Source organism: Canis lupus, chromosome 21 (genome assembly GCF_048164855.1).
Source record: "Canis lupus baileyi chromosome 21, mCanLup2.hap1, whole genome shotgun sequence".
Taxonomy (NCBI): domain Eukaryota; kingdom Metazoa; phylum Chordata; class Mammalia; order Carnivora; family Canidae; genus Canis; species Canis lupus.
This window is the reverse complement of record NC_132858.1, coordinates 18,420,272-18,556,459: the sequence shown is the minus strand read 5'-3', so window position 1 is coordinate 18,556,459 and position 136,188 is coordinate 18,420,272. Positions and strand designations below refer to the sequence as shown.

Here is a 136,188-nt window from a genome sequence, read left to right as displayed (position 1 = left end):
CTCCACAGCACCATCTGGCCTCGAGTCAAGCTGGACCATCGATGCTGTTTCCTTCAAAACCCTGCCCCAGAGAGGTGCCATCCAACAGAAAGATAGCATAAGTCAGAACTGGTGATACTCTGATTCTATCATTCCTTCTGCATTCACTTCTGACTCCTTCTCTAAAGAGCTGTTCCATAAGACTAGTTTGGTGAGAGAGCCTTAGCCCAGGAAAAGCATAAGCAATGCTTAACTCTTTCCCCTCATTTACCAGTTTTTAGAACAATGAGTTGGTTAGCAAAGATCCTTATATTTTTGGTATCATTATGAACCTTTGGGTTTTATCCTAGTTGAAAAGTTTCTATCCGTTGAATTCTTGGTCAGTGAGTGTCATGGTAGCGTCTGAGTCCTTTGACATGATCCCATTGTTCCTTGACATCTTCCTTTTCTTCGGGTTCAAAAAGATCTTCCAGGCAGATTTCATTCATTTCCTTTCTCAGACCTGGAAGCAGCCATTTCTGCAAGGGCAATGGTTTCTTTCACTTTCACTGGCAAATTATCTTGGGAGATCTTAACCTAGGTTGGTTATTATTTCTGGCCTTTTTCCAGCTTGGACATACAAAATATGTGTGATCTGAGAAAATGTCTTTGTGCTTTTTTTTTTCCCTAAGAGGAAAGTTCATCATAAATTCATACTGATATTTCCAATGCAAGTCGCAGATTACATGATTTTAATTTAATGTCTTTTTGTTTATCTGCAATTCTTCCCTCCTCCTAGGGAAAATCTTGGTTCCTAATGACATTAGTATAGTTATTTAGGCTATTAACATGTTTATTTAATTACCTAATCATGTACCTATGTGTGTATCCAAATATAGCTATTTCAGAACAATGATGCTAATATTATTAATAATGTTATTGCTGAAAATTTTCTAATTTGTTATTTTGATTCTATTTATTTTTATCCTTGGGGTAGATTACACTAAGGCCATATAATAAACTGCTCTGCTTTACAGTCAGCTGGAATAATCTATCTCAGCTTCAAACATGGTTTGGTTTTGTCCCACTCCCTCCATCTGGATGACTCTCCACTTCTCCACTTAGGTCGGCCCGTCTGCAGTGACTAGGTTCAGAAATGCTGAGACCCTCCTCTGCAAGTGAGGCAGCCTCACTGTACAGCTGCTGGGACCTGCTCGTCCATGCTGCTGGGACAAGCAGTGGCTGTTTTGAGCTCTACCCTCACTACCTCCACTCCACCCAAAATAAAGGACCTGTTATCAGAACGTAAGATGAAGAGCCTGGCAAACAAGAAGGTAGGTCAAGGCTCTCTGCCAAGCCCTACCTCGAGAAGAAAGAGCCTGTGGCTTCAGTAAGAAATCTTTTTCTGAGGGATTTCTCAGAACACTTTTTATAGACCTCAAGTCTAATATCTAGTTTCATTTTATTTTTTCTTTTTAAAGATTGTATTTATTCATGAGAGACACAAGGAGAGAGGCAGAGACACAGGCAGAGGGAGAAGTAGGCTCGCTGTGGGGAGCCCAACTTGGGACTTGATCCCAGGACCCCAGGTTCATGCCCTGAGCTGAAAGCAGAGACTCAACCACTGAGCCACCCAGGTGCCCCCATTTTCTTTTTCTTAAACTATTTTTTTATGATGTCAACCCTCAGTCGCTTTACACTATTGCCTTTTACTGCATATCTTTTACTTTTATCTTAAACATAACTAAGCGGGAAAGGATTAACTCAGCAGAGCCGGGCTGCTAGCACCCCACACATTCCCAAGCCAGCAGCTCTTGGCACCCCTCCTCTGAGCCCTTGGGCTGTCCAGCGTCATAAGCATATCTTTGTACATCTGAGACCTTGGTCTATGCCAGATTATTTATGCTAACAGTGTGATTTATGGAAACCCTTCTTTTCATTCACCTCGGGTGTTGAGCTACACAGTTTGATCTCTGGGGCGGGACTCCATGCCTATATGACTGAATCCTAATAAAAATTCTGGATACTAAGACTCAGGTGAGTTTCCCAGGTTGGCAACAATTTGTATGTCACACATCACTGGTGGAAGAACAGGGCACTGTCTATACAACCTCCCTGGCAGGGAACAACTAGAACCTCATGCCTGCTTCCCCTGGATTTGGCCCTCTGTGGCTTCTTTTCCTTGGCTGATTTTAATCTGTATCCTTTTAGTGTAATAACCATAACCATGAATAAAACAACTTTTCTGAGTTCTGTGAGTCCTTCTAACAAATCGCTGAACCTGAGAGTATATAAGGGACCCCTGACACAATACTTTTCTTAATTTTGCTTCAACTTTGTGACATAATACATATATTTGGTCTCTATCCCCAGTTCCTGGCACTGAGCTCCTAAAACTCGTGGAATTTCTTAATGGATGGGGTAATGAGATGTATTGTTATTTGTAACAACCCCCTCTCACACATACCTGAGTTTCTGCCAATAAGGTGACTTAAGGTGGGCCCGTTGATACATTGTAAGGAGAGGGGAGCTGGCTGCCAGAGGAACCAACACTGTGATGAGCAAGTCAGAAACTTCAGGGAAAATAAGGGAAGGGAGAAGAAATGTGTGGGAAATATCAGAAAGGGAGACAGAACGTAAAGACTCCTAACTCTGGGAAACGAACTAGGGGTGGTAGAAGGGGAGGAGGGCGGGGGGTGGGAGTGAATGGGTGACGGGCACTGGGGGTTATTCTGTATGTTAGTAAATTGAACACCAATAAAAAATAAATTAAAAAAAAAAAAAAGAAAGAAACTTCATTCTCATTCTCTCCTCTAGGGGGGGCAAAGAAGCTGCAGACTGAGTTTAATTACCACTGGCCAGTGATTTAACCAGTTATGCCCATGTAATGGAACTTCCATAAAAACCTCTAAATGGGGGGTACCTGGGGGGCTCAGCAGTTGAACATCTGCCTTTGGCTCAGGGCATGATCCTGGGATCAAGTCCCACATGGGGCTCCCCACAGGTACCTGCTTCTCCCTCTGCCTGTATCTCTGCCTCTCTCTCTGTGTGTGTCTCATGAATAAATAAATAAAATCTTAAAAAAAAAAAAAACGGAATGACAGGACCTGGAGAATTTCCTGTTTGGTGAACTTAACCACATGCCAAAAGGGTAGTGTACCCCATTGCCACAGGGACACAAGCTTCCACGCTCAGGATGCTTCTGGATCATTCTGCTCCCTACGGGCACCTTCATCTGGCTCTTCATTTGTATCTTTTATAAGAAGTCAGTAAACAGAAATAAAGTGGCTTCCTGAGTTTTGTGAGCCATTCTGGCGAATTATCGAGGCTGAGGAGGGGGTCATGGGAAGATCTGATTTCTAACCAACCTGTCAGAAGGACAGGTGCCTGGGACTTAGGACTGCCCTCTGACCCGTGGGTCTTCACCAACTCTAGGTAGTGTCAGAACTGAACTGAGTTGCTGGACGTCCAGCGGGCACCAGAGAGGGCTGACGCAGTGATGCTGCAAATGACCCCACACAGTTGGCGCTGGGAGGAAAGGGAAAACGCTCTCAGTGGATGTTGGAAGGAATGTGAATGAAAACAGCTGAAGCTTTTCATCCAATTTTGAGTGTAGGCTTTGGAATCAGACGTCCTGGGCTGGGATCCCATCTTCGCCACTCATTGGCTGACCCCAAAACAGCTGTTTTATCTGTCAGGCCTCCAGGTCATTATCCTCTCAAGTGGGAATAACTGCTTTTATTCTCTCTGAGTTCTTGTGAGGAGTGTGTGAGATCCGCTGAAGCGCTCATACAGTACCTCATGTGTAACCACTGAAACCACAGCCTAATTACAGTTATTGTCATGAATAAATGCTATTTTCCTGATTCCTCTCCTTTTTTTTTTTTTTGATCTTACTATTGTTGAATTTTATTTAAATTTTGCCCTCTTGGGGCATCTGGGTGGCCCAGCCGGTTAAGCAGCCGACTCTTGGCTTCTGCTCAGATCATGATCCCAGGGTCCTAAGATCAAGCTCCACATTGGGCTCCACCCTCAGCTTGGAGTCGGCTTGGGATTCTCTCTCCTGCCCCTCCCGATTGTGCATGTTCTCTCTCTCTCTCTCTCTCTAAAACAAATAAATCAATCTTTTAAAAAAAAATTTGCTCTCATGAACACTTTTTTCTCCTCCTGTTTTTGGATGCTTTACAACGTTTGTTTTAATGTCATCGTTTTAATTTCTTCTTCTCTGTTATACCACAATTTCTAATTTTAAGCCTGCCCTAACTTGGCATGACTACTCTCTTGTGTTCTTTTGGTTGTCGGTTCTTTTTCAGCCCTGTCTGCGGTCGGTCTCTAGAATGGTTGTCAGAACACGAGTATGAGGAAATGTAAACAGTAGAGGGTTCACATTATAAAAAGATGGTTTCAAACAAGGGAGAGAGAGAGGAGAGAGGCTCCTCCTTGCTCCCCCACTATCTCTGAAAACAGATGTCTTAGGCCAAAGTTCCCAGCCTGTTTCAAAACGTGTTATCAAACAAAAACAAGTCTCATTCCAGAAACTCAGGAGCATGAGCACACACTCCCCTGCTGCCTGCCCAGGGCACATCTGATCAGTTGGGACGGGTGTGCTTTCAGCCCTCTTGCTAACAACTCGTGTGGCCCAGTGCCTGTCGAGTGGCTGGATTTCGGGCAAAAGCTGACAGACTACAATGCCTGTGACAGGAGTGAGCCTCACGTAGAGCCAGCCTTCTAGAGACGCATATCTGTCCCAGAGCATATACTGGAGCCAGGCAGCTGACTCTTATGTATCCCCCCTCCCCATTTCCAATGTCATGACTGTTTCCTTTACCCTGACAGAATCAAAGGTGGATGCTGTAGCGTGTGGCAGTACTGAGCTCCCCTCACTCCTGCTGCCTCTGTGGGGGTCTCTGAAAGGCAGGATGATTTAGGTGCATCACCTTGTTTGCAGTTTTTTCAAGCCTGCAGCTCCTGGACCAGGCAATGTAGGCCTGAGAGAGAAAGACAAACCATATGGGGACGCCTGGGTGGCTTAGCAGTTAAGCTCCTGCCTTCGGCCCAGGGTGTGATCCTGGAGACCCGGGATCAAGTCCCACATCGGCTCCCTGTGTGGAGCCTGCTTCTCCCTCTGCCTGTGTCTCTGCCTCTCTCTCTCTCTCTCTCTGTGTGTCTCTCATGAATAAATAAAGTTAAAAAAAAAAAAAAGAAAGACAAACCATATGGTAAATACGCCAAGCCCCTCTGTTATGCTGATAAACCCTGGCTCTCCTGCAGCCTTCCTATCATACTCCTCCAAGGGGACACACCAGAAGGGGGACCCCCAAGGCAGTTTGCTGGCCTTGCCCAAGGGAAAAGGGTCTCCAGTGGTGAACGTGCTGTACATAGACTCTGGCCCTGACAGCCTGGGTATGAATTTATTTCAGGATTTACTCACAGGCATCGGATGCTCCCTATGTCTGATTCTTCCAGTGATTTGGACTGCTTCAAGTTTAGGGTACAGTCTTCCATCTAAGGACTCATTAACCTGCAGGTGCTGGTAGACGGGTGGCCTAAGTTTAACCAGTCATCCTCCACCCACAAGAGCAGGTATGAGTGACTGTTCTTTTATTGAAACCTGAGCTCATTCCTCTAAGATATTTACACCAGAGCTAAAAAACAAAACAAAACGAAAACAAAAATAGATTCCCCCAATGTTCCAAAGTCCCTTCTATTTCTTTTTCTTTTTCTAACCCATCTGGGAGATGACATATGACCTTGATCACTACACCAACACTTAGCAAGTCTATTTTAAGCACCCAGGGGATTGGGGCGCCTGGGTGGCTCAGTCTGTTGAGCGCCTGTCTGACTCTTGATTTCAGCTCAGGTCATGATCTTGGGGTCGTGGGATCCAGCCCCTGGTCAGACTCCAAGCTCAATGAGTCTGCTTGAGATTCTCCCTCTGCCCCCCTCCCAAATAAATAAATCCTTAAACATCCAGGGGATTTATAAGAGGTCCTTCCCTGGCTAGGCATCAGTAACTGGAAGCAGCATTTGCAGATTCAAGATGAGGGCACGTTCGGGGCCATTTGTGGGAACAAGATGGGTCCAGTGGGAGCAGAGCCCTTGGCAAAAAAGGTGGAAGCATGAAATTCTGTGATGAGGCTGCCCTACCAATAACTTTTCTGCTAGAACTTTCTTCTTTCTGTTCTTTGTCTAAGTCCTATTCGTCCTTCAGGGTTTAGCATAAAGCCCGTTTGCTAAGAGACATCTCTTCCCATCCCCTGGAAGAGTGTGCATGTGGCCCAAATGTGGAGCAGACCCCAGACGGGCAGCAGCTGGAGGTCTCAGAGCAGCCTCCCTCCTGCAGGAGCTGTGAGCAGTGCACCACCACTGATGCCTCTCCAAAGGTTGTGAATGTGAATTTTTCTTTCTTTCTTGAATCATTTCTTCCAAATGAACCCCCAGGCATGGAAATCTTGAGTTACAGGAGAGTATGCACAACATCCTGTCTTATACAAGAGGCCCTTCAAGGGACTGCTCAATGAACAAAGGAACTGGGGCAGTTCCCCTGCTCTTTCCCCTTCCTCCCTGAGCCCCGCACACCGAACACAGGCAGGAGTTGAAGGACACCACCGATGCCCACACTTCCCGATATATGACATTCTGGGAAGAGTCAAATCCAGGCAGAGGAAATTTGTGCCATGTGCATATTGCGCCAAAGGCAAAAAGAATCATTTCAAAGAGGAAGGAAAGCCCAACACGTGCCACAGCGTGGAGGAACCCTGAAAGATTTCTTCTAAGTGAAAAGAGCCAGTCCAAAAAAGACGAGCACTGGATGATTCCACTCGCCCGAGTTACTGAGAGCAGTCAGATTCCCAGAAACACAGAGGACTGTGGTGTAAGGGGCGTGTGGCTTCTGTTCTGTAAGATAAAAAAAAAGTTCTAGACATTGCACAACAACGTGAAGAGACTTCACCCTAATGAACTAAGCAGTCAGAAATGGTTCCAATGGTCAATTTTATGCTCTGTGGTTTTTTTTTAACCACATTTGGGATGAGACCGTTTTACAGGCCACTCCCTAGCACAACCCGCCGGCCGGGATGCGGCTGTCTGCACTGCCCTCTGCTGCTCGCTGGTGCCCATGCAGCGAGGACTGCCCGGCTTCTAGAACAAAATCAAATGCTTTGCATTCCAGGAGCCTTTTATTGTATGGTCACTGGTGGCTTTTAAAGCAGCCACAATGAGATCCCACCTCACACCAGTGAGAATGGGGAAAATTAACAAGACAGGAAACAACAAATGTTGGAGAGGATGCGGAGAAAAGGGAACCCTCTTGCACTGTTGGTGGGAATGTGAACAGGGGCAGCCACTCTGGAAAACTGTGTGGAGGCTCCTCAAAGAGTTAAATATATACCTGCCCTACGACCCAGCAATTGCACTGTTGGGGATTTACCCCAAAGATACAGATGCAATGAAACGCCGGGACACCTGCACCCCGATGTTTCTAGCAGCAATGTCCACAATAGCCAAACTGTGGAAGGAGCCTCGGTGTCCATCGAAAGATGAATGGATAAAGAAGCTGTGGTCTATGTGTACAATGGAATATTCCTCAGCCATTAGAAACGACAAATACCCACCATTTGCTTCGACGTGGATGGACCTGGAGGGTATTATGCTGAGTGAAGTAAGTCAATCGGAGAAGGACAAACATTATATGGTCTCATTCATTTGGGGAATATAAAAATTAGTGAAAGGGAATAAAGGGAAAGGAGAGAAAATGAGTGAAAATATCAGTGAGGGTGACAAAAGATGAGACCCCTAACTCTGGGAAATGAACAAGGGGTGGTGGAAGGGGAAGTGGGCAGGGGGTTGGGGTGACTGGGTGATGGGCACTGAGGGGGGCATTTGATGGGATGAGCACTGGGTGTTATGCTATATATTGGCAAATTGAACTCCAATAAAAAAATAAAAAATAAATGAAGCAGGCAGAAAATATGCTCATGGCGGGGGAAAATTCAGTCAGAGGCGTGCTTCATAAATTGAGGAGGCTGAAAGCCACTCCATCCTTCATGTTTGTCCCTTTGACTGTACCTCCACATCCTCTCAGTCATTCTCCCAATCTCTACCAGATAAACCATATGATTTTATAGAATGAGACTTATTTAGAGGTTTAATCCAGAGTCCCCATCAGCTTGAACTCAGGGTGAGAAAGGCCATAAGACCCCATCTGGAATCCAGGCTCCCTGCACCAACCCTGACTTGTATACTACATATAAGCCCACCCACCAGACTAAGAGTCTCCCAAACCCCTCAGCCTTAACTAGTATAATCTTGGTTCAATTCCTCTTTGTTTTCCTCCTCCTGTTCATGTTCACAGATGTTTACAGAAAGGAGGTTCAAGGAGATTGAGTCATTTGTCCAAGGTCACAGAGCCATGGAGTGCAAAGCTGTATCCCGAACCCAGTTCTGCCAAACTCTTCCTTTTTAGTTCATTCTTTTCCTTGTTGGCTCTTCCCCCTTTCTCAAGCAGAATGATCTCCTTCATCCTTATTTTTAAAAATAATAGATAATGCTACAGTTAATAACACTTATGATTCTGTTGAAAGCGTTTTCTTTCTTCCTCTGTGGTATTATTTAAGACCATTTTGCAGCTTCCTTCCTTCCTCCCTTCCTCTCTCCCTCCCTCCCTCCCTGTATTTCCTTCCCAACTATGCATTGAGAGACAATGAGAAAGGTCGGAAAATGAGGGCCCCCCCACACAGGGCCAATATTTAGCCAGTAACCTCAGGAAGGCCATTTCCACCCCCTGTGGGCTCTGATGGGCTGGGACTGCAAAGTGCATGGTATTAAGTATTTGGATTATTCCTCTGCTTATCCACAAGGGTAATTGTATGTGTGTCCCTTGGAATGCTCAAGTGGAATAAGGATGGCGGAGGTGGGGGTACTGTGAGGCAGGGTGGGGCATCGGGTGTGGGGCCAAGAGGCAGGGACTCAGATCCAGCCCTGCTACAATCTCTTCTGTGTGACCTTGTGCACCGTTACTTTCCCTGGGAATCAATTTCTCTGTGGTTAAAAGGAAAGTGTGTATGGCCTGGTACCATTTTTGTAAAAGAAGACAGTGTGCGTATATGTGCTTTTCACAGGTGTGAAGAGATGTCCACCTGTTCACACGGTGATCCCTGGGGAGTGGAACTGGCTGAAGGAGGTCTTTTTCACTTTATCTAACCTCTTTAACCTCTTTACTCTTTGAATTTTCCGTAACAAGCATTTGTTGAAATGTTTTTCAATAGCTAAGAAAGTCCTATTTGCTCCTGTTTTGCAGGAGGTCACACTTCTTATCCGAGGTCACAGAGCCTTGGTATCTAACTCAAGGCTGTCCTGCCTGCGTGTTCCTTATGCTGCCTCGGAACAGTCAGGGGATGTGACCCCCTAGTCCCCAAGGCCTCAGCAAATGCTGCCCAGTGCTGGTAACAAAACATCTTCAGGGGCACCTGGGTGGCTCAGTGGGTTAAGCATCTGCCTTCAGCTCAGGTCATGATCTCAGGGTCCTGGGATGGAGCCCCGTATCCAGCTCCCTGCTCTGCAAGAAGCCTGCTTCTCCCTCTCCCTCTGCCTGCCAGTCCCCCTGCTTGTGTTCTCTCTCTTTCTCTCCCTGTCAATCTTAAAAAAAAATCTTCAGAATTTTCCTTGCCCCCTTCCTGCTTGCATCTGATTCATATCAGCAAATGCTTAGCCACCACTCAGCCAAAGCATGTTTATCTTCTGTGTCCATTGCTATAAAATGCCAAATTCTGCCCCAAATCCTGGGAAAGAGCTATCACCAAACACGATGAATTTCCAGACTCCCTTGGATTTACAGTGACACAAGGTGTTTGTTCTTAAGTCACAAGCCCCAGGGACTGAGCAGGATGTGGTAAGCAGCATGATTACTTGTCCCTGTCATAGGAAGAAGCTACACCAACGGGGAAAAAGGCTTTACTGTCTCCCCAGAGAACAGTCTTCTCTCTGGCAAATAATCCATCCCAAACTGCCTTATGAGAAATCAATCATACTTTTTAATAAAAGAATGCAAAAATAGAGATTGGAAGGAACCACATGAAGCGTTGGATTCAGACCATCCTGGGTGCAAATCCAAACCTTGAACAAGTTCACTTAACCCACTTTACTAAATGGACACCTTATCTTGTGCCAGGCACTCTGCTGGGCATTTTACACTAACAGCTCAAGCCTGAAGAGATTCGTATTGTTCTCATAACAGATGAGAGAAGTGGGACTCTGGGAAGAAAGCCACGATGTGGGAGGGCTCAGCTGATGAAACTGCTAAGGCCCAGATTCCAACTCATCGGGACATCAAGACCAGCACCCATTCCTCTGGATGATGTACCCACTCCCACACATGGTGGGAAGAAAAGACTTGCTCCAAGCACACGGTGGAAACCAGGGCTACCCAGGAGTGACCCCACGGGGTCAAGTGATCCTAAATCCAGACCCTGGCACTGCCTAGGAAGGGCTGGCACAGATCAGTGGATGAAAACTGTGCTTTGGTGCTTGATGAACCTAGATTCAAATACTGGCTCCAAGGTGTGCCTGTGGCCCTGGTACTTTACCTGACTTCTCCCGGCCTCACATTCTTCTCATGTAAAAGGCAACTGGTAAGAGGTTAGCCTAGGGTTATACAGCACCTCACCCAGAGTCACAGTTAGGGGAGCTCCTGATCCCACAAATGGGGCACCCCTGGGGAGCTCCACGCTGGGAAGGAGGATTGAAGTTCTTGGACCCTGGGCTATTTATGGAGATGCTACGCCCCGTTCAGAAGCTCTGCCCTGCCCATACACCAGGGCTTTGGGACGTGGACACAGCCGCCTCTCACTTCTTAGAGCTACTATGAGCCCGCCTCAGCCAGAAAGGGGGTCCTTTCTGGAATACCTGCCCAGGGTCCACAAGGAAGGAAATCAGCCTGCAGTAAATGTGACCTCCCAGCCAAGGTGCCTCATACACAAGCTGCCCAGGTCAAAGGGGGAAACACCCAGCTTTCCAGGCTGTGCCCTAGGGCCACCTCCTCACTCAGTGTAATAGCAGCAGCAGCAGCAGCAGCAGCAGGGAGGGCCCCGCCTGCACCCTGTGGTCAGGAGCGGAGCCGGTGAGACTAAAATGCCTGGTGCGGGGCGCCTGGGTGGCTCAGCGGCTGCCCGTCTGTCTTCGGCTCAGGGTGTCATTCCAGAGTCCCAGGATCGAGTCTCACATCAGGATCCTGGCACGACACCTGCTTCTCCCTCTGCCTGTCTCTCTCTCATGAATAAATAAATAAAATCTTTAAAAATAATAATAACAATAAATAAATAAAATCCTCGGTGCCCAGTAACTGAGATTTGATTTTCTTCATAGAGCTCAATTGGAAGGGTCCTGGGGCTGCTCTTCAGCAGCCTAGCTCAGCTGGCCCTGGTCCAGCGCGAAGCCTGAGCTTCACTCCTCTTGGTGCTTCTGATCCGGGCCATTCTTGCTGCCCCCCCCCCCCCCCCCCCCCACTTCAAGGAGGGCAGCCTAGGAGAAGCTAACTCCTCGGGGAGAGGCCTAAGGCCTGCCGAGTCACCGCCCCGTGTTTGGACACACTTGGCTCCCAGGCCCTGGAGCTGCCGAGGGGCAGGGCGCGGCGGCCCTGGGCTAGGGTGGGGGGGCTGGCGCGGCTTCTCCCCGCGCCCCGGCACCCAAGCGGCGGGACGCTCACCCCACACCGCGTGCACGTGGGAGGCCCGCGCCACGCTCACGGCCCACGGGTCGGCGCCGCAGCTGGGCCGCCTCGTCCCCGGCCCGCCCCCTCCTCCCCGGCCCCGCCCTGCGCTCCCCCCGGAGCTCCGGCCTTCCGCGCCCCCCCCCCCCCCCGCCACCGCAGCATCCGCTCGCCCCGCGCGCAGGGCCTGGGAGGCGGGAGCGTCCTGCCCCGCGGGCATCGGGTAGGGGAGCGGCGGCGAGGGAGCAGCCCCGCCACGTGCCCGCCGCCGCGTTTCCCCGCGCGGTCCCGCAGAGTCAGCCCGCAGGGGCGGCGGCGGCGGAGGCCCTCCCCCCCCCGGGGGCTCAGGCCGACTCCCCCCCGGCCCCCCGCAGACCTAGTGCCCACTCCGACCCGACCCAGAGCTCAGTGCCGGCGCCACCACCCCCCCCGCCCCAGCTCAGCGCCGGCTCCCCCCCAGCTCAGTGCCAGCTCGCCCCCCCACCCAGAGCTCAGCGCCGGCTCCCCCCCAGCTCAGTGCCAGCTCGCCCCCTCCCCAGAGCTCAGCGCTTGCTCCCCCCCAGCTCAGTGCCAGCTCGCCACCCCCCCCCAGAGCTCAGCGCCGGCTCCCCCCCAGCTCAGTGCCAGCTCGCCCCCCCCCCCAGAGCTCAGCGCCGGCTCCCCCCCAGCTCAGTGCCAGCTTGCCCCCTCCCCAGAGCTCAGCGCCGGCTCCCCCCCAGCTCAGTGCCAGCTCGCCCCCCCCCCAGAGCTCAGCGCCGGCTCCCCCCCAGCTCAGTGCCAGCTCGCCCCCTCCCCAGAGCTCAGCGCTTGCTCCCCCCCAGCTCAGTGCCAGCTCGCCCCCCTCCCCAGAGCTCAGCGCCGGCTCCCCCCCAGCTCAGTGCCAGCTCGCCCCCTCCCCAGAGCTCAGCGCTTGCTCCCCCCCAGCTCAGTGCCAGCTCGCCCCCCCCCCAGAGCTCAGCGCCGGCTCCCCCCCAGCTCAATGCCAGCTCGCCCCTCCCCCAGAGCTCAGCGCCGGCTCCCCCCTCCAGCTCAGTCCCGGCTCCCCCTCCTCCAGCTCAGTCCCGGCTCCTTCCCCTCAGCTCAGTGCCGACTCCCCACCAGGGCTCAGCGCCGGCTCCACCCCCCCCCCCAGGGCTTAGCGCCAGATCGTCCCCCTCAGCTCAGCACCGGCTCCCCCCCAGCTCAGTGCTGGCTCCCCCCACCAAAGCTTAGTCCCGGCTCCCCCCACTCCAGCTCAGTGCCAGCTGCCCCCCCCCCAGAGCTCAGTGCCGGCTCCCCCCCAGCTCAGCGCCGGCTCGCCAACCCCCCCCAGAACTCAGCGCCGGCTCCCCCCACCCCGAGCTCAGGGCCGGCTCCCCCCCAGCTCAGTGCCAGCTGCCTGCCCCAGGGCTCAGTGCCAGCTCCCGCTCCAGCTCAGTCCCGGCTCCCCCCCCACTCCAACTCAGTCCCGGCTCGTCCCCCCCAGCTCAGTGCCGGCTCCCACCCCCCAGAGCTCAGCGCCGGCTCCCCCCCCCCCCAGAGCTCAGTGCCGGCTCCCCACCCAGGGCTCAGTGTCGACTCCCCCCCAGGCCTAGTGCCGGCTCCCCCCACCCCAGAGCCTCCAGGCTGCACAGTGTGCAGTGAGCCTCTTCGAGCCTCCTGTTCGCAGGCGGTCCGCACCCCAGCCGGCTCCCCGGGGCCTGCCCCTGCTGCTTCCACCCACCGGGGGTGCTCCTTGGCGACCTCAAGGTGTGTGTCAGCCGTGACTCAGACCTGGCTGCAGCCCAGGCCCCCCCCTTTGGGGTGCCTTCAGCAGCCAGGTGGGACAGCCCCTGGCGGGCCTGGTGAGCCCTGGGCCCCTGAGGGAGATGTCCTACCAGGACAGCCGCACCACCCCGTGAAGTGCCCCCCAGTACTGCCAAGGCTAGGGTTGCCTCAGTGATGACCTCCACATCCTCTCCTGCCTCGGGGCTGGGCCTGTTGGACCTGTAGCGCACAGCTAACCGGATGTCCTCATTTCTTTTCAAGCACCTCCCCCCCCCCCTCCGTGCTTAAAAGCAGCAGCAGCAGCAGCAGCACCCCCAGGCTCTCTGTCCTGGTTGAGTCCAGTGGTCAGCAATCAGGGTGAGGCTGCAGGACTGGTAACAGGCCAGCATCCCTGACCTGTCCCTAGAGGCCAAGCTCTCCAAGCCAACCTAGCTTGGGTCCCCAGAATGCAGGCCATTGCTGGCATCTGGGTGGACACCATCGTGGCTGTGGTGGCTCTTGCTCTGGGCATAAGCTCTGGCTTCAGTTGCTGCAAGAAATGGGGGTGGGTGGGCGGGGAGGGACTACAGGAGACTGGAGGGAGGCATCCTGACAGGAACGGAGGGCCTCCGGGGCCACCCAGGCCACTGCAGAGTCCATCGCAGTCTGAATGCATAGATAATGACAAGAATACTGTCCAAACTTAAAAATAACCAAACAGGACTGCTGCATCATCACTAATTAAGGCTTTAGCCCATTCTCTTCCCTCTACCACCTACATAACAAGTCAGATAGCCAAGCACAGGGTTGGCTGCACTTTCGGAAGCTACCAGCGTAGAATTAAACCGTTTCCTCAGACCCTCCTCCAAATCACCTGACATACACTCAGGACAGTCCCTTGCCCTGACACCCTCTTGCTGAGATGCCCCACCCTTCTCCACTGCAGGTTCACAGGTTGCTCTGACCTTCTTTTTGCAAAGAGCCTATAAGCCTAACTTTGTTCAAATACAGGTGTATTTCTGATGGTCTTCAGCAGGAGGGAATCAACAGGAAGATAGAATTGGCATTGACCCCAGGACGTACAATATAACTGAAGTTGGAATTTTCTCCCTAATTGTTACAAAATGCAATGTGTTTTCTCAGAAGTATTGTCTCGTACCCAAGGACCCCAAAAGTTCTCTTTCATGGTGGATCTAAGAGTTTTTTTTCCCCAATAAGGTCTGACCTGTTTGCAGATCATGAAACAAATTAGGTTACGATCAGCATTTTTTTTTTTTAATGAGATAGAGTCAAAACTAGAGTGCATACAGGAATTGTTTCGGGAAATTTTGTCTTAGTTATTAAGTTGACCATATAAAATTGCCCTTATCCAATTGTTTGGATTCACAAAAAAAAAAAAGGCATTTTTTTTTCTATGATTTAAACCACAATGTGTGTATCAATAGATTAAGTCACAATGTGAAATGCATTTCAAACTGTGATCACAGTCAAAACAGTGGAAAGTCACTGTTTTGGATAGATGTTCCATGAAGCTTTGGAAAACTACATGCATTCCCAGAATCTACCTCGCTCCCAACCACCCTTATTGAAAAGCCTCTCCTGGGCAGCCCAGGTTGTTCAGCGGTTTAGTGCCGCCTTCAGCCCAGGGCGTGATCCTGGAGACCTGGGATCGAGTCCCACGTCAGGCTCCCTGCATGGAGCCTGCTTCTCCCTCTGCCTGTGTCTCTGCCTCTCTTTCTGTCCTTCATGAATAAATAAATAAAATCTTTAAAAAAAAAAAAAAAAAAAAAGAAAAGCCTCTCCTGTGGAGGTGCTGTTTGGCTCGGGTATGCCAGAGGGAATTACCATTCCCTAACCTCAGACCGCAATCTTTTGGGGGACACAGCTCAATTTTATAATGTTCTCAAAATACAGCCTTCATCACAACTTAACCTCAGAGTGGGTCTCTGGTTGTCACGAGAGCAAACTGAAGGTGTCCCATTGAACCCCAAACCGTGAGGCATGCAGAACCTAGTTCAAATGGCTTCTTGGGGTATGAATTTTTAGAGTCAATTCCGAAGGCACATGGAGACTCCAGATGCTGCTGGTCAGGAAGCATGACCTCACGGAGCTGACAAGACCCCACTTCCCTAACCTGAGTTTTACTTCTTGGCATTTCAACTGCTCAAGCTACAAATGGGAAGATATCCGGAACCCGAAGAGATAGTATTGGTGCAAATTCCAAATCCTGAGAGGAAGAGGCAGTTGACAACCCCGTAACGCTGGGTTATTTGAGATCCACTCTCTTCCACTGGTCTAATGGGTGCACATTGGAGCTGATAGTCAGCTGACTGAGTGACTGTTGCCTCTTCTGAGCCTTCTTCGGACTTGCGATCACTTACCATCGGTAGAGACCTTCTCTGGGTGAGAAGTACCTTTCTGACAGCGTCGCACTTTATCTTCGCAAACACTAAGTAGCTAAGTTCGGAAAGTAATTTCTCATATGAAGAGACCGGGGCTCAAAGTGGTTAAGTGACTTGCCCAAAGTCACATGCCTCTGGTACTACAAATACGAGTGCCTGGAACCTGCTTTTAGACTCTGCCCTTTGCAAAGGTTGGTTTATCAATTAATTGATTGATTTGTAAGTAGGCTCCACACCCAGAGTGGGGCTTGAACTCAGACCCCGAGACCAAGACCTGAGCTGAGATCAAGAGTCAGACATTTAACTGATTAAACCACCCTGGTACCCCAACGTTGTTTCATTTACGTTGTTTCATCACTTTTGGAAAAGTGATTTTAGTTAGATACTGAGCATATCCTGATTTTACCAGAGAGGAAACTGAAGCTCAGAGAAGTTAAATAGCTTTTACAGGAGACTGCAGTGGAGCATAGCAGTAAAGGTACGGCCCTGGTCTGAGTCAAATATCAGCCTCTGGTGAGTCCTTGAGCCTCAGTTTGGGCCTCCATAAAATGGCGTTACTATGTTAAATTCCTTCGTTACTTGAGAAGACTTAAATGAGCTAGGATACAAAGCATTTTGGAACAGCCCAGACTTTTAAAATTTAAATCTACTTTTCTAAATTGAAATTTAAATCTATAAGGTCTGATTTGCCACCAACTTTCAGAGTAGGATCCCAGAACCAAATCAGACAGAACTAAGTTTACATCCCAGTGCACCTGCTTGTGTACAGAGGCAAATCGTCTCACCTCTCTGAGAACTAATCTCATCTGTAAAATGGAGATAATCATGAGACTGGTGTCATAAATTGTTATAAGGATTAAACAAGATAATGCCAGAAAATCCCCTAGTGCAGTGTCTGGCATGTCACCCTGAGCTGTCACAATGTGCAGATAATTTTTTTTTTTTTTTTTTTAGGATTTTATTTATTTGAGAGAGAGAGAGAGAGAGAGAGCATGAGCAGGGGGAGGGGCAGAGGGAGGAGGAGAATCAGACTCTCCACTGAGCAGGGAGGACAACTCTATGACTCTATGTGGAGCTCCATCCCAGGATCCCAAGATTACGACCTGAGCCAAAGGCAGAGGCTTAACAGACTCAGCCACCCAGACGCCCTACAATGTGCAGATAATCCTGATGGGGATGTGTGGAGGTGAGCCGTGGTGCCCTGGATACACAAAGATGTATTATCAAGACTCACCGTTGAGTGGGTCAGACATTCACAAAATAAAAACTACTCGTTGTGGAAATGTCATAGAGCTTCGAACAAGACATATGAGAAAGGGAATGCGGGACACAAATTCTAAGTGGGAAGGGGCTGGAAAGGCTTCCTGGATGGGACAGGACTCTTGGTCTCAGGCAGGCACGTTTTCAGATGTGTTCAGTTCTGCTGGCCGGCAAGGATTCTTTCAACACACTCTTTCCTTCCTGATGGTTTCAGTTCTCCCGGGACAATACATTTCTGTTTGCCCCTTCTCCCGCTACCTCACACGCTCCTTCAGTCTCCCAGGAAGAAACATCTCGTAAACTCTTCTCAGCCTCTTCAGCTGCATGTCACTGTGAGTCGGTCACATTGCATGAGTTCTTCACCCAAACTGCGAGCTCTGTGGAAGGGGGTAGGGATAGCGTGCTCACTGTAGCTACGTTCAGAGCTCAGCATCAAGCAGCACACGTAGTAGGGACTCTTCAAGTTTGCGGAATGAAAGAAAACAGAAGTGGTCTTGTGAGACCCCGAGCAATGAGAGCCAGTTGTCAAATCCTTTTAGGAGACCTGCCCCGCTTGGATTCTTAAATGTATTACTTCATTAATAACCCAGCTTTAAGCCCCATTTTGCCTATTATAAGTGCTTGAATAAATACAAATGTGAATAAACCTGAAGTTTTTGCTGTCTCAAAGTATTCTAGGCAAGTTACACAAAAAATAAAAATAAAAGGAATGGGCAAAGGAGACGTGGGAGCATGGTACAACCATCCGGGCTCCACATCCCTTTCCAGACTCCGGGTAATGGTGGAGAGAGCGCTATAGTCCTATCCCAGCCACTGACAGGATGGAGACGGCTGGGCTACTGTCAGGGAGTTGTTCCTTGGACACCACACAAGGTCTTCTCCCGGAGGGCTGGGACAACTGGCTCGTTGCTGTCTTATGGACGCTGCACGTCACGTAAAATAAAGAGGTCGGTGTCCTTATTTTGACTTCTGAAAGCTTAGAACCAAAATCTGGCCCTTTCTATACATTTTTTGTTGCTAAATTCGATCTTAGTTCCAACCTGGCTATGATGAAAACCTTCTTGGGAGATGCAAATCTGCCCACTGTGAGAGGTGAAGAGTAGGGGGATTTCCTGATAGGCCTCAGGACGACGAAAGCTCTGGTGACCGTCAGAATCACAGGGGGCTCTGCACTTGGATTTGGACAGGGGGACCCTTGCAACTCCCTATAGAACTAAGGCAGAAGAACTGACGTGACCCCTGGTGATTTTTCCTTATCTTTCCGTCCTTCTGGTCTTGGTCTTTTTAATGCTGACTTTAAGAGGGTCACTGATCTAATAAAAACCTTGAATGTGTCCTCACTGCCCTATGCAATGAATCTAAATTCCTTAGCATGATGCCCAAGGCCCCTGTGGTTGAGCCCTAACCTTCGTATCCAGCTTCATTCCTCGGTATTTCCCCCAGTCCTTCTTCCATGATTGCTGTGCTCCACATTCAACTCAACATCTGGAAAAACCAGACTTGTGCTCTCCTGTGCTACCCTCAATACCTGTTCCCCCGTCCATGTTTCTTGCCTAATTTGCTCATTCTCCTCCTAGTTGGGAGAGGACACTCTTTGCTTCTTCCCTCTTCCTGAAGCTCCGTGCCCTTCTGCCCAGCTTCCCACACTAACTCCTCGACCGTGATGATCAGAGCTGTCCCCTTTCTTCATCCACTGTCACTTTTAATTCAGGTTCACCATCATCTGGATTGCTTCTTCTCTTACCCTCATAAACCCATCTGCTCACAGGGCCTTGAGTGCTCATTTAAAAAATGTGAGTCATGTCATGTCACTTTCCTGCTTTAAAATTTCCAGTGATTTCTCTTTGCATTTCTCTTTAGCCAGACTCCTAGGACAACATCTGCAGTCAAAGTTGGGCTTATTGGCTTGTCGCAGTGAGGGAGAGAGCAGCCTTATCATGGGGAACTTTGAGGCACCTCAATAAGGAAGTGTTAGCAGGGACTCATTATAGGCTTTGGATTTGGGTTAGTTTAGGGAAGGATACAGCGAGGTATAATTTTGCTCTGAATTGGGTGCTGTCAGAAATCAGGGGCAGCCTTATGACTGGGTTCATTTTAATCTAGGATGAGATGCTTTTTGTTGTCTATGTAGAAATATTAACCCTTCATTGACTTCTGTCAGAGTTGGTTGTGTACTTGTCGTCTGTGTTCAGCAGTGAAAACAAAATCCAGGTCCCTTTCCACACACTCTTATTGCCAGTGAGAGAGAAAACATGAAGCCTGTGATGCGCGGCATTGACTGACGTCCACAGCTGGACTGCAGTAGTATTACAAGCTGGTCTGAGGCTCTTGGCCAGTGAGGCTCATGACCAATCTAAACGATCTCATAGGATAATAGCCTCACACAAAGCTACCCTGATACCATGGTAAGTGAAACAAAACAGCACCACTTCCTAATTTTGTCTAATCACCGACAAAAGCAAGGTCCCTGTGCCACCTGCCAAATGCCCAACCATGGAATTGCACTCATTTTTTGATAGCATCCAAGTGAGAGTGAGCCTCTGCTTTCCCAGGCCCTCCCCTGAGTCACCCAGCTGAAGCCTCACTCTACAGTATGTTCTAACACTTTCCTACTGAGATACCCCACAGCTTCCCATGGTGCTCGTTCTTCCTTGCCGTAACAGGTAATGAGGCCACCTGTTTAACCACAGGTGTGCTTCTCCTGGTCTTTGGCTGAGGGCCTTGGCACTGGCATCACTCCCTTGTCCCTCCTGGTTTCAGCCGTGTTGGCCTCCTTTCAGTTCCAAGTGAATGGGAAGCTCGGTCCTGCCTCAGGGCTAAGCACTAGATAGTTCTCTGTGCCCACAGTGCTGACTCTCAGGTCGTTTGGGGGCAAGCTCCTCATCATTCAGATTTTGGGAGAAAATAACCACTTGAGAAAGCCCATCATGACCCTGTCTCTTGGTAATTCTATAATAGCACTTTTTTGATTTCCTATATAATTCTTATCCCTTTCTAAATTGTATTATGTGTTGCCTATCTTCCCCTACCAGAATTCAAATTTTAAAAGATCAGGAATTATGTTGTGTTCACGCCTATATCCTAGTGCCTCTAACATTTCCACCAACTGCTGGAACATGTCCTACCTTGAGAATGACAGCATCTTCCTAAAGGATCCCTCTACCCAAGGCCACATCCACGTCCAGTACAGCTTTTACAGAACCACAGGATTCCTTCTTGAAAAATACCTTCCAGACAGTCTCTTGTGAAGGTGCCGGCACCTCACTCCTACTGTGGCTGGTGGAGAACCCCACACTCAGGCCTGGTGAACACTTGCAAACATGCCACCTGCCTCCCAGCAGCCAAGCCTTGACTAGTGCTGCTCCTTCTCTCCAAAATGTTCTTGCCCACTTGTTATATTTTCCCAAGGCCCAAATTTTAGTCATTTTTCAAAGCCCAGCTCCCAAAGTGTCTGTCTGGAGACCTTCTCTTCCATTCCTCCCTCCCTTGGGGCTCCTGCCCCTCTGTTTTTACCCTGACTTCTGTCCCCACTGGCTGTATACCTGTTGTCTTTCTCAGAGCTGTCCCCACCACAAGAGGGAACTGTCTGCTGTCTGTGCCTGTTTTCTCAGTTGTACACTAAGAATCTTTGTACTTTATACTCCTTTCTTCCCCTCAGGGTTCGTTGGCTGGTCTAATCATTAAATTGGCATGAGGCAGATTAAGAGGAGAAAAACAAATTTAATTTCATACAGACTCGTATAAAAATTTATGAGGCTTAAAGAAATGACCAGAGCAGGCAGCTTTAACACCTTTTAGACAAACACATCTGTGAAGAATTGACAAGACCAAGGGGTTTGGGCTCTTGGAGTAGAAGATGGGTGAAGAAATAACAAGGTTTGTTTAAACAGCTTTCTCGGCCCTTAATTCCCTCTGGTGATGAGGAGGTCTCTCTCCTGGGACAGGGAGGGTACTTCCCCATGGAGATGTATTTCTTGCTTTCAGGGGACAAAGAAGGGGCCAGAGAGCCCTTCTTGCACTGGTTTAAAATAAGATGCCAAAGCAACCCATTTTGGGGCAGCCTGCCCTGAACCCCATCAGTACCTACCTCATAGAGTTTTTGTGAGGAATAAATGAGTTAATGAAGTAAAGCAGTTAGAACGGTTACTGGCACCGAGTAAAACAGTGAATACATGTTTGCTACTATCATTAACATTCCCTTCTGTATCCTTATTACTGGCCCAAAGTAGGCATCAATATGTTCCGCTGTTGAATTTGGCTGGAGCAGGGCAGGAAACTGCTCAAAGCCTGAGCTTTGGAGCTTAGAACCAGGTTGGTCATTTTTTTTTTCAGCAGCCTTCTAAGTTCTCTGTGTGACCTCCAACTGTCCCCCAACCCCAGGCTTTGGGGTAAGAGTCAGGGATCATTGGGTGGAGAAAGTAGTTCTAAACCTTTATCTAATGGTGTGGCATAGGGCTGGTCTGACCTCAAGACAGACACCTGCCTCAGAAATGTATTTTTAAAAAGCTTCCCTGGGTCCCTTGTTCAAATGACAGAGATCCTGGAAGGAATAGCATATTTAACCATTACCTCAAACTGGGTCCCACTTTTCCCATATCAGGGGAGGGATGACATACAGGACCACCAAATGATAGCAGAGGTGGCGGCTGGGCTGGCAAGAGAAGTCTGGGTTATGAGTTGCTGTTCCAAGTTTCTGAAGGCTTGTCAGAGGAAGGTTTGCCAGAGTGCTGGTAGGAGAGTGCAGGGAGAAGGATGCAGGGACACCAGAAGTCTCCTGAAGTTGGTCTGACGGAGAAGCAGGAAGACCACATTGTAGTTCTAATTCTACTTTCTTCCTGGGACATGGGGACAGATAATAGAATGTCTTGAGCCCTGGAGTGCTGTTTCATGGTTTAGTCTGAGTTCCTTTCTGTGTAAAAGGAGGGTGTGGGCAGATGGCAGGTGATTCCAAGACCAAATGCGAGCTTTCACACACCCTGGGCAGTCTACCTGCGGCTCCAGAGCTTGTCTGAGCCCGCCTATGGTGAACGCCACCTTCTGGCTGTAGAGAACAGCCCTGTCTCAGCTCAGGGAGGGGCGGGATTCCTGGCAGCTGCTGGTGAGATTGGGTTGGCCTCTAGTGGCCAAAGGCTCACAGGAACAACAGGGTGATGTCTAGGCTGTGACCAGGCGGGACTCTGGGGGCAACTGGCATTTCTCCGAGATGCTCAACAGAGCTCGCCCCTCAGCTGAAGGTCTTACCCGAATCCAGCCTGAGACATTATATACTTGATGCTTGCATGTCCTTCACATGTACTTTCAGATACTCATTTGTCTAAAGCATCAGTCAACCTGTGAAGTTAGTTGTCATTTCCATTTCATAAATGAGGAAGCTCAGGAAAAGGTCACTTGTCTCAAAATTTGGAAACTTACCAGAGTTTGTCACCAAGCAGGATTTGGCAGAAATTTGTACTGGCTTTATCCAGGGAAAGTGAATTATGGAGATGGAGAACAGATTTCAGCATAAAATGACCTCAATTGCTAGGTGGCTCGTGGCAGTGGAGTGTAGTCAGTTGGTCTTGGAGCCAGAACTAACACTCCAACCTGTCAGGTGCTGGGGGAGGGACTTGGCGGAGTTCCTGGCTCGTCCTTACTTCCCTCATTTGTGAGGTAGTATTTCAGAGGATAAATTAGACTACCTGCCGTAAGTAACTGCAGTATTCATACAACCTTGAACCTGTGGATAAAAATACAGCATCTCTTCCTCATTTTTCATATCTTCCCCAACTTGGATTCTACCTTCAAACTAGACTGGAAATGGGCTAATTGGGGTTCTTCGCTGTCCTCCAAAAGTTTGACTAGGGTTCAAATACTTGAAATAAAACCATGCAAAAGGAAATCTGTCTCATCTGCAGGCTAGCTGGTAGGTACGGGGCAATCTACCTTTTCTAGGCTGACTGGCCTTGGGAGATTTTCCCGGTGGCCTGGCATCATGGTGATTCACCCGGCACGCTCCACTGAGCCTCGCCCTGGCTGGGAGGATTACGTTTCATCCAATGTTGAAATCACTTGAAATTCCTCTTGCTTATCCAAAGATGCAGAAATAAAAGAAGCAACTCACGATCCTGCTGAGGCGAGATCTTTATTGTTAGCCATTCTTGCATCTTTTATTTTCTATCTGCCAAAAAACAGATGGATCCAAGTAATATACGAATCACATGCACAAGGATGTTACCACACACCCTACAAATATTTCACCAAAATATAAAATTATACTTTTATTGTATCTGTAGCCTTTAGAGCTCTATAGAGGCTTTTGAGTGAAAAGATGAAATTTTTTATCACTTTCACTTTTTCAATGTACCAACATTCAGAGGTGGGATGAGGCAGGAGGCCAAACCATTCTTTTTAAATGCCGTGGCCTAAACATTGTCTAGTGACCAACACACGTGCACACACTGTAAACCAACTGAAGGGATATCCAAACTTTTTTCCCTTTTCCTCTTCACCAATCACTTTCTCACCCTGGTGGAAGCCCTTTTGCATCCTGCAGTTCTATTTTACTCTTTAGTATTAAGAGAGATAAGGTGCTCAGCTACTTAGGAGCTGAGGATTCATAAAGTCATTCTAAACCACTTCAGAGATACATTTCCCTAAAATATTTACTTGTCCTCTGCCTGTTTGACCAGTGGTCACAACAGTGAGTCATCCATTGGGCCTAAATCCACAGCAGGCTGAAATAACAGCAATACCAAGGCTATGACTTTATTAAATAAACTCTCACTTCCCTCAAACCTATTTCAAAGCTTATTTTATTGGATGCTTGGCCTGTGAATTTGTGCCAGTTTGCAAGTTTTTTTCCAAATAATCTTCTTAAATCAATGTAAAAAGAGTTTATCAACTCTCATATATGCAATTCCTTAACAGATTCAGGAAAACAGAATCTCTCTCCCACAGAGGATTTTTCTACAGGCTGTGGGATAGAAGAAATAACTGACAAAATACGAGTTAGGAACTACATCCATGCCTTTTATATGTATATATGCCATATATATACATGCCATGTATGTATATATGCATATGTATATATATACACACACAAATATATATGTATATATAGCACTATATAGTTATAGGTTATATATTATATATAAATTTTATGGTTGTATATTATATAACTATAGTTTACATGTATATAAAAATGATTCCCCAGAGATCCTATCTATATATAGACCTAAGAAACAAGGGAACAAAATCTAAAGACAAAAAATCTTTTGGGTTCTGGATCCTTAAAAACAGAACAAAACACACTTCCAGTGTTGCCATTATTGCTATCTGTATTTTAAGAACATACCTAGAACATGGACCTACTGTTGGTCCCTTCTCCAATGTCCTGTCCATTTCAGATAAGCGTGATGCAGTCTACACGCTCAGATCCATACATGTCTGTGACTTTGTTTTCAAAGCTAAGTGCTCATTTCTCCCTTATTTCATCTATACTTTTCTAAGTATTTTCCCCATTCTTCTTCTGAGGCAGACTGCAAACTTTTGGAAGAAGAAACTGACACAACTCTTAGCACAATGCTGGGAGTTTCATTGCTTGTGACTTGCTGCTTGTGACCTCATCGAGACTTATGTAGCTTCCTATTTCCTCCTAGTTCAATGGTAGAAGTTGTATCTTTTCTGGACTCTGCTGCTTCGAATGTGCCTCTTCTATATAAATATTCCTTCACATGTAATTCAGTAGAGCTTAAACTGTACCCCCATTGACTTTTGAGACTTCTGCCGACATCCACTTTGGCCCATCTGCTGAATATGAAAACACACTCGGGGAAGGGTCGCTCCTTCCAGATTCAGCAAGTCTGTAATCAGGTATTCCCCACTAAGAAATGTAGTCACATCTTTAACCATTAAAACAGAAAGAGCCTAAAATATTTCACACGTATTTAGATTATTAAATCTGAGAGCTTCACACTAATAAGCAGGTACTTTATCAAGGAAAAATACTGGTCTCGAAGCAGAAGAATCAGTCTAAGAAAAAGCATGAATGGAATAAGCCTCTATGCATTTACTGACAAGGCATCTAGCTATCTACCAAAATTACAAATGAAATAAAACCAAACAATAAACCTGTAGTGGTAGCGGGACCCAAATGTTTGTCACCTCTCATTCTTCTAACCAAGGCAACTCTTCCGTCTCTCTCATTTCTCTTCATTTGGTACTCAGCCAACCTTTGAACTCCTCCTCCTCCAGAAAGGGATGTCAGGCTCTCAGTGGGCTCCTTCCTTTAACTCCCTAACACTTAAACCTGTGCCTCACAATTCCACCCAGTATTGACGTCTTCTATGCATACAAGCTCATTTCCACAAGTGCATACTGCCTTCTGTCCCCTGTATTGCCACAATACCCAACCCAGAGTCCTCCTAACACTGACCTCGTAGAGTTTTGGACACAAAACCTTGTGGGAAATAGACACTAGCTAGGTCACCCCAGTCCATCTCATGCAACCTATGGGTGCTAGCCCTTTCTGATTCATGGTTTACTTATGAGCATGGGAGCTTCAAATAAGTAAACTAAATTGATTTGGGTGCTCCATCCAAGATGGTGACTTTAACTGGGAGTGTCAAATTTCATACCTGAGAACTTTGGGATTTATACTACACCACTAGTTCACAGGCCTGACCATAAATGACCTTTTCCATTAATGCCCACATTTACCAGTTGGTGTCTTTCACACTGCGTCTCTCTCAAGAACATTAAACAGAGTCTTGCCCCTTTGTTGTGAAACATGGAGGCTGTGCTGTATATTGTTTTAAAATCGCTGGCATTCCCACTGGGAACAGAGTGGGCCTCACCCTATCCTCATGACTAAGTCCAAAGAATGTGTGGTAAAGGAGTTTTGTGACATTTTAACCTGAGTACTATTCCAACCATTGTCCATGAATGCTTGCTTACAGTGCCTGTATCGCTACACTGCTGATCACAATAAATGTGAGGTAAGCTGGTATGAGCTGTGCCCAACCCAAAACATTTGTGGATGCTTTAAAGCAGGCTGTGTTACTGCACATCCTCAGTTTCCCAATTTCAGAAATGGTGGGTCTACTCTTTTCCGCAAACAGAATGTTAAGATCTCCACTACTCTCATCTTTGCCAAATGTGGGCAAAAAATTGTGCCTTTACTGTGCCACTGATCTATCAGGATATATAACGGGGATTGTTTTTTCAGCGTCAGGGACCGATTACATGGATCTATTTTCCAACCCTCTGTGGGAAAGAGGTGCAATGACAGAGGGTCATGATCAGGCCTCTGAACTGAAGGGCACATAGCTTTTTGGGATGAGAAGTATCTGGGTTCAAACTAAAGTGTGCCATTTGCTAGTAGGGTAACCTTGACCAAGTTATCATTTCTGTGAGCCTGTTTTCTCATCTGCCAGATGGGAATAACACTACTTCCCTCAATAGGGTTGTTGTGAAATAACATACACAAAGCCCCTGGCATATCGCTACATATAGCAGACACTCAATAAACGTTAGTTACTTCTTTTTATTATCCAAGGGTTTGAATTGGCTAGAGTCCAGGATTTTTAATTCATTGTCTCAATTTTCCCAGAAAAGCCATCTAGGACTAAAGTTAAACTTAGGTTTATCCTGTAAGGCTGTTAAATACTTGTAGAGTTGATTTAGTGAGTAGAAAGGTTAGAACACTAAAATGGAAGGACACAGCCCTTGCCCCCACACCCACAGGGCCCCAACACACCACACACACACACACCAGATTAAACCTGGATGCCCATTTGTCCAGGGCTCCACCCCTGCTTGATGAAAATATCTATGGTCTCATGGGTCAGAAAACGGTCGACCTTTCAAAACTTAAGAATGGGAAAGTGAGGCCTCAGGAACTGTGCATACTCCATTAGAAATATAACGAAGGAGAGAGAAGAGGGATAACTGCTATATTTTCTTGTCATTAGCAATATAATGGCTCCCACGTGCTGGAATCCCAGTCTGATAAGAAGAAATGAGTCGAAGGTCATGGATGGACCTCACTGTCCACTGTGAAAGCTCTCGCAACACCTTCAGGCCCCACAGCTTCTTCTCAAAGAGGCCACCATCTCCAAAGACAGGTATCCCATCAGCCTCATTGGGGGGGATTTTGTGTTCCAGGAGCATCATTAATTCCTCCAGCTGGTAAGCAAAGGCAGCAACCTGGAGTAGAAGGGTGTGTATTGCTTGATGGAAATCCCCTTCAGTTGGAGTAAAATGAACCCGCTGGTCTTCTAAAAGCCTGGCCAACATAACATGGAAAGCGCGATAAGCTTGGAGGTTCTCTTGGAGTCGCTCCACCTCAGACAGTTCACTCCACCGATCAGTGCTTGCCATTGGCACACCATCCACAGAGTCCAGGTTTAGGTTCTCGTTCAGGCCCTGATGCTTCATCTGGCCAAGGATACATAAAAACATCACATCTTCTGTAATTATCCCAACATTCTCATTTAATCCCTAAATCTCATGTAAGACCTTATTCACTTTCCTGGTCAGAGATCCAAATTGGAAAAATTTTTAAAATCTCCAAAAGGAACTCATTTGGGATCCAATGACTGGATTTTAGGAAGGCTTTATTCTAAAATTATACATTCTGCTTTACCTATTTCCTTTTTGTGGGAGAATATGCAGGTTTCATTAGATTTTAAAGGTTGAAAACCACTGGTCTACAACTTCTCCTTCCCACTTTGAACTCCCTCCTGGAAACAAGTACTTGAATCGTACTCGAGTTTTAAGAATTTTAAACATACTTGAAGACACTGGCCAGGCCTATTAGGAATCCCAAGAATTAACCCACTGCAGAATTTTTCTAACCCCCCTCTCCTCCATTATCCACTCTCATTGGGAAGACAATACTTTAGAGAATTCAGTGGTAATGAGATAAAAAAGATAAAAATAAAAAAAGGTACTTCAAAGAGTTAGATTTCTAATTGGTGAGGCTGTACAAAGCTAAACCAATTCCCAGACAACCTAAATTTAGAACTCTTTTTCAGTGTTTCTATCATAGTAGGCCTTAGGTGGAGACTGATGGGGATCTCCATCAGAAAACCAATCTGGAACTCCATGGTTAGCTCATCAATTTGACACGTCCCTAAGTTTCCAGTGAATCTTCTAGGGGATCCTTTTTTGATAGTATGGGTCACCATTCTCTTTTGATACACAGAGACTTGATATATGTAATGAAAAATTGGGTGGCCAATACTATAGAGGAGAAATTCTTTGGGTTTGTGCTGTTCTTCTCCCAATTCTATAAACCTCATTCTTTCATTTACATAGCTCAAAAATTCAGAACAATGTGTATGAAGAACCCACACTTACAGGGCCCATAGTTAATCTATTCTGGTAGAATCCAGACTGTAGGCAATCATATTAGGAATAGCCTCCATGACATAGAGCCAATCCTACCCAGAAGACCATGTCTATTTTCTCAAAGAACATGTCTCCTCAACAGGCTAGAGAAGAAAACAGGGTCACAGGAGTTTCTTTATGGGAAAGAACCATGTCGGATGATAGGTGCCCAATCTATGAATGACTGTATGATTAGGGCCTTGATGATTGGTAATGGGGGCTGGAACATGATGTTAAGGGGCTAATCAGAAGAGATCAAGTGAAAACAGACAACAGCAAAATAGGCAACTTACATAAGATTCCAAAAGAGCAGTCAGGTCTGAACGAATCTTCCTTGCTAGCCAGATAGAGCGGCTACAGAGGTCCCGGCGATGAGGGGTCAGCGGTGAGTGCTCTGCAAAGGCCATCTCCTAACTCAACTGTCCCAGGAAACAAGTGAGCTGGGTTTGCTTCTGTCTACACTGGTCCAAATAAGAAATGTGACTCTCAGACTAAATCCACTGGGCATTCTCTCCTAATGGGATTGTGCACCCCACCCCCATCCCCCTGCCTGACTCAGAGGTGGCAGCAAATTCCTGGCTGTGGATTTTTGTGCCTGTGGAATCAAAGGCCCCTTTTTAATCAGCTTTTTTTTCCTGCAGCGTCTGCCTCCATCTCTCTCCTCCACTCAGTGCCTAGCCTACTTGTTTTTATGTCATTGTTTTGCTTTTGCACTTAGCAACAAGGTCACTATCACACTAATCCTCATGACACCCCTGCCTAATGTGATCTACTTCATATACACATAATCAGTTTATTTTATCACTCTCCCTTGCGTTCGTCATGTCTTCTTCTTCCTTTTCTTTTTCCCTTCTTGGCCTAGTATTCAATAATATTGTTATTACTAACAATATAGCTGCCATTGATTAAGCAACTACTCTGGGCCAGACACTGTGCTAAAGGCTTTAAAGCCTTTATTTGATCTTTAGAATAATTCTATGAGATAAATATTTTCCATAACAAAATTGAGGCTTAAAGAAATTAACTAATATGCACAAAATCCAGGAAGCAGGCACAAAACATAGGTCTCTGATTCTCCCATTGACATTGAAATTTCATCCTTTAGGTTTTTCACATTTTGTTCAAGAAACAAAGTTTATGCTAAATAGGTCCTCTGAAAATACAGCATCTTTTCACTTCTATCATTTCGTCATGTAGTTTCATTTATACTCAATTAAAAATCAGCAAAGTAAGTATCTCTAACCTCAATCATGGTGCCTTCCTCATAGCTACAGGATGGGGAAGGTACTGTTTAGGCCTGTTCTCTTCCAAAGGACAGGAAACACCCAACCCTGACTGGGTAACATTTTCAAGGCAGTCTCAAATGACAACATGCTTTTCTTTCTCTTCCTCATCCCAGTCATACCACACTGCTCCTTAACAACATACAAGAATGACCTGGGCTTTGAAATGAGGGCAAAAGAGTTTAAGAGCACGTGCAGAATTGTTCTTCTGTTGCATCCAACTTAACCCTGTAGATTAAAATATGATGCTTCTTGGGGAAGAGCTTCAAGTGTCCTACTCAATCAATAAGCCTTCACTATTTCATGCCATAGACATTGCCTCTAAGTTGAAACACATGCCTTCTCAGGTGCAAACTTCCATAAACAATAAACAAGGGGTGGAGGGGAGAAAAGTGGGAGTGAGTGGCTCACAGGAGGCCTTTAAAGAAGGTAAAACGATTTTTTTTTTGAAAGTTAATACTTGTTGTGGACATTGAGTTTTGTGAAAAAGCACTGACATCAAATGCTAACAAGGTTTTTGTCATTATGAGACTAACATAACCCTCACAGCATCCTTAACATTCTCTCTACTAGACTAATGAGGCCATCTCTTCTAGAAGTCTGTCACAACACAGGAGGGGTTTCCAAGTTGGCTAGATGATCACAGAATCCTATAGCAACTCAGCATTAGAGATCAAGAATGAAAATGAGTCAGAAGTTACCTCTGATTCTGCCCAAGAGAAGTAACAGCACCTGCCACATAAACCCTGTGCTGGGGGCACTGGGTTCTCAGCAGCATCAACTTTTTACCCTTAGGATAACTGTTAACTTAGTACAATCAAGGAAGACAAGTTGCTTCCATGAAGACAACTTTTATTTTTCTTCTTTACATATTTATTTTGGATATGCCTTACCTAGATTAAGAGAAAACAAGGATTTGAAAAGCAGAGTATCCCTTTTATTATAATTTCTTTTTACATAACCTTTTCAACCTAGATTCAGGTAACTACCTGTCTCTCCCATCAAAGGAGAAGGGTCCTGCACATTACAACAGGCAAAAAAGGCTTTCAAGAAATAAAATATTTTAAATTGATCCATTACAATTTTTCAGTTTTCTTGAGTACATTGGAAAGTGGGAAAAAGAAGGAGGGAAAAATCGTACTTCAAACAATCAGACTAATAACCTTGGCTGGGTTTAATACACTCTTTATATATTTTTTCCAACAGGTACACAGGAGGTTCAAGTGCTCTATGCAGATGCTTTCCCATACCTGAATTCTTTAACTCCCAGTAATCCTGGCCAGTGTTTATTCAAACTCTCTGAAGCATAGTAAGTCTCAATTATGCAGAATAACCCTGGGCAACCAGAGACTAGGGGGAAGCACATCTCCCAGAAATAATACTTGCATGTCAATTACATTTTCAGGATTTTGAACTGCCAATTCACAAGATGGAGAATATGCAGTGGGGAGAGTTATTAAAAAGGTAACACAATTTGACTAAGGGTAGGAAATGCAGAATTTTAAGAGGGCTCCTTGGAAGGACACATGAGAAGCAGACAAGGAAAGGGGAGAGGACTTAGTACAAGACAGCTTACTTATACCACTCTTTACTGTGCTAGTATCTTTTCAAAAGGAAAAAAAGAAGATAGAAGTCCATGGAGAATATTTTAAGATTGACTGCAAACTGCTATAATAATTTATTGAAGCAAACTATAGGCAAATGGTACCTATAAAGGGGTCAGAAAAAGGAAGAACAGAAAGTTTCTAGTTATTAGAACTTGTTGCTTTTTGTGGGGAGGAGTGTGATATGGGAAGAACATATTTTCCTTCAATCTCGTTAATTTTTTTAATGCAGTTTGCTTTTGTGTAGGTGGTTAAAATATCTGATGACTCATCACTGCAAATACAACTTACAGAGACAGAGAAGATAAATGTGACAAAGAAAAAAGGTACGTGTGCGGTACAGATGAGAGCTAGTCAAACAGTACAAAATGGACTTATAACGAGAGTGGAACAACTTTGTTGTAAACCCAATCAATCTGACAGGTTTTTCAAATGTACTCAACATACCAAGTCAATTCCAAATCCTGACTGTGGGCAGGAAAGCATATTCTACATCCCTTCTATCCTTATTCCATTTTCTACCCCCACACTGGAGGGATGGCAAATCTGCAACACTCTGTAAAGAAACAATAGTGCATTTAAGTCTATTCACTGTAGGTGTCTGACTCCCTATTCCCTGGCATCCCAACCACTGACACTAGTGGGTGTAAAGTAAGCCTCTTTCAGAGATGACATTTTGTTACCCCTCTTTTTGGGAAAAAATAAAAGAGAAAATTGATAAACTTTGTAGTTTTAGTGTTTGTGAAAAACAAGTTGTTCCTTATTTTGCTCTCGGCAAAACTTCATTCTTTCCAACAGCCATCACAACATTTCTGACAAACAATGAATAGGGCAAGCCTTTAACTCCAGCTTGTGAGGTACACAGAAGGATAGAAATTGCCCTTCTAATTCTCTAAAAATTGCCAAAATAAGTTTTTAGTCTTCTGGGAGTTATAAACTTGTACAAAAACACCACCTGCCTCTCCCATGGCCAGTAATAAGCAATCCACCCCCAAGAAAATCCCTATCTCAATGGATGTGGTAATTCCCAGAATTTTAGGTGAAAGCCAAAGCCATTATTCCACAGATTATTAACTTTGTCTATGGAAGCCTTTCCTCTTCTGAAGTATTATTTTTATAAAAAGGAAACAAAACAGCCATTTTCTTTGACTTCAAATTGTACGAGTCATAGACTATCTCTTCACTAATGGCAGTGTCCTTCAATAACTGGGACCTGGAATGAAACAATGATAAAGCAAAGCAAAACCAAAAACAAAGCGAGGGGCCAGAATTGGGCCAACAGGAAGGTGTGTAGAAAGAAATGATGGGGACAAAAAAAGAAAATAAATTTACAAGAGAAAATCTTTTATCTGTAATTCAGACCCTGAACAACCCTTCTTCTCATCCCCTCAAAATTCCTAAATCTCAATGCTCTAAAAACTCAAAGAGCACTAATTACCAAAAACCTAACTTCCTTCCCTAAAAAGGCTTCCAAAAAAGCACTAGGCTACTGTAGTGATTTTGTTAGTGCTGAGGACCAGCTTTCTTTAAAGGCCACTGGAGAGCTATATTTTAGAGGCTGGCTGTGCTTCTTCAATCCTGTATCTTGCCTTCAAAAGTACCTCTTATAGAAAGGACCCCATGTCAGAATAACCTAATCTCTCCCAGCCCCCAAAAATCTAGCAACGACGACCCCCCCCCCAAAAAAAATCAGACTTTCCGTTAATAAATAAGGAATCTCAGGTTCCACAACACAAAAACACACATGTTCAAAGTGCAAATTTCTGCCATTAGTCTGGGACTTTTCTCACTGATACAGAGCCCTGTCTTATGGCCAGAGAAACCATGTAGAGGGCAGCCCCCTCCCTGTTGGGAGCCTGCTTCCATGCTAGTGAGCACCACTGAGAACCAGAGGGAGGTGTTGGAAGGGGACTGAAGTGCTGGGATCACAAAGGAGGGAGGTGGTCCCCGTGAATCCTTCCTTTCTGAAACCCAGCAGGGAATGGAGGAAATGGGGGTGAGTGAGAGAGGTGTGCTGTTTTAACAGCTCACCTTAAGGGGCCTAAAGTGCCAAGTCAAGCTGCCAGCCTCCAGAGATTAGAAGTGTATGATACTTTGGGAATAAGTGTGCTGCAGTGGGTAGAAGCCAGAACCATAGGGCAGCAGTGAAGGAGAAGGGGTTTAGAGGACAGTAATATACTATCAAGAGTTAAAAGCTGATCCAGAGCACATCAGAGTTACAGGTTTAAGAAGGGATCTGCCGGTGAGCAGGAAGTCTGCCTGACTGGAACTGAGGAGGAGGATAACCCTCACTTTTAAGAGCTTCTTCTTTTTTGCCTACCTTTTTGGTAAAGGCAACATCAATTTTATAAAGGGGACAATAGAGGGAGAAGAGGGTGGGTGTAGGTGTGTGTGCTGTGATCCACAATGGAAAGAGCAGGCCCTTCAGTTATTTTACTAGATTTTAAATGCTTTAAATTTTTTTTTTTTTTGTCCTTTTTATCTTTTAAATACAAAGTCTGAGCTGTCCCAGTGCCCAAAGTCTTCCCTTCCACTAAGGTCCAGTAGAGTCTGAATCTTCAATCAGAACCTCTGTGGTAGCACCGAGTATATCCGAGTTCATGACCAGCCCTTCAGTGCCCCCACTGCTGCCACTTCCCACAAAGATCTTCCCATCAGCCATCAGGCTCACCCGTTCCGTCCCACTACAGTATGACTTTGACATCCCTTCAGCTTCTAGCAGGAGGCACTCTCCAGAGGTGGAGTTTCCCAATGGCTCAGGAAGAAGAGGAAGACCCTGCCCATCTGCAGGTTGTGTCAGGGATTCTGGGTTAGTGCCCAAGATATCTGTGCTGGTGATGAGGGCGCCTGCATTGGCAGCCAGAGCTTCGGCAATCAGCACCTCAGGGTGGCTTTTTGCTTTGTGTGCCACTACGCTGTCCTTCTTCTCAAATTTTTTGCCACAGATATTACAAGAGAACTGGTAGAAGGAATCTGCATCATGCTTCTTCATGTGCCAATTAAGGGATGCCTTCTGCCGACATGTAAATCCACAGATCTCGCATCTAGGAAGATGGAAAAGGAAATAGCTGATCAAACAGAAATGAAGAGGCCTCTTCTTCAGGGTCAGGGTAGGACTTTAGAGGTCACATATATAGGCCAATAGTCAGTAACATTTCTTGGGAAAAATTACGAAAAGTTAACCAGATGGAAAATTAATGTTTCTTTTGTTTAAAAAACAAAGGAAACAAAAAGTTCACTAAATAGCATCCCAAACCAATACTCACTCTAATTTGGTAAAAGTGAATAGAAGTGGCAACTGAAATTGTTTGCATAGGGGCTAACCCACAAGTAGGGCAGATATGCACTTCTCACCCACATGTTCACCAATAAATAAACACTCACTGTAATGGCTTCTCGCCAGTGTGAATCATCCGGTGCACTGCCAGATTGTGAGAACTCTTGAAGGCCCTAGCACAATATTCACAGATATAATCCCTTTGATCTAAGAAGAAAAATAATGTGGTTAGTGTTCCACTTAGAATCCCTGTAAGTAATTTTCCCAGTTCACAGTAAGCAAGCAGATGATCAGTCAGGTCATTTACAGTAAAAGTAGTACTGTTTTCAATCTATAAAACAATGGATAAATAAAATTTTAAGAAGAAATATACCACTTTCAATTTTTGTTTAAAAAGTCCATATATTCAGTAGCATAAGGACTAGTTTTAAAAAACTAAACAAAGCAAAACCAGAAACAACTTAATGGATATATGAGAACTGGAACCCTAATCTCAATCTTGCCAGTAATCTAATTCTTGGATAAACTGCTTAGTAATAAGTAAATAATGATATTTTCCTTGGATTTTATTCTTTAAAAGTTTTTTCAGATTGTGAAAGCTGAATGCTTACATATAAAGAATTTGGCACTCAAACCACTACCATCACCACCACATTTGGCATTCCCTAGAAGAAAAGTGATCCATGATTAAAGTGGTAATCATATCTTCTGTTTTGGTTTTAAAATTGTTACCCAGAATAAACAATTTCTCTCAAAAGGTTCAAGTGGCTGCTATCAAATACATCAAACAGTTTCTGTATTTTTTACCTTATTCTCTCCTACCCCGTATCTTCTGCAACATTCAACCACCTCCCCCCTGTCATTTCAAAATACCCATAATTTTCACAGGATTTTTTGATGAATTTGGTAACATAGTGTAGACTCTATGGGCCAAAGGAGCATTGCACTAAATTATTTCTTTATCACTTGGTTTGGGAGAGAAGCGGGTAAGGGGATGCTCTATATCTCTTGAATAAACGACCACTATGTTTTCTAGGTCTTTCACTTAAAATTGCTACAAATAGTCACAGTGAAAACATGAGGATAAGTTAAAAGGCAAACAATATCCAATTTAATTCTATACTCTATCCCAACAGTTCTAAAGCCAAGTGTAGGAGAATAGTCAAGTTTGTCTCAAGCTTGAATACACTTAGGAATCAACTGCGGGATCTCAGTAAATGCAGTTGGTAGTTGAGCAGGTCTGAGGCAGTCTGAGATACTGCATCTCTAATAGTGGCTCAAGTGATGCCAATGCCTGTTGGGCTATCTTCTACATGCTAAATAGGCAAGGTCTAAAAATGGACTTTTAAACCAAGGACAATTCTTAGTGTCTCCCAAATCTTGTCCCCTGTTCCAGCTTCATTATTGCATGGCAAACTTGGGTGGGGCATCCACTTGCTTAAATCAATCACATGTTCAAAGGGAGTCTGTTTGCACTAATTTGGAAAAGGAGAACTACAATAACATCATAAAAGTGTATTAACCAGATGTAAATATTTGGAATGGAATGAACTTCTAAAACAGTTTGTCATAGCAGGCCTATGGTATTTAGCTAACGTAGTCTAAACTAATTGTCAGAAATTACTTTTGTAGAGAATAAAACAGAATTAACAGGGAGGAGTGGAGAAAAGGCAGCACCTAGCAAGGAACAGAGTGGAGACAGTCCTCTCCATGAAGCGGTGGCACCATACAATGAGAAGACTGTAGACTTTGCTATGATTCAGGCCTGAGCTCAAATCGTGGTGCTCTGAAATGTCCACTGTGTGCCAGGCTTCACGCAGTAAACAGCATTTACATGTGCTCTCATTTCATCCTTAAACTAACTCCATGATGTCAGTGACATTATCTGCCCCCCCCCTTTTTTTAGATGAGGGAAAGTGAGAAGAAATAACTTGTCTAAGTCACACATACAATAAAAGATGGAGAGGGTACATGTATCAGTATAACCCTGGGTAGGAGACAACTGAAATTCCTAGTCTTACCTCTATGACTGTTGAGAAGATAGCATGTAATAATCCAGTGTCTGGCACCTATTCAATTAGCTCTAACACCCAGGCTCATTTGTTCCCATTAGCTGAACTGCATGGAGATTGTCAGTGGATAAAATGAATGGAATTTGGAATCATTCTAGAGTATGTATAATGAAGACACATTCGGTTTCTCTTTTTGAGTCAATAGCTCCTACAGGAGATTACATATAATTCAGTAGCTAGCTTTCCTGACCGCAGTAGCAGTAGAAGTGTCAGAAGCTACTTAATAGTTACCACAGAACTATAGGCTCTCTCTTCATACTCAATTCTAGTCCATAAGAGCTACTAAAAGTATCTACTGGAAATGGAATTAGAAAATCCTGATTCTGATAAATACCATCGGTGTTACCAAGGGCAAGTTACGTAATGTATAAAGCCTCTTGTTTCTTAGCTTTAAGACAAGGGTAATACAAGCAAACTTGGTGATGCTGAATGGATGGATAACCAGTAACAGTTGATAGAGGATATGTGCTCAATAAAAAATTAATCTGTTCATAAAAGTCAAAGGATAAAAGTAAAAACCCCTAGTTTGTTCATCCCTTATAAAATGTTTTATTATATTTTATGTTCATACCTTTCTCTCACACCTGACTATAGACTCTCAAAATTTACATTAAAAAAAAGATCATTACCAATCTACATACTTAAAAGTAGAACGCATTTAAAACTTGCTAAAACATTTTATTTAAAACAGTACCTGTATGGGCAGCCCGGGTGGCTCCACGGTTTAGTGCCACCTTCAGCCCAGGACCTGATCCTGGAGACCCGGGATCGAGTCCCATGTCAGGCTCCCTGCATGGAGCCTGCTTCTCCCTCTGCCTGTGTCTCTGCCTCTCTCTCTCTTTCTCTGTGTGTGTCTCTCATGAATAAATAAATAAAAATCCTTAAAAAAAAAAAAAAAAAAAAAGGAGTACCTGTATGATGCTTGGCATGTCGTAGAAGTTGCTTCTGGAGCCTGAAGAGTCGCCCACAGGAGGGATGAGGACATACGTATTTCTTCTTCAGCAAATGCTGATACTTAATGTGGTGCTAAAACAGTAAGAGAAAATAAAGAGCGTTAAAAATTAGGCTTTCTGAAAGCTTGTTCCTTTGCTAAGTCAAAAGTGCTAAAGGAGGGGCACTAGGGTGGCTCAGTCAGTTAATCGTCCAACTCTTGTTTTCAGCTCAGGTCATGATCTCAGGGTTTTGAGATGGAGCATGGCATCAGGCTCTTTGGCTGGGTGAAGTCTGCTTGAGATTCTCTCTCTCTCTCCCTCCCTCCCCGTCAAAAGTGCTAAAGGGAAATCAAATACTCTGCATATGGAGGGTGTATGTGTGCAGTACAACAGTTAAGAACACAGGCTATGGAAATACAGAGAGCTGGATTCTAATCTGAGTATATCATTCATGATAGGAAATGTGCTTAAATACTGTGAGCTATAGTTCTCATTTGTAAAATGGACATAACTGTAAGTGTCTTTCAGCATAACTGTGAGGATACAGACATGTGTTGTATGGTGCTTAGTGCAGCACAATGCATACAGTGAAAGAACAGAAGCAACCACTATTATCACAGAGCCAGAATCAGAGAGTTAAGGCCTTAGTCTCATGTTATCCTTGCTGCTAAACTAAAAATCAAATAGGCATTTCTTAAGCTTTTGTAATAAGCATTTCACTTTCATGTTTTCTGCCAGGCCCAAGTATAAGCTATATCTTAATTCATTTAAAAAAAAAATCTACTAAGAACAAACCAGAACAAAAAAACCAAAAACCTGAAGTTTTTTTTATTTTAAACATTATTTAAGAAATCACAGGTCAGAGTTGCTATTTTTAAAAAATATAAAATAAAGTCTATTCATCGGTGTCTTTGGTGTGTTGGTACAATCATCTCTTATATCAAAAGTATTTATAGCACGATGAGAAAGACTGGGCTATTCCAAGATTCCAAGGAAATTCTTTATTTGATCTCATGTTCTTAGACATTTTTCTTTTAACACAATGACTAAAGTAATCTTATGCCTTATTATTTATTTTTAAAAAGATTTTATTTATTTATTTGACTCAGAAAGTGTGTGCGCTTGAGAAAGAGCACTAGCAGTGGGGAGGTGGGGGAGGTGTAGAGGGTGAGGGAGAGGCAGACTCCCCGCTGAGCAGGGAACCTGGTGCTGCACTCGATCCCAGCACCCGGGGATCATGTCCTGAGCTGAAGGTAGATACTTAACTGAGCCCCCCCGGCGCCCACTTTTATGCCTTTTTAAAATAAAATGTTTTTTTTTTTTTTGACCCTGTATGTCAATGATAAAGCCTACACAAGTTCACAAATTTTAGCATCTCATGAAATACAAGAACCAGTAATGGAACTTAACCTGAAAGGCTGCCTTATGTAACAATTTACTGACCTGCAAATAGCGGGGGTGAGCAAGAACAGTTCCACATCCTTCCATTTCACAACGGACATATTGGATTGGAGGCTTTTTTCTATTATCAATATGTGGGAGAAAAGTTAGCGAACAGAAGAGGCATTCTGCAGTGGCTTAACTCAATGTACAATAGGGAACAGCAATTTTATAGTATGAAGAATTAAAATCTCTTTACTAGTTTATAGCTTGCACAGAATGTTAGAAATAACCAGAAACTGACAAATGTTTGGTAAGAGTTTTTTTTTAAAAAGCACAAAATAAACTAGTAACCTCTACCCAAAAGGTAAAGTAGTGTTAAGATTTTTAGAAACTTTAAGACCCTGTGATAGAATTAAAAACACAGTAACTCTGCATCAAGGATATATTAGTAAAGTTGCATTGGAGATATTTTTAAATAACCATTCCTGCAAGGTAATGATGAGTAATTATGTGAGTAAGATTTGTATAAATTACCTCCTTTTGGGTAATCGTGGACTTTTGTCATCTTTTCGCCTTCTTCCTCTCCTAGAATTAGAAAACAGAGTAATTGTCCACATATTCCAGACTGAAGCTTACAAAGCCAAGAATGGCTAGAGACCCATACTGTAGACTGAAGAGCAGATGGCAGAAACAAAGGATAATTACAATATACACAGTATACAAAGACATATCTGACAAACCAAAGATGTCATTCTGAAGTAATTTCACTTAAATAAATCTGTATTACAAGTTAAATACATACTTGTCATAAACTATATACATTACTATGGATGATCTGGATAAACCTCAAGGTTACCTTGAAGAGTCTATCACTTAAATTCAATCAATTTGAAAAGGAGAATAGTCTATTGTATAAACACCCAAAGAATATAAACTATACTCTCCTATAATAGAACCAAAAAGCCTAAACACTTAAAACAAATCTTATTTCTGCAACAGGCAATGACTGCTGGACAAGAAGTCAAGATTCTTCAATCATTTGCCCTATTTGCCCTTCTTTTGAGGATCCACATTTGTCGCAATTTTCCTTGCTATCTCTACACCCTCTGTATCCCATTAGCTCCTGTCTTGCCCACTCATTTAAACATCTTTAAGTATTGCTTTGGATTAAATTTAAACTTTTCAAGCTTTTGAGAGCGCCTCTGCAATGAAACTGTCAGCTGCCTGAGGCAGCAATATGCACCTGTCAATACCCCTCTCCTCACTCCCACTCTTTTTTCCCACCAATGGCTTTAAAATCTGTTAGGTTTCCATTTTTAGTAGTAATTGCCTACTCACTTCCTAGGAGGTTCCTCGTCCTCCCTAATTTCATTCTCTTCTTCTTTCACCTCTACCTCTACTTCCACTTTTATTTCTTTCTTCTCCTTCTCTTCTTTCACCTTCCCTGATTTTCTCCGTGGTTTTGGGGTTTCCCTGAAAACACAAACAAATTTAACATTGGTATCCAGTAAGGTATCTTTGCGAGGGGGAACTGTGACAACAGGGTAAAACCCGTGGTTATCATTGATTTATTGAAAAATTATGATCCTTAGCTCATGAAATGTAATTTACATCAACTGTTCCTTACATGCACATTAAAAGCCACTCAGGCTAAAAATAATCAAGAATCAAAATTCACTATAGTCGTAAAGAGAAAGAGTAAAAAATTGTAAGTATTCAGGCAATTGATGGTATCTTAAGATAAACATGCAGACATTCAGTATTTTGAATATGATCAAAATAAAGTTCTATAACTAGAAGAGAGAGCTGTGTGAAAGAGTTATAAGATAATGTTAAATTGGCAAAACAAGTGCATAATTAATTACTCATTTAAAATTAAGTCTATTAACAACATGGTGAAATAAAAGCATGCAACAGTGCTTTCCTTATTCTTCACTGACACGTCTGAAATAAAATCTGAGACGTGCCTCTCTAAGTGGGGTTTGTAGGTCTCATCTCTTGGGTCATCTTTGAATGGTATCTCCTCTTCACTGATTAACATCTCTTCTTCCTCTTCCTCCTCCTCATCGCTACTAAAAAGGAATAAATAGAGATTAGAAATTCTACTTCTAAGGATTATATATCTGACTAGATTTTATTTGCTCATTTATTTAAAAGTAGCCAAAGATTCACAAGAAATTATCTAGAAGTTTTATCCTTATGGTCTAACTGGACTAGCAATCTTAGCGGTTTATTATCATAATAATTATAACTAAAAATCTATAAATCCTAAGAAGGCTATTACGCTTCATTAAATAAAGGTAAGGTGAGGACTGCTCAATGGCACTAAGAGCTAAAAAAAAAAAAAAAAAAAAACAACAGAAAAACTTTTAGGCAGTGCTTCCGTGTTTCAGTTTGTTAAGTGTCCAACACTTGATTTCAGCTCAGGTCATGACCTCAGGGTCCTGAGACAGAGCTCCACCTTAAGATTTCAAGGTTCTCTCTCTGCCTCTCAACCCCTTCTTTTAAAAAACCAACAAAAACAACAGTCTATAATCCTATGTCTAGTAATCCAATGATCTGCTTTACCAAAAAGATCAGAAAGCCTCCCCCCGCCCCCCCGCCAAAGCAAATACCAAAAACCCTAGTCAAAACCTCCATTTCCCATTAGTTGCTAACATGGAATAAGCCAGAATATAGAAAGTACTCAAGACCTGCTTTTTGAACTAAATTAACTAAAGATTACATGGTTAAAGCGCTAATCAAGAACAAAGTAGCACCTAAACTAAATACCAAAACTGAAATTTTTTTTTTTTTAACAGCTCAACACTCTTTCAAGCAGAAAACAACTTTTGTGTGCGGTCTAATATCCCCAAAGGTTTAAATATGAAGTTTCTTACCTAATGCCACCTGGAGACTGATGTTCTTCTGTCCCATCTGGCAAAAGAAAGCAGAACAAAACTTTATCTTTACAGATACAGATATTTTGTCTCTGCAGCCAAGACACTCAAACCAAATTACTGCCTGGGATAACCATACAAAAGGAGTTTATCTGCAAATTTTCTGAAAGGAACCCTGTATCATCACACCTACCCCTGAAAGGTAAGCTGTTCAACATTACATTTAAAATCAACATGCAACTGGGTTATTAAATAACCATACTTCACTTGTACTGTACCATAATCAAGCTGATCTGTATTTGGTTCTGATTTGCAGATGAGCTGCAATGAACCGGTCTTTGACCTAGAGCTGCGGGTGTTCTCTGTGTCATGATGCCGAGAAACAGACGTCCTGCTACTGCTGCGCCAGCCCCGGCTAGGCCTAGTTGCAGCAATGGAAACTTCCTGAGGGAGGGTAGAATCGTCTTCTTCCTCTTTCTCTTCCTTAGGATCTGGATGAAAACATGTATCATTGCTTATAACCATCTCGGTAGATCTACTATTGTAACCAAAAAATTAATAAAAAAACAAAGTATATTTTTTCAGGAGAAAAGCCCCTCAGATATTTACTGAGATAACAGAAACAAGGTGACAGAAAACTTATCCTTATTGTCCATCATTCTAAAAACTTCCATGTTGTCAAGCAGTTTTATATGGTCTTATCTACTAAATAATGGACTGCTAATAGAAGTATGCAAAATATACCAAATTCTATTCATAGGATTCTAACCTTTTCATTTGGGACAAAGGCAACTAAATTAAGTGAGTTGTCCCCAAAAGACGGCCAGAACTTCTTACAGAAACACAAAGAAGATGGGGTGCCTGGCTGGCTCAGTCATTAAGCAGCTACGTTCAGCTCAGGTCATGATCTCAGGGTCCTAGGACTGAGCCCTATGTAGGGCTTCCTGCTCAGTGGGGAGTCTGCTTGTCCCTCTGCGCCTCCCCTCGCTCATGCTAATAAATAAATAAAATCTTAAAAAAAAAAAAAAAAAGAAACACAAAGAATAAAATCACAGGTCCAGATGTTTTAATAATCGAACAACGCTGAAAGAAATTGCCAAAGAGGAACTGCACACTAAAAATGCTTTCCCTTGACTCTAGTCAATAGTTCTTAGAACCACATCATGAATTTGAATTGACCTATAGGGCCAATCATGATCAAGCGCAGCTCCATGCTGCTCTGCTTCAGTTATCCTATAAGATGCTGTGCACAAGCACAGACACAATCTATCCGTTATCCTATATGTTCTTCATGCTTTGAAGGGTGAATGAAGTGAGGTGGGGGCTATTTCCCCCTTCTGAGCAATAAATAAGAAGCTTTAGTATAAGAAACTGGGTTTCATTCCCAGCGTAATTTTTTACATATAGATATATATAGATACATAAGTATGTTGGTACACTAAAAATGAGTCTATTTTGACTACAGACAATTCTTTCAATAATCTTAGAAAAGGCCTAAGAGTAACACAAAATTTTAGTTCTTAAAACTGATACCTATGATTATATAAACACAAAAACAACCTTCTGCATTGCAAATTCCAGTAATAAGCGAAATTTAACAGTCCAACAGAAAAAGAGCTTTTTGGTAAAAACGTGTGGCTCTCACACGCAAACAGAAAAAAGGTCAATCCTCTCATGACAGGATAAACTCAAATGCAAACGATTAGTGAGACACCACTGTTCCCCTATCGTACTGATGATCCGAATGTTTGGCAACTGTGTATTGTCCAGGTTGGAGGAAAGAGTAATACAGATGATAGCATGTGCACTGGTAAAACCTCTTTGAAGGGCACTCTGACAGTATCTATCAAAATTATAAATGTGTATCCTTTCACATTAATTTCAACTAGTAAGAAGTTACCCTACAGAATTACAATCACACTTAGGTATAGAGGTAGTCATTATAGCACTGTTTTTAGTATGAAAGAGCAGAAAACTAAACATCAGGAAGGGCCTGGTTACATGAATTGATACATCTAGTCAGTAGGCAACTGCATGGAAATAATTCTATGACACTTTATCATGCAAAAAAACCCATATCCATATAAAATCCAAATATTATATAGGTGTTTTATATATAGATATAGAAATAAATGATATATATATGTAAGTTATATATCTTATACATGACAATTATACTTCTGAAAGGATAGAGAAGAAATTGGTAAGATAAGTTTTGGTCACTTCCAGAGGTCCAAAAATATGCCCAGTGATTTCCTCAGTATCCACCCTAGGAAAATAAACTGGCACATGGAGGTTCACTGTAGCATGTTCATAACAGTTAAAGAATGGAAACGAACTATTCCCCCCCTCAATAAGAAAATGTTCAAATAAACTATGGTGTATTACTGAGATGGAATATTATATAGAAGCATCTGTAAAAAATGACATGGAATTACTGGCAAAAATATTGTTAAACAGAAATTAAGCAAAAAATAAGACACAAACCTACATAAAACATTGTTTTTTTTAAGATCTGAAAAATACAATTTCCTCCACTGTGGAACAAGGTAGTAAATGGGGGGTGGGGGGCTATTTTAGCTTTAACCGTATTCTGAAAGTTTTATGAGAATATTTTAAGGTAATATAATTAGTTTGAAATGCGGAGAATAGCAGTGGGAACTCCTAAAAACCTGACAATTATTAAATCAGATATGCATGTCCTTTCAGTTTTCTTTCCCACTCAGTGCCTGTCTCACTCTTCTCATATCTGAGCTACTTTATGTATCAAAATAATGCAATAATAATAAAAAAAGGTTAGAATTGACAATATCTTCAACTATCTACAATCCAACAAGTTTACCCAGAAAATAACTGGAAGGTCAAAGAAACCTGTTCAAGATCATAAAGCTAGCTAAACAGACCCAGATATAAAAATCATATCTTGAGACTAGTAATCAAGAACTTCTCCATCTAGGTCATGGCTGCTTTTAAGATAATCTCTTAAAAGGGAGCAATTCGACATCCTCTATAAAGAAGAATAAATAACGTAGAGAGAGTCTTCCTTGTTACTCAACCCAACTATACTAATTTGGACTTTAAACTCACTCCATAACTTCCTGTTAAAGGTTTTTTCTTCATGATGAAAGGATTATTCAGCCACACCTTTTCATGCTGTTAATCAAATGATGGCAATTTGATAAGAATTGCTTATTCATATAAATAAAGCATAATAACCTATTTTATCCACCCCATCCCCACAAAAACTCATTAAAAAAAGGCATTATCAGAGTGATGTCAGCAAAATGTCCCTCCAACAGAAAAACACAAGCAATCACATTCACATGCACACACACACGTGTGCCAAAATCAACTTTGTAAAAAAAAAAAAAAAAAAAAAAAAAAAGGAAGATACTCATAGGTTTACAGCAACCAAGAGAACACTTAAGAAGGGCAGAGAATGGAGCAGATAGAATATTTGAAAAAATAAAGGCCAAAAGTTTCTCAAAATTAGTAAGACATGTATCTACACAAAAAGTTCCATAAGCTCCACGAACTCCAATAAGACAAATTCTGGGAAACTGAATAAAGGAAACATATTTACAATGGAGTTGGCTGGCTAGAAAGGGGAGCTCTCAGGCCATACCACTTGCTGCAATCCTTTGCAGACTCAAGACAAAGAAGCCCCATCTACTAACCCAGCGGGAAGAAGGAAGATTTTTCTTCTTGCCCGGCAACAGCGCAGTCAATGAGTCATCGTCACGGCTCGGCCAATGAAAATCTATTATATTTCGAACTCCTAGTTTACTCCAATGAACCAATGGACTTTGGGTTCATAACAGCAACCCCCATCTCATACCCCCCCAGAAGTTCCTTTCCTTTGTTTGTGGGACTCGCCTGTAGCTTTTGTTATTGCTTGCCTGTCCAGAATTGTAATTCCTCTGCTATTACTGAATAAATCCACTTTGCTCGTAAAATAACTGGCTGCTTTACTTTTAAGGTCAATGACTCAAGAGACCCACATCAAGACACATTACCATCAAACAGTCAAAAGCCAAAGACAGAATCTTGAAAACAGCATAAGAGAAGTGACTCATCAGGTATAAGAAATGCTTAGTATCATTAATAATCTATTTCTCATCCGAAACTAGGGAGACCAGAAGGTAGAGAGACGCCATATATAAAGTGGCAATGTCAAGCAAGAACTCTCTGTCTGGTAAAATGCCCTTTCAAAAGGGAGACATTCTCGGAAACAAGAGCAGAATTTGTTGCTAGTAGACCTATCCTACAAGAAACACTAGAGGGAGTCCTCCAGGCTGAAAGGACACTAGGAATTAACTCAAAGCCATTATGAGGAAATAAAAACACCATAATTACATAAATAAATATAAAATAGTATCACTGTGTTTTTGGTCTGTAACTCATTTTCCCAACATGACTTAAAAGTATATAAAACAGTAATTAAACACCTATGTTAATGAGCACATGATATAGAACGATTCCAAGTACTGGCATCTTTCTTGCTTAACAATTCATTCCTTAATTTATCTCTTTCCTCTCACTTTTAGTATGGAGTGGTAAGAAGAAACCAGACTGCACTTTCCACACTTTGCTTGGAAATCTTTTCAGCTAAATATACAAGTTCCTCACTTAGAAATTCTACTTTCCACTCAAGAGAACATAACTCAAGCTAAGTTATCTGCCACTTTATAACAAGGGTTACCTTTTTTCCACTTTCCATCAACATCTTCATCATTTCCTTCTAAGGCCTTTCCAGATTACCTTTAATGTCTGTATTTCTGCCAGCCTTCTTTAAGGCAATCCAGGCTGCTTTCTGATTAACTGCTTCAGAATTCCCCTACCTACTAGCCATTAACCAAAACCATTTCCATATATTCAGGTATATTTTGTTGCAGCAAAACACGACTTCCAGTATCAAACTCTGTATTTGTTTACTAGGGTTCCATAAGAAATTACCACAAAGACCTATTTATGTGCAAAGATCCTATTTCCAAATACATTACATTAACAGGATCTCAACATCTTTTTTTGGGGGAAACAATTCAACCCACAGCAAGAGGCTCTACTAATAAAAGACAAACTAGACTTCAAGTCAAAAACTGTTACGAGAGACCAAAAAAGGACACTGTATATTGATAAAAGGGTCAATCAAGAGGATACAAGGATTATAAACACATACACACCTAATATATGAAGCAAAAAAATGACAATTAAAGGGAGAAATAGCCAGTACTAAAAAAAGAGACTTTAGTACCTTAATTTCAGTAATGGATACAGTAGTCAGAAGTCTAATTAGGAAATAGAAGACTTGAGTAACTCTATGGAAAAAAAAATCAGACCTAACAGATATATAAAAAATACTTCACATAAAACCAGAATACCAGAATACACAGTCTTCTCAAGTGCACACAGGAGATTCTCCAGGGAAGACCATATGTTAAGCCTCACAACAAGTCTTAAGAAATTTAAAAAGACTGAGATCATATAAAGAATGTTCTCTAATCACCACAGAATGGAACTAGAAATCAGTATCAGAAAGAAAACCAGAAGATTCACAAGTATGTAGAAATTAAAACAACACACTCTTCAATAAAGATGTTAAATAAATCACAAGGGAAATTAGAAAACACTTAAAGGTGAGTGAAAAGAAAAACACAAGACAGCATAACTTAAGGGCTGTAACAAAAGCAGTCCTTGGAGGGAAATTTATAGATATAAATGCCTAAAAAAAAAACAAAAACAAAAACAAAAAAACAAACAAACAAAAAAACCCGCATGTCTAATCAATAATCTACACCTTAAAGGGAAAGGGGAAAAAAGGAAGCCAAAGCTAGAAGAAGGAAATAAAGATTAGAGCAGAGATAAATAAGATAATAGAAAACAGAGAAAAAAATTTTTTTGAAAAGATTAACGGAATTGACAAATCTTTAGCTAAACTAAAATAAAAAAACTTGTTACTAAAATTAGAAATTAAAGTGAAGAAAAAAAAAAGGATGAGAACACAATTAACAACTGTATGCAAACAAATTGGACAGCCTACATGAAATAAACACCTACACACACACTAAAACTCAAGAGGAAACAGAAACCTGAACACACAGTGAAGACAATCAGTCATCAAAACCTCCCAATGAACATTATCAACAAGAGCCAAACTATGAAAGAGCCCAAATGTCCATCAACTGATGAGTGGATAAAAGATGTGGTGTGTATATACATACATATACATATTAGCCATAAAAAGAAACTCTGCCATTTGCAATGACATGGATGGAGCGAGAAAGTATTATACTATGCAAAGTAAGTCAGAGAAAGACAAATACCATGATTTCACTCATGTGTGGAATTTAAGAAACATTAACAGATGTACACATGGAAAGGGGTAAAAAAAAAGTATAAGAGACTCTTAACTACAGAGGAAAAAACTGAGGGTTGATGGAAGGAGGTGGGTGGGGATGTGCTAAATGGGTGATGAGTTCCAAGGAGGGAACTTGATGTAATGAGCACTGGGTGTTGGTGTTGTTAAGTGATGAAATTGCTGAACTCTACACCTGAAACCAATATTATACTATATGTTAACTAGAATTTAAATAAAAATTTGAAACAAAAAAATAAATAAAATGATCACTTCCAAAACCAATACACACCTCCCACTGGGGGGGGAAAAAAAAGCCCAGGAGCAGATGGTTTCACTGGTGAATTCTACTAATCATTTAAAGAATACGAACACTTCTCAAACTCTTCCAAAAAAATAGAAGGGAACACCTCAATTCATTCTTTTTTTTTTTTTTTCCTCAATTCATTCTTTAAGGCCATCCTTACTCTGATACCAAAGACAAAGACACCACAAGAAGACTACAGACCAATTTCCCTTGCAAACCAAAGTCAGCAGGCACATTAAAACTATGCAGCATTTTAACACTAAGATCAAATGTGATGTATCCTAAGATTATGAGGGTGGTTCAATATACAAAAATCAATTGGTAAAATATACATTACTAGAATGAAGGGGAAAAAACAATCATCTCAAATGATGTAGAAGCATCTGACAAAATTTAGCAAACTTTCGTGGTAAGAACACACAGCAAACTGGGAACAGAATGAAACTTCCTCAACCTGATAGAGGGAATTTATCAAAACCCCAGAGCTAATACAATACACTCAATGGCAAAAGACTGAAAACTCTCTTCCCAAGATCCAACAAGACAAGGATGCTCTCTCTTTCTTCATATCTTTTCAAAGTTGTACTGGAAGTTCTAGCCAGAGCAATTAGCCCAGGGGAGGGAGGAGAAGCCACTCAAATTGGAAAGAATGAAGTAAAACTATCTCTATTTGCAGATGAAATGATCTTATTTCTAAAGAAAATTCTAAAGATTCTGCAAAACTACTACCAAAGGTAACAAATTTAGCAAAGTTGAAGGATACAAGACCAACACACAAAAACATTTTGTTTTAAATACACTAGCAATGAGTAACCCAAAAAGGGAAATAAGAAAACAATTCCATTAACAATTCAATTAAAAACAATAAAATACTTGAATACAAGTAAGATGTCAATAGTCCCCAAATTGATCTACAGATTAAATACAGTCCCTATCAAAATCCCAGCTTCCGTTTTTTGCAGAAATTAACAACCTGATCCTAAAATTCATGTGAAAATATAAGGGACCTAGATTATCCAAAACAATCCTGAAAAAGACTCACTTTGTTCTCTCCAGTCTCACAACTTACAACTCACAATAAAGCTGCAGTAATCAATCAGTATCACTATCACCGTGTGGTACTGGCATAAAGACAGACAGAATGACCAACAGAAGTGAACTGAGAGTCTCCATATAAACCCATACATCTATAGTCAACTGATTTTAAACAAGTTTGCTGAGACTATTAATGGGGAAAGGATCCATACAAAGAATGAAGTTGAAACCCTTACTTTAGGCCATATATAAAAATTAACTCAAAATGGATCAAAGACCTAAATATAAGGGCTAACACCAAAAAACTCTTAAAAGAAAACCTACAAAATGGGAGAATTATATTTAATAAGTCTAATACTCAGAATATATAAAGAAGTCTCAGTTCAACAAAAAGACAAATCACCAACTAAAAAATGAGCAAAGAACTTTAAGACACTTCTGTAAAGAAGATAATACAAATGGCAAAAACACACAAAAATGCTCAATATAAATCATTTATTTTTTATTCCTTTTTAAAGATTTATTAGAGAGAGAAAGTGTAAGAGTGAGACAACACAAGTAGGGGGAGCTGCAGAGGTAAAGGGAGGGAAAGCAGGGGGCCTGGATGCAGAACTCCATCCCAGGACCCTGAGATCAGGACCTGAGACCTGAGCCAAAGACAGACGCTTAACTGACTGAGCCACCCAGGTACCCCAATATAAATCATTTATGAGATGCAAATAAAAACCACAATGAGATTACCATTTCACACTCACTAGGATAGCTCTAATAATAACTTAAAAGAAACCAGAAATAACAAATGTGGAGAGATGTGGAGAAACTGCAACTCTTTTGCACATTGCTGCTGGGAATGTAAAAGGGTGCAGCCATTATGGAAAACAGGTAATTCCTCAAAAACAAACATTAAGTTGCCATATAACCCAGCAATTGCACTCATAGGTACAGTCCTCCCACATTGAAAACAGGTATCCAAATTCTTGTACGTGAATGTTCATTTCTGTACAATACACAACAGCCAAAATGTGGAAACAATTCAAATGTCCATCAAACACTGAACAGATAAACAAAATGAAGTATATTAATGCAGTAGCATATTACTCACAAAAAGGAAAGAAATACTAAAATGTATTAACACATGCCACAACATGGATGAACTTCGAAACTATTATGCTATACAACAGAACACATGAAAGTCACATATTGTAGGATTCTACTTATATAAAATATATAGAATAGGTAAACTCAAATTAATGTTTTAAAATAAGCAAAGTAAAAGCAGAGATTAATCTTTGTTAGAGACTAGCTCCCTGCAGTGAAACCCTGCACTGAATCCCAGGACTAGGATCTCACCCTGAGAGCTGAAGGCAGATGCTCAACCGCTGAGCCACTCAGGCATCCCGGGGGATGACTATTTTTAACGAGCATGGGGTCTTGTCTGATGAGGATTAAAATGTTTGGAACTAGACAAAGATGATGTTGCATAAATTATAAAGGTACTAAATGTCACTAAACCGTATGCTTTAAAATAGTTAATTTGGGGGCGCATGGGTGGCAAAGTCAGTTAAGCATCCAACTCTTGATTTCAGCTCATGATCTTAGTGTTGTAAGACCAAGCCTGGTGACAGACTCTGCCTGCACTGGGTGTAGAGTCTGCTTGAGATTCTCCCCAATGTTTTCTCCCTCTGTAAAATAAAATAAAATGGTTAATTTTGTTGGGTGAATTTTCCTCAAAACAAAACAAAACAAAACAAAACAAAACAAAACAAAACAAAAGGCACTGTCAGGTTTCCAGAGCAGAAATTGACAACCAAAGGATAACGCACACGTTAGGATAAACAATCATGACCAGATAGAAAAGAACCAAGTTTCTTTTGTGTGGTACTTCAAAGACAATTTCTAGCTGTTTCTTATAAAAGCAGTTGACTTTGAAAAGGCCCCTTGAGGGATCCCTGGGTGGCGCAGGGGTTTAGCGCCTGCCTTTGGCCCAGGGCGCGATCCTGGAGACCCGGGATCGAATCCCACGTCGGGCTCCCGGTGCATGGAGCCTGCTTCTCCCTCTGCCTGTGTCTCTGCCTCTCTCTCTCTCACTGTGTGCCTATCATAAATAAAAAATAAAAAATTAAAAAAAAAAAAAAAAGAAAAGGCCCTTGATATATAATAAGAATGAAGAAAATTCCCCTCACAAAGTTTAAGTGAAGGAAGACATCAGGCAAACTACTGCCTGAGCAACATAACATGTAGGCACAGAGAATACAACCACAACCTTGAAAGAGGAAGAAGGGACAAAGAAAGAATGGTTGCTACTATAATTCAGACAAAAAGATACTGGCACTACTGGCAGGAAGTTAATCCTAATTTTTTTAGGTAGCAAAAAATGAAATTTAACAGTAATTTATCTTAATCTTACAGCAACAAATAATTTTTTTTCTTCTTACATTTTAAAAAAGATTTTATTTGAGAGTGAGCTCGAGCAGGGGGCTGGGGGGAGGAACAGAGGAAGAGGGAGAAGCAAGACCCCCTCACTGAGCAAAGAACCTGATGCAGGGCTCCATCCCAGGACTCAGAGGATCATGACCAGAGCTGAAAACAGATGCTTAACTGACTGAGCTACCCAGGTACCCCTAGAACAGATAATTCTTTCAAAACAACCTCATCAAATTCTAAAAGATCAGAGCCACTTCATCATGATAAAACACTTCAAGTCAGAAGGGCCATCCTAGTATGATCTGGTCCTCCTTCAGGTTGCCCTAGTTTTCTAACTGAAGTTTAGAGAAATTAAATAACTTGTTCAAGATTACAAAAGCTAACACTGTCGGATGAAACAGGGAATGACTGGTTGGTAAGCTGGGAAGAAACCACAGTAAAAGTCTTTTCATTTCTATTTAAGTATTTACTTTTTTTTTCCTGGAAAAGTAACAAATTAAATATTTGACAAGTATTAAGTGCCTAACAGTATGATGATTTTTTTTTCTTTCAAATTTAGTCCTCACTTTGTCAAGTAATTTTTATTCTTGTTTATATAGATGAGGAAAGCAAGTAACTAACTTTCCCAGCCTCACAAATTAAGCTGTGGAGCTGGGATTTGAACCCAGGTATATCTAAGTCCAAAGTCTGTATTCTTTCTATTATACCACTCCTATAACCATATAAAAAAGAAATGGGAAAAGTGCCCAGTGAAGAGCTTAATTCAGATTTGGGTCATTTCCACTCAGCCTAAGGTTCAAGGTGCCAAGAGAGGATCTCATTTATGCAATATACTGACTTAAAGATCACGAAAATTATTCCATGAAAGTGAATTTTTAATCTAAAACTGTACATGGTATTTGTTTTAAAACAGATAAATGGAAGGAATATTTTACGATTAAAAACCAGAACAGGGCAGCCCAGGTGGCTCCGCAGTTTAGCGCTGCCTTCAGCCCAGGGCCTGATCCTGGAGACCCGGGATCGAGTCCCATGTCAGGCTCCCTGCATGGAGCCTGCTTCTCCCTCTGCCTGTGTCTCTGCCCCTCTTCTGTGTGTTTCTCATGAATAAATAAAATCTTAAAAACAAAACAAACAAAAAACAGAACAAAGCTGAGAGATTTTCAAACTTCAATTAAGAAATTAACTTAGTACATTTCTCTGGTTTACTCATTTTTAAACTAACAAGGCTGCTTGTACGTAAATATGTGCTTAAATACTTAAATTAGATTTTTCTTTCTTGTTCCAGTCATTTTCTCCACTACTTATTGTATCTATGCTTTTATTTTCTTTCTTACCTATTCCAGGGTAGATATCAGCCACTGTGGCACTAAGACAAAATAAAGGATAAAAAATACTAATGAGCATTTATAAAATTTCTATGGCTATTAAAATTTTAGGTCAAAAAATTAGAAGCACAAACTAAACTATTAATTTTCAAAGTATAAGCATTAGTTGAATTAGTTGTCTCTTGGAAACATTAAGACTTCACTTAGTTTTAAGAGAGTGAAAGGATGTGTTCCCCTTGACATTTTGAAAATTAGTGTTCATTAACTGAAAGATCTCTACAGCTCAAAATTTAACATTTAAAAGTTTGAATAGATATGGTTGGATTCTGAAGGCTAAGTAAAGTGCTAGCTTGGTGATAGAGGGAAATAGGAAGGAAGGGCATGTGCAAATGTCATGAGATGGGGACTGAAAGAAGACCAATATGACTGGAGCAGAAAGAACAGGAAAGAAACTGTCACCATCTATACTGCTGCTGAAGAGGCAGGAAAATGTCTAATAAAGAAGGTCCTTGGAGTACCTGGGTGGCTCACAGTTGGTTTAAGTGTCCAATTATTTTTTATTATTTTTAAATAATTTTATTTATTTATTCATGAGACACAGAGAGAGAGGCAGAGACATAGGCAGAGGGAGAAGCAGGCTCACCGCAGGGAGCCCAGCTTGATCCCAGTACCCTGGGATCACTCCCTGAGCCACCCAGGCATCCCTTAAGTGTCCAACTCTTGATTATGGCTCAGGTAAGGATCTCAGGATTGCGAGATGGAGCCCTGCATGGGGCTCCGTGCTCAGCATGGAGTCTGCTTGAGATTCTCACTCTCCCTCTGCTCCCCTCACCCCCCTACTAAAGTGCATGCTCTAAAATAAATACATAAAATCTAAAAAAGATCCTTGAAGGATTTTGACTTTTTATTCTAATGGCCACAGAAAGCCAGAGGAAGAATTTAAGTTGGAATGTGGCATGATGAGATTTGCAGATTTTTAACATTCACTCTGGTTGCAAGCTAGAGAATGACCTCCAGAGGTGCAGGAGTGGATTCTGAAAGTCTACTGCAATAGAACAGGCAACAAATAATAGCCTGAAAAAGAGTACAAGCATTGGGGATGGAAAATAGTGGAGATTTGTAAAATACTTAGGAGACAGACCAGATAGGACTAAAGAATGACTTCTTAGAATAGAGGGCGAAGAGAAAGAGGTCTCATGGATTTAGTTTCTAGATTTATGACCTGAGCAACTGGATAGATGGTCAAAGTACAAAGGGTCTATCCAACAAGATCTAATTGTAAATATTTATGCCCCTAACTTGGGAGCAGCTAAATATATAAATCAACTAATAACAAGTTCAAGGAAACTCATCGATAATAATACAATAGTAGGATACCTTAACACCCCACACAACAATGGATAGATCATTTAAGCAGAAAATCAATATGAAAACAAGAGAGAGAAAAAAAAGATCAGGTGTCTTTTGTTGTTTTGAGGAAAACATTAGCAAAAATATGAATTCTGTTCTGGACAAGTTCAGAACAGATGTCTGCTGAGAAAAAAACATCAGTGGGTCTAGTTGAGGAAGGGATCTGGGCTACCTACCTACAATTGGGAATTACCATTATCATGTCTGATTATAGTGTTATGATCTAGATTTAGCATAGTCCACATAAAATGATCATTTTCAACTTTCATGAAATAGGTTATTTTTAAGCTATTCCCAACTTTTGGCTTATTCACTGGATTTGGCTTATTCACTGGTTCCTTTATTCCAGAAGTAGTTTTGTATTGTAAAATCTATTTTAAAAAATTAACCATAGTACAGTTTTGCTTTTGTTCAGGTCTTTCAATCCATTCTCTCCTAAGTGCACTGTCATATTTTGATGGTAAAATGTAGTGTGCAGAGTATCTGGCACATAAAGACAGTTGTACTCAAGTATGGGTGTGACACTGACATTGAGGGTAAGTTTAAGAAAAGGGAAAACACAACAATGCTATAAAAACAGAAAAGCTCAGAGATAACAGGGGTACAGAAATACTACAGGGTGAAATTTGGGAGTCCACCTAAAGAGAACTGTGAGCAATAAGACCTTGAGGAAATATAATTTATCTACACTGTAGAGGTTTTGGATCCAAGCCTAAGAAATTTGAAGTTACAAAGATAGTAGAGAATCTGAAGGTTACAAGGTAAGAGTTACAGGACTTGAATGGAGATCAGTCTAGCACACAGTGAATTTATAATAAAGAGATGGTTTGAGAATTGTAACTTAAGATCAGGGGATGCAACTGTAGTATATCTAATTTTACTAAGGACCTTACTTAAAAATTCTAATGGATAAAAGGTTGATAGACTGAGGTTAAGGTTTGGGGGGGGAGGTTGCAAAAGGAGCAGACCTTGACCACAGTGAAGATAAGGAAGAAAGAGGCATTCGGCTATTTGGCCTCTGCCTCTGCTATTCCACTAAAACAGCTGTTGATAAAGTTCCGAATGTCTTCCATGTAGTCTTCCTCTGACTGTCCTTTAGATTTAAATGCCACAGCTCAGTGCTAGAGTCTCCTCTCACTCTGTATCATTCTCTCTGTGTAATCTACTTTTGCCTGTTAAATAGTATCCATCATAATAACCACCTACTTCAGGGTTTCCAGATGTACTCACTCAGTATAGTAAGCGACAGACCATGGCGGTTCTTTAATAGGGAAGCACTTGCCATGTGCTATGAAAGAGTTTGTTGTCTTGTAATAGTTAAACTACAAGTAAATACAAAATGAACATAACAGCACACATACAAAGTCACCTAAAAAATGGAGCTAGCACTTGGGCTAACCTAATTAATGACCATTAATAAGGATTATTATTATGTGACTGCCACTGTTCTAAGTAGTTGTCTATCATCTTACAATGAATTCTTGAAATATTCCCATTAAAATGGTACTTACTACATACTTCCCTAATCTTACAGACAGGCAAATGACATGGGAAAATGAAGAAACTTGCCAAGGACACGTAGGAAGCTCAGGACAAAGCAGAGTTCAAATCCAGGTTGTCTGATTTTTGAAGACCATGCTCTTTAATCACAATACTCTTACACTAAAGAAACCTTGAACTCCCCTGTCCTCTAAATGAACTATCGCTATCTCTGCATTATGTATCATCTCTAGATCTTGCATTTTGATTGTGATGCTACTCTTCCTTTAAAACTGCTTTTGTGGGGGGTGCCTGGGTGGCTCAGCGGTTTGACATCTACCTCTCCCTTCGGCTCAGGTCATGATCCCAGGGTCCTGGGACGGAGCCCCACGTTGGGCTCCCTGCTCAGCAGAGTCCGCCTCTTCCTCTGCCCCTCCCTTTGCTCGTTCTGTCTCAAATGATAAACAAAATCTTAAAAAACAAAAAAAACTGCTTTGGCAAGGTCAAGCAAGGGTTTGACCAATGCTGAGCAAGGGCTCTTATGGGATCCTCTGAGATGTAATAAAGCTTATATACTCCTCAGGATTCTTATTTTTGAGTGTATAAAATAAAGTAGGATTTGAAAAGAAGATTTACAAAGAAAACTATAATGGAATATAATAGTTAATCCACAGATTCCTTAAACTAAAGGGTCTGATGCATTTTTGTTCTTAATTATGCACAATCTTTCAGTAGCATCTGCCACTACTGTCCCAGCTACCCCCTCCTAAAAATTAAAATACTTTTTCCTTTACTTCTACCATTTGTTCTTCCTGGACCTTTCATCCTTCTTGGTCTCATTTGGGCTCTCCATATTCTACTTGAAATGTTGGTGTTTACAGGCCTGCTTCTTCTCTTCTCACTGAAAACACCTACATGATCTCATCCACTCCCAGAGTTCAAGTACTATCCTAAAAGCCTAAACTTTTATAACCAACTATCTACCAGTCATTTCCTTTTTAATTTTGAGGCCTGTAAGGCCTGAAGTGGAGGACAGATCTAAGCTGTGTCCAGACTCCTGACCCAGGGAAACTGAGAGATGATAAATGAGTGTTGTTTTCAGCTTGTGGTAATTTGTTACACAGCAACAGAAAACTAATCCAGTGGTCAAACACTGTGGTTCTGGCAACAACTTCAGAAAAGAATGCATGAGCGACCAAGTAACTTGATGCTAGGAAATGCTGGAATCACATAATTCTCCTTCTTCTAGAATCTTTTTTCTAATACCATGTCCACCAAGCTACTTTCTAATCCTTTGGTTTTAGGGCAAAGCCCAAGATTTTTAATGATACAGAAAGGTCCAAAGCAATGGAATATAAAGAGTTCTGTTGATAGAATATAAAATGTAAATGTGACACAAGCAGAGGTTTGAGAGAAGCACTTTTGCAAGCAAAGCTTGCTCTTTGGAAAGCTGCCCAGGCTTCCATGTTATTAAGAAGCTGGACTAGCCAGTGGAGGATGAGAGGCCATGAGGAGGAAAACCATGGTGCTGGCCCACAGCCAGCACCAACTGCTACACATGCCGGCATAGCCATCTTGCCCCATCAAGCCCTTTCAGCTGTTATATGACTGCAGCTGCCCAATGAGCCCAAGAGAACAGCAGGAGAACCATCCAGCCAACCAAAGAACAAAGAGAAATAATAAACTGTTTTAAGACACTAATTCGGGTGATGTGTTCTAAAGTAAAAGACATTAACGGAAAGTCTCAATTTTCTCATCTATAAAATGAAGGATTACAGACGATCTCTGAGATGTCTCCAACATAAACATTGTGATTCACACTCTTCACATTCTCAGATATAAGAAACTAAACAATAAAAATAGATTTGGTGGGATGAATGTTACATAGATTAGAATAAATAAGAGGGATATTAGAATTAATTCAAGGTTTTAAGTTTTAAATAGTGTGCAGGTGACTTAAACACAGCAGATTGAAATATATTTTTTGTCTATTTCCTACTAAAATGACAGGAAAGAATAAAAATGACTAATACCCAGAGCCAAAGGAACCCAAAAGGAGAAAACAGTGCCATGATTTCATTTCAACAAAACTTTAGAAAATCAAAACCAGGATATTGATAAAGACTTTATATATCAAATAGGGTTTAAACTTAAGGAGGTGGGGAAATAAACAAGTAACAAGCAAGCATGCACATGCACGCGCGCACACACACTCTTTCAGCCACTTCAAAAAGGAATAGGAATCAAAGTCACAAAGTGCCTTGGAAAGGGGGTTACACAGCGTAACACTGGAAAAAGAGCAGGTAAATGTTTTAAAAGTAGTTTGAACACCCAGACTATTATCCCATGCTGTAAGCAACTACCCTTCCTACCCTTGGGTTTACCATTTAAGAAAGGCTGAACTAGACAGGTTCTGGCATAAACAGTTTCAGGTTAGGGCAGAGGTAAAATATTATCAGAGACTAGGGGGAATTAAATAGAAGCAAAAATAATAAATGCTGAGGACCCTTCTTACTGATCTCCCACCCACCTCATGTAACCAGAGATACCAGAATTTCTCTCTGAAGAAACAGAAATGGCCCATAGAGAGACTATGCCCACATCATCCCTTCACAGGGGAGAGAAATCTAATCTGTACACACATACCTCCCCAATCATAATTTTAGTATTTTACTCTAAAAATCAGAAGAAAATTACTGAACTCCAAAAACTTGATGAAAATTTGAGAGGCTAAAGAAACAAATGGGAAAAACAACCTGAAAGAAATGGGCAATTCAGGGGACAGGAAAAAAAAAGTAATCCCCCCCCCCCCCCCCACAAATATATCCTAGAATGAAAGGCAAATACATCATTAGATAAGAATACAGGGCACCAGGGTGGCTCAGTCAGTTAAGCATCTGACTCTTGATTTCAGCTCAGGGGGTGATCTCGGGGTCATGAAATCACATCTTGTAGAAGGCTCTCCATGCTCAGCAGGGTGTCTGCTTGAGATTCTTTCTCTTCCCCCTCCCCCCACTCAGACTTACTCTCTAACCTTGAAGAAAAGGTGCTAAATTAAGCTGAGAAAATAGAACAGAAGTAGAAAGGGTTACAAAATGGAATTAAAGATAAAATTAAAGAGAGAAAGCAAGAACAATAGTGATGCTTAACAAAGAAATAAGAACATAAAATCTGCTACAAAATAAAGACATGAATTTTAATTTAATGTCATTTATGTGTCAACTCAGCTAACGTGATGTTGTAATTTGTAAGAAAAATACATATTAGGTCTTCACCCACAAGTTCCTAACTCACAGCTCCCTAAGCGTTAAGAGTGACAAAGGTGTTTCTTGTCATGTTAGTAACATTGACTTTGGACCCCACCTAAGGAAGGCAGCTGATTGCCAAAAGGTTGAACTTTTATTCCCCTGCTCCCCAACTCCTGGAGAAAGGAAGGCCTGGTGGTTGAACGGACTTAATCATGGCCACAATGAAGCCTCTATAAAAACCCAAGTCAGGGTTCAAAGAGCTTCCAGGTTGGTAAACACCTGGATATTTGGGGAGAATGGCATGCTCTAACAAGAAAGAGAAGGGAAAATGACACCAGCTAGACCTCTAGACCTGACCTTTACTGCCCACCTGCTTGTACTCACCAAACTCTGTCTTACATTTTTCCTTAAACTCTTCTTTGTAGCTTTTCACTCAGGCAAATGGAAACAAAAACCATCCCTCAAGTAATAGTGACTGTCCTGACAAGACTTCCAGCCAGCCCAGACCACCCAAACCCTGACTTGCACTTGCCTGCATGGACCATGGAGTAACCTCTAGAATGACCAATTACTGTTACCTCATTATAATACTAAACTCTGCCCAAGGAGAACAAACCTCATTCACATAACATACAATACCTATATACAGGTGTGTTTCCTTAAGGCGCATGCATATATGGCCTTATACCAGCCTCTACATAAGATAAGGCTTCTCTATCTAAAGATTCCTCACCCTAAATAAAAGGAACCAATTCACCCTTACTTGGAAAGTCACAGCTTTGGAAGTTATTCTCTGCCATCACCTTATTTTTTGCAAGTAAGGTTTCCTTTGTCCAACGACTTAACCACTATAATTTCTATCTGTGACTCACCAAGGAGCAAACTCATGTTGGTTTGGTTACAGAAACTTCTCACCCTTTCTCCCATACCTTGCCCTTTACATCTCTTTCATCTGGCTGTTACTGAGTTATATCCTTTTATAATAAACCAGTGATCCAGTAAGTAAAATGTGTCTGAGTTCTGAGAGTAGCTCTAGCAAATTAACAAAAGGAGGGGGGTCATGGGTACTTGTGATTTATAGCCAGTTGTTCAGAACAGGTAACAATCTGGACCTGCTACTGGCATCTGAAAAAAAGGGTAGGGAAGCAGTCTTATAGGACTGAGCCCTTAACCTATGGAATCTGATGTTATTTCCTCACAGACAGTGTCAGAGTTGGGTTGAATTCCTGGATATCCTGCTGATATCTGAGAATTGCTGGATTGCTGTGTGGAAAACCCTCTCTTCCCCAACTCCATAATGGTGCTTAGCTGTTTCGTCAAACACCAGCCTAAATATTGCTGTAAGGGTCCTTTTTAGATAAGATTAACATTTAAATCAGTAGACCTTGAGTAAACCTCCCTCTATAATCTGGGTACATCTCATCCAATCAGTTGAAGGCCTAAGAGCAAAGACAGATTTTATGGAGTCTGGCTTCAAGGTTGCAATACCACCTCTTATTTGAATTTCCAGTCTGTAGATATGCCCTGTGGATTTTGATAGACACCACAATCACATAACCTAATTCCTTAAAATAAACCTCTCTGTATATATCCTATTGGTTCTGCTTAATCAAGGATCCTAATACTCCAGTAAAGAGAAACTTTAAGTTTCATATACATTTAAAAAATTTTAAATTCAATATAATTGACATACAGTGTTATGTTAGTTTCAGATATACAATATAGCAATTCTATACATTACTCAGTGCTGCTCATAGTGAGTGTATCTTAATCCCCTTCACCTATTTCACACACACACACACACATACACACACACACCTCACCTCTGGTAACCATCAGTTTTTTCTATTTAAGGATCTGGGTTTTTTTTTTTTTTTGGTTGTTTCTACATATGTGTGAAATCATAGGAAAGCTGTCTTTCTATCATTTATTTCACTTAGCATTATGCCTTCTAGCTCCATTCACATTGTTGCAAATGTGAAGTTTCTTTTTTTTATGGCTGAGTAATATCCCACTATATATGTAAATATATGTAAATATATATGTATATATAGACTATATATATATGTGTATATATAGTCACTTCTTTATCCATTCATCTATCAACTGACACTTCCATTATGTGGTTCTTGTTAATATTGTTGCAATAAAGAGATGCATGTATTTTTTCCATTTAGTGTTTTCATATTCTTTGGGTAAATACCTAATAGAATTACTGTATTATATAGTAGTTCTGCTTTTAATTTTTTAAGCAATCTCCATAATCTTTTCCACAATGGCTGCATCAGTTTGCATTCCTTGCCAACCAGTTTTTTCCTCCACATCCTCACCAATACTGGTTTCTTGTGTTTTTGATTTTAGTCATTCCGACAGGTGTGAGGTATCTCAACGCATGTTTTTCCCCCCATTGGGCTTTTATTTTAAAGATTGATTGATTTATGATAGATGTGTAGAGAGAGAGAGAGAGGCAGAGACACAGGAAGAGGGAGAAGCAGGCTCCATTCAAGAAGCCCGACATGGGACTCGATCCCGGGATTCCAGGATCGCGCCCTGGGCCAAAGGCAGGCGCTAAACCCCTGAGCCCCCCCAGGGATTCCCGCTCCCCCCATTGGGTTTTGACTTCCATTTTCCTGATGATCAGTGATGCTAAGCGTTTTCTCATATGTCTGTTAGTCATCTGGAGGTCGTCTTTGGAAAAACGTCTGTTCTTGCCTTCCCTTTTTTAAAACTGGATTTTTTGGTGTTGAGTTGTAGAACTTCTTTATATATTTTGGATACTAACCCTTTATTGCACATGTCATTTGCAAGTATCTCTTCCCATTCAATAGAGTTTTTTGTTTACTTATTATTTTCTTTGCTTCACAGAAGTATTTAATTTTGACATGGTCCCAAGAGTTTATTTTTGCTTTTGTTTCCCCTAACTCAGGAGATGTATCTAGACAAAAGTTGCTACGGCCATAATATCAGAGAAATTACTTCCTATGCTCTCTTCTAGGATTTTTATGGTTTCAGGTCTTTAATTCGAGTTTATTTTTGTATATAATATAATAAAATGGTCCAGTTTCATTCTTTTGCATGTAGCTATCCAGTTTTCCCATCATTTATTGAAGAGACTTTTTCCCATTGTGTATTCTTGCCTTCTTTATTAAAGACAAACTGGCTAGAAAATCATGGGTTTATTTTTGGGCTCTCTATTCTGTTCCATTGATATATGTGTCTATTTTTGTGCCAGTACCACACTGCTCTATTACAGCTTTATTGTATAGCTTGAAATCAGGTATTATGATACCTCCAGTTTTGTTCTTCTTTTTCAAGATTTCTTTGGCCCCTCAGAGTCTTTTGTGATTCCCCATAAATTTTTGGGTTATTTGTTCTAGTTTTGTAAAAAAATTTGTTGGTATTGATAGGGAACTTCATTAAATCTGTAGATTGCTTTGAGCCATATGAGACATTTTAACAGTATCTGTTCTCCCAATCCATGAGCATGAAAGAACTTTCCATTTATGTCATCTCATTTTATTTCATCAGTGTATTATAGTTTTCAGAGTACAGATCTTTCACCTCTTTAGTTAAGTTTATTCCTGGAATTTTTTTTTTTTTTTTTTGGTGCAATTGTAAATGGGACTGTTTCCTTAATTTCTCTACTACATCATTATTAGTGTACAGAAATGCAATGGATTTCTCTATATTGGTTTTGAATCATGCAACCTTACTGAATTCATTTATCAGTTCTAGTAGCTTTTTGGTTGAGACTTTAGAGCTTTCTGTATCTGCAAATAGTAAAAGTTACACTTCTTCCTTACCAACGTGGATGCCCTTTCTTTTTCTTGTCTGAGTGCTGTGGCTAGGACTTCCAGTACTATGTTGAATAAAAGTGGTACGAGTAGACATCCTTGTGTTGTTCTGGATCTTAGGACAAAAATTTTTCATAATTGAGTACATTAGCCGTGGGTTTTTCAAATATGGCCTTTATTCTGTTGAGGTCTGTTCCCTCTAAACTTACTTTGTTGAGGGTTTTTCTCATGCACAGATATATTTTTTCACATGTTTTCCCTGCATCTATTGAAATGATCATGTTTTTATCCTTTCTCTTATTGATGTATCACACAGATTGCTTTGTAAATGCTGAGCCACCCTTGTGTCCCAAGAAAAAAATCCCACTTGATTGCAGTGAATGATTTTTTTTAAAGTATGGTTGAAATCAGTTTGCTAATATTTTGTTGAGGAATTTTACATCTGTGTTCACCAGATATATTGGCCTGTAGTTCTTTTTTTGGTACTATGTCTTTATCTGGTATTCACTGGTATCAAGGGAACGCTGGCCTCACAGAATGAATTTGGAAGCTTTCCCTCCTCTTCTAGTTTCTGGAATAATTTGAGAAAAATAGGTATTAACTCTTCTTTGAATGTTTGGTAGAACTCACCTGTGAGGCCATCTGGTCCTGGACTTTTGCTTATTGGGAGTTTTTTGATTACTGATTCAATTTTACTGCTGATAATTAGTCTGTTCAAATTTTCTATTTCTTCCTGATTCAGTTTTGGGAGGTTTATATTTCTAGGAATTTATCCATTTCTTACAGGTTGTCCAATTTTTTGGCAGATAATTTTTCATAATACTCTCTTATAAATCTTTTGTTTTTAAGTAGGCTCCACACCCAGTGTGGAGCCCAATATGGGGCCACGACCCTGAGATCAAGACTTGACCTGAGATTAAGAGTCAGATGTGTAACCAACTGAGCCACCCAGATGCCCCACTCCTTTGTATTTCTTTGGTGTCGGTTTTTAGTTCTACTCTTTCATTGTTTTCCCCCCAAATCACCAATGCATACTCCTGATCAAATACTTATTTAATAAGAAACAAGGTTCTGGTTATAACATATTTGATTCCTTAGAATATTTCAAGCTAATGAGCATGAAATCGGCTAGCTGCTTCTAAATGCACTTGACGAAGTTGAGAAACAGGGATGTGCTTAGGGATTCAAATTCCAAGCTCAAGCACCAAATAAATGACCTGAACGTTTCTATGCCTACCCTGAAAGAAATCCCTATCTCCTATAGCGGCAGAGCTGAGACTGCTGGAAACCAAACCCAGAGCCTCACCAAGGCCATTGTAGGTATAGGGATTGCTAAATGCCATCTGCTTAGCACCAGAGACCAACACTGGGTCCCTGATATGGTACCATTCCCAGGGCTATCAGCCAGCTACCTAATGCCAGGTTCATTAAAACGGATCACTTCAGGATCCCTGGATGGCGCAGCGGTTTAGCGCCTTTGGCCCAGGGCACGATCCTGGAGACCCGGGATCGAGTCCCACGTCAGGCTCCGGTGCATGGAGCCTGCTTCTCCCTCTGCCTATGTCTCTGCCTCTCTCTCTCTCTCTCTGTGTGACTATCATAAATAAATAAATTAATTAAAAAAAAACAAAAAACAAAAAACAAAAAAACGGATCACTTCCATCATGGAAGCAGCAATGTTTTGGTCTCAGAACACTCTGGATATGGATCTGCCTTCCCTGCATACAGTGTTTCTGTAAAAAAAAAATACAATTTATGGACTTAAAGAATGCCTTATCCCAGTCACGGTTTTCCACACAGCATTTCTTCGAACAAGGAACTCACTTCTCAGCAAATGAAATCCAGGGATGGACCCATGCTCATGGGATTCACTGGTCTTACCATGTACCCCACCAACCTAAAGCAGCTGGCTTGACAGAATAGTGGAATGACAGTAACAAATAACAGTAACAGAAGAAACAGAAATCCTCATCTATCACTAGGGAACGTAAATGTCACAGCTACTATGGAAATCTCTTTGCCAGGCTCTTAAACATACAATTACCATATACAATCTAGAAATTCCACTTATAGCTATCTACCCAAAAGAATTAAAATATTCATCCATACTATTATTCATGATAGCTAAAAAGTAGATCAACTGATAAATGGATAAATCAAATGGGAGTATTTCTGTAAGAAGAAATATCACACAAAGGAATGAAAATATTGATACATTCCACAACATGAATTAACCTCAGAATTCTGCAAAGTGAAAGAAGCCAGACACAAAACCAAAACATATATTCTATGTATAAGTCTGTTTATAAAAATGCCCAGAAAAGGAAAACCTACAGGGACAGAATTACATAACTGAAGGTACTTCATGACATGTGAATTATGTCTCAATAAAATCATACTAATTAATAATATATGCATCAACAGCACTAGTTATAAAGGCCAATAACTAAAAGCTACCCAAATACCAATCGACAGTAAAATGAATAAATACTTCCACAATGGAATACTATACAATGAAAATGAACAATCTCTCCCAAACACAACCTAAAGAAATCTCATATAATGGTGGGCAAAGAAGTCCTACCCAAGAGTATATACTGTATCATTCCATTAATATAGAATCAAACAAATAGCAAAACGGATTTGTGCTGTTCAAAGTCAGAACAGTGGCTATACTTGGGGGTAGCTTATCAGGTTCTCTATCTTGAGCTGGGTGATGATTATACGACAGGGCTTGCCTTGTGAATATTCACAAAGCTGTACATTTATGATAAAAGCACTTCTGCATATGTATTGTATCTTAACAGACTTCCAAAAAGATCACCTGTAAACCTAGGGAAAAAACAGAATTATCAAATGTCCTTCAGTCAGGTAAGGATTAAATAAGTTATAGGACATAATTTATTTGTAGTAGCTATGGTTGGATGCCTGCCAAGTATCTATTTACCCCTTCCTCTTTCCTTAAAGAGTCAATCCCACTCCTAGAAAATGGTGGAGTTCCTGATCAGTGCAAGCTAAAGGCTTTCAAAGTATAGTTTGTGAACTCCTAGATGTTAACTAACACCTTTTGAGAAGTGTACAACGTCAAAACTCTCCAAAAAAAAACAAAAACAAAAAAAAAACCCTGTACTGAAATTTTGATTTGAATTAAATTTCATTTGTGTATTACAATGGGGAGAAATGACATCTTAACAATACTGAGCCTTCAAACCATGAACAAGGTACATCATTTGTTCCATTTATTCATCTTTAATTTTACTCAACAATGTTTTGTATGTTCATGTCTAAGAAGCCCTTAGTAGTTTATTTTTTTAAAAAAATATTTTATTTATTTAAGAGAGAGAGATAGCAAGAGAGAGCACAAATGAGAGGAAGGAGCAGGCTCTCCACTGAGTAGGGATCCCCACTCACTTGGGTCTCAATCCCAGAGGATCGTAGGATCGTGACCTGAGCCAAAGGCAGACACTTAATTAACTGAGCCACCCAGGTGCCCCAGTAGTTCCTATTTTTTGATGCTACTGTAAATGGTATAATTTTTCATTTTATAATTTCAATGTTTTTGTTCCTAACATACAAAAATACAATCCTCACATCCTGTATCATGTGAGGTGGCATCAAGATCCCTTGCAGCTTTTGCCTTTAACCTTTCTTGAAAACACTGCTTTGAGACCACCATGACATGAAAATGTCTAGACTGAAACACCAATGAGGAGAGGGATAGCCCAACTGAGAAATAACGAATTTTTATATTTTAAACCATTGAGTTTTTGGATGGTTTGTTAGCAACAAATACCTGATAAAAGAGTTTAGGGAGTGTCACAGTAAAGAAAATAGGGTTTGAAATTATCAAAGAGGCCAAGTTACAAACAGAATCAGCCAATAAGAAGCTAAGATATAAGCTGAGAGCTTAACTAGGATCAAAGCAGCAATGAGGTAGACAGGCAGAAGACACAATCACAGTCACCTCTAAGACAATTACTTGCACTGAAGCTAACAGGGTCTTTGCCTTGATGTAGTTAGGTCAATCTAGCTAGTTTTAATTCAGAGGAGCTTGATCCTTCTTGGACTTCAAAGGTCAGAACATGAAATCAGAGCTAATTCCTTTATATCAGAGCTTGTCCACTCCTGCTTCAGTTTGCTTCCACTAGGGCATTTTGCTGCATCTAAGTGATTCTGGAAGGAATTGGATCTCAATATAAAAGAATTACTATATATTACAAAATAAACTTATAACTGTTGTCTAAAATGGTTTATATAAAAGCTGAATCATTACAGGCAAACTGTTACAAAGTTATTTCTTTCTATGTCAGGGACAGAAAGACTCGCTTATCTGAATGATAAAACATCCCGTAACTGAAATGCGCTGATAAACCCCAGACGCTTTCTAAGCCCATGTCACAATCCACATATGTAAGGTATGTCAGTACTTCTAGAAAACTAGAACAGAGAGGAAGAACCACAGGAGGTCTAGATCATTTGAACTAGAAAACGGTTTAAAGGGTGTGGGGCATTCCCAACAAGGAAACAGATGTGAGTAGATCTTTCTCATACTGAGAGAAATAATATACCTGCTACCTTAAGATAAAGGCCTCGACGAAAGTAGGACTAAGAAAATGCTCATGTACTGTCAGTCATTTGAGACATGAACATTATTATAACAGTCAGAAACTTGAGTTTCTGAAACCTGATCAGGTGTATTTCTATAATTAGCTCTGCTTTGTTTCCCATAAATAATCAGTAAAGTCCACTTTGAAATATTCCAACATCAGCAGTATAAAGAGAAATCAAGGAAAGTGAGGCTTTCTCTTTTAAAAATTTCTACTAAAGCCAACTTTAGAAAAGTATCATTTAATATGTGAAGAATACTTCAGTTAAAAGTGATCGTATCTTGATTGTTAGGTCTGAAACTAAGTGTATGCCTTTTTTTTTTTTTTTAATTTTTATTTATATATGATAGTCACACACACACACACACAGAGAGAGAGAGAGGCAGAGACACAGGCAGAAGGAGAAGCAGGCTCCATGCACCGGGAGCCTGATGTGGGATTTGATCCCGGGTCTCCAGGATCACGCCCTGGGCCAAAGACAGGCGCTAAACCGCTGCGCCACCCAGGGATCCCAGTGTATGCCTTTTTAACCTAGTGATTCTCCTTCCAGAACACTCTTCTATTCAAAACCAGTAAGATTTTAACTAGGGAAACCAGGTTACTGGCAAGAAGACTCAAAAGCTTTCAATTAAGAATTGTGAAGCTGATGTCCTGAGTAACTTCTCACATCATCCTTTTGTACAACTCAAGTGGTAAAATTTTTTTTTAAAGATTTTATTTATTTATTCATGAGAGACAGAGAGAGAGAGAGGCAGGCAGAAGGGGAGAAGCAGGCTCCATGCAAGGAGCCTAACGTGGGACTTGATCCGAGGCCTCTGGGATCAGGCCCTGGGCTGAAGGCGGCGTTAAACTGCTGAGCCACCCGGGCTGCCTTAAGTGGTAAAAATTAAAGTCGGATTTTTCTCAATGGAGTGGGAAAAACAGGTGGGAATACCTGTTTATATATTTAAGAGTAACACAAATATTGTTTAAGGGTACTGGAAATGACAGGATAAAAAATACAAGGTATTCCAACAGAGGAAAAATGAAATACTGATGAAATAAAAACTATAAAATTGTTCAAAGTAAATAAATTCTAATTTTTTAAAGAGAGGCAACTTGTGGCTCAGTTGGTTGGGTGTCTGCCTTCAGCTCAGGTCATGATCTTAGGGTCCTGGGATCAAGCCCCATGGCAGGTTCCCTGCTGGGGGGGGGGAGGGGAGGGGGGCGGCACATGTGTCTCTCCCTCTCCTGCCCCTCCCCCTGCTCGTGCTCTCTCTCAAATAAAATCTTAAAAAAAAAAACCCCACAAAACTATTATCTATAAATTAGATTAAAACAAAAACTGAGGATGTGATCCAGGAAAGAAAATTAAAACAAGCTAATATTTTAGTAGTAATTTCAGGTATTATGCTGATTATAAACTAGATACGACAGTCAAAGCTCTAAACATAAGTAACTCCCCAGGTTTGTAATGAACTTATTTGATGACTATCTAGACAATCCTTTGTAAAAACATTACTGAATGTTTGAAATAATATGAGAAACTGAAACAGTTAAATGATTTTGAATAAAAGGTGAGACCCAGAGTTTAATACTTTCAAATTTTCATGCATCTAGTGCTTCAAAATATGTTTTCTACAAATTCTAACTATATAACCTATCCCTTAAAAAGGGGAGGGGGGGCTATCTTATAGTCAACTAAATTAAGTAGTTACTGCATATTTTGGTATTTATATTGTTTATTACTCACAATCAAAATCTGAGAGGTCCTGCAATAAGCTAGCACGCTGATGACTCAAGTACCTACTACATTTGACTCTAATACTCATTATTCCACGAAACCACATGAAACTCCCTTTAGTAAACATTAAGATAGTCTTTTTTTTTTAAATAAGGTTTTATCTTGTACAGTTTTAGTTGGAGGTTTAAAAGAAAAAGAAAATTAGTGGCTAAGGTAACACTAGAATTACTAAATAACTACACTGAGGCAAACTATCCCTATACTTCATTATCATAAGAATAGTTATTAGTTTAAAATAGAAAACAGAAGGAAAACAAAGCCAGGTTAAAGAAAGGACCCTGCCAGGCTCCATCCCTCAAAATTTCTACTAAACCTCTTGGAAGCTCCACTGTGATGATGATAATCCTCTGGCAGTGGTAAACTAATAGCTTTCACATTTCAAGTTTTCCCCTTTTAGCTTCTTCTGTGTGGGATGCTCTTCATCTGGCTATTTGCATATTCTGGTCTCAACTCAAATGTCACCTTCTCAAAAGAGGTCTTCCCTTGAAATCTTAATTTCATCAAACACTATCACATTATTTTAATCAAGTAAGTGTTTCATTGTAATGATTTGATTACCAGCACAACCTAGTACCTAAAATGGGGCTGGGCATATGGCAGGATGCTCAATAATTACTTGTTCAATGAATAAACACTATTTTTGTAAATTTTCATTTGTTTTTATGTATATTCAATTTCCATTTGTTTTATACATACCCATCAGGATTAAATAAATGAACAGGGACCACTATTTACTTCAGTGTGAAGAATGAACATGGCACTCTGCAACTTGATATAATTTAAAAACAGCAGCCAAGTTGTTTTTTGTGTGTGAGCAATATTATTTGTTCAAACATGGCCATGGTTATTTTTGAAGGAAAGTATATAATTTCTAGTCATTTGGAGTAAATAAGAGTAAAAACAATCTTGAAAATATCTTGTCAATATTAATAAAACAGCTAGCAGTACCTCTATAAAATATCAAAACCTGTTCAAAGTTTTGAAAAAAACCTGTCTCTGAAATAAGTATGACTTACTTTAGTTAAAATTCAACAGACTCAACGTGAAAACTATTCCAGAGTAACAGAACAACTTTCTGAGAAGTGACAAGAAAAAGGGAAAGAATTGAGGTAAATTCTAATACTATAAAGCAAGCGAAAAGTGACCACCACAGCCTTTATTCCCTCATCTAGTTGTTTAAATTCATGTAAGAATCGGTTATGTACCTATATACCATTCAAAGTTGAGCAGCCACCATAATAGATAAACCAAGAGATGAAGATGGGAGTTGGAGAGTATTTCTTCAAAATTTTATAAACATCTAACTTTTACTGAGCATTCATTGGATTCCAGGTATTATTTGCAATAAAAGGCAGAACTTGAATTCAAAATCTGAGCTCTAATACTAGTTCCAGGGCACTTAATAAGTGAATTAGAGAGAGATTGATTTTTAGACTGAGTTACCCAGAATGCAGTTTTATTCTAGCCACAGCTGCACAACTACGTAACAAGCCAACTCTTCTGGTTTAAGACATCTACACAAAGAGCAATTAATTTATCTCCAACAGGGATTCAAAATTTCCACCACACCCTCCAAGTTCTCAAGGCAACCCCAAATAATTTCTTTATACATACCCTTTATAGACACATGAAGTAATTTTACCTCTGATAAAGGCAGGTTGGGGTTTTATAAAATAAAAACTGCTCTGGTACTTGACTGTCACCTGTCTCTACATTTTCATCACATTATAACATTTCAAAATGACCTCTGAATAAAAAGACCTTCCATTCTTGGCAGACATACCCTATTTTTCCAGTAACAGCAGCAAAAAACCCCAAAATTTGCTAGACAAATTAGTCTGCAAAGTTTTCTACACCAAAAAAATCTGTCTAGAACAAATCCTTCTGCCCGGTAAACTATGAAATACTAGCCTCAGACTCTAAAATTCAGAGAAAAAAAGAAACCTAATCACGGATATCTAATTATTTCCAAATCAGCCACCAATTCAAGTTGCTGGTTCTTAACCATAGTATCATTCTTCTAAGCAGCATAAAATCCTGATTTTAAACTTGCCTTATACATGTTACATACGTTATACATTCTCAAAGTATTCTTTATGAGAAGAAAAATCTTTTAACTTTTCATAAACAAACACACGTACATATACAATACATGGGCCAACCCTCAGTTATTAAGCTTTCTGACAGACATAATGAAAAATGCTTAGAAGTGTATCTGTTCCAGTTTTAAGAAGGATGCTGGATATTTGAATTTAGCATCAAGAAATGCAGCCAATAACTAGAAAAATTATAGTATTTTTTACATGAATATATTTTATATGAATAATGAAAAGCAACTGGCACAGCATGTTAGGGGCAATTTTAATAACCCAATCTGCAAAGTCAGAATGAAATCTTTTTAAAAACATGTTTAAAAAGAAAAAGGTGGACGTTAGCTTTCCTTCGTATTCCAAATAAGCAGAAGACTACATTTAATACACATATTTGGTTTGGTAAAACTCTTTAAAGGTAAACAACTTAATGATCCCATTTAATTATTCACCAGGCTGAAATCTTAGAACGCTTTTCTTTCCTCATTCTTCAAACTGCATTTATAATTTGAGTCTCTACCAGCACCAAGATTTTTGTCTATGCTTTACTCTCTATGCTGTGTACCATTCCTCTCGTTACTTTACTAAAAAGCATATAGCTTAAAACAAATTGCAATAAATTGACATTAAATAATCTGACTCCCCATCATTAGGTTTCCAAATAATGCCTAAGTGTTCCACCAGCCCAAACCTCTTAGCTGTTTAAACAAGTTCTAACTTCTCCAATTATTTTACTAAATAAAGATTACTTTTAAATGGGAACGATTTGAACTATCAGGATGAAGCTTACTCTATCAGATCAGAAAAATAATCAGCATAATATACACAACAGATTAAGAATGACCAAGTCTTACCTTTGTCAGTTGTTACTTTGTCTACACATCTGAAAGAAATGAGAACCAAATATTAAATTAACAATCTTGCATACTTTCTTAAAACACAGATATTTATCTCTTTCAGGTTCATCTCCAGAATGATACAGAAAGCATCTAGTGTGATCAATAGAACTTTCTGCAGTGATGAAAATATTCCATATCTGCAGTGTACAAGGATAGTCACTTGTGGCTACTGAGTACTTGAAACAGCTTCTTTGTAATTGAGGAAGTGAATTTTTAATTTTAATTAATGTAAATTTAAAGAGATATGTTGCTATCATATCTGTCAGCATACAGCTAGAGTATCATTGAAAAACAGGTTTTAACTGTAAAAAAATCAATACAAAGAAAATATCTCTGATTTTGTTATATTAAGTGGTCATATAAGAAAATGTCCTTCTTTTACCAAATGCAGTACGAAGGGGTGAAATAATGGAGATTTCCTGTAAAATACTTTTGCCAAAAAAAGAAAAAAAAAGAAAGAGGTAGCAAGCATGGCAAAATCTTGATAACTACTAAATCTTGTGGTAAATACTGGGCATTTCATTGTACTATTTTTTTCTTTGTGTATACTGGACAATTTTCATAACAAAACGTTAATGAACCTAACAGAAAACCCCAAATTATTCATTTGTTATACCCAAGTCAAAATTTATTTCTACAAAGGAAACAGACTGGACCTCAGAAAGAAACGTAACATGTATTTTACAAATTAGCAACAGTAAAGAGTCTAAGGTGTTATAAAATGATTTAAAAAATGTTTTTGTTATGTTTTAAATCTGGTAACATTTCTATCATGCATAACTGTTAAGCACAGTATAAAGAACCTCTACCCTGGAGCCATTACCCAAATTCAAAAGTCCACAGGTCTTGGATCTTTACAATAAAGACGTCACACAGTATCTCTGAGCCAGTATAAAGGTGTTTTTTTTTTTGTTTTTTGAAAGCAAACCTGATTTAAATGAGGACTGTTACGTTACAAAAGAATATCCAAGCAAATAGGGAACCTACAACATAATACAAATTTTGTTCTCTTTAGAAAGAACAGCTGTTTTCTCATTCCATTTTTTTTAAAGCTTGGTATTATCATTTTAAATTATGTCACCAATGTCACAATTAATAAGTAACACAAGATAACTGCCAATCATCCTAGCTCTAAAGAGAAGTACAGATGTAATACTAATTTTGAAACATTACACAATAAACTTTTCTCCAAAAACCTTTTGGAATGAACAGATGTTTCTATTACCATATGGACTGCCCTGGGAGGAAAACTCAGAATTTTAAAGTTATACAACTGGAATTTTCTCCAAAGAGCCATAAAGGTTGTTTCAATTCAGAACATTACTGCCTTTTCATTCTCACTATCCATGACACTCACCTTTTCCTTATAAAAGGATATAGGAAGTGTTACCCAAAGGTTTACTATCATTTTACCTTAAACAAGAAAATAAAGCAAAAAACGGAATTTCACATCCCAGGAAATAGAGCACTATTTGTTTCATTTGTAACCCACTTGAACCTGTAGGAGTACCTCTAAGAATATTCAGTTTTAGCCAATAAGGGGTTACTCAATAGATAAATTGGAAGTTTAAACGTGTATTTATAAGGTTTTATAAGAAATTCATTGGATATGAAATGCAAAGGACTTATTATCATGGTAGAATGAAAAAAGAAGCCTTTTTGCAATTTAACTTAGTCTTAGTTTACCATATAGTTCCCATATTAAATGTTTTAACTTTATGAATCAGAAAAAATTGGTACAATATGTATTTAAAATTAAATATGTATATAAACATCTGCATTTAAAATTTAAGAATCAGAACTCTAGAATTTATTGGCCAAAATACAGGAAATGATGAGCCCAATTCTTAAGTAATACTGATATATAACCTTTCTTCAAATTTGGTCTATCTTTCCTTACTATGAGCCTGGTAAGTTTTACTTTAAAATGATCTTAGCATTAACTTTATGCCTTTCTCTGGAGCAAATTCACTAAAAAATTATTTCACAAAGATTTCCTGTTCTTTTCATTAACTTTTCAAAGTTTCAATGCAAAGGAAAACGCTATTAACAGGCATAGATGTATACAAAAACTGTAACCTAATTATCATACACATCTATGCTTGCAACCAATTATAAATTACCAGTTACAGATGAAGACACAGATTTAAAGAGCTTAAGTGACTTGCCCGATGGTCACTTAGTGAAAGCTGGGACCACAAACTTTCTGACTATATAGTCCAATGCTTTTTCCACTGCACTATTTTGCCTTCTAGTAGAAAAAGAGGTTTCAATCAATCCAAATCTCTGTACTCATTGAACTTTCTACTGTAAATTTTGCTGTCACTTAAATCAAGAGAAACAAATGTAGGTGAAACAGTTATTACTGAGAATCTATAGAAGAAATGGGATATGGTAGAAGAACTTGATAGAACAAGTAATTAGAGATAAATCTTCTACTTCCTTTTTAAAAACTGCCTCATGTTATTATGAAAATGAAGGATGTCAGAAGGTAGTTGACCAGGATTCAGTAAACTGATACTCAAAATCTGATGAAATGTCATAAAGGATTAAATTTCGTAATTAAAGCTTATCGCTCTGAAAACCTGTAAATCATGCACACATGTTTGACAAACCTCCACTATAATCAATTCCTCTTCCCCTCATACTGCAAGGTCCTTGAAGACAAGGACCACGTCTCATTTACCTTTATAAAGCCTAGCCTAGCACAGTACCAGGCCCAGTTACTGCTCAATCATAATTTACCCAGCTGAAAAGCTTTAGAACTCCTTTTATTTCCAGGGCATGGAGTAAATCGAAAACACGTAACAAATAAATTATCACTATGAAAATTTTAACAATCCGATCAAAACTACGGAACTTAAGATACGCAATCAATAATAGATAGCTCTGAGGCTAAGAAGAAGGTAAAAGAACACTACTATCTTTTATGATACTGGATGCAAAAGGGAGGGACATTAAGAATTAAGACTGTATCCCTCTCCCCACAGGGAATAATATGGAGAAAAAAACGGAAGGAATTTCATTAAGTCATCTTCATCCAAGTCCAACGGTTTTAATATTGTGGATGTAAAAAGGCTCATAAATACTTTTTTTGTCAAGAGTTAGTGGAAAAAAAACTACAAGGTGAAAAAACTACTGCACTAGGTGTCATTATCTTAAGATATCATTTCTGAAAGTAAAAAACTGGTAGAATGAGCAGGTAAGGATGGAAGGGGATTTAAAAATATATTAAGTTATTAACCTTCCCAGGTTTAGCAACAGAAATGAAAAAAATCGTTTAGGAATGTTATTTAAGTTAACATAATTTAGAGAATTTATTGTGTAAACTACAGTTCTATGGACAACAAAAACCTGTACTTATAAGTCATTTGAATAACATTCCAAAATTTGAAGCACACGTAATACTGCAATATACCTTTGAATTTTCACTCTCTGAGAAGCTTCTAAGGCAAGCATGCGAGTCACAGACTTAATTCTTAATTTTGGAACAGGTGTGTTTCAAGTCCTAATGTGATTTAAGTCAAATCTTGGCATAATCTCTACGGGAGGGGGCACTTAAAGTTAGGATTCCCTCCGCTCCAATTTCCCCCTTCACCAATATTTTTTCACTTCAAAGTAAGCCCAAAGACACAAATGACGTTTTCAGTGACGAGCTCAATGGCTAATATGATTAATTTCTACAATTTACAAACGCACACACTGCGGGATCTTCAACACAGGGACATTTTAATACTAACGATTTAAAATATGTATGTTCCTGGTCCCTCCATGGTCTCTAGAGAATAAAACAATTCCTTTGAGAGCTTTCGCAGCCTCATTTTTAAGGATGAAGTTCCAACATTTAAACATAAGCACAAGAAAAACCTAAAAAGACAGACAAAACCACTAAAACTCACCTAGCTAATTTTGTATGAAAGACTGCACTTAAAATCGGCAGAGCCCCGTTTTTACCCTAAGTACCAGATTTCTAAAACAAGTGAACGTGAGGTGCAGATTCAGGAGAGCGGTAAAAGCTCGGTGAAGCTACTAGTACCACCGGGTTCTGGAGCTAATTAGTGTGTGTTTGGGGGGGGGGGCGGGGGCGGGAGGGCGCACACACTTTCCAAGGCTAAGATCGAGCTGCTGATTTCCTAATGGGGATGTGATGTAATAGTGGAGAGCCGCCGTCCGAGGGGCAGGGGCAGGCTGACAAAGGGAGCGCAGATGCCCGAGTGCGGGCGAAGCCGGCGGCGGCAGGGAAGGGGAGGGTCACCGCGGGGCAGGAGAGGTGCCCGCAGCAAGGGCGACCTCGGGGAGGGGGGCAGCGGCCCACAGGCGGGGGCCCGGGGAGGGCCCCAGAGGAGCCGTCGGACCGCGAGCGGGGAGCGGCGTGACATCTGGCGTGCGAGCCGGCAGGGGGCAGAGCAGGCAGGATGTCACGTGGAGCGGGCGCTACGGGAGCCGGGAGGGCTGCGTGCGGACACAGGGGGGTCTTTCCCACCGCCTGAAACACTGCGTTACTCACAGGAGTCGCGGACTCTTCTTGCCCTGAGCTGGAGACGGGGGCTTCGCGGCCTGGGACTGCTGCCCTGGGGCGTCGGGAGGCCTGGCGCTGGGGCTGCTCCTCCGCCGGCGGGGATACTCGGCCTTCCTCCGGCGAGACACAGCGGCGGCGGCGGCGGCCGCAGCGGCCCGGCCCCGGTCCCGACCTCCCCTCAGCACGCGGCTGCTCGTGGTCCCCGCAGGCGCCGCGGCCGCCGCCGCCTCAGGGGGCTGCTGTTGGGGCTCCTCGGGAGCCGCCTTGGCCGCCGCCGCCTCTCCCCCTTCCTGGTCCTGCTGCTCCGGGGGTCTCGGCTCTTCCGTCTCCCCCGGCATCGGGGCTCGTCCGTCCCCCACCCCCTCGTCCCAGGCGGCGGAGGCGGAGGCGGCGGCGGCCGCGGCGCTGCTCCCCCCGCCCCCTTCGCCTCCCGGAGCGTCCGGCTCAATCTCACTCTGCGCTCCTCTTCCCCCCCCTCCCCTCCGCCCGGCTCCGAGGGCGCCCCCCCCGCCCCCTGCCACTCAAGGCCCGCTACCGCCGGCGGCGCGCGCGCGCCCGCCACAGACGTTCAGCGGACCAATGGGAGAGGAGGGACGGCTTCCTCGCCCCGCCCCTCGTCGTCTCTCACGTAGCGACGTCCCGCGTTCCCTCCCCCACCCCTTCCTTAGCCAATCAGGAAACGGCTCTAAGGGAGCGCGCGAGGTTTCCTTCCCCGCGCACCCGTTCTCACCGTTAAACGGCTGCGTCTCGCGACAATCCTAAAGTGACCTTCCTCCTCCTCCACCCCCCCCTCCACGCGCCACGAGCTCAGCGCGCGCTAGGGGCAGTGGGAGGAGCAGGTCCCGCGAGGAGATTGGTGGGAGGAAAACGCACCTTTTTCCCCGCCTCGCGCGCACCCCGGACTGGCTGCGCGCGCACCTGCCTCCCTAAGGAGCCGCTAATGCCACAAGGCTCTTTCTATCCTTCTTCCTTAAGCCGCGGAAGTAGCCTCGGCGTTCTTCTGCCTCCACCCCGATCCCACTTTCCTGTCTGTGGCCTTTCTGTCCCCAGCGCCGCCAGGTCTTGCGGGAACGAAGGGGGAAATTTTTTGAGTTGTCGCTTCTCCTTTAAGAAAAAAAACCCCGTCGGCAGCCGGATGAAAGTCTCTGAAAAAATGGCGGCGGTAGAACAGAGGCGGGGTCGTGAGGGCAAGGAGGGCCCGCCTCTTGGCGCATGCGCTCGGTTAACTTGTTAAAAGGCATCCTGGGAGATGGAGTCTTAAAGAGCCTAAGCTTGGGCGGGGGGGGGAAAGATTAGAAACCGGAGGCGGAGAGGATGCCGGGAAGGTTTTGACTGATGCACGCTGGGAAAGGTAGTTCGCTCTTTCTGCAGTGGCTGTGTGCTCTTTCAGGGAGGTAGTGTTTCCGGGTTAGGCCGCGACGACCGCACAGATCCTGGCAGAAGTGGCGAGTGGATTGCTGGTCGGGATAGCTTGGGACGGTTTATGTCGACTTTCTAAGTTGGCGTTGACGGGACATTTCTTGGGTGGCCGCGTTAGTAGCGCTTTGTCTGGATTGGTTACTTCGCACCTCCTAGGGTTCACGCCTGCAGTGTTCGCCTCGTCATCCTGTAACTCACTACCCTGTGAGCTCCTGGAGGTCAGGGACCGAATCTGGATCCGTCGGGTGCTCGGGGCGTAGCGCAGTTCCCACCAATCAATCACTGGGTTCTTAATAAAAGCCTGGAAAGAATTGTAGAGCTACTGTTCTACTAGATGTCGGTGCCCAGTAGCTGGCGTAGGGTGCTTTGACCTGGCTGCAGTCCCAGGGCTGCAGTGGGGCGGGGGGGGGGGGGGGGGGGGGGGGGGGGCTCCTGTTAGCGTGATTCTGCGACCTACTCAGAAACCAAAGGCCTCCTTCGTGCCTCTTGCCTCGAAACCACTCGGCTTCTGTGGTTTTAAATGTTTCTGCTGCACAGGAAGCACAGTCAGAACAGCAGCTTTGTCAGAAATTACTTTTATGTCCACCAGCGCGTGCAGCTAAATTATCCTAATGCGTCAAATGGGAGTTTTCCATTTGTTTTCCAGGTTGCATTCCACGACAGCAGTGGGCCTCCAGCATGCCTTCATTTCTTCCTTTCATGCACTAAAATCAAAGAGTGGTTCTTACCCCTGGAAAAATGAAGCATCTGGGGCTTACACACACACACAGCCCTCGCCCCCCAAGCGGATGAAAACAAGACCTGGGGATCCAATTCTAAATTTCACATTAATCATTCATTTTAAGCTGCAGATGGAGTCTAATATTTGCAAGCCAAGTGCTGAAGTGCATTTTTCCTTTCAGTGTTTTGGCTCAGTTACCACTTAAGATTCGGCAAATGTCTTATATTCGCCATCGAGCATTTTGCACTTTCAACGGGACTAGTGGCATTTCAGTTGTAAAAGCTGTATGGATTGGTGTGGATGGGAATTTGTTTCAAATCCATTTGGACTTTTGGAACAGCACTGACATCCAATGGCTGCTCAAAGTAATGCAGAGTGGGAATCTCCTTTTGATTAAAAAAAAAAAAAATCTTAACATCACAGGGGAATGGGAGAATGAATGATTCCTTTACATCAACGTAAAAAAAGACCTCGATGTTGGAGAGGAAAGATCACAGGCACTGAAACTAAATCTGGATTATAATAAATAGCAAAGCTATCTGTAATTCTGTTATCTTTAGCAACTTACTATCCCTTGAATATATTTCACACTGGTAAAAATGGAAGTAATATTATGTTTCAGAGGGCCATAATTATAGTTCTTTACATACTGCTTTCTCATAATAAGCCTATTGTAAATGCTTTATTTCATTTGACCTGGATAAAAAATCACAGCGATAAAAAAGGTGAAAGTCAATCTCAGGATCCCTTTTCAGAGAAACTGCTATTAGGCAACATTACTAGGCAGAAATTGTGCTTCCTGAGACATCTGCAGCTTGACACCTTGTGTCTGGTCTTCCGGTTTTATTCTTCATGATCACTATAGTTGTGTTTTAGACCCCAGAAATAACCAAGTCCTGAAAAAATCCCAATGTGACTGCTACTCTGCCCTACTTTTAATGGATTTGCACTCTATTCAAGGAAGCTGGTAAGCATAATTTCTGAATCAGTAAATAAACAAAGATAGCAAAATGAATTGGGTGCTGGTTAACTCTGATAGAAATTTTATGAAGGAAACTTGCTTCCACAGTCATGGCTTCACACACACATTCACACCCAGATAGCAGGTTTTCTGATGCACAGTCACAGTGCCATAGACCCACATTGGGGAACAACGCAAGTGCAAATCTGTGGTCCCATGAATTCAAGATGAATCCTGACGCATAGTAGGTGCTCAATTTTTTTCGAAGTTAATTTCGAATCTTTATCACCCTGGCCAATGCACTAACAGAACTCAAATCCTTCTATGCACTTTATATGTCCCATTTTCAAAACCCTAACTTACCAAAAAAAAAAAAAAAAAAAAAGCAAGAAAGAAAAAAAAAGGAAAAGAAACTCACCGAATCAAAAGAGAGGAAGTGCTAGGCAAATACAGGAACCAAAAAGGGTTATAGAGGCAGCTTCACGCTGTCTCATTCAGTTCCTTTGTGGTCCTCTTGTTCAGCACATGCCAAAGCAGTTCCTCACAACCTGTGGGACCAGAGCATCTTGGGTGTGTAACGATGGAAGAGTTGGGTGAGTGAGGGCCATCTTGGAGGAGAAACTCCGAGGGAATGAAGACTTGGCTGCCATCTCTGTGTGGTGGGGTGTACTTCAAGCCAGAGGGAGGGTGGTGCTGGAAGATTTTGTTTCCACTTCTCTCCTGACCTCAGCCCAACCAAGAGTGAAGCAGGAGGAACTATGATTGTTTTGGGGAACTCTGGGTTCACTCTGCAGCGGCACAAATAGGCGGAGAGATTGGTGCTCACCAGGGGAAACTTTGCACACATATTTTTGGATTGACTTATGATTGAGATCGTCATTTTATTATGAGTATTTGCCCCTCGGGGGCTGTTGCTGGTCATAGGGTGGTCGCATAGTTGGCACCTGCAGATTTGTGATTTAGGAAGAAAAAAAAGAAAAAAAGGAGAGGGATAAAGGGGGTATTACGAGGAGAAGAAATGGACCAGAAGAACGAGAATGAGGCATCTGTAAATGTTGGAGAAAGGCCAGGGTGGTTTCATTTGTTCCATGGTTTAGTGTTAAATCAAGGAGAATTAGTGCTTAAAACTCCAGTGATTCTGTTGCTAAGCTTTTTAGTCAGAGGAATTCTGAAGGAACAGATTACTATGGCCTACAAATATGATACTCTTTCCATTTCAAACAATTAAAACCAGCAGTGAAACAATTGGCCACATTGCTCGGAGAGATCTCTGATTCCCAGTCTTTGGAGTAATGGAAGGTTTGTCATTCTTGGGATTCATTCCTTTTCCTTTGCTGACGTTTGTTGCTGGCATCCTTACTAATACTGAGTCACTAACATTTTACTCAATTTCCAAGCTGTATTAATTCCAGAGTGTCCTGGGTTTTTGTATGTTTGGTGTATGTCGAAAGTGGGAACAACTATAAGCACGTCTTGCGTATTGTCTTTTTTTGTTGTTAGTTGTTTAGAGGGTAATTTGAGAGCTAGAGGAGCAGAGAAAGGAAGATAGGCAAATTACAGGAGGGAAGAGATGTTAATGAAGATTTATTAAATATAAATAAATAAATACTGAATTGTTTTGAAGGTAAAGTCTATTTTGATGCATGGGGTAGAACATGTTTTGGATTTGGAGTAGAATCCAGATTCTTAGTCTGCGTGAGAGTCGAGGATGTTCACCTTTCTGCCTGAGTTCTAATCCAGCTCACTAGAATCTAGCCCTTCTTTCTTATTTTAGCGATACCTAATGGTTTTCATGCAGCTAATTCAGAAGGAAAGTAATACTTATTTAGTGACTTAAACTAAAACTTGACATTTTTACATATGTTAATCATGTTAGTGTCTGAAACAACTCTTTGAAATGGGTATTATCCATTTTTTTTTCAATGAAAAAACTGAGAAAAACAATAACTGTGTTCAGTATCACTCGCAGGAGCCCCTGACACCAGAACTGATTAAGCTACAAGGCATTCTCCCATTTTAGTGCGTTGGCTCAGGTGTTCCAACCCATAGAACAACCCAGATAATTAGAAAATTAAAAATTAGATTTGCAGAGTTTTGCACTGCTTGCATAGGATGAACAGTAGATAAATCTGGTCCAGAGATGTGGAAAGTACCAAGTTGCCTGGAAGGTAACATTCATATAATATATCTGGGCAGCTGAATCTCAACTGTTTATTTAGATTGTCAACAGCTCAGTAATTGCCCAAAAGACTTAGAGTGGGTCTTTCTTCTCTGCTGCAGAGGAATATGGTGGAAGACAGGTCAGCAAAGGCAAGCGGATATTTCCTTTTTGCAGTACTTCCTCTAACATTGGTGGTTTGTTTCTACCCAGAAGTTTTACCTAAACCTTCATTACTCGGAGATGCTAGATAAAGGGGAACCTGAGGCAGACTCTGGCTCTGATTGAAATCACCCCAATCCTTTGAGCTATCCCAAGGCCACACTTTCTTCCTTTCGTGTCGACGTGATTTGATTTCTGCAGATGAAGGGCTATAGGGAAGGACTACAGAGTTTTCCATCTAATATTGCCCCCGCCCCCACCCCTCATAATCCCACATTTGTCATACTGAAATTAGTCATCTGCAAATTACGGAATCTGGCAGAAAGCAAGATAATCTGGGGTGTTGGTGTTATGTGCGCCTCTAGGAAACAGGAAGAGAAAGGCCTGTTAACTCATGACCCAGGGGGGAGAGTTTCACTAAATTTGGTTCACTGATTAGTAACCTTCTACTCTTAGAGATATGGTCTGCTTCTCTTAGAGAGGGTCTCCCCTCTCCCCTAATCTTTACTGTCAGTGTCTTTTTATTTTGAGTCCAAGAAGATCCATGACTTCTTGTTAGAGCAAAGCTTAGACAACTGAAAAGGGCTGTATCTTAATAGAGGGATACAGAATAAAAATTTGGAACCCAGAAATTGGCATTCAATCTGGCTAGTAACGCTAAGGGAAAACAAGTTTTTCTTTCTCTTTCTACATTAGTTTCCTCTTTTTTTTCTTCTTTTTAAGGACCTTTAATTATGAGGAATTTTAAAATATGTAAAAGTAAATAGTTTAATGAAATCTATAGTCATCAATCAGCTTCAGCAGTCATCAACTCTTTTTTTTTTTTTTTTTTTTTTGGTGGCAAAACCGGTATTTTCATTCTATGTGGAAGGCATGTAAATTGCTGGATTTTTGAGAAGATCATGTGGCATTTTCTGCTACAATAAAATGTATTCATATCATTTGGTTCAGAAAATACACTTTAAAAAAAATAAATAAATAAATAAAAGAAAAAAAAGAAAATCCACTTTTAGGAATTTATCCTACAAAAATCCTCTTCTAAATATATAAACATGTATGCTTAAAAATTAATTGTGGCAATACTTGTAACACTGAAAAATTACAAAAGTGAAACACCAAAAATATTGGAAACCTGAAAATGACCACATCTCTACCAACGGAAGAAAAGATAGCTATATATAAAAATATATATATTTTTTAAAGATTTTATGTATTCATGAGAGACACACAGAGAGACTGAGAAGCAGAGACATAGACAGAGGGAGAAATAGGCCCCATGCAGGGAGCCCGATGCGGGACTCTATCCCGGGGCTCCGGGATCACACCCTGAGCTGAAGGCAGACTCAACCACTGAGCCACCCAGGCATCCTCAAGGTATCTATATTTGAGTAGAGGGTACTTTGAAACAATGAAATATCTCACAGATCTAAAGAGAAGTAAAGAAGCTTTCTTTGTAGTGATAATAATATGTCCAAGATACATGAAGTGAGAAAATATCTTGCAACAAAGTTGTAATTGTTTTGTGAAAAAATATGTAAGTATATATATGCACCCTCAAATCAATGAAAATATAAATATAAAATATTCATAATATTTTTTGTATATTTTTAATGGAGTTCAATTTGCCAACATGTAACACCCAGTTCTCATTACCCAGTCACCCCATCCCCCTGCCCACCTCCCCTTGTTCATTTCCCAGAGTTTCCAGAGTCTCTCACATTTTGTCACCGTCTCTGATTTTTCCCACTCATTTTCTCTCCTTTCCCCTATGATCCCTTTCACTACAGGTCTAGATATATTTTCCACTTCTAGATTCCCTTCAACATACTCAATTTAATTTTGGAGATATACAAGATATGTTTTTTTGTTTTGTGTTTTTTGTTTTCTCTGCCTCATTTTGTTTTACAAGGGCGGAAATTAATACCTTCTAAAACATGACCAGCATGCGCCTAGAACCAAGTGGTATACCGTGCTGGTTCATTCTGTGAGATTATATTCTCTCTTCATTCCCACATTCCTTCATGCCCCCCTCTTTTATCTCATTTATGTTTTTGTGGTCATTTATGTTTTTGTGGCCCTCTACAAGTATTTTTGTTTTATATAAATTTGGGACTGAGCATCTTCTAACATACAGAACAATACACTCAGAACCAAGAGGATCACCCTCTAAGACCCCTCAGGTAGACTACATTCTCCCTCCACTATAACTTCATCACCACCACCATCTCCCAATCCCGCCCTTTTTTTTCTTCTCTTTTCTTTTTCTTTTTTCTTTCTTTTCCTCTTTATTTTTGCTTTTTTCTCTTTTTTCCTTTTTCTTCTTCTTCTTTGGGATTCTTGGCCTTTTATTTTTTATTACTTTGTTTTAAAATTTGTTTTTCACTTTAGTGGTCCTTTTGTTTTATTTTGTTCTGATCTTTGTTTTCATTTTTGGTCTCTGACCTTATTGGAATCATCTAGGGTGAAATTTACTTAGGTTGTCATTGATAATTCTCGACTGAGCCCGCTCATACAGCCACTCTCTTGACCAATCTTACCTCATTATACACCCACTTATATCTTTCACTCCTGTATTATCTTAATGCAGTATCAGATATTATATCATGTTCATTGGTAAGCATTTCCCCATAGCCCTTCATCTGCAGAAATCAAATAATGTCAAATAATATAATCCACTGTTTTGCAAACTCTTAAAAACCATCACCTGTGGCAAAAATTCCAGTAGAGATCCACTAGTGGGCATCAACCCACAATTAGAAAAAAAATGTAATAGAATCTCCTCGTTATGTAGATGAAAAAACAACTTCAGAGAAGAGCAGATCGTGCCAAGATGGTCCTGAAAATCCACATGAAGATGGAGACTGGCATTTTTGACGTGAAGCTAGTGTAGGGGCTGGGATCAGATAGCCAAGGGTCAGACAAAGTCTGCATCAGTAGCAGTGTGCCTTAAACTATGTATTTGTCTTTTCTTTTCTTCTTTTCTTTTCTTTTCTTTTCTTTTCTTTTCTTTTCTTTTCTTTTTCTTTTCTTTCAGAGAGAGAGGGTAGGTAGAGGGAGAAAGAGACTCTTAGGCAGGCTTCACAGGGCTCAATCTCACAACCCTGAAATCATGACCTGAGCTAAAATCAAGAATGAGACGCTTAACTGACTGGGCCACCCAAGAACCCCTGTCTCTTTCTTGATCTACAAAATAAGGATAATAATATCACCTGCCTTAAAGTATTAGGATGACTAAATGAAATATATAACCTCCTGAGCATAGTGCCTGTAATGTGTACATTTTTATTATTAATTTCATCACAACAGAAAAGTGATAGTGTGATACTTGTCGAGTGCATAGGTTTTTCCTAAGAAAACCACAGGAGAAACAAGTCTCAAGTATTTGGATTGCAACATCCTCTTGTTTGATTTTGCAATATCTGTTTTTTCCCTGATCCCTTTTTCTCCCCTATATATCCTAAAAAACAGAATACATATACTTTGTTTTAAAATTTTTGATACATGCTTGGGACACAAGAAAACATAATCAGGGTTAAGAATAAACATTACTGTCCTGGTGCATTTAGAAAAGTTGTAATTACTTATTTCGTATTGGAGATCTTTGTGGGCAACCCACCCTAAACAAATGATAAAAATTAATACCCTGCAATATAAGAAGTCAAATGCTTGAGTGATGCTGTGAAATTGGATGCAACCATAGGAAATAGGTCACAGTATGTGGAGGCACTATACATCTTCTGGGAGAATAGACCACATTCTTGAAGAAAAGTAAGGAGTAAGGGAAGATATTTGAAGGTAGCCTTCACCCAAAAAAGAAGGAGGTAAATGGAGGCACAGGGGGGACATTTAGGGGGAAATCATCCTAGAGGAAGAATATTTCCATGTTCCATATTATGATTCTCTTGTGTCTTATATTACAGATGCCTTATTGGAGGAATTGGAGCGATCCACCCTCCAGGACAGTGATGAATCCTCCAACCCAGATCCTCTTCCCCTGGATCAGCACTCCAGAAAGGAGAGTAACCTTGCTGAGACTTCAGAGACTGTTTCAGTTCAGAATGATCCAAGTCCCTTGCCGGTAACTTTTCATTTATTGGAGTACCTTGAACATACATGTTTGAGTGCCTTTCTGAGAATTAATTGTATCTTACGTAAAATGATGTGAAAGGAGAATCATGTATCCTGGAAAGAGAAAGAAAAATCCCTTTGTGATAACTTGAAGGTGGGGTTTTTGGAAAGGAGAATTGAGAAAATCATCATAGAAGAATAAGCCTTTGAGAACTGAACTTTTTCTAATGAAGGCATGGTAATATAGTATTCCCTAATTTACTTGGAATATTTTGATATGACTCTCTGGGTATCAGAGTTGCATGTTGCAGTTTAACTGGAATGGCACTCACCAAGACCGAGGGGCACCTGGACAAGGCCAAGTGACAGCTCAGACAAGTCTTTTCAGGGTGACTTCTTAAGGTCACAACTTTCTAGATCTCTGTTGAATGTGTTAGAAAACTCAATTATTAGTGTACCTACAGATGATGAAGCTCTAGAAAACCAACACAAACAAACTAAACTCATAAGAGATTGTATATAAAAAAAACAGAAATCCAGTTTATTATTTTCTGGTTAGAGCCAAAACCATTCAAGTAGAACAGAGAATAGTATTTGCTGATACGTATATTCTCTTCCTGTTGGTAGGTCTACATGAATCTACTTTATAATTGGGCAGTTGCTTGATGAGAATGGAATTAATGTAAGAGGAATTAAGTACATACTCTTTGTATACAGTGTTTTGATCTCTGATATTGTGATTCCTGCTTGTATACTTGGTGTGAAATCACAGGTTGCATGGACCTGAAAGTTTGAGCCTATGGTTCATTTCATATTTGACTGTTCTTTCCTCCAACTATATATAAATGGTTTTTAAGGATGCACGTTTATTTCTCTCATAGGACGCTATTGTCTTTTCTCTTCAATGCAAGATCATAGCCAAAGGCTCCAAGTTGGTTTGCTACCCTTCTCCCCTGCCTTTTATTTTCAGAGTAGCAGCCAGAGTGATCCTGTAAAACTTGGATCATGTTATTCCTCTGCTGAGAACCCTCTCTGTGAATTTCCATCTTCAATTGAAGTAAAAGCCGCGTTCTTTACACTGACCTTAGTGGGGTGACTCTACATCTTGGTTCACTTGGAAGAGTCCTGGGTTTTTGCTTGTTTTCTCAATATCCTATTATTGGATTTGCCATTTACCCTAAATTTTCCATATTTTGTGAAGTTTTCTTGTTAGTACTTACACCCCCATGAATTGATAGACCTCCATTTGGTTCTTTTGCTTTTTTCCAACATCTCATCTAGTAGCATGTGAAATATATTCACTGAACAGATTCTAACTTTATTATGGCTAAATCCAAAAGGTGGCTAATGATAACTCATTTCTTTTATCCCTGATCCTGTTCAGACAGATTCTAACTGGCAAGCACCCTTTCAGGGATAATATGCAGGTTGCTGGTTGTTAAAACTAAGAGCTTAAGCACAGTCAAGGACAGTCAACTCCTCTGATCTTGGGTGGTAGCAGGAAAAAAATTGTTTTTTTTAAATATTTTATTTATTCATCACACATACACACACACACAGGCAGAGACACAGGCAGAGGGAAAAGCAGGCTCCATGAAGGGAGCCCGATGAGGGACTCAATCCTGGGACTCCAGGATCATGCCCTGGGCCAAAGGCAGGCGCCAAACCACTGAGCCACCCAGGGATCCCAGCAGGAAAATTTTTGAGGCTTTTCGCATAGCTGGCCACTAGGTATACCACCACTCGTGCTCAAGAGGTGCATGGAGCCTCCTCAGAGTCAGAAAAAAATATGGGAAACTCTGGCTTGATGTCCCACAAATTATGTTTAGGAAAAAGAGGCTAAGCATTGTGGCCATTGAGTGTAGTATAATCTAAATGCTCTTGGTAAAGCAGTTTTGTCCTTAACTATATATGTAAAGCCATTGCTATTTATTTTATTATTTGGCAATGCTTTTGTTTTTGTAGTAGATGCTTTTAGCAACATTGGCTCAAAACAAAACCACATCCAAAATCCAAAATTACATGTTTAATTTTCTCAAGAAATTGATGACGAATGTATTATTTGCACAAAATACCTGCCAACATTTCCTGGCAACCATGGAGGCAAGTGGAGATGTTACTGCCCCTCAGAAGACAGGAAGACACAACTATGGTTAAGAAGCATCAGCCTCCCCTTCATAAGTTAATAGTTTAAGAAGTGTGTGCCCAATGATTTAGCATGTACAGGAGGTGTGTTCACATGTCATGGTGAAGCACACCTTTCCATCTGGAACAAGTGACACCCCTACATTGGTTTTTGTTCATTTTCAGCTTCAAGGTATCTTGTACTTTTAACTAAAGTAAACTTGACGATTGAATTGACTCCTTTGGCAAACCAGCAGATAATGTCAGTTTTACACCTGTGCCACCTGAGTTAGAAAACTTGTTAATTCCAAAAGCTTTCATTTTTTTCATCCAACTGAAAGGATCGAAATAAAGCATTTGGAAATTCATTCTGTCAAAAATGAAACATTGGGTATTATTAATGTCATTGTAAATTTAGTTGAAAAAGTTCAACATTGAAGACGAAGTGAGGGTTTTTGGGGAGGTTTTGGGGGTTTTGGGGTGATAATAGGAATACAGATTTTGTTTGGGCACAGAATTATGTATGGCCAAAAAAATGTTCTTTACAGACTTAAAAATCTAGGAAGCAGAAACGTGCTTCGAATTGGTTGTGATGTCCACAAAATTCATGACTGCATCTAAACAAGCTCCAGGATTTCACCAATCAAAATAGAAACTGCAAATGTCAAAATTTACAAATATATTCTTACATAATCAGAGTACATATATATAACTCATCTACAAAGCTCTTGTGACCGAAGCTGGTGTTGAATACAGAAACATTTCAGCATGGTTGCATCTGCTTTTTCTCTGTTTTGCCTGTCAGCCATCAGATTTTAGAAATGCCCAAGCCTTTGAAAAAATCACTTTGTAAAGCAACTTAAATATAGGTTGCATTATGTGCAAAATCAGTCAGAAATATTTAATCAAATTATTCAATGAATGTAGCATGAAAATTGGGCTTTTGAAGCTTTTAGCAAGTTTCAATTATGTAAAACAAAGCTTGCAAAAAGGAAGGAGCTCAAATGTCTCTTGACAAAAGCTGGGGAGGAATTGAACAAGTTAAAAGATGAGAGCTCAAATGGCTTAATTACCTAATTTGAAAATTGTGCTTTGGAAAAATCTTGCCTTTGATGGAGTTTCTAATTTTAATTGGATAAATTTATATTCTCCACCAGAATAGGATGAAATTGTGAAGGCCTATGATTTTGCAGTATCTACATTTGGCAAAATGTTAAAAAAGAATCACGAATAGAGACAATTTAAGAGCGAATCTTGTAAAAATATTGTTGAAGAAAGGTGCTCTAGATGGAGCAGAAATACAGCACCTGTGAAAATATTGGGGCAGAAATATTTATAGGTTTTAATATGAGAAACAATTGAGAATATCCTCCACTTAGTAGAATTTGCCCTAAATTTAGAGGATCAGCAGTAGCAGGAGTAGGAGTATTTTCTCAATTAAAAAAATTATGGGTTACAGAGAAGCATCAGTTAAAAGTGTCAACAACTTCAAAATATATTAACCATAAAATGCAGCGCTGTGGAAGTTTGCAATTTTATTTAAAAATATGGAAATAATAAAATCATATTAAAAAAGACATTTTTCTGAAAAATTTCCATATTACAGCATGAGACAATGGCTAAGTAACCAATTAAAGTATATGAATCTATATCAAGAGCAGTTATTTACTGTGCTGTTTAAAAATGTTCAAATAATTAATATAAAAGTTTTTTTTTTTTTTAAATTAATGTTTAGGGGCACCTGGTGGCTTAGTAGATTAAGCATCCGATTCTTGATTTTGGCTCAGGTCATGATCTCAGGGTCATGAGGTCAGGCCCCACATTAGAAACTCTATGCTCAGTGGGGAGTCAGCTTGAGATTTTCTCTCCTCCTTCCTCTGCACCTCCCCTGCGTGCACTGTTTCTAAAATAAGTAAATAAATCTTTAAAAATTAATGTTTATAGCTGCATGTCATTTAAATATATTCTAGAAAATTTTATTTTGAAAATAAGTTTTCAACAGAATTATCTTATAGGTCCATTAGTATAAGAAAGTCAAATTTTTGGTCAATAAATACATATTTAGGGCAGCCCCGGTGGCGCAGCGGTTTAGCACCGCCTGCAGCCCAGGGCGTGATCCTGGAGACCCGGGATCGAGTCCCACGTCAGGCTTTCTGTGTGGTGCCTGCTTCTCCCTCTGCCTGTGTCTCTGCCTCACTCTCTCTCTCTCTCTCTCTCTCTCTGTCTCTATGAATAAATAAAAATAAAATAAAATCTTTAAAAAAATAAATAAATACATATTTAAAAAAATTATATAGTATTCATTATTTTTGGTACCCTTCCTCGTTCACTTTCAAGAACATCCCATTTTGAACAATGAATTTTATGTTCACTCTACCCACTTGCTCTGGTCCCTGTTACTCCCATCCCAGTCTTACCAATCCACTGTGCAGGCTACCCTGGTCTCCTTTCTGTTCCACAGGGTGCTGGCTACCTGGACCATGGTCCCCCTGATAATCTGGCTACTTCCCTCACCTTCTAGGAGTCCTCACTCAAGTGCCCCCTTCTCAGTGAGTCCTTCCCGGACCCATATATTTTTAATTGCCATCTCTACCCCATTTCCTATCTCCCACCCCCACCCCCATCCCCGATGAGTTCTTCTTAATTTGTTTACACCTATTTCTTACCACCACAATATAAAGACCAGGGTAGACGATTTTTGTATGTTCATTTAGTTTTGTTTTTTGACTGCTGCATTCCCCTGGCCCTGGCACAGACAGGCAGTCAATAAATATTGGTTCAATAACTGAATCAGTTGCTGGTCAACAACTACCCTTTGGAGACACTCATTATTATTATTATTATTATTATTATTATTATTATTATTAATTTTGTATGTTAAATTTAGTCATGTTATAGTCTTTCCCTAGACACCATCCTATCTAGCTAACGGGCTTTGTTCTGATTCATTTTGTTTGTTTTATGGTTCCTATGTGAGTACGTTCAACTTCTTTGTGTCAGTGCTCTTAGGGCAGGGAGAGGGACACTATTATTTGTTCACATTGCCGACTGCTCTACTTAGAATGTGGCCTTTTGCTGTGGCATGGCTGGTATTCCTCTATCTTGTGCAAGAAGATCTCAGAGATATGCTAGTTATCAGTCCCATTTAGAAACTAAAAACATCCTCTAATTCTGGGTGTAGATTAGTGCCGACATTCTACTAACAGGATTCATTCTTTTCTCTCACATATTTTAGGTGCAGCTTGTATATACTACACATATCCAGGAGTGCAATATCTACAGGTATGTCTTTCATTAAATACTTTTTAAAAATTGAAGTTATTAAATGATTGTTATCAGTCCATGTTTGGACAACAAGTTGCTTTTGCATATATTCATTATTAGAACTCTTCCTCCTCCTGTTTCCTTTTTTTTTCTTTTCCTCTTCCTGTTTCCATAAGTGTCTGAACAGAGGTGGAATTCTGCTGAACTCACTTGGCAGTTTCTTGGGGTATGTGTAGCTTCTAGATGGGTTATCCAGGCTGGTGGGCTCTGTTCTTTCCTTCAGCACCCGAAAAAAAAGTGTAAATAGTTTGAGTCACCACACGTGTTTTGTCCAGGCTACTCTAAATAGCATGCTCCAGTTCGTGGAAGAGGAAACACCTAGTGAAATTTCAGCAAGATGCCAACAAAACCAGAGCTAGGATCAGGGTCAAACCAAGACAAGAGAGAATCTGCAGAAGACTAACAAATATATACTTCTAATGAATCTGTACTTCTTCTTTCTATATCTGCTCAAGATTAATTTAGCTGGTGGGGAATTTCCTTTTAAAAACATTGCATATTGAAACAGATCCACTTACAAAAGCATTTCTGCTGGCCAAGGCTGCTTTTCTTGTTCTCTCTTCAGGTAATTTTTAAAAAACCAGACAGCTTTCTGGGGAACAAATTGAAGGGCTTAACATATTAAAAGGGAAACAGGATAGTGAAGGCTCATGCTTGGTAAAGAGTACCACACCATACCTTATTTGGTTCTAGAATTGCAGCCAATAGTGCTCACACATGACACCAAATAAGTGAAGGACGTGTGTTATCATGAAGTCTTTTTATAACTTCCCACCTGATGACACTTTCTGCTTTGATGGGAGCAAGGCCAATTTATTAATATCATTGCCAGTTTATTCCAGTTCCAGCAGAGTGCCTGGGGGGATGTCCCCTAGACCATGCTGTCTATCCTTCTTGTGCAAAAAAACAAAAAACAAACAAAAACCACAAGCAAACCCACAAAACAGTGCCTGGTGCACATAGGCTTTCAGTAAATATTGGTTTTTAAAAGCTAGGAAACCAAGACTTCAAGAGAAATATTAGTGAATACAGGAACCTAGAACATAAAAAACCGGCATGACCAACAGCGATTTTCCTGTATATCTGGCATTGTGATCAACTGATGGCATGCCAGTGTGGCATGCCAGTCTTTGATCTTTTTCCCATCAGACCCATTTCTTTCTCTTTTCTTGCTCTGCTCTGTGTTCCAGGGGAGCTGACCCCTGTCAGTTGGGTTTTCCAGGCTCAGGATGAGTTGGCTTTTGCTGGCTTTGACCAATGGGAGGTACTATGCAGGCAGAGCCTGGAGGGCGAAAGCAGGGCAAGTCAGGACATTTCCTGCCCTAGTCTCTCTCCATAGAGTCTCATCCGGTCAGCAGTCACACACCTCCTTTATGGCTTCAGCTGGAGCAGGGCCGGTCTGCTGTGGTTCCAGCTTGTGCCTATCCACTTTGGCCCCTGCCTTTTCAGAACTTTGCCTTTTCTTTCTTTTCCTTTCTTGTCTTTTTTCTTTTTTCTCTTTTCTTTTCTTCTCCTCCCCTTCCTTTTCTTTCTTTTCTTTTTTCTTTTCCTCTCCTCCCTTCCCCTCCCCTCCCCTTTTCTTTTCTTTTTGTCCCTTTGGCCTAATGCCTACCTACTGTGGCTAATCTCTGAATTACCTCAATACCTTCTGTTTGTTTCTTTAGTTCTGCCATCACCTGTGTAATCAAATTTCTGGATTAAATTCCTTCTGCTTACTCCCAGCATATTTGCATTTTCCTGAGTGGGCCTTGACTGATACACCTCCCCAAGTACTGAATGCTACTTGCCATGCCAATCTGTGTGGGACATTGATAGGAAATCCAGGTGGCCTGGTAAATATGTAATAGACTGATACAAATCCCTGTGGCTGGTGTAACTCAGAGCTGATAAGGCTCGTAGATATAGATAGAGCCTGAGACTCAGAAACGAGATTCCTATATTCTGCTCCCCCATTTCCTCTGGCTTGCTTCAATGAACTGAACATTGCTCTCAACCTTGAAACTGTGTTCAGTACTAGTGAGTATAGTGATAACATTTCTAATGTAGTTATATATCGATAGCAATATGAACAATAATTTAGAAATGTATGTATGAACAAAAATAATTTTGGTAAGAACAAGGAGAAAAAATTCATAAAAACATTGCCGAAGAATGAACAGGGGAAAACTGCAGCACCATGAAGTCCCTCCTGTGAGAGTCTGTATTCTCTTAAACACATCTCTTGTATTTGTATGTTATTAAGGTCTCTGACACATGAATTAAACTGTTGCTTGTGACATAGCAAAGCACTTTGACCATCTTCAAGAGGTGAGGGGACAAATCAAAGAGGCTCTGGTTTTGAGGTTCCTCTCTTTATAGGAACACTTCCTGTAGTGATGTAATCACCAACTCTTCAAGGCCTTTCCATTCTTATTTAGAATATTATATTATTGGCTCAGTTACTATTAGGGTATCACAAAAATAATGTTTCTCTTTCCATACTGCTCTAGGAGTCGTGCTAAAAATCAGTAAGAATCTTTTTGAATAAGCACAAGGATGCCCCAACAGTGAGATGGACAGGTTTCTAGAATTATACAGAACCATATAAGAAGCTACATTTATTTTACACTGGGAAACAGAGCAGAGAATGTGCTGACAGTCCTGTTGCCTTTTGTACTTTTAAAGACACACACCTGTGGCAGCAATGACTAAGGGATTGTGATCCAAATGTGTTATGAGTGGGCAGTCCCGGTGGCCCAGTGTGTTTAGCGCTGCCTGCAGCCCAGGGTGTGATCCTGGGATCAAGTCCCATGTCAGGCTCTCCTCCCTCTGTCTGTGTCTCTGTCTCTATGGATAAACAAAATCTTAGGAAAAAAAAAAACAAAACCCAAAAGTGTTGTGAAGAGCTTCCCTGCACTTTCTTGGAAGCCTCTAAGGACCAAATCAAACACTTGCATACCTGACCATTTTTGTTCCTAGATTAAACAATGATAAAAAAAAAATATATATATATATATAGTATATATATATATATGCCTGGCAGGAGGCCATGTTGTACCTAAAAGACAAAAATTTTTTTTTTCTTCAGAGGGGAAGGTGTCCACTTCCTCCTATATTGTTCTTATAGTTAAATACTCAAACATAAGTAAGTTGGTAGTGGGACATATTATACCCAAATGACAGTCTTTTTATCCTTAAGAGAGGAAGGGATCTTCCTTTTACTTTTTTGCTGGTTGGTAAATACACAAAAGTAAGTAAAGTAGTACATCTGTGTTTTCCTTTTTGAATATATATTTAGTGGAAGACTTAAAATATTTGATTTTATTTATGGCTTTGTGTGTGTGTGCATAAGAGAGGGTGTGTCAGAGTCAGTTTGATGGGTTGTTAGCTAAGCTTAGTGTTGATTACAAATATTACTTCAGAGTCAGCTACCATATTATTCAGTGATTCTTCTTAAAATTTACTCTATGGAGTTAATCAATCAAATATGGGTGAAAATATTTGTTTACTGTATTATAACAATGAAATTCAGAACAATCTATGTGACTAATGATGAATGGTTTAATTATGGTACATTCTACATTTGAAAGCTGTATAGTCTTTAAACGTCATTTTGGAGTATAGTTTAGTGTGGTACTGGAGAACATAGGCTTTGCAGTCTGTAGGCCCAAACTCTCTTATTTACTGGTTATATTACATAGAGCAAAGCTTTTTACTTTATAAGTCTCAGTTTTTTCTTTTGAGGGATGACAATACCTAGCCCTTAAGGTTGTTATAAGGACTTAAAGAGAACATGTGTAAAACTCTTTATGGAGAGTCTGGCATAGGGTGGGCAACAAGCGCTAGCTATGAAGACAAAGCTGAATAAGAAAATAGATAAATATATGGGAAAATGTTCACTTTAAAACATGAAAAAAAAGTCATTCTAATTTTCCAGAATTAGGAATTAGGCACAATCAGAAGGGCCTAATGTTATAAGCAAGCCAACAGGTCCAGAGTGATTAATTGCTTCTTAAAAGGAAGCATGTGTGTGATTTTAATTTTTTCTTTGTATTTCTATGCAGTTAAAATTTTTCTTTACTTATATTAATTTTATATTTACCCTTTTAATAGTAAAAATAGCTTTAATAATTCAGAAATATACAGAGTAAAAAGTTAGACCACCTCCCTTAGTTAGACCACCTCCTATCTCCTAATCGCTAGCCCCGTAGGTTAACTGCTGTCAGATGTGTCTCCTTATAGACTTTTGTGTGTGCAAATTCACACTTATGTATCTGTGCTTGCAAATTTAGGTGAATGGAAGGATAGTTTTCATATTGTTGTGGGCTTTGCTTTTTTAAGTTAACAATGTATCTTAGAAATCTTTGTACATCATAAATCTATGTCTGCATTCTTTTTAGCAACTGCATGGCATGCTGTAGCATATATCTGCAACTTATTTAATTATATGTCCATTTATTTTATTTTTAATTTGTTCATAAAGGCTGTACTTTTTTATGTTTTAGGGAATATACTTGTATATATACCTTTGTATATGTATCTCCAGTTTTTTTGTAGGATAGAAACTGGAAATGAAATTGCTGAATCCAAAGATATATGCATTTGAAATATTGATAGATACTGCCTTGCAAAGGATTTAATAAATTTACATAGCTATCTATGATGTATGTAAATGTGTAAATGTATGTGTGTATGATAATCCTGACTTTTGTTGCCAACATTGCCTGTTATCAGTCTTTCAGATTTTTGAATAATGGGTAAAAATTGGTATCTCACTATTTAATTTGCATATTAAAGATTGAGCTTAAACCTATTTTATATAGTGATAAACACTCAAATTTCTTTTTTTGAAACTTACTTTTTTTTACTTTTTTTCTTTTAATCCTTAGAGCATGTTTCTATTAGCTTGCTTTATTGATTTGTAGACTTTAATATTTGAATGTTATTTATGTTTTAAATATTTATGTATGTTTAAATTTTTTTGAGATTATTGATACATTTTCTTTTTTGCCTTCACGTTAGTTTTATGCCTTTCCTAGGAAAGTCTTCATCACCCCAAATTATAAAAAAATGTCCTCCATTTTCTTCTAGTACTTCTATGCTTAAACATATTTCTTTGATTCATTTAAAACTTATTCATGTGTAGAGTTTGTTAAAGATCTAAATTTATTGTGTTTCAAATGGGTTGTGATGCATTTTGTGTCTAATAGTCTGTTTCTGATGATTTGAAATGCTACATTTAGCATATGCAAAATTCTCATGGTTCAGGAGTCTGTTTCTAGGCTTTCTCTCTGTTCCATTCCTTTGATCTATTTGTCTGTTTCTTTACCAACATCACACAAATTTTATTGTCACTTTATACGAGAGCACATCCATTGAGACAGGTCTTCCCTCTTCATCTCTTTTTTTCCCCACCCAAATTACCTTGAGTGTTCTAGCCCATGAATTTTAGCATCAGCTTATTAATAAACTTGAATAATTCTATTAGTATTTCTATATGAATTATATTGAATTTATGGTTTAATGAGAGAAACTGATACCATATTATGCATCATCATTTATGTGTGTCTTGTATGTCTGCCGGTGGGTTTTTCTTCATAGAAGTCTTAACATTTCTTGTTAGAATTATTCTTTAATATTTTATCATTTTTTGGTTGGTAGTTTGAATATGTTCCTTTTTCCCAGTGGATTTTTGAATTGGCTATTACTGGTATATAGGAAAGATATTATTTCATTTTATTCTTTTTAAATTTTTAAAAATTAATGAATTAATTCTAAAATTTTAAGTAGGCTCTGTGCTCAGTGTGGGGCTTGAACTCACAATCCCAAGATCAAGAGTCACATGCTCAGGGGCCCCTGGGTGGCTCAGTTGGTTAAGTGTCTGGCTCTGGATTTGGCTCAGGTCATGATCTCAGACCTCATATGGCTCCAGGCTGAGTGTGGAGCCTGCTTAAGATTCTCTCTCCCTCTGTGCCTCCTGCTCTCTTCCCACCCCTGCTCCCCCCATACGCCTGCCCGAGCTCATGCTCCTGCACATGCTCTTTCTTAAAAATAAATAAATAGATAGATAAATAAATAAATAAATAAATAAATAATAAATAAAAATGAGAAGAGTGTCTTGCTCTACCCACTGAAACAGCCAGGCAACCCTGTGTTTTATTCTTGTATCTAATAGCCATCCTGATATTTTCTATACCTTCTAATAATTATCCAATCATTTATCTTACATTTTCCAGGTAAGTGATCATACCATCTATTTAAAAGAGAAAATAGAAATGAGAATGCTTTGTCTTTTTCTAATATATAAATCTCTTATTTTTATTTTTAAATGCATTCGATAATGCAGTCTGCAGTAATATTGCAGACCAGCAATGATAGTAGGTAGGATCCTTGTCCTCCTCTGCTCTCTTTTTTTTAAGATTGTATTTATTTTATTTTAGATGGAGGGGAGGGGCAAAGGGATAAGGAGAGAAGCTTAAGCAGACTTCCTGCTGAGCACAGAGCTTTTCTTTTAATTAGAAATGTGTTTAGTACTTGACCATTAAATATGAGGTTCATTATAGGTTTCTTATATTTTATCAGGTTATGAAACTTCTTTTCCTCGATCTTCAATAACAGGAATGGTGGTGAAGTTTGTTTCCTACTGCTTTTTAGGACCTATCAATATGTTTTTAAAGCTTTTCTCTATTCTTCAGTATAATGATTTATAGTAATCCTTTTCCTAATGCTGAACCGTGCTTTAAAGACTGGCATAACACTATGTAGCCAGGATGTTTTTAAAACATATTTTTGCTGTTTTTATTATACTTCCTTCTTCCCCCTTCACACCCACACACGTACACACATGCACTGTTCTCTCTTTGTCTGATTATAGTATTGTGTTTCTGTGATATTTATAGAACTTATTTGGTGATTTTCCATATTTTCTATATCCTTGAAATTTACACAATGCATCCCAAAAAATCAGTTTCTATTTGTTTTCTGTTCAATAATTTATGCTTTTAGTCCTTCTGTTTAATTACTTTAGTGTATTTTTTTTTGAGATTTTTAAGTTGGCTGTTTTGTTTATTTGTGTCTAGTATCTTATTTTTCAATATGCACTTGAGTCCATTTATTATTTTCTCCCTTTAATAACCTACTGCTTTTCACTCTGAAGGGTATGTGTGTGTATATGTGCTTTCATTGCTATTTCTAAATGGTTGAAAATTCAGTTTATATTTTTTCTCCATCACAAGAATTATTTGGAAGTGCTTTATTTTTTCTTCAGCAGGTAAATTTCTTATGATCAATTTGCACTTTCATTAAAGCAATAGAAGAATATGATCTGTAGGATTTACTTCTTAGAATTTATTGAGCTTTATCCTGTGCTCTCTTGCAGTTTATTTACTAATAATTGGGCAAGTGTTTGAATAGACTCTGTATTCTGTTTCTTGGGCCCAACTTTTATTCATCAGTGTATTCACAATTATGTGAATGTAAAACCGACACCATGTACATTGTCTAAACTCTGTCAGTGGTCTTTTCCTATAAAGAACAGACAGTAAATATTTTAGGCTTTGCAGACCACAGGGTCTCTGCTGAAACCATCCAACTCTGTAAGAAAGCAGCAGTATGTCAGTGAATGGCCATGGCCACATTTGGCCTGTGGACCTTAGTTTGCTGATGCTTGCTCTTTATTCTTACTTGGTTTTTATCTTTCTTTCGCCTGATAGTGAAAGAAGGTGTAATACTTTATAATTTAAACAGAACGCTTTGAAAATAAAAAAAATGTATATTTGGCCATTGTCTTAAAGGTCTTTTTTTTATTAAGATTTTGTTTATTTGACAGAGAGAGAGAGAGAGAGCTAGCACAAGCAGGGGGAGGGGCAAGCAGAGAGAGGGAGGAGCAGGGACCCTGATGTGGGGCTTGATCCCATGGATCATGGGATCATGACCTAAGCTGAAGGCAGACACTCAACCAACTGAACCACCCAGGTGCCCCTCAAAGGCTTTTTTAGAACCTGCTTTGCACCTGGCTGTTGGGGGAGACGGTCTTGCCAGCTACCCATCCAGCACCTTTCTTTTTTTTTTTTTTTTTAATTTTTTATTTATTTATTTATGATAGTCACAGAGAGAGAGAGAGAGAGAGAGAGGCAGAGACATAGGCAGAGGGAGAAGCAGGCTCCATGCACCGGCAGCCCGACGTGGGATTCGATCCCGGGTCTCCAGGATCGCGCCCTGGGCCAAAGGCAGGCGCCAAACCGCTGCGCCACCCAGGGGTCCCCAGCACCTTTCTTCATGCACTTGAGAACAATGGTCAGTTTTTGAGATGACCAGAACCAAGTCATAGAGACAAAAGACCGAAAGACCTTGTTCAGATTTTTAGTCCACTACCGATTTTTAAATACTCTCTTTCTCTAGTTTTTACTCACATCTAAGGGGTTAATAGTCAAAACTGCTTTTTCTGGTATTTTATGTGTGACTGAATATTTATCTGAGTTTTGATGTGTTAGGATTCTTTTTCTCCCTGTAGTGAAGTCCAAGAGCCAAAGAAAACACCACATCCTCCTAAAACATCAGCAGCTGCTCAGCTGGATGAGCTCATGGCCCACCTGTGTGAGATGCAGACCCAGGTGAGCACAGTTCCTGGGTGTGTCTCCTTGGAGCTCAGCTATGCCATCTGCTTTTAGAACTCTTGGTTGTCATTCGTTTTTCCCAGACTAAATTTAATTCAGTGGGTGAGCTCAACTTTGTGTTATGTGTTATCTGGACACAAGAGATAATACGATGCAGGCTCTGATCTCAAGGAGTATAGAATGTGCTTGGTAAAATGAAGCAGAAGCCTGTGTAACATCCAGAGACTAAAACACAGATGGTTTATCAAAATATGTGCAGCAAACATTAGGAATGTGGAGATGGGATGTGGGATGGACTCTGAAGAATGGAAAGGGTTTGGACATAAAGAGATAAGAGCAGAGGCCATTCCAGTTGGCATGAGCTGTGAGGGCACAGGCATCTAACGTGCGATGAAATGTGGCAGGACCGTTAGAGACCTGCCTGAGTCAGGCAGAAGAAGGCAAAGTGAGGCAGAGCCAGGACGATCAGAGCATGGCGTTGAAAGTAGGGAGGATGGGGAGTCCTGAGCCCCATACTGAGATAAGACCCGCCTCCTTGTTCTAGCCTCGAGAGCATGGGTGGTGAGCTCACGTGGCCTGGCAGGGGATGGAAATCAGAGAAGTGGGCTTAATAATTTATTAAGGGGACTAGTCTAGAATTCTTAAGGTGGAGACTTCAACCACTGTAAATTGATTGGAGGATTTGATATGCACACATGAGTGGCTCTGAAATCATTACAAGGCAGTCTATAAAAAGGTGTGTGACTGGGGAGGTCAGGGACCTTATCTTTGTGGCTCACCTTTGGACTCCTAATGCCTGCACAGTTCCTGACTCATCAGGGGAACAAATGAATGAACCTCAGAAACAAATTTTTCTTTATTTTTTTTTATTATTATTATTTTTTATTTTTTTCAAATTTTTCTTTAATGCGTGCAATAAAACTGGGTGCATTTCTCCTTGTAATGTCTATCTGAAAATACTGGGGAAAAATCTATATTAGGAGTTTTAATTGTGTTTCCTGACTTAGCATATGTCATGGTTTATTTACATTTTCAAAAATATCTGTTTATTTTTTGAATGGGCCATACGTTCACATTGTGCAAAAATCAAAAGTACAAAAGTTTGCAGTGAGCTATTTCCCTGTCAACCCTGTGCCCAGCCATCCAGTTCTACCCATTTCTTACATATTCATTCAGAAATATGCTGGAGTATATAAGTAAATAGATGTAGATATAGATAGATATAGTGGTGTATAGGTAGATGTGTGTATACACATAAAACTGTTTTTACCTCCTTAATATTGACAACCCTTTTGGGCTTTCCAGACATTAACCTTTTGAACACTAATCTCTTCAACATTAAGTAATGTTATATAATAGAGGAGGAAGGAAATCTGTCAGTTGATAAGTTTCTTGAAGGGAAATGAGCATTTTTGGATGAGTGAGATAATGTGAGGTTGTTCCCGGCAGTAAAAATAGGATACGTAGAGGCCTGAAGGCAGACAGTAACAAATCACATTCTGGAGACTGCAGGGAGCCTGGCTGGCCTCAAACAATGGAGGCTTTTAGAGAGGAATGAAAGATGAGATTGGAAAGGTAAAGTGAGGGCAGCGGAGGGGAGACTTTGAATGTCTGTCTAGTGCGTGCAAATATGATGCCGTGGAGGACATCGTGAGCACCTGTTTCCTGATCAGGAAGTATTAGGTCGATAGTAGTAGCCCAGTCAGAAAGGAGTTGAGAGAGACAGAATCAGGACATGACGTGATGAAGGACAAGCAGGGCATCTTTTTTTGTAATTTGAGGCTTTTCCTTTTAATGGATTATGATAACTGTTTTGGGGGTTTACTTAAATAAATCCAATCCATCAGCAAGTATTATCTGACAGCTTCTCACCGCCTTCTCCCCTAACACTGGACCAAGTTATTATTTCTGGTTTGAACTGTTAACAATGACCTCCCTCCTAACTAGTGCCTTTGATGCCACTCTTGCTTGCCTACATTCAATTCCTCACTCAGCTACCACAGGCGTCTAATGGATCAGATTCTTTCGCTCCCATCCTTAAACTCCTCCAGAATCTCCATAACCCTTGGAATAAAATCTGACTTTACCATGAGGGCCCCCTGGGATCATTGCCTCTCTCTCCATAGTGTTCTCCTACCACGTTTACTCTCACTCCCTCTGCTCCTGCAATACCCCCCCCCACTCCCAACCTTTCTGACTTTTCTCCTACCATAACAAACTGTTCCCTTCCTCTGGGCCTTCATTCCCACTGGGAATGCTTTTCCCAGTATTCCTGGACCCATCATGAAATATCTGTGCAAATGCCCCTTCCTTAGAGGGCCTTCTCTGATCACCCTCATCCAAATCAGTTCTCTCTCACTGCCCCACCCTCTGTCACTTCTATCTTGATATGTAACTTATGTCTTATCTCTACCTGACATTACATCATATATTTATTTAATCCTTCATTGTCTGTCATCCAGAGAAAGTAAACTCCAAGACAGCAGACTCTTGGTCATCACGTACATTGCTCTGTACCAAGACCCTGGGGCTGTGACTGGCACAAATTAGGTGCTCAATAAACATTGCAAAATAAATGGGTAAAAAGAAGATAGGGTTCATTGTTGACTTGTGGTCATTGTGGAAGTGAGAAAGGTATTATCCTCATACACTCAATTTCTCATGGTCAGAAAAGATTTACAAATGGAGGAAGATTACTCATATCTTATCTGGCCTGAGGAATTTAGGATAAAAGGGAGATGAAAGCATTTTTATTGGTGTTCCAACGTTGGACTCTTCCAGTGCCTTGGAGAGAGGTCAGGTACAGAAGAAAGCATTGGTCAGTCAAGGTGAGCTTGTGAGGTTGTGTAGAAGATGACAGTGAGGGGAAATATACACAAGACTGATTTTTTTCATGGTTCTTTCCCTGGTGCCAGGTTGCAATGAAAGAAGATGCCAGCAAGAAACACATAGCAAACAAGCAGGATCCCAAGGCCTCCCTGGACTCAATGCTGGGGGGTTTGGAGCAGGATCTGCAGGACCTTGGAGTTGCTGCAGTGCCCAAGGGCCACTGTGCTTCCTGTCAGAAACCAATTGCTGGAAAGGTGGGACGGGCCGAGATGTTGGTCCTGTAGCCAACTGTCTGTGTGTATGTCTGTCTCTGTCCCGCCAAGGATTACTCTATGGCCTTCTCTCCTAAGATGTTTTAGTAATAGTTAATGATCACTCATCCCTTACCATGCTCTAGGCCCTAGTACCAAGCTGAGGGCTTGCAAGTATTCCCTCATTTAATGGTCTCATGATCTTTTCAAGGGAGACTCTGTTATTGTTCCTTGGTAAAGACCAGGGAACCAAGGGCTCTGGGTTGTTAACTGCCACGTCCCAGGTCTAGAAAGAGGTAGAGGGAAGATTTGAGCCTGGGAGAGCCTGACACCCGAATGTGACTCTTAACCACTTTTCTGGACTGCCGGACCTGGGAGTGGGTGCTTTGCCATTGCCCCCTCTATCCCAATATTCCCGGTCCGCTGACTTGGCTCCAAATCATGGCCACAACTCCTGCTCTGCATCATCCTTCACCAAAACCACAAGAAAAGGCCCCTAGCTCTGGCCCTGCATGGGGCATGAGATGAGGTGTTGAGACCAGAGGAATACAAACTGTCATTTATGCCTTTTCATCTTCCAGGGATCCCTTCCAGGCCAGACTCTAGTTATCCCTGTCTGTCACGACTGGGTTCCATTTTGGTTCTCCACTCTCCAGAGCAGTATCTTGCTGATGAACATTTACAGACTTCATCAGTACGATTCGTCAGGAAACGGGGCACCCTTTCACTATCCGCAGAGCGCATACGACAGACCACCTAGGTGGGACCTGGGGCCAGGCCTCTGAGTTGTGTAACTCCAGGGGGAACCGCTCACATGGAATGTAGTGTGCAAAATGCTGCCCGGAACTGTGCAACCTATAGGCCCTCCAGCAGCCAACCGCAGTGGCAGGCCATACTTTGTTTCCTCCGCAGGTGATCCATGCTCTAGGGCAAGCCTGGCATCCAGAGCACTTTGTGTGCACTCACTGCAAAGAGGAGATTGGCTCCAGTCCCTTCTTTGAGCGGAGTGGCTTGGCCTACTGCTCCAAGGACTACCACCATCTCTTTTCCCCACGCTGTGCTTACTGCGCTGCCCCCATCCTGGATGTAAGTACCCCCCTCCCTGCTTTAGCATGGTGGTCCTGGTGGATAGTTCGGCGGTTTCCTAATATCTTCATGTGTGTTCCTTTTCCAGAGAGTGCTGACAGCAATGAACCAAACCTGGCACCCAGAGCACTTCTTCTGCTCTCACTGCGGAGAGGTGTTTGGTGCAGAAGGTATGTCCCGGGTCATTAGAAGAGGACCAGCAGCACTTTTCCTCAGTCTGCTGTGGTGTTCCTGGCTCCTTTTTTTTTTTTTTTCCTTCTTTCTTTTCTTTTAATGTATTTATTCATGAGAGACACAGAGGGAGAGAGAGGCAGAGAGAGAAGCAGGCTCCATGCAAGGACCCTGATGTGGGACTGGATCCCAAGACTCTAGGACCATGCCCTGGGCCGAAGGCAGGCACTAAACCATTGAGCCACCTAGGGATCCCCCTGGCTCCTGCCACTAGCAGCCAAGTGCCCATTTCAGTACTAGATGCCATCTCTCCTTACCTTTCCCTAATATTTATAAATTTTGTTTAAATTGGTTTCTTAAGGAAATATAATTGCATAGTTTAAAAGGTCAAATATTATGTTAAGGGTAATATTGAAAAGGGTCAGTCCTTTGCTTTTCCTTTCTCTACCCCCAAATCCAGTTATCCTCTCCAAATGTTTTCAGCTTTTCCTTCTGCTATTGTGTATTTTAAGGAATATACTTATATTACTATAGATTGACCTTTTTTTCCTTCTAATTTTAACCATTATGTATTAACTTTCTTTTTTTTTTCATTCATGTATTAACTTTCTATCAGAAAAGATGAGGATTTACTACCCCACCTTACCCCAACATACTTCCTCCCCCCTATTCTCTCAATATATATATATAATCAGCTCATAATTATAGGTCAGACTAGTGTTCAATGTGTAAAGATTGACAACCATGAAAATATTGTTCATTGTTGAGCCTTGTGGCAAACTATGGTTACAATAGAGCACAGATTTTAGAGTTTAGGCTACATGGTTCAAGTCTGGGCTGAGGTATTTATTAGCTATCTGATATCATTCAAATCATTTAACCCCTCCGTACATTGCTTTCCTCATGGGTGAAATGGGTGCAGTAATAATTCCTACCCTGTAATGTTACCTTACAGGGTAATTATGAGGATTTTAGGGTACAGCAGCAGTACAGTATCTAGAACAGTGCCTGGCACATGGAGACCAGTAAAAATTAGTATTCCTCTCATGGTATTCTTTTCATATAAATTTTGTCCTGAAGTTAGTATTTAGATTTCTTTTTTCACTAGCTTAATTTTCATCGTACCTAGCTGTAATTTATTTGACAGAACTGTGAAATCATTCTCAAAAGGTCAACCACATCTGGTAGTAGGTCAGTCCCGCTTGTTTTGTCTTGGAGACATCCGTCCAGGAGACTTCCATCCTCCTGCCCCGGCCCGAAATGGTTTCTCCTCAGGGCTGCTGTGAAGCATTTATTCTGGGCCATTCTCATGGGAATTCCTTTTACTGCTTGATTGCCTTTTTCCTTTGGACCCTTGTTTCCTGGATGCCCGAGTTTTTTAATACATGGTACTACCTTTATTTGGATGGAACAGCTCCTAGGAAAGAATGAATAGGAGGTAATACTTTTGAGACCTTGAATATCTGAAAATATTGTTATTCTGTTGTCTACCTTAAGTTGCCTGGCCATAGAATGCTAGGCAAAAGAAACTATTTTCTCCTGTAATTCTGAAGACATTGCTTCACTGTCTTTCAGCTTCTATGCTTGAGAAGGTTTTAGGATTTTGTTCTTATTCCTGATCCTTTCTGTGCAATCTGTTTTTCTCTCTTTGGAAGTTTTTTTTCCCCCCTTCTTTCTTCTTAATTACCTTGATTTTTTTTTTTTTTTTCTGACTTCTTTTTATGTTTGTTCAGAACAAGTATGACTCACGCCTGGAATCAGAAAGCTTCTTCATTTTGTTTGTTTTTTTCCTGTCCTTTTTGAATTAACCCAGTTGGGAAACTATTTACCTCTCTCCTAAATAAAAACTTGGGCAGTCCCATGTCTTTTCCGATGACTCTCAATAAACAATCCTAAATCAGTTTCAGACACAAAACACAAAACTAAGTCCTTGGGTAATTCCGTCTGTGTAATAGCTAAAGTATCCAACTTATTTAAAGTGACCACCACTTAACAAATAGATAAATAAATAAAAGATGAAGTGACTACCATGCTCCGCTGGTTGGGCCTTTTATGTAGCTGGAGACCATCTATATGTCCTTTCCTGCCTTTAGCATCCACCACCCTCACCTTGTTGCTCATCTTGATATTTGACCCCTTGAGACAGGGGGGGAGGAAGGTGAGCCTGGAGGGCACGAAGGTCCTGACCTGCCTAGTACCGTCATAAATTTGTGTCTTGCTCTCTGGACCTGGCAGATGTTTAACTTTTTTTTTTTTCTTCTTGGATGCTTTTGTGGATTCAGTACAGGTCCAACTTCAAAGTCTCAATTACCCTTCACTTGTCTTAGCTATAGCTATTTTCTGCTGGGCACGTTTAAGGATACATTCCACACAGATCAGTTTTGCGGAGTTTTCGTTGTTCCCTCCGGTGATCTCTCAGAATTGATTACAGTGTTTTGGGGTATCTCTCTCGCTCACGGCTTCATTTACAGACCATGGGAAAGTGGCACTTTTTTCTTGTACTCAGTGGGATTGTAGTCACTTAACAGCTGTGTCTCTCTGTTCAGCCAGACTCACACAGGGACTTTCTCCAGGGGTGAGTCAAATACCATCAACTATATCCCACTGATGGCTAGGGACACATATCCAGCACTCTGAGTGGCCCCAGTGAATCCCTCTCTTGACTTGAGATTAGCTGGAACCATACCATACCTCATCCCTCTTGGGAGTGAAGCACCCAGAGCTTTCTCCAAAGAAATATCTCTCTCAATATTCCTTTCTCTCTTCCTGTTTTATTTCCTTAGACTGAGTGAGGAGTTCATTAATCATGTAAACAGTTCGTGGCTATCTACTTTGAGGGGTGTCCTAAAGCTCAGTTTGAAATTTGACATGTTACATCCTGTTCCTTACACCTTGTTACGTTAGTCTTTGCCAGCTGCTGCCAATCTTTGTTTGCCTGTTTTCCTATTTAAGAATGAAACGCTAAAAGTGTTGCAGGTATAAGCAGAACTTGTCGACTGGTGGACTCAACTGTATGGTACTCAAGTAGCATGCTCTAGCCATTTTGCTGGGAGACCCCCGACTATTAATATTTTAGGTCTTTTAGTGCCTGAGACTCTCTGGTTTGATATTTCTAGAATTAATCACTGCATCTTATGGCAGGAGGGGGTCTGATCATCTTAACGGCTCTCCAGACTTTCAGCCAATCTTGTTTCCAACCTTAAAGACCATCTTGTACATTCACTTTCTGAGCCCCTCTGATGCTATGGTTCTCCCCTGCTTGAGTTGTCTTGCACCTCCCTTCTGGAGAAATGCAGGCTTTGGTTTTCTTGTTTGCCAAGCTAGTCACCACTCTTAGACCTACTTACAATTTTGGAAGATTTTATTGATATCTCATCTATGGCATCTCCTCTCCTTTTCTTTTATTCCTTATGGGTGCTTCTATTTTAAATAATTCTTTAACTGTCGTGTTGGCGGTATTTCAAGAGGGAGTGGAAATAATCCCATGTATCCTGCCCTTCACCAGCACAGAGACTCATCTAAATGTCAGGCATGTTATTATGCATATTCCTAGCTATTATTCCCTTAATCCCCACCACAGTCTTGTGAGGGTATTTTTATCCCACATTTTCTTGGTTATAGATGGAAACACTGAGCCTCAGGGAGGTAACATAATTTTCTTAAAGTTACATGGCTAGAAAGTCAGAGTTGGAACTGAAATTCAGGTCCCATTTCTGCAAGTTCTGTAGGTTGTTTCTACATCATCACCACTGCCCCCTGACAGAGACTCAGTTCTTCTGCTTTACTTTCTTGGCACCCACAGGGTACATTTTATTGACAATAGACCCAGATATAGTAGCACTGACATAATCCACCAGCAAAGTACTTTGTAGTGATTTGCTTGTTCAGTGAAGCTTGGTCAGTGCTTTTCACAAATCATTAGGTATTTCATTTCTAGATTATACTTTAGTTAAGCAGGATTTTTTATTGAGATTTAATCTAAATCATATTAAAGTGTGTCACAGTAAATGTATATAGTACTGGTAGCCAAAGAAGCATGAGAGTTAGTTGAGTAGAACAGTCAGCTAGTGAATACTGCCCACAGATGATTATGATGTGGAAGTTGCCTGAGACCAGAGCAATAGAATACAGACATATTTCCAGAAGGCATGTAAGTTAGATACAAAAGAAGTTATCCTATCCATAGGATGACCAGAAAGCCCCATGAAGGTAGCTAATACTCATTATTGATGACTTCAGCCCCCCTTGAAATAGGGCAGATTAGGTCATTTATGACTTCATGTCCTCATCAGGCCATGCTTAAAACATTTATTGAGACACCTGACAAAAGAATGCCGTTTATTAAGCAAAAGCTCTTCCTAGATTATATTTTTGTTTTTTATCCTTTGCTTTCTGTAAATGGGTCTCCTGCCATATGGTTGGTCCTTTAATTAGGTGGCACCTGGCCTCACCCCAAATCACATAGTCATACACAGAGTTTCTATAATGAGAGCTTAACCACTGAGCCTTCTGGGAAATTAAATTCATCTGCATTTTTGTTTCAGATAAGAAAATTCCTCTTTAAGGCTCAAGTTTCTAAGCATTTCAGGCCTTCGCATCCTCCCCTAGGGACCAGGTCCTCAGTGCTTGCGTCTTTCTTTTTAAATTGTTCATTATCCAGGACGTGCAGGTGCTCCCTAATTTCCCCTGTGGCTAAGAGCCTCACCAGAGTATAAATACCTCTCTCTCTCCCTGTGGCACTTTTAATTGTTAGTGTTTCTCATCCGTCCTCCAGAGGTAATTGGCCCCAAAGAGAGCCTCCAGGAAAGTAACTGCTGAAACTTTCTCAGTTTATTGGATCACTAAATGCAAGGGCATCACAGCAAGTTTGGCTGATTGCTTTTGATTCCTCTCCTGAGACTCACCCTAGTGGCGGCAGAGGCTGTTCCTTCCCTGCTGTGTCATTCTGGAGACCAGCTACCCTGCAAATGCCTAGATGAGGGTCATTCCTAGGTCAGTTGCCATGTCTTACAATTTTCTCAAGTAACACCTACTTAAAGGCAAGTTCAGTTTGATGTCACTTGCTTTATAGAGCATAAATGCAAATTCTTGAGCCCCACCCCAGATCTACTGAATCAGAAACACTGGGGCTGGGGCCAAACAATCTGCATATTGACAAGCTCTCCAGATGCTGGATGCATGCTAAAGTTTGAGAAATACCGTGCTACACAAAAGCAAGGAGTATGGTTGTGGGTGCTGGCTTGTTTTTCTGAAGTGGCAGGCCTTCCTGCATTCAGTTGTACTTGATTGGACTCTAGACATTCTTTGATAAGGTAGAAAAAGTAAAGTGAGTTCTTCTGTGTCTCAGGGCTTTAGAAGAACATAGGAAAGCTTATAGAATTATTAGTTTAGATTCTTAGATCTATAGGCCTCAGAAGCTGATTCAATTGTCTGCTCTTCAAAGACAGCATAGTTGAACAAAGCAAGGGATATCAAAAAGTGATCAGATAACAGAAAAACTGTAGTTACATGACTTGGGTCCCAATCTCTGGCTGCTCCTATTGCCTTTTTAGATCTGGCTGCTACTATCAAGATGGGTTCCTAGAAATAATGTTTCTGGGGTGGGTCGCTTTTCAATCCACTGTGCATGCTTTATTTACATTCTCTTTAAGTGGGGGGTGCAGGTGGAGCTCTCATATTGACAAAGCTTCTGGGTTATGATACTTGGGCTCAACTGATGCTCAGTCCCCACAGAGAGGTCAACACCAGGATGCACTTAAATTAGGGGCATGACATTGAAGTTAGGCTTTGCAGTTAGGCCCAGGTATGAACATCAGATCCCTTGCTGACTAGTTTGTTATATGTAATTTCTCTAAGCCTCCCTTTTCTCATTTGTAAGATGGGAGCATTGCGGTAGAGGATTTAATTTCAATTTATACTGCAGGTAGAGCCGTCAGTTGGAACCAGTACAAAGCAAATGCTGCATAAATGAGATTTCTAATAGCCATCTTCATGTTAGGCAGGCTCTCCTGATAAGTGCTAAGGAGAGTCCCTTACAGAAAAGTTCACCTATTTACACATATTGTTGTTAGGCCTAGAGAGACTCTAAATTACATTACTTGTGGAGCTGATGGTCTCGATTGTGCTGTTGTATCATTGTTCATATGTCTCCTCATTCAGTAAATATTTATTGAGCAACTACCACCTATGTGTCAGGTACCGCTCTAGGTACTAGGGATGTAGTGAAAAAACCCAAACTTCCCACCCTCATGGTGCATATATTCTAGTGAGAGGACAGATAATGATCAAAACTAGTCAATTAATTAACCAACTTACTCTATACTTATAAGCCACTCATAATTTACTCTATATGCAGGAGAGGGGGTGGTAGACAGGGTGCTGTTTGAGATAGGGTGATTGGGTCAGTTGTTCTTGCGGGACTTTCAGGTACATGTAGGACCAAACCATCTGGGAATCTGGGAGAAGTGATTTTCAAAGCTAAGGGCATACATTACTTAAATGTTTGAAGATGAATTGGTTTATTATATTTTTCTTTTTTAAATGTAAAGACAATTTAAAAAATCTTGCAGAAATCTTCACTTTTAACTTATTAACTTGTTAACCTAATGCAACATAAAAAAATTTCCCTGGGCAGCCCGGGTGGCTCAGCAGTTTAGTGCCGCCTTCAGCCCAGGGTGTGATCTTGGAGACCCGGGATCGAGTCCCACATTAGGCTCCCTGCATAGAGCCTGCTTCTCCCTCTGCCTGTGTGTGTCTCTCACTACTCTCTGTGTCTCTCATGAAGAAATAAATAAAATCTTAAAAAAAAAAAAAATTCCCTGTTCATATTTTTCTCCATTTGTTAATATTTATGCATACATAACTTAGGTGTACCTAGAATTCCTTTTTATCACTTAAGCATTTCCTCATGTGGCTTCATAATTTTATAATAATAATTTTAATAATATCAATTATTCCATTATTATTCCATTAATATCAATCATTCCATTATTCCTTTATCTAGACGAATTATTAAAAATTATGTGTTTAAGTATATTCATTGAGGCTTTATTTACAGTTCCAAATATTGTAAACAACTGTGTTCATAACAGTATATTTAGATTACTTCTTGTATGTTAATAGCACTGCAGTGAATATCCTTTTGGTTTTTCGGTTTTTTAAAAGATTTTTATTTATTCATAAGAGACACAGAGATAGAGGCAGAGACATAGGAAGAAGGAGAAACAGGGTCCCTCTGGGGAGCCTGATGTGGGACTCGATCCCAGGACCCCGGGATCATGCCCTGAGCCAAAGACAGACACTCAACCACTGAGCCAACCAGGAATCCCCCCAGTGAATATCTGTAAATGCAACATTTTCTTTTGATTATTTTGATTCATTCCCAGGAGAAAGATATCTGTATCTTTTAAAAAAATTTTTGATACATATTACCAGATGATTTTCCAAAACAATACTAACATTTAACTTTATCCCCTGGGAATATATAAATATGTGAATCATTCCATGGATTTTCCAGTATTGGGTAGACTTATTTAACACTGTTTTTACTAGTTAGCTAAAATTAGAAATTAAACTACAAGTTAACAAAAATTAGAACTTTACTTTTTTCTTTTGAGTTTCATGATTTACTCATGTTGAACATATGACTACCAAAAGTATTTTGTCTTATGCTATTTGTCTCTGTTGTGAGGATGACTTATTTTAAAGAATTTAAAAAATAGTCACCTTGGGTTTCTCATCCTCTTTTATCTGGACATAGGATGTGTAAGGCTCCAGTCAGGGGTTTTCTAACATGAGCCCAACTGTAAAGATGTCCAGTATTAAAGAGAAAGCCTTCACACATTAACAAATTGACTACTATTTTATTTATGGAAATTGCTTCCTGCCTGGCTTTGCCAATTATCCAAACTAATTTTGCCAAACTAATTTCCTCTAACCTCCACCTCCCTTTCTATCCCTTTTTCTTGCTGGAATATTTAAAAGCAAGTCATAGAAATCTTATGCCACCATTGAATACTTCAACATGCACCATCTGTAACTGATTAGTCAGGACTTTTTTTTTTTTTTTTAACATAACTACCTTCACACCTAATGAAATTATTAATTCCTCATTATCATATAAAACCCATATTAAAAAACTTCTCAAATTTGTAAATCATGTCATTTGAATCAGTCTGTTTGAATCAGTTTTATCCAAGCAAAGCATATGCCTTGCATTTGACCATTTTACCTCTCAAAATTTAAAAGTCCTGTAATGATCCTCTCTTTCCTATTTTTTGATACCAATAATTTGCCAAGAAACCGGAACCTGTGTCCTGTAAGATGTTCCATATCCTTGATTTGGCTGGCTGTTTCGATTTCCTCATGATGTATTTTAACTTATTTACTTTATTAACCCACCCCCTTTTCTGAGATATAATTGGCAAATTTTTTCTTCAGTGTGTGCCTTTTCTTGGCTTTGCTTATGGTGCTTTTTGGTCATGTACAAAGTCATTCATATATATTTTTAATGGAGCTAAATTTATTGACTTTTAACTTGCTTTTAAATTTTGAGCCACAGTGTTCTCATTGCCAGGTTAAAGAGGAACCCATTCATTTTTGACTCAAGTCTTTGCATGGTTTCAGTCATTACATTTAGAATCTTACATCCATTTGTAAATTATTATTTTGTAGCCCTTTCTTTTTAAAGATTAAGCCCTTTTCTCCAGGTGCTGTTTTAGGTTCTAGAGTTATAATATGGCAAGACCAACAGTATCTAGTTTCAGAGCTAATGCTCCTCCAGTGTGGGAATACAGACCACAGAGATGGTTTTAGATCATGGTAAATGCTAGAAAGATGATTCTTTAAAAAGATGAACTGATAGATATGGGCTGGTAAGAGGCACCTCTGAGCTGATTTCTGAATCATAAGGTGAGACTGGCCACGCCAAGGCCTGGGCCAGAGCTGTGCAGGGCAAAGGCGTCAAGCAGGAATAGACACCAGGCCCAGCACTAATGCACCTGTCTCCCATTGCCTCCTGTCCATTCGTCTCTTCCTTCCTTCCTTCCTTCCTTCCTTCCTTCCTTCCTTCCTTCCTTCCGTTTCTTATGATGAGCTGTTGAGGTTGGTATTGAATATGAGGACGCTGAGTTTGGGAGAGTTGAAATCATTGGCCTCTTCTCAGCCTCCAACTTGGTGGAAGGTGTCACCCCACAATGAACTGTTGATTGTACCTCTCCAGGCTTTCATGAGAAGGACAAAAAGCCATACTGCCGGAAGGATTTCTTAGCCATGTTCTCACCCAAGTGTGGTGGCTGCAACCGCCCAGTGTTGGAAAACTACCTCTCGGCCATGGACACCGTCTGGCACCCAGAATGCTTTGTGTGTGGGGTCTGTATACTCGCTTATCTCTTGGATTTAGGAAGAGTCAAGGGTCTTCCTTTCTGAGGGGGAGAACAGCAACTGGGAAGAGGGTTCACAGCTTGGGGTGAGGGATTAACATGGGCTCGCTAGAGGAGGCACAAAACAGCACCTACTGTGTGCATTTGCTCTTCTCTTTGGCAAGCAGGTAATATTCTCACCTTAGTTTGTCACAAAACTGGTGGGAATTTCAAGGCTGAAAGTTTTACTTTGCTGACGTTCTACTACTTGACATCTGCATTCCTTTTCTTTTTCTTTGCCTCATTCCCCCAGGACTGCTTCAGCAGTTTTTCTTCTGGCTCCTTCTTTGAACTGGATGGACGTCCGTACTGCGAGCTCCATTACCACCAGCGCCGAGGAACACTCTGCCACGGCTGTGGGCAGCCCATCACCGGCCGCTGCATCAGTGCCATGGGCCACAAGTTCCATCCTGAGCACTTCGTCTGTGCTTTCTGCCTGACACAGCTGTCAAAGGGCATCTTCAGGGAACAGGATGACAAGACCTATTGTCAGCCCTGCTTCACTAAACTCTTCCCTCTGTAATCCCAGCTGAGCCTGCAGTCTCCGCAGATCCCCTGCAAAATTTAAACCAGGAGAGGAAGGAGTGCTGTGTTGTTACTGCTTTGCTGCTCAGTAGGAACATAGAGAAGGTAAAGGGAATGAACTTCTAGACGTTACATGGCTAGGCTTGGAGTCTTAGGTTGTAGATTTCTTAGTTTGTAGATTTATTTTTAAAAAATCAGGTACTTATTTTTTAAAAATCAGGTACTTAAATTTAGAGTTGTGTCCGGCCACTTGTGCCTCTGCAGATGCATCTTCTACATGCACACATTCAGTTCATTGCCAGTTTTCTCAAATTTCTCCCATTTTCACTCTTGTGATGGCCCTGCACATGTCTTCTCTCCCATCACCTCATAACTTGGCCTTTCCATGCCTTCCTCATTTCCCCGTGACTCACTTTCCCATGACCAATGCATTATCCTCGCTGTCAGGAATCCCAATGCCCCTCCTAAGCTCTCTGCATCTCTCTTCATGTGCTTCTTTTTCAAGAGGAAGTAGATGTTAAGTGCACTACTTTGAGTACTGACATCATTGATAAATAAAATGGCTTTCAGTTTTAATGTCTTACTGACATGTTTGGAGACAAACTTTTGTTTCCTGTGGTATGTACTAGGCACTGTTTGCAATTAAATCCATAACCAGTCTCCTGTTTACTTCCATACAGTAGGCACTTTTTTTTAATCAAAAGAAATTGAAAGGAGGGACTCCTGTTCACTAACTTTTCTCTTAATTTGCACCCATAACATTCATTTTATGTTATTTTTTTGCACTGAGATAATTGAATCATCTTAAAAGGTGGCAAAATGTCTTCAAATTGTTTTCATCACTCTGTTTACCCAAAGTGAAAAACCAGATCTCCTCTAGACGCTTGAAAATTCCTTTTGCATATGTATGCATTTCTACAAACTCATAAAATTGTGTATATTAAGTAAGTCCAGGTCTTTTGTATATCAATTATATCTCAATAAAGCTGTTTTTTTTAAATGAAACACACACTTTTCTCAAATTCACAATTATCTCAAAAAGGCAAACAAGATGGCCATTTTATCTCTCAAGAAAGCTGCTATAAGGGATAATTTGATCATTTTTAGCTTCTAGTAGGAAAGCCAAGCCCCAAAGAAAATCTCCATTTAATTATCTGTTCCTCTTCAAAGCATCATAAGTATATTTGTAGAAAAGTTTTTCAGTTATTAATGAATCAGATTTTCCCATGTCCTACCTCAAGTAAGCTTCAGAAAGAGTCCTGCTTTCTCAAAAGAGATATTGGCAAGATCTACACTATGTCTTTCTTACCATAGTCTTAAAATAAGTGCATGATTATTTATTTTAAAAAATTAGAGTTTAAGTTACTGAGGAAAATTACTTTACTGGAGGTATTTTTAAAATAGGATCAACTTAATATCTTTAGACTTCTTAAAGAATGATTCTTGTTAAACTTGATCACATATGTCTCCTTCACGGGAATGGATTATAAGGGGGTTTTGAGAATTACAAGGAAGTGGTAACAGTTGACAAGATCTTCAGCATATCCAAGCTACGTGGGAGTTCCACACAGGGAGCCATCAGGCTTCTTGCCCTGTTTGGTTGAGACCAGACTAAGCAAAGTATTCGTTCTTCTGTTAAAACATCCTCCTTAACATTAGCTGCACTCTATGATGTCATATGCAGGTGCCAATATAATACTGTTCCTGGCTGCCTTGGTGATTTGACAAAGTATACTTGAGGCATTAGCCCTTAAGAAAGAATGTTCAAGTGCTATAATATGCTCTCGTTTAGATTGGCTATTTTGAGATAGCAATAGAATCTATATATTTAAAAAGTCAGAGAAAAGCCAGTGTTCATCAGATGCAATTAAGAGATGAAGACTTTTTCTCCTTACAGTGAATGTAAGTGGTAATATTTATTCAAGAAGAGATGCTGCATTCAGGACCACTGTTTTAGAGGCAAGGAAGCCATTCACGAGTTTTCTTAAACAAAACAAAATGAAATGAAACACAGAGAAATACTATTACTCAAACCGATCATCTACCTATTTACTCCGAGTAACTTCTATTTTTATTTGAAAAAATAAAATCTACCTTGAAGGAATGAGGCTTTTCCACCAGTGAGCAATACACACACACACACACACACACACACACACCTGTGAGCACTATACGCATACACACATATACATACACATACACATATACATATACATACATATATTTCTCAAAGAGAAATTTCTCAATTCATTTGGCCAGTTATTCTTTGGAATACATAGAGCGTCCTCCAATTATTTTTCCATACAAGTTCTAGCAAGTACTTCTATGGCAGTAGGATGGCTACCAGCCTCATGCTGTCTCTTTCACAACCAGTAGAGGGAGTAAGAGCTCTTTTCTCCAGCTTTGCAAGTGAAAGTCCTGAGATTCATCCTCACTTGGAGTAGCTTAGGTCATTTTACTGGGAGAATGGATTATCCAGCTTAAGACAAACCAGACCATTTCTAGAGTTAGGCTCAGGGCCAAGTTCCTGAAAACACAAGAGCTGTGTGGAGGAGATGTGAATACTTTAAAAATCTGGGTAATGGTAAGAAGGGGGTAACGAACCTCAAATTTGTTTGACTGTATATTCAAAAGCAAAAATATTAAAGCGTTTCTGAGTTTCAAGGTAATACAGAAGGTAAGCAAGCAGATATTTCTAGTGCCCCAAGAGAGCATGTAACAGCACTTAACAGAAATCCAAAGCAGAGGAGAGTCAGGAGCAATGGTGTCATGAGGAACAGGGGGCAGAGGTACTGGTCTTTGCTGGGCCCCTAGAGACACAGCATTAAGAAGCATAAAAAGCAGCTCCAGTCTGGGAATATGAAGAGGAAGCTCTTCCGGCTGAAATAAAGATGGAAAGGAGTGATGCCTTTATTTAGAGGCAATGTCTTGGGCATGAGCAGGTCCCCACTAAAGGCAGTGGTGGCTGAGAAAGTGACCACCTACCCTCTAAATACTGTGGAGTCTGTTACTAGGTAGAATTTGCCATCAGGGCAGCATATAAGTGCTGAGAACCCAGAACTCAAAGGAGAAATGGAAATGTACTGGGACCCGCTGGGTGAGAAAGACAGAAATCTCAGATAAAAACTGGGGCTTGAGTTGTGCTTGTTGCAAATTTATAGCTTTGCCAGGAGGCAGCAACATCTCAAATTTATTCTGTAGGAAATGAGACAGTTTATGTAAGAGCTTTCTCCTTCCTAGATGTGGTAAACGCATGGCACCCAAATTAATTTCCTGTGGGAAGATATGTCCTAACTGCATTTAGGTTCACAGATCATGGATTCTGGACAATTGCACAGATTTGCTGGCATCCCCTAAGTGATCCTTCTTCCCCCTCTTGTTTTGAATGTCACCGCATCTCAACAAATACTGCATTCCAGCAGTAACATTTTGGCCTGGGATGACAACTCCAATTGCACTGAGAAGATATCTCAAGTCACAGGTGTTGACGGAAGAACTCCTGGAGTTCAGTATGAGCAGACCAAGAAATCAAAGAGGACTATACTTCCTCTGAACTTGACTTAGAGTATGTCAACTTAGTTAACCCCAAGTTATGTGCTACGATTGGTCATAATCAGAGATGTGAAATAGAATGGAAGTACCACCCTGCTGCCATCTTTGGCTCAGGTGGATAGGTGGGGCTGTCCATCCCTTAGCTCCCGGAATGGACACACATCTCAGGCCTGACGAGTAAGTGTGCTTTGTTCTTCTGGACCAAAGCGATTGGATCAAGAATAGTCATGTGACCCCAAACAAAACCAACTAGATTTCTTCCCAGGACCTTTGCTGGGTTTATTGGGAAAAAGATATTCTCATTTTGTTGAGATTCTAGCTGTGACCATAATAAAAACCCATTGCTGCTGAGAAATATCTTTATGGTCACTTTGGGGAGCCTGCCTGAGAGAAAGAAGCCAACACAGAGGAAAGAATCTCATGAAGAGACCATGTCTTGGGGCGCCTGGGTAGCTCAGTCGGTTGAACATTGGACTCTTAACCTGGGCTCAGGTCATGATCTCAGGGTTGTAAGATCAAGCCCCGCATCATGCTCCATGCTCGATGTGGAGTGTGCGTGGGATTCTCTCCCTCTCCCTCTATCCTCCTGCCCCTCCCCCATTCTCTCTTTTTCTCTGCTAAATAAATAAATCTTGTGAGCAAATAAATCCTCTTTTTTGCTCAAACTCATTTGAGTTGGAGTACTGTCACCAAAGAATTGCATGAGCAGAAAAGACATATTCTCTCCTTTATAAGCTTAAAGTCTCATGAAAGAACGGATAGATGAATGAACAAACCCACCAGTGGTACTGTATGTACATTGGGTGTCACCATACAAAACTACTAGACAAACATCTGATCCTCCCAATGCTTTTTACATTAGAGCCCAAGGAAATACTGTATTTTAAGTCAGAGGCATCCGGTGGATAGCTGTATACTTAAAATACAAACTTCTTGTTCCTGTCCAAGTTGTTAGTAGAGCTGAGTCATGTGCATCAATATCTCTATGGAGAAGGAGGGGGGAGAGGGTGCTGTCATTCTCTATGCAAAAACGTGTTGGAAATCATGTTAAATGTGCTGCTTTATCTAGTGCTCATCCATAGAAAACTCTTATAGCTTTAATGTTACCATAATGCTGTGTATTTGTAAGGAAAATAGTTTTAGAAAAATCTTGAAATTTTACTTGCAAACAAACAAAAGAAGATGTAGAAAGTTTTAAGAGAATTGGATTTACCTTTATCCCAAAAGTTGGCACTTGACAAAAATTGGGTTTACAAGAGGGTGAGGAAGAGAAAGAAGTCATGTATAGTGATTCTGAGAGGAGAGCTTAGGGACACCTTGCAGTGCTTTGGAGATTGAGGGTGATGATTTTCATTATGTCCAATGACACTTGGAAAATATGACTTTCCCTCTCCAGGTGCTCTTGTATCTTCAGACATGACTTAAGAAATATTAGAGGCTCAAAAATAAAGTTAGGGGCTTGGAAGGAGAGACATTTTCCTAAAATAATCTGAAAAATTTGAAAGGCAGGGGAAGTGGGAGGGAAGAACATGATAGGATATGTAAGAGAACTTGTGAGTTGCAAGATGAAATTTCCAGAGCTTCCAGAGAAGGTAGGAATTTGGATAAGGAGAAGGTGACCTACAACACACTCTCCATGAGGAGAAGAAAGGCCATAGGGATGGGAGGTGAGTGTTGTCTCTCACTCACTTAATCCTCTTATACAACTGCCAGGGGAAGCTATTGCTTATTCTGGAGTGTCTCTAGGTTTGGGTTTTCCTACGTGGACACTAAGACTAGGGATTTGTGGGTAATAGTCTATTTAGGAGGAGATCTCTGGGTATATAAGTTGGAGAGAGGGAAAAGTGAGACAGCAAAGGGAAGCAGGCCAATTGGGTGAGCCCTGATGAACAGATTACTGGTGCATGCAGGAAGATGGAGCTCAGTGTTCTTGATTTCTAGAATCTATTGTAGGACACATGAGATGTCAACCAATGCCCCTACCCCATCTCTGCCTTTTCTAGCCTGTCCCACTTTGCAAGTTGGACATGTTTCTGTGACCAAAGAAAGCCTTTCATCTAAATCACAGGTGCTTGAAAGCATTCAAAGAGCATCAGTGTGCAACTAGCAGCCAATGCCAACAGATAAGTGTGGGGAACTCACGGCATCTGTTGGGGAAGTTATGAAGGGGTAAGCACATAAGCAAATATTCCTTAGAAAGTTCTTCCAATCACTGATAATTGTAATACTTGGAAAAATACATTTGTTTGCAAAGCTTTAAAATAGTCCCAGCTCTGGTAAACTTAATGAACCTTATCTACCGTAGTAAATGGTAGAGAGGATTGAAGACAAGAGGGGACAAGGATGATTATTTCCAAATTACCTATGGAAAAAAATGATCAATTACATGAATAGGTCAAGATTACTCAATTTTAGTGATAACACTAGAACCAGACCAAAGCTTGCCTAGCCTTTGCCTGAGACACTGCCTCTTAGGCTTAGGCTCTACATCCACAATGTAAAGCCCATCTCAGAAATATGGCCTAAGCAGTAAATTTTCAAGAGCCAAGTGAGAGCACTGGAGCAGGAAAGTGATCCACTGCCATAGCTTGGGCTGTTTCTGGTTATGCTATCAAGAACAGTAGCTTTGGCACCAGACAAATCAAAATTCAAATGTTGATTCTTCCACTTACAAACTGTGTAAACCCTGGTTAAGCCACTTATCTTCTCCAAACCAGTTTCATAATAGGCTAAATGTTGGTGATAATACCTCCCACATGGGTTTGCCGTGAGGATTAACCAAGATAATAAGTGAAAAAAGGGCTTTGTAAACCACCCAAAACCATACAGAAAAGGCATTGACAAAATAGTCCAAGAACTACATGAAGTCAATATTGCTTCCATCTCTGGCATTGCCATGGAGACTGTGAAACCATAGCAGGCTTTTAGTTGTTTTGTATGATTTTAGAAATCTTTTTTAAGGCTCAGGATGAAAGCTGATGGAATTGAAAATGCTAGGAGATTAGGAGAGCTTGAATTTGAGCCCATAATCTTCCTTTGCAGCAACATATTGACAAAGCAAGGCTCACGAGTGAGTAATTTCCCTGGCACAGGAAATCCATCCAGTTAGCTGCTTGCTACAGATAGAAAACAGCTAACCTGGGTTAAGGAAGCAGAGCCACAGGGAGGAAGTTTGGGAACCTTCCAATGTTATGATTTTCATTGCCTGTCAGTGGCCTAATCATCGTTCAAGGGAAATAACCAGGAAAATCCTTATCATCATCATTACTCGTATCAGTCTGCTGGGGCCACCATAACAAAATAGCAGACTAGGTGACTTAAACAATAGAAATGTATTTTATCACAGTTCTGGATGCTGGAAGTCCAAGATCAAGGGGTCAGTAGGTTTGGTTTCTCCCGGGCCCCTATCTCTTTGGCTTTCAGATGGCCACTTTCTCAGTGTCCTCGCATGGCCTTTTTTCTGCACGCCTCTGTATCTCTTCTTCTTGTAAGGACACCAGTCCTATTGGATTGGGCCCCTACCTCCTGGCCTCATTTAACCTTAATTACCTCTTTAAAGACTCCTCCAAACACAGACACATTGGGAATTAGGGCTTTAACATACACATTTATAGAGACATAACTCAGTCCAAAATATTACTTAAAAAAATACAGTGGCAAAGATACAACTCTACATGCTATCTGATGACAGATAGGTGGTGTCACTCTGTTACCTAATCCCAAACTCACCAATGGGCAAATTTTGGTCTTTTTTTTTAATAGACACCTTATTATATCCACAGGTGATAAAATCAATGCCAGGGTAAATACAGATCTGCTAAGCATTTAATATTATCAAGCTTGTGTGACTGGAGCATGATTCTGAGGCCAGCGACCACAGGGTCTATCTTCCTGACTGTCTGGACGAAGGTGGGATCTTGCTTGGCAGGAAAAGCCACCATTTCTGTTTTCACTTCCAGAAGCTTCCTTTCATTCAATGAACACAATTCTTTTACTCTGCTTCTTTCTAGATTGAAGTCAAACTTGCTATCTGTTCAGATTTTCATTGCTTCATGCACTACTTATTCTTTTAACAGAAGCAGTTCCAGTTTTATTTTCTCACTTTCTGCTCTGAGGGACAAAAATTCATTTCTTCTCCAAAACAACTATTCCTTTTTCCACATTAGCGACCTGAGATGTTATTTGCTGAAGAGTGATCTCGGCTGCATCTTGGTGACCAATCTTTGAAATCGTATTCCTGTATATATAGTATATAATGATTTCTGCTTCTTGTGTGGTAATTCCATTTTCTTTGAATTAACACATGAAGTCATGGTTCGCTTGGGACTGACAATTTTGACTTGTAGCCAAGAGGAGGGGAAGACTTTATGATACAGCTCTTGACTTCGGGTGTGTGTCTCCATCTATAGCTCTAGTGCTCGCTTGTTCTGTTACCTCGTGCAGCATCACTTGAGGTTTGATCTTTGTTCATTCATTCCATAAATATGGATGTCTCTTTTGAGATGTTTAATGGAAAGGAAAGCTGAATTAGAGAGGTTTCTCTAGGCATGCCTGGGTGGCTCGGCAGTTTAGAGCCTGCCTTCAGCCAGGGCATGATCCTGGAGACCTGGGATCAAGTCCCACATTGGTCTCCCTGCATGGAGCCTGCTTCTCCCTCTGCCTGTGTCTCTGCCTCTCTCTCTCTCTCTCTCTCTCTCTCTGTCTCTCATGAACAAATAAATTTTAAAAATCTTAAAAAAAAAAAAAAGGTGGCTCTAAGGGTAACCTGAGTGAAGAAGTATTTTCTGGATGTGTGTGTGCTGGGAGGGTGAAGGTCACAGCGATGGCGATGCTGGAGCTTAAGGTGAAGATTAAGATGATTATGAAGATTTAAAATGAAAGTTTGATTAAACCAGGTTCTGAAGGAGACAGATGAGGTGGAGGTAAGAGCCCATATGAGAGTGTTATCCTTAGGAATGAGGAGGGTTCATCATCTCTGTGTTTATAAAATGTGCTGTGATGCAGAGAGGATGGATGTTGGCTTTCTTTTCAAAGTGGGAGATATATTTCAAGGCACTGATTTAAATTGTACCTTTTAATTTTTCATAACAAATAAGACCTCAACATTTACAAACTTACAAATAGATAATTTTCCATTTTTATTCCTTTTTTAAAGAAGGTTCCATGCCCAACATGGGGCTTGAACTCTTGACCCTGAGATCAGGAGTCGCACACTACTGACTGAGCCAGCCAGGTGCCCCTTTCCATTCTTATACCTAATGAGAAGCATGCAGTGCTTTTTTAATACTACTACGTCTGATAAATTAAGGACAAATACATTTTTCATAACTGAGCTCCTCGAGTGACATTTCTGTGCCTAGATCTCTGTGCTCATCCAATTTAGTAGAGAATCAGATGGAATTTACATAATTCAGTAGGTCCACACTGTCTACAGGCCATGTTCTGGGCTCCAGGAGGTAGCCTAAGGGGAGTAAGACACAGTGTCTCTCCTCAAGCAGTTTATAGTCTGGGAAGAGTCACACATTCAATTGTAATATGAGTTTGTCCACACAGGATGATTTCTTCCCTGACAATAAGGTAGTGAAAAACATGGGGACATGGGGTGGGGGAAGTGAAAGTAGAGATCTTCCTTAACCTACAATGGGGTTACTTCTGGATAAACCCTTCTTGACTTGAAAAATATTGTAAATTTAGTACACCTAACCTACCAAAGATCACCACTTAGCCTCACCTAACTTAGATGTGCTCAGACACTGACATTAGCTCCCAGTCGGGCACAATCATCTCACACAATGCCTACCTTATAATAAAGTGTTGTCTGTCTCATGTAATTTATGGAATTCTGTACTGAGAGAATGGTTGCGTAGGGAATGGTGGTGGGTGTATCGGTGATTGACCTGTGTGATGGTAGGGCTGACTGGGAGCTGGCTCACTGCCCCAGCCCTGCATCATGAGAGAGGATTGTCCTGCATATCACTGCCCCCAGGAAAAGATTAACATTTAAAATTTGAGTACATGGGACACCTGGGTAGCTCAGCAGTTGAGCATCTGCCTTCAGCTCAGGTCAAGATCCTGGGATCCAGTCCCACATCAGTCTCCCTGCAGGGAGCCTGTTTCTCCCTCTGCCTATGTCTCTGCCTCTCTCTATGTCTCTCATGAATAAATAAATAAAATGTTTAACAAAAATAAAAAAATAAAATAAAATTCAAAGTATGTTTTCTACTGAACGCATATCTCTTTTGCACCATCATAAAGTCAAAAAGTCATAAATGGAGCCATCATAAGCTGGGAACTGTCTGCTTTAACTTCTGAGAAAGGAAACAGAAGGAGAGCGAATATGTACAGAACTGAATATTATAAGGCACTTTGGGAAAGTGTTATAAATAGGAGGACACAAAGGTTTTACATAACCCCAGAGAAAAACTTCATGGTGGAGATGGCTTTAATTTGAACCTACAAGTGAAAGAGATAAAACTGAGTGTTCCAACCAGAGGGAGAAGCATGAAGTAAGGCAAAGAAGGAAATGTGCATGGTGTGTGGGAGGTGGAGAAAGGAACTGGTCTATTGAAGATCTCTGTTGGGCCACACACTGTGGTAGCTGTTTTGGGGTTTGTGAGATAAAAGGTAGTATACACAGTGGTTATGAAAAGAAATAAAGCCAGAAAGGTTGGTTGGGTCTCGTTTGCTTTGAATGTCAGGTAGCAGAGGCTGCACATTACCCTGCAGGCAGCAAGTGAGCTATCATGGTTTTGAACATGGTGGATTGAAGAGAGAATGGGAGGCAGTGGTGGGGCAGTGAGGGGTGGCCACGCTTGACCTGAGGTTCCAAGAAACCCATGCTCGCTCCATTGTCCCACTGGATTTTAGTTACGAAGCACAGATTTGAGGATGAAATTATAAATAATTTGAAGATGTGAACTGCAGAGCATTAAACCCCAAGAACAGGGCCCTGCATGGCTACACTGGATACATGTCTGTAAAGCCAGCTCTGGAGTGGCTTTTAAGAATATAGTTTCAGGGGTACCTGGATGGCTCAGCGGTTGAACGTCTGCCTTTGGCTCAGGTTGTGATCCGGGGACCTCGGATCGAGTCCCACATCCAGTTACCTGTGGGGAGCCTGCTTCTCCCTCTGCCTGTGTCTCTGCCTCTATCTCTGTGTGTCTCTCATAAATAAATGAATAAAATCTTTAAAAAAAAAAAAAGAATATAGTTTCAGTGGAAGGGCGGTCGGGGGAATAGTTGAGGCTACAGTGGAAGGAGGATAGAACGGAAGGTCAGGTAGACGGCCTTTGATAATTTTGATGGTGGAGGCCCTGGGATAGCACTAGGCTGTGTTAGGGTAGGATAAAACCTTTTGAGAATTTTGGGAGGGAAGGGTGGATGACTTACACACGTGCAAGTTCAGGGACAGATGGGGCAGGAGCGAGTAAGGGACGGTGTAGAGAATGGGCAGTAATTGCCATGGTAAGATCTCACAAAAGTAAGTTGAGGCAGGATCACCACTAGGTGAATGGAGGGGAACACCTGAGAAGAGAGGAGAGAAGCTCTAAGATAGGAAGGCAGAAGGAAACAGGATGGATTTAGGGTGTGGGGGAGGCGCAGCTCACATCAGCTGGCCTTGCTCTCAGCAAAGGGGAGGGAGATGTCACCCCGGGAGGAAGCAGGTGTCTGCTCGGGGCTCAGGAGTCAACAGAACACTGGGTGTTATACTGTTGGTTGGCAAATCGAACTCCAATAAAAAATATATACATATAAAAAATAAAAAATAAAACATTTAAAAAAAGTCAACAGAAGCTCATGAAATTCTGGGGACATCCATGGAGAGACACAAGCTGGGAGTCTTAGAGCCTGGGTTTCCATAATGCGGCTAATGAGCTGCCCGGCTTGGGGCAGCTCACTTCACCTCTAGGAGTCTGCTTAATCCTTGAGAAAATGAGATATTTACATAATACCTCACATTTACACGGTGCTTCCTATTCTTTTTTTTTTTTTTTTGCTTTTGTGTACTCCTTTTTCTAAATTTATTTATTTATTTGTTTATTTATTATAAATTTATTTTTTATTTGTGTTCAATTTCTAAGGACTTTGCATCCATCACCTTCATGAAGTCTACCAACAGCCCTGTTGTGAGAAAGCGAGGCCTGATATTTCCCACACATTTCTTCAGAAAGGGAGACAGAACATAAAGGCTCCTAACTCTGGGAAACGAACTAGGGGAGGTGGAAGGGGAGGAGGGCGGGGGGTGGGGGTGAATGGGTGACGGGCACTGAGGGGGGCACTTGACGGGATGAGCACTGGGTGTTATTCTGTATGTTGGTAAATTGAACACCAATAAAAAATCAATTTATAAATAAATAAATAAATAAATAAATAAATAAATAAATAAATAAATAAATATAAAAAAGAAAGCGAGGCCTGGAGAGGCTGCCGGACTTCGCGAGTGCTTGGACGTTAGCCAGTAGTATGCCAATTTACAGGCCAAGAAACTGAGGCCTATAATTGGTGAAGTAATCTGCCCAAGTTATATGGAATTTAAGTTTAGTTTCACTTATACGGGGAATATAAAAAATAGTGAAAGGGGGCGGCGGGCCGGGGTCTCTGCGCCATGGCCGCGTCCGTGTTCTGCTGCCTGCGGTGCTGCCGGGACGGCGGCGCGGGGCACATCCCCCTCAAGGAGATGCCGGCCGTGCAGCTGGACACGCAGCACATGGGAACGGATGTTGTCATTGTGAAAAATGGAAGAAGGATTTGTGGGACAGGAGGCTGTTTAGCCAGCGCCCCTTTACATCAAAACAAAAGCTACTTTGAATTCAAAATCCAGTCCACAGGAATATGGGGTGTTGGCGTTGCAACTCAGAAAGTTAACTTGAATCAGATTCCTCTTGGCCGAGATGTGCACAGCCTGGTGATGAGGAATGATGGAGCCCTGTACCACAACAATGAGGAGAAAAATAGGCTGCCAGCAAACAGTCTTCCGCAGGAGGGAGATGTGGTGTTGATGACAGTGCAATTTTGGATTGCCAGTTCAGTGAATTTTATCATACTCCTCCACCTGGTTTTGAAAAAATATTATTTGAACAGCAGATCTTCTGAATGTATTTGTTTTTGAAACTTGTGTTTCTGCACTTTTAAAAGTGTTTACCATTTAATAAAGCTTTACCTGACCTGTAGATGAAAATATATTCTTAAAAATATGCTTGTTAATGTTGTTTAAGAAACCAATGTATTCAAGATACCATCTGGAAGTTGTGATTTAAAATATTTTTGTTTTGTGAGATAAAATCAGCATTTGGGGCAGTTTATTTAATTCTTATTTAAATATAACTATGGGTTTGATTAACAGTATTAAGTGGAAATATGTATATACATATTTAAAAGGGATCTTTCTTACATAAAATAATTTGTTTTTATAATAGAGATGTAGAGTTGGGTGGGTTTTTCTCATTCTGAAATTTAGACCTCATCAACTATTTTAAGTCTGCCGTCTAAGATTTTGTGTCTGTGTTGTCTTTTATATAGAGTGTAACAAAGTGAGAAAATATACATTATTGGCAACTTCTTTTTTGGTGGTTTATTTACTGTAAATCGTACCACTTTTCTTAGACTTTAAATTGTTTACTTTGTATGTCATTGCTTTAAATTTGCTTTGTGAAAGGAGGTAAATGTTTCAGTAACTGTCAGAGCGTTTTGTTGAAGACCATCATGCTGTGTTATTTCAGTACCAGAGTAAGTCATGGTTGATGGGCGATGTATACACTGGCAGACATTTAGAATAGTATGATGCTTTAAACTTAAATGTAAATGAGATTATTCTTTTAAGAACTTTTATTTAAATGTGTGTTTTTCTGTAAGAAATAATAAAACGATAGTAATTAAGTAATACTTAGTACTATATTAAATACATGTTCTTCCTGTTTTGTAATTATATGTTAAGTTCGTTTCATCCTGATTATTTCAGAAGTTCAGAGATAAGTGAAATGCTCTCCGTGACCCTGAGCCTTTGTCGAGTCCTCAGTAGAGATTCCTTCAGTACCCTACTAACTTGAACTAATTCATTGTACACACGCTGGTACAGTCTCCACTTCTAGCAAGTATGCCAAGGATGTGGACGTTTCACTCCTTTGTCAACAGAGAGCAGTATGTTGTACTAGAAAACCACGGGACTTAGAATCAGATATCTGAATTGTAATTTTGCCACCTAATCCCATTACCTTCTCAGCTGAGTTCCTTAGCTTCCCTGAGCTCAGCTTCCTCATTTATAAAAGATACTCATACCTGCTCGATAAGATTCTATAAGTAAATAAGGTAATATATGTAAAACACTTGAATCACCATAGGCACTTAATAAGTGTAGCTTCCTTGTTGACCCTTAAAACAGTGGGTTTCATAGTGTTGTCAGACTAGCAGCCTCAGCAACACTTGGGAACTTGTTAGAAATGCATATTCTCAGGCCCCACCCCAGACCCACTGAATCAGAGACCGTGGGGATTAGCACCCTGGAGTCTGTGGTTGAACGAGTCTTTCAGGTGATTCTAATACATGCTAAAGTTTGAGAAGCACTGTTGGGGAGAGAATGGTTGACTACTATAAGTTTTCTAAAATTCTAAGACTATTTTTGACCTATAGGCAAGAGAATCCTGCAGTGTTTGTTTATTTGGTAGATAAAAATGCAACAATATGCTTTGAAAACATAAGTATACTTGAGTAAGTTTATTGACGTAAAACCCAGATTTACCTCTGAAGATACATAATTGAAATAACTATATTATTTATGCGTTTTTGTCTGACTTTCTGTCCTAGTAATCTTAATTTGTAAAGAACATGCTTACTTTGGAAAGCAAATTAAAATGACTACTGTTTGCTGTCTTTATAATGTTATCTACCTCTTAGTTACCCTTTCTTTTTTTTAAGCTAGCTTTTTAAAATCATCATTTTCTTTACTCAATACTATTTTTCTGTCTCTAGTCATATGGAATAGGGACAATACTAAAAATGATATATGAATTACGTCCATGGCAATGGTTTGATGAAGTCTAGATGTGTTTTTAATCTGTAGGTATTTAAGTCCTGTTAGGAAAATTATCTTCCTAAAACTATGACCTCAGTCTAATCTTAAAGAAGACATCAAATTCCAGTACAGGAGCAACCTACAAAATACTTGAACAGTACTCCTCCAAACTATCAAGGTCATCAAAAAAGAAAGAGAAAAAGAAACTGTCATACCCAAGGAACTGAGCCCAACGGGACACAACAAGTAAACGTAATGTGGGATCCAGGAACAGAAAAAAGATACTAGGTAAAAACTAAGGATATATGAATAAACTATGGATTTTAATAAAAAAAAAAAAAAAAAAAAAAAAAAAAAAAATAGTGAAAGGGAATAAGGGGAAAGGAGAGAAAATGAGTGGGAAAACCCAGAGAGGGAGACAGGACATGAGAGACTCCTAACTCTGGGAACCAACAAGGGGTGGTGGAAGGGGAGATGGGCGGGGGGGTGGGGGTGACTGGGTGATGGGCACGGAGGGGGGCACTTGATGGGATGAGCACTGGGTGATATGCTATATGTTGGCAAATCGAACTCCAATAAAAATATATATTAAGAAAAAAGAGAGAGAGAGAGAGCGCGAGCCGGGCTTTGAACCCACGCAGCGGCTCTGGGGCCCGCGCTGGGCTCCTCCGGGCGTCGTTGCTCCCCGCAGGTCGCTTAGGTCGTGAAGGTGCAGACCTTGCTCTCAGCAAAGAGGGGGCCGATGTCACCCGGGAGGACCCCGCTGCGCCGCCAAATGAAGCTTGTGGACAGGCTGGCAGCTCCCGACCGCGCCGCCCGCCCGCCCGCCCGCCCGGGGACCACGGCCCGCTCCGCCCTCTCGCGGCCGCCAGGTGGCAGCCCGACCCCAGGGATGGATGCGGGACGCCGCCGGGCCTGACCGCCCCCCTTCCTGCCCCTGGTTTCCCCGGAGCCGCCGTGTGATCTCGGGGGGCGGTGGGGGGGGGGGGGCGAAGCGGAGTGTCCCGGGGCCTCCGGGCCTCCCGGGGCGACAGCCAGGGCCCCACCTTGCGCGCCCCCCAAAGCTGCTGAGGCTCGCGGAGGGGAACCCTTGACCTGGGCTGCCCCTGGGCGGCCCCCGCTGGCTGTCACTCACCCCCCAGGGCCACGCCACTCCACCGGGATCAGAGTCTTCATTTCGGGCCGGCCGTGTGCTTTTCTGCAAAAAAGATAGTAAACACTGATAAAGGAGAGCCGGTGTCCGGGCTAGATTGTTAGGGTTGGTCGTAGAGAAGTTTTTCTCTGCTTTCCTGCCCCCCCCCCCCCCACCCGCTCTGTCTTCTCTTCCCTTCTCTTCCTTTTCATCTTTTTCTCCTTCCTCTTCTCTTCCTTCTCTTCTTCCTCCTCCTCTTCCTCCTCTTTCTCTTCCTCCTCTTCTTCCTCTTCCTCCCTCATCTTCTTCCCCTCCTCCCTCTCCCCCTCCTTCCCTCCTCCTCCTCCTTCTTCCTCTCCTTCCCCTCCTTCCAGCTCTTCCCCCTCCTCCTCCTCTTCCTCCCTTTCTTCTCCTTCTCCCCCCTCTTGTCCTCCTTCTCCCCATCCTCCTTCTTGCTCTTCTCTCTTCTTTCATCTCTCTTCCTCTATTTTCCCCCTCGGTTGCCCTATTGATCCAATAAAATAATAAGGAAGACATCTCCTCTTCAGAGTTGGATGTGTGGGTCAGGAGGTTACTTGCTACAAAATGCCAAGCATGGTGGAAAAACTCCTTGGTCTTGTTTGACCTAACTTGACACCTACTTGGCCACTTGTTATTTCTTTTTTTTTTATCAAGAATTTTTTTCTTTAATTTGCTCTAACAGGACATTTTCCATGAAAATATTTTCACGAAAAAAAAAATAAGTAAATAAGCTTCACTTGTGTAGCTGAATTTACTGGAACATGCATTTGAGAAACCCTATGAGAACTAGGCCCCTTCTCTACGATTCTGAGAGCATCTTGGCTCTTCCACATTGACTCCCAAAGGAGCAGTACAACATGGTGTAAAAGTACAAAGACTTTGAGTCACACTGGCTTGAGCATGTCCTACATGGAACTACAGTTTTCTAGTTTGTCTGGTATATTCCAGTTCTAACACCAGTCATTTCTTCAAGGAGCCCTGGTTCCTTCTATTGGAAAATATCATTAGAAAACAAGACCTGGGCACCAGGTATATATCAAAGTTTTCATATCTGTAAAATTGGAAAGGAAATACATTTCTTGTAGGATTGTGTGAACTTTATTTTATTAATAATAAATTTATTTTTTATTGGTGTTCAATTTGCCAACATACAGAATAACACCCAGTGCTCATCCCATCAAGTGCCCCCCTCAGTGCACGTCACCCATTCACCCCCACCCCCGCCCTCCTCCCCTTCCACCACCCCTAATTTGTTTCCCAGAGTTAGGAGTCTTTATGTTCTGTCTCCCTTTCTGATATTTCCTACCCACTTCTTCTCCCTTCCCTTCTATTCCCTTTCGATTTGTGAACTTTAAATGAAATTACATACTTAACAAGGGCCTGAACCACAGGAAGCACCTGTTATCTGATAATTCCGTAGGGACTGAAGTAGAACCCCATGTTAAATCTCATTGAAAACCAGACTGATTGTGGGAAAAAAAAATTCTGAAAGTGTTTTGAACCACAAAGCTCCTTGGAACTTGGAGTTCTTCAGTTTGAGCTGAGTTTAGGTAAAGTGGAGATTTTTTTTTTTTAAAGATTTTATTTATGTATTCATGACACACACACACACACACACACACACACACACACACAGAGGCAGACAGGCAGAGGGAGAAGCAGGCTCCATGCAGGAGCCTGACATGAGACTCCATCCCGGGTCTCCAGGATCAGGCCAAGGGCTGAAGGTGGTGCTAAACTGCTGAACCATCCAGGCTGCCCTAATGTGGAGATTCTGATATTTATCATCTGTATTTGGCATTTGAAAAGCTCTCCTCATTTAGTCTTGGAGAAAGAGCCAACTCCCAGTACCCAGAAGAAATCTGTAGGTGGAGGAGGGCAGGGAGTGGACAATTGGACCATCCAGGTCCTTTGAAGTCATTTTTGATGGAACTTGAGATCAATGTTTTTTGCCTGTGCTCAAAGAACTAGGGGTCCCCCTGGGCCTGAAGCCTCTTCTATATCACGTCAATGTTTTGTCCCCTTAGGAAAGTGGTGTTTTGATTGCTTGTTTGCTTGACACTGAGCCCTGGGATGGGGTTGGGGTTGAGACCTTGGGGAACATCCCTCCAGAGGATCCTAGTTGGCCCCAGCCCCCTCACAGTTTGATATGACTCACTTGGGCTCTGAAATAAATGGTAAAAGCAGCTGAATTGCCTTTACATTTTTACTACATAGCCTGAGGAAATTTTTTACTATTTGAAATCTGAGGTTCTCAGAGACCAACCAGCTTTGCTTTTCTTTTTCAGATTCAAAAAGTCTATACGTGAAGGCAGTTAGTTCTGAATTGAGATCTCCTAATTCCCCAGGAACCAGGTATGTTTTCCCTGACCTTTTCTGAAGCAGCTTTCTTCACACTGTGGGTGAAAATAATGAGTTTGTCTAGGAGAAAGGGGCTCAGAAGTAGGTATGAAAAATGACTCTGGATTCTATTTTCTTTATTCTCCTCTGCCACAGCTCATAAAAAATGGAGACAGAGTGAGCCTCCCATAGGTAATTTTGGCTCACTTTCTCTTAAACAGAAACTGACATAGTCATTGCCAGATAGACTACTGACACCAATTGGTGTTAGTAAAACCCAGAAGCCATGTTTGTATGATTGACCAACGGTTTAATAGAAAAAAAAATAAATTAGTTTGTATTGAGCACTCACCGCAGACCACATAGTGGCTGGATTTTTCCATATTTTATCTTTCTTAATCTACTATTGAGAGAGGGAAATTGATTTGTCTACAGTTGCATAGCTAGTAAACATTAAAACTATTATTCTAACCCCATTGTTGAGATGCTAGTCCATTTATTCATTCAAGAAGTATGTAAGAGTGTACCATGTGCCTGGTGCCAGTCTAGACAGTGAATAATGAATGACGCACAAAACAGTGACAGACCTTGGCTCTTTCTTCATGGAACTCAGTCTAGTAATTTTCTGTTCAGAACCTTCTTTGGGGGCACCTGGGTGGCTCAGTTGGTTAAGTGTCTGCCTTCAGCTCATGATCCCAGGGTCCTAGGATCGAATCTTGCATCCAGCCTGTTTCTCCCTCTCCCTCTGCCAGCTCCTCCCCCTGTTTATGCTCTCTCTCTCTCTCTCTATCAAATAAATAAATAAAATATTAAAAAAAAGAACCTTCTTTGGAACTCTGCAAATGAGATGTGATGACTTGGGGTGAGTCTTCAAACCCCTTTAGAAACCACTGTGATGAAACTTTTATTTCCAGGCTATCTTAGTGGTTTAAGTTTCTAAAATTCCTTAAGTTTTAATGTTTTTCAGTTTTCAGCACACTTTCTTATTTCTTAAATAAAATAGTTTATCCCTGTCACCTTCAAATATTTAAAGCTGTCTTTATTCTTTCAAGACTCCTTCTGATATTTATTTTAGGCCTTTTCAGGACTTGGGTTAGAGAAATACAGTGGCAGGAGTAGCAGCAGGGTTTGGGTTCAGGCCTTGCAACCCTTCAGGGATGGCACTGGGCAAAAGAAGCCTCCAGATTTCTCCTTGCTGCTCTGGATCCAGACACATTTATCAGCAGTGACTGCAATGCATAATGGAAAGGGTTGTCCATCATGAGAACACAGAAAATGCCTTGAATATTAATTGCTAACATATGAAGATGGCAGTCTGGGGCAGTTCAGTATAGGGACTGTGTGATAACTGGTAGAAGTCAGACCTAGAGCCTAGGTGAATAAATTGAGTGATCAGTTCTAACCAAGAAAATTGATCAAGCAAATGTTTTGAGAAGGTGCTTTGGAATAGAATTCAGAATCCACGGTAAGTCAGCTGCTTTTCACTTTTGAGGTTTTTCCGGGTTGTTTATCCTGTCCTGGGTTGGAGAAGAGGTTGGTTTGTGAGATAGGAGGGTGAATATCTTATTAGTCAAAGGATCACAGTACTTATTTTTTTTAATAATAAATTTATTTTTTATTGGTGTTCAATTTGCCAACATAGAGAATAACACCCAGTGCTCATCCCGTCAAGTGCCCCCCTCACAGTACTTAATGAGTGGTTTTCCCCCCACCAATGAGCAGCAATATTTGGCGGGAACTCCAAAACCCGAACTAGCCACTTTATCTCACTACATCTTAGTTTCTTCATGTATATATCTGTACATGAATATAGGTATTATATATATATACATAGTGACCACTAAACTACAGAGAACAAGCAGATGCCAAAAGTCAAAAGGAAAAAAGTCAAAGGACTGGATCAATGTAATGGAAAATTATACAGTTTGGAAAGTTAGTTGGTACATGACTGGATGGGAATCCATCAATAAGCAAAAGCGAGGGAGAAATATACAATTATAGGATTTATCCTAAGGAAGGAGGAGCCACATGCACGGGTATTCACTGGAACATTGTAAAGCGGAAACACTGGAAAGCAAGGAGTGGAGCAATTATGCTGGTTCCTATCCAGTCTCATTTCACTGGCTGACTGAGCCAATTCTTATGACGCCAGCACAGCACTGGTGTGTGTAACCCTCATCCAGAGAAGATGGTCTCGGCTGTCTCCTTGTTTGGTAGTATAAGCAAGGCTCCTGGAGGTGAGCATAGCATAGTGTTGAATCACTATAGTGTACACCTGAAACTAACATAACATGGTGTATTAACTAGACTCAAGATAAAAAAAAAAAAAAAAAAAAAAAGAAGCCTCCTCAATCTGATGACCTCAGGTATTTTCCAAGGTAAGCCAAGGTCAAGCAGAGTTGAGGCATTTCCTGCTTCTCTTCCCTGTCCTTCCTCCACACTTTTTCTCTCCCTTCTCTTGCTCTGAGCCCTTCCCCTGCTCTGCTTCCAAGGACAGGAAAAGCCTCTAAACCAACAGGGAGGGAGACCATGGGCTCCAATCAGGACACAAGCCTTTCACCAGGTCTGCTGGCTCCATTCACCCTGTTGTTTCTGAATAATTCTCATAGCACAAGTCTAAGCTAATATTTTGGCAGGAAGCATGGGTCCAGCTAGACGAGAGAACAATGAACTGTTTGTTGTGGAGTTAGGTAGCATGAAAAATGTTTAAACACTTTGCTGTTGATGTTCTGATCTATTCATCAAGTATTTATTTATGTGTGCTAAGGGGCCACAGGAGCCTGGGTGGGCCAGAGCCGGTGAAAACAGAGGTCCCGAGGGGCTTAGAGCTAGTTGTGGAGCTGGGAGGTTCCCCAACTAATTGTGCTATAATCAAGCCAGACTCCATTGCTTTGAGAGAGCAGAGAAGAGAGGACTTAACAGTAACCAACATCTATCACAAAGATTTCTTTTTTTATTTATTTAAATTCAATTTAGTTCAAATATAGTGTAGTATTAGTTTCAGGAGTAGAATTTAGTGATTCATTGCTTACATAAAACACCCAGGGCTCATCAAAAGTGCCCTCCTTAGTGCCCATCACCACCTCCTCCCCTCCCCTCCAGCGACCCTCAGTTTTTTCCCTAGAGTTGAGTCTCTTATGGTTTGTCTTTCTCTCTCTGATTTTATTTTTTTATTTTATTTTATTTTATTTTATTTTAT

At 41.0% G+C, this 136,188-nt stretch overlaps 3 protein-coding genes and 1 pseudogene across 10 annotated transcripts; 2 read left to right on the top strand and 2 right to left on the bottom strand.

The window, feature by feature from the left end:
* Positions 1-26,552: 26,552 nt before the first annotated feature.
* Positions 26,553-34,118, bottom strand: CNTF (ciliary neurotrophic factor). Of its 6 annotated transcripts, none has more exons than XM_072790914.1 (3): positions 33,978-34,118; positions 28,713-28,880; positions 26,553-27,465 (listed from the first exon to the last, which is right to left on the bottom strand). In XM_072790914.1, the coding sequence occupies exons 2-3, from the start codon at positions 28,824-28,826 to the stop codon at positions 26,980-26,982; spliced, it is 600 nt and encodes a 199-aa protein (XP_072647015.1). In that variant the 5' UTR covers positions 28,827-28,880; positions 33,978-34,118; the 3' UTR covers positions 26,553-26,979. The 6 variants fall into 6 exon arrangements, with proteins under 6 accessions (XP_072647015.1, XP_072647016.1, XP_072647012.1 ...); XM_072790915.1 differs by having other exon boundaries at positions 28,713-28,875; positions 33,978-34,116; XM_072790911.1 differs by lacking the exon at positions 33,978-34,118 and adding an exon at positions 31,754-31,882 and having other exon boundaries at positions 28,713-28,875.
* ZFP91 (ZFP91 zinc finger protein, atypical E3 ubiquitin ligase) lies at positions 30,618-77,543 on the bottom strand. 2 transcript variants are annotated; one of them, XM_072790906.1, is made up of 11 exons: positions 77,113-77,543; positions 72,561-72,589; positions 42,128-42,340; positions 41,850-41,886; positions 40,938-41,039; positions 40,309-40,443; positions 39,505-39,555; positions 39,031-39,109; positions 37,567-37,681; positions 34,691-34,790; positions 30,618-34,350 (listed from the first exon to the last, which is right to left on the bottom strand). In XM_072790906.1, the coding sequence occupies exons 1-11, from the start codon at positions 77,460-77,462 to the stop codon at positions 33,840-33,842; spliced, it is 1,722 nt and encodes a 573-aa protein (XP_072647007.1). In that variant the 5' UTR covers positions 77,463-77,543; the 3' UTR covers positions 30,618-33,839. The 2 variants fall into 2 exon arrangements, with proteins under 2 accessions (XP_072647007.1, XP_072647006.1); XM_072790905.1 differs by having other exon boundaries at positions 40,938-41,042; positions 77,113-77,541.
* A 399-nt stretch (positions 77,544-77,942) lies between these two features.
* On the top strand, positions 77,943-115,936 carry LPXN (leupaxin). 2 transcript variants are annotated; one of them, XM_072790907.1, is made up of 9 exons: positions 77,943-78,475; positions 86,466-86,623; positions 91,973-92,019; positions 100,553-100,652; positions 103,571-103,738; positions 104,648-104,821; positions 104,910-104,991; positions 114,213-114,361; positions 114,665-115,936. In XM_072790907.1, exons 1-9 carry the CDS (start codon positions 78,460-78,462, stop codon positions 114,932-114,934), a joined length of 1,164 nt encoding a protein of 387 aa, XP_072647008.1. In that variant the 5' UTR covers positions 77,943-78,459; the 3' UTR covers positions 114,935-115,936. The 2 variants fall into 2 exon arrangements, with proteins under 2 accessions (XP_072647008.1, XP_072647009.1); XM_072790908.1 differs by lacking the exon at positions 77,943-78,475 and adding an exon at positions 80,618-80,818.
* Positions 115,937-127,071: 11,135 nt separating this feature from the next.
* Positions 127,072-128,370, top strand: LOC140612800 (SPRY domain-containing protein 7 pseudogene; annotated as a pseudogene).
* The last annotated feature ends 7,818 nt before the right edge of the window (positions 128,371-136,188 follow it).

Bases quoted from the DNA above. Each gene is read 5' to 3' on its own strand.
- LPXN (XM_072790907.1), top strand. The intron at 92,020-100,552 runs GTATGTCTTTCA...TTCTCCCTGTAG, and splicing joins CAGGAGTGCAATATCTACAG to TGAAGTCCAAGAGCCAAAGA. The intron at 104,822-104,909 runs GTAAGTACCCCC...TTCCTTTTCCAG, and splicing joins GCGCTGCCCCCATCCTGGAT to AGAGTGCTGACAGCAATGAA.
- CNTF (XM_072790914.1), bottom strand. From the start codon at position 28,826: ATGGCCTTTGCAGAGCACTCACCGCTGACCCCTCATCGCCGGGACCTC. The intron at 27,466-28,712 runs GTAAGTTGCCTA...ATCCTTGGCCAG, and splicing joins CTGCTCTTTTGGAATCTTAT to ATGAAGCATCAGGGCCTGAA.
- ZFP91 (XM_072790905.1), bottom strand. From the start codon at position 77,462: ATGCCGGGGGAGACGGAAGAGCCGAGACCCCCGGAGCAGCAGGACCAG. The intron at 40,444-40,937 runs GCACGTCTCAGA...TTGTGTTTTCAG, and splicing joins TACAAACCCCACTTAGAGAG to GGAAACCCCAAAACCACGGA. The intron at 39,556-40,308 runs GTGAGTAGGCAA...TTCTAATTCTAG, and splicing joins GACGAGGAACCTCCTAGGAA to GAGAGGAAGAAGGCGAAAAG.